This window comes from Lithobates pipiens, unplaced genomic scaffold, assembly GCF_037356315.1.
Source record: "Lithobates pipiens isolate NorthernLeopardFrog02 unplaced genomic scaffold, aLitPip1_a1.2 Scaffold_13, whole genome shotgun sequence".
Lineage (NCBI taxonomy): Eukaryota > Metazoa > Chordata > Amphibia > Anura > Ranidae > Lithobates > Lithobates pipiens.
In genome coordinates, this window is record NW_027507718.1 from 163,092,315 (window position 1) to 163,236,493 (window position 144,179).

Sequence of the window (144,179 nt, forward strand, 5' to 3'; positions counted from 1 at the left end):
CGCTGAACAACCAATTTAAAGTGACCACACAGCGGAATAGGCAAGAGACGGGGACACAGTAACAAGACCTCGTGGGATAAAGACCACCAGGAACCCTGAGGATATATATGTTACATGCTGTTACCTTACAGCTGTAAGGTAAGGGGACACCCATATCCTGAGTACACAGGACCACGTGGGATATTTTTCACTACTACCACCACCGACCAGATCGCTATAGTTCATATAGCACTTAACACCAGTACTGCATGCGTTTTTTACCTGATGCGATTTTGGATATAATCGCTATTGGTTGTCGCACATGTTGTATATGGACACAATTTTTACACACGTTATTGTGGAATGTATATGTCATATAGTTTTTGACCATTGAGCACTATTTCACTTGCATTATTGTTAGATAGTTTTTTTCACCTGTAACATTTATTTTTTATGCGTTTTTAATGCTGCGTTTTTCAATTTTTTTCTGTGCCAATTTTGCATGAATTTATCTCACTTCACTGCAGTTATTACCTAGTATAGGGTGAAGAGACACCCATACGCATCCAACTCAATTTGTCTAACACTGGCACGTTATGCGATTTCTTTGCTAACCACAAGTAGCTATCTCCTTTTTTTCTTTTTGCACTAAACTGTTTTTAGTTAATAATTGTGTATTTATACATTGTTGTTCACGGTGTAGTAGACATTGCAACACGCTTATTGTATCACTTAGCACCAGCACTTTTTATGCGATTGGATTAGTCGCAACAAATCGCAATATATTTTTTATCACAATTCTTATATATTGATTTTACCTATGGGATGCTGTAAGAACGGACCTATTTACTGCTTAGCATTGCTATTTTAGAGTCCTATGCTCACCCTAAAAAATCACATCAGAAATTATTTAGTTTTTTACCACTATATTTTTTTTTTTTTTTTTTTTATATCACTTCAATATACATCCCAAACACTATTATGTGATAGTGGTGAGGTTTTCGCACGCTCCCTCATAGAACGTACATATTAAGCTCCCAATACATTTTTTGGTCTGGGTGGCCACACACCTAGCATTTAAACACCTGCATCTATAGTATCTACAGATTTTGTAGGCCAATATTTCCTGAGTTAGTACTGCGCACCACTACTCTCTTACCTTTCTTGATTCTTTGGGGTTCAGGTACCCCGTATTCAGTGTGTGCAGCGGCACTAAAAAACTATTCCCCTTCCTGATTAGGCGCAGGAATAACTCCTATACTTTTCTCCAGTGCTGCATTCCTCTTTGATCTGTCATTATAAAATTTGTTATGGAACTGCCACAGGCAGGGCATCTCCATGTAGAGCTCGAGGAATAGCCCCATAAAGTTGGCATTGTTGAATGGGTCCATTTTTTCTGCAAGACACAACACAAGACAAACCCTCAAATACTAATAATGCAATTAAAATCCCTCCTAATCTTGTCCCAACAGCGGCCTAGATACAAGCAGTCTTGTCTAGTGAAGCACAAAGTTAAAAATGTTACCTTCGTTTCCACGTTCGCCGCGTCCGTGACTCACACTCTCCTCCCAGATCGTACGGACGATACACATGTGTGGTGTTTTATATACAGTGCGCATGCGTGAAACTCCGCCCGCCCCTGATGTTTTTTCCAGACTATTCCCCGCCCCTTCGCTTCCCACGCAGTGGGGAGAGCACATGGCAGAGAGAACGCAGGTGCGCAATCATAGTTCCACTAACGAGGAGGAGGGTGAGGAAAGCCCGGAGCCTGAAACATCCCGATCCAGGAAGACAAGATTTAAGGCCTCAAATATGTCTTTTGGAGAGATGTTGGAGATGGTCGACATATTGAACAGGACCAACTATGATGGGAAGTATGGACCTTACCCAAACCCAAATATCAGAAAGGCCAAGATCATGAATAAAGTTGTGAAGAGTCTTCTGAAGAATTTTGGGGTACGCCGATCCAAGGATCAACTGAGAAAACGCTGGTCAGACCTGAAACTGAGGGAGCACGAGCAGTACCTAAGTATCAAGCGTGTTCTTAAAAAAAGTAAGTAGTTGTCGTGTGTTCATATGATTATTCTTGCTTGCATACATGCTCCATGTGCTTTGATTTCATGTTGTGCATTTTAAAATGGCCACTTTCAAGGTCATGGTTTCGTTTGTTCATATGAAACATCATTCTGCAGGGAAGTATTCCAGCTTAACAAAATGTCCCCAATAATGTTCTCACCTTGTAACTCGGCCCAAAAACACAATTGTACAACATTTCCAAGCAATGTTTCAGATTCCTATTTCTGCCCTCTGTGTGCTAATTAATCTTTGTTTACATTCTCATAGGGGAGAGAAGACTCGGCAAGTATGAGGACACCAGGGACCATGAGGACACCAGGGACCACACCCCTCCCAAAGAAGGGCAACTTCCAAAAGAAGAAACAGAGGAGCAGGAGCAGGAGGAGGAGGAGGAAGAAGGAGAGATTGTGGAGGTTGGCCAAATTGTCACCACAACAGAACACAGCTTCCGGTAAGCTCATCAATGTATATCACCATATTTGGATTACATGGTGTGTTTGTTTTTTTCTTGGTGATGTGGAGGAAGATTCCTGTTTTACCAGTGAAAGTGCCCAGATCTTGATCGGGGAGATAATGGGGTGCAATGGGGATTTGGAAATTGTACAACAAAACATCAATGATGTTAAAAATAAAATGAAGAACATCATTGATGTTTTGGGGAGAGTGTGAAAACGAAAAAACTAGATAGGGTTTTATTTTTGCTTTTTATAAAAAAAATGTTGTATTTTGCATAATTCCAAATTTGGAAGATGCACAGAGTATGTAAACATGCGCTATCTCCCATCATGGGGGATCAATGTACATGTTTTGTGTAAAGTGTCTGAGATGAAGGGGTTGCAGCCCCAAAGCATGTACATTGATCCCCCATGATGGGAGTTAGCACATGTTGACACACTGTGTGCATCTTCCAAATTTGTATTTTTCAGGGGTGACACCCCATGTGATGAAGGCAATATCAGCCCAGTTTGTACATACTCATGTCTGATATTGTCTTCACTTTTTCAAGTTGAACTTTGTAAGTTCCTGTGTTCTGTATTTTACGCTTTGATACATGCCTGTTTACAGAAAAAAAACAAGTAAAAAATAAATATGATTAAACTCGGTTTTGGATCCCCAAAATCTCTTGGTTTGTTGTAAAAACCTTTACTAAACGCACATATGAATGTGCTTGTATTAAAAAGTTGAATTCTCAACAATGTGTGGCTTCCTTTTTCATTGGGCTTAAAATGTACAGGTCCTTCTCAAAAAATTAGCATATTGTGATAAAGTTCATTATTTTCTGTAATGTACTGATAAACATTAGACTTTCATATATTTTAGATTCATTACACACAACTGAAGTAGTTCAAGCCTTTTCTTGTTTTAATATTGATGATTTTGGCATACAGCTCATGAAAACCCAAAATTCCTATCTCAAAAAATTAGCATATAATGAAAAGGTTCTCTAAACAAGCTATTAACCTAATCATCTGAATCAACTAATTAACTCTAAACACCTGCAAAAGATTCCTGAGGCTTTTAAAAACTCCCAGCCTGGTTCATTACTCAAAACCGCAATCATGGGTAAGACTGCCGACCTGACTGCTGTCCAGAAGGCCATCATTGACACCCTCAAGCAAGAGGGTAAGACACAGAAAGAAATTTCTGAACGAATAGGCTGTTCCCAGAGTGCTGTATCAAGGCACCTCAGTGGGAAGCCTGTGGGAAGGAAAAAGTGTGGCAGAAAACGCTGCACAACGAGAAGAGGTGACTGGACCCTAAAGAAGATTGTGGAGAAGGACCGATTCCAGACCTTGGAGGACCTGCGGAAGCAGTGGACTGAGTCTGGAGTAGAAACATCCAGAGCCACCGTGAACAGGCGTGTGCAGAAAATGGGCTACAGGTGCCGCATTCCCCAGGTCAAGCCACTTTTGAACCAGAAACAGCAGCAGAAGCGCCTGACCTGGGCTACAGAGAAGCAGCACTGGACTGTTGCTCAGTGGTCCAAAGTACTTTTTTCGGATGAAAGCAAATTTTGCATGTCATTCGGAAATCAAGGTGCCAGAGTCTGGAGGAAGACTGGGGAGAGGGAAATGCCAAAATGCCTGAGGTCCAGTGTCAAGTACCCACAGTCAGTGATGGTCTGGGGTGCCATGTCAGCTGCTGGTGTTGGTCCTCTGTGTTTTATCAAGGGCAGGGTCAATGCAGCTAGCTATCAGGAGATTTTGGAGCACTTCATGCTTTCATCTGCTGAAAAGCTTTATGGAGATGAAGATTTCATTTTTCAGCACGACCTGGCACCTGCTCACAGTGCCAAAACCACTGGTAAATGGTTTACTGACCATGGTATTACTGTGCTCAATTGGCCTGCCAACTCTCCTGACCTGAACCCCATAGAGAATCTGTGGGATATTGGGAAGAGAAAGTTGAGAGACGCAAGGCCCAACACTCTGGATGAGCTTAAGGCCGCTATCGAAGCATCCTGGGCCTCCATAACACCTCAGCAGTGCCACAGGCTGGTTGCCTCCATGCCACGCCGCATTGAAGCAGTCATTTCTGCAAAAGGATTCCCGACCAAGTATTGAGTGCATATCTGAACATAATTATTTGAAGGTTGACTTTTTTCGTATTAAAAACACTTTTCTTTTATTGGTCGGATGAAATATGCTAATTTTTTGAGATAGGATTTTTGGGTTTTCAGGAGCTGTATGCCAAAATCATCAATATTAAAACAAGAAAAGGCTTGAACTACTTCAGTTGTGTGTAATGAATCTAAAATATATGAAAGTCTAATGTTTATCAGTACATTACAGAAAATAATGAACTTTATCACAATATGCTAATTTTTTGAGAAGGACCTGTATTTGTAGTGAAATTTGAGTTTGTGCTGAGAAGGAGTGCAATTTACTAAAGGCAACTCCACTTTGCACTCCAAGTGCAGTTTCAGGTGTACTTTTGCAGTGCACTTGTAGTGCATAGTGGATGTGCCTTTAGTAAAAAACACCCACAGTGATGTGTAAATTTGGACAATCATGCCATTTTCCTGCCATGGTGCTGAAAATGAGCATGATTTAGATCAGTAATGCACTACACATTAGTTAACAAAAAGAAGGTGTGTGTGTAGCAGACCCACAACATAATAAGATTATCTGAAGAAGAGACTGTCCCCTCATCTCACTCTGAACTTGGGTTTGCACTGTTGGTGAAAAAGGCACAACTTGATGAAAAATGGCAAAGTGGGAGGACACAGTCTGCCATTCCTGTGGCGTTGAAGGACACTGTGTAGTGACAAAAGAAAAAAAACTAGTAATTTTACAAATCAACATTACATGCAGATTAGACACCCACATTTTTTGACAAAATTAGTATAACATTTTTTTAACTGAGTATTTAAAGCCTAAAGTATAAGGTCCCCTTATGAGAGTCCTAACCCCCCCATCCCCCCCATCTGATGGGCCCTTGCTAAAAAATGAGGGGGGATGTTTAGGACAGGTAACCCTCTCCACTTGATTGAGAGCTGAATGCCTAAATAATGTGTGATACTTTGTGAAGCCCCTCCTTAGTTACACTATTGGCAGCCCACCGGACAGGTAAGAAGTGTCAGAATAACAAAATGGAAGCACATTTTGACATTCTGCTATTACATAGAATTAATGTCTTAAAAAAATCAAAATAGCATTTTAAAATATTGAGGCAGGCCCTTACACTACATGCTTTGGTGAATTTGTCCATAAATGTTATCATGAAAAAGGTATTTAGAGTGTGTATTGGGTTGGGTCAAGTCATGAGATAGAAGATTGCTATCAGCTGAGGTACCAGTTGGGGAGAGGGGGGTTCCTAGTGAGTTTGGCACAACTCCAAAAAACACAAAAAAGGTCACTTTGCATGAATTGAAGCACACACATCACATTTGTAGAGATTTTAGGGGGTGTTTAGGGGAAAGCAATACTATGGAGCTGCCAAAAGACATTAAGTCTTATTGTTAAGTGACTAGACTATAGTTTTAGGGGCCAAGAAGAGCATGGTGGGGAAGTTAGTGAGGCAAATCTGCATGAGGACAAAGGGACAGCACATATGAATTAGAGCATATTGCAATGATGGTAATTAGGGAATGAGGAAAGAAATGCAAGACATTAGCAATCATGAAATACATAGAATGTGATGTTTAAGGATAAAACTTAGCAGAATATAGTCCTTCTGCAGGAGCTGAATGATGGCAGAACAGGTCTCTGGAATAATGATCCCCAGAGCCTGGGGGGAGATGCCTGTAGAGAACTTGAGGTCCTGAAGGCTTCTCCCTGTCGCCAAGTAGCGCAACGTGGCGATGAGCCTCTGCTCCAGAGTGATGGCTTGCCGCATGCAGGTATCCTGCCTGGTGATATAAGGGGACAGCAAAGCAAGCAGACAGTGAAAAACGGGGTCCGTCATCCTGAGAATAATCCAGAAATTATCAGGATTATTCTTGCGGATCTCACGGAGCAAAGGCATGTGGGTGAACTGGTGACGCTGGCGCAACCAATTCTTGGTCATCCAAACATGTTTAGTCTACGTACTCATCATACAGTTTGTGCTGTGCATGGGTTCTTACTTTGACTTTGACACAAGCCCTTTGGCTTGTGTCAAAGTCAAAGTAAGAACCCCTGCACAGCACAAACTGTACGATGAGTACGTAGACGAAACATGTTTGGAAAACGGTCGGCTGGTCAGAGCGGACACCAGAAAGCAACGCTAAACAGCAAGACCTGAAAGGACGACCTGAATAGCAGAAGCAAGCAGACAATAAAAAATGCCTTTCAAAGCGTACTATACCAAGATAGAGTCCACAATGAGAAGCAAATACTTACTGACTGCACGCACTGATTATCAGATACGCAAAGACAAGCACAAACTGAAGAGCAGTAGCGATCTGAATGACTAATCTGAAAAGCGCGAATCGTCTTTCACCAAACTTCTACTAAAACACGAGATCAGCAGAAGGAGCCCAAAGGGTGCCGGACGTGGTGCTGAACTTCCTTTTTCTAGTCCCGCCGTACACGGCTTACGTCACCGCGTTCTTGGCCACCTGCGAAATCAGACAACTTGGCCCGACCGTGTGTATGCAACAGTTTCGGACACAATCCGTTGGTCTAAATCCGACGGGCAAAATCCGACTGATTTGGTTGCCAAAATCTCCGACCGTGTGTACGTGGGCTAATACAGCATCTGCAGGAGTTAGTGGGTGTTGTGTGCCTCCAGCACAGCACAGAATACACCTGTAGCTACCCTTTTTTGCTGTTGTTCTCTAATACAGGCATCTGCAGGAGTTAGTAGGTGTTGTGTGCCTCCAGCACAGTATACACCTGTAGCTACCCTTTTTTGCCGGTGTTATCTAATAAAGGCATCTGCAGGAGTTAGTGGGTGTTGTGTGCCTCCCGCACAGCACAGTATACACCTGTATCTACCCTTTTTGCTGCTGTTCTCTAATACAGGCATCTGCAGGAGTTACATAGTTACATAGTTAGTCAGGTTGAAAAAAGACACAAGTCCATCCAGTTCAACCAAAAAATAAATAAAAAATATATAATAAATATCATACCAACCCATATACCCAATTCAATACCCACAGTTGATCCAGAGGAAGGCAAAAAACCCCAGCAGAGCATGATCCAATTTGCTAAAGCAGGGGAAAAAATTCCTTCCTGATCCCCCGAGAGGCAATCGGATTTTCCCCGGATCAACTTTACCTATAAATTTTAGTACCCAGTTATATTACGTACACTTAGGAAATAGTTAGTGGGTGTTGTGTGCCTCCAGCACAGTATACACCTGTATCTACCCTTTTTTGCTGATGTTCTCTAATACAGCATCTGCAGGAGTTAGTGGGTGTTGTGTGCCTCCAGCTGTCAGGACCTGGACTTGAACCTGGGACCTCAGCTGTGTCTGGCAATGAATCTTCTCTCTGAGCTATCTGAGATGCTGGACAGTTCCTTGTCAGATCCTTTTGACAACCCTGCCTTGTACCTTGATTTCAGCTGAACCTTGAACTCTTTGCTCCTCCCATGAACTTCCTGATATAAGCCATGTCTCTGCACTTCCTCCTTGCCAGAATATTGTGCCATCTCCAGCCTGTATCTCGCTCCCGTCTTCTCTGCTGCCGCTTATATTTACTACTGCTCGTTATCGACCCTTGGCTTGTTCCACGACTACGCTTCTGCCTGATCCCAATCTGCAACAACTCGTTACCAGCCTTTTGGCTTGCTTACTGACCACGCTTCTGTTTGATCCTTACCTGTTCATCCGCTACTGAACCCCGGCTTGCTCACCTCCTGGTGGGGCGATCCTGAGGACCGCGACCTGGTACTAACACGCAGCTAAATCCATCTCTACCATCTGGAGCTCTGGTGAAAACCGGTTAGTACTTAGACTGACTGCCTGTGTTCCTATCCTGCTGGTTAGTGGTAATCCTGCAACTGCTATAGCAATTGGTCTTCGAGCCTGACCCTTGATCGTGACACCAGCACAGCACAGTATACACCTGTATCTACCCTTTATTGCTGGTGTTCTCTAATACAGGCATCTGCAGGAGTTAGTGGGTGTTGTGTGCCTCCAGCACAGTATACACCTGTAGCTACCCTTTTTTGCTAGTGTTCTCTAATAAAGGCATCTGCAGGAGTTAGTGGGAGTTGTGTGCCTCCCGCACAGCACAGTATACACCTGTATCTACCCTTTTTGCTGGTGTTCTCTAATACAAGCATCTGCAGGAGTTAGTGGGTGTTGTGTGCCTCCAGCACAGCACAGTATACACCTGAATCTACCCTTTATTGCTGGTGTTCTCTAATAGAGGCATCTGCATGAGTTAGTGGGTGTTGTGTGCCTCCAGTACAGTATACACCTGTAGCTACCCTTTTTTGCTGATGTTCTCTAATACAGCATTTTTGGGTCCCGCAGCGAGTTGCTGGTATCAGTGCTGGTGTCAGTGCTCTCTATCTCTGTGCTGGTGTGGTGTCAGTGCTCTCTCTCTTATCTCGGTGCTGGTGTCAGTGCTCTCTCTCTTATCTCTGTGCTGGTGTCAGTGCTCTCTCTCTTATCTCGGGGCTGGTGTCAGTGCTCTCTCTCTATCTCTGTGCTGGTGTGGTGTCAGCGCTCTCTATCTCGGTGCTGGTGTCAGTGCTCTCTACAGTACCTTGCGAAAGTATTCGTCCCCCTTGAACTTTTCAAGCTTTTGCCACATTTCAGGCTTCAAACATAAAGATATATAATTTAAATTTTTTGTGAAGAATCACCAACAAGTGGGACACAATTGTGAAGTGGAACGAAATCTATTGGATAATTTAAACTTTTTTAACAAATAAAAAACTGAAAAGTGGTGCGTGCAAAATTATTCGGCCCCTTTACTTTCAGTGCAGCAAACTCATTCCAGAAGTTCAGCGAGGATCTCTGAATGATCCAATGTTGTCCTAAAAGACTGATGGTGATAAATAGAATCCACCTGTGTGTAATCAAGTCTCTGTATAAATGCACCTGCTCTGTGATAGTCTCAGGGTTCTGTTGAAAGCAAAGAGAGCATCATGAAGACCAAGGAACACACCAGGCAGGTCCGTAATACTGTTGTGGAGAAGTTTAAAGCCGGATTTGGATACAAAAAGATTTCCCAACCTTTAAACAGCCCAAGGAGCACTGTGCAAGTGATCATTTTGAAATGGAAGGAGTATCAGACCACTGCAAATCTACCAAGACCTGGCCGTCCCTCTAAACTTTCAGCTCAGGCAAGGAGAAGACTGATCAGAGATGCAGCCAAGAGGCCCATGATCCCTCTGGATGAACTGCAGAGAACTACAGCTGAGGTGGGAGAGTCTGTCCATAGGACAACAATCAGTCGTACACTGCACAAATCTGGCCTTTATGGAAGAGTGGCAATAAGAAAGCCATTTCTCAAAGATATCCATAAAAAGTCTCGTCTAAAGTTTGCCACAAGCCACCAGGGAGACACACCAAACATGTGGAAGAAGGTGCTCTGGTCAGATGAAACCAAAATCGAACTTTTTGCCCACAATGCAAAACGATATGTTTGGCGTAAAAGCAACACAGCTCATCACCTTCAACACACCATCCCCACTGTCAAACATGGTGGTGGCAGCATCATGGTTTGGGCCTGCTTTTCTTCAGCAGGGACAGGGAAGATGGTTAAAATTGAGGGGAAGATGGATGCAGCCAAATACAGGACCATTCTGGATGAAAACCTATTGGAGTCTGCAAAAGACCTGAAACTGGGACGGAGATTTATCTTCCAACAAGACAATGATCCCAAACATACAGCAAAATCTACAACGGAATGGTTCACAAATAAACGTATCCAGGTGTTAGAATGGACAAGTCAAAGTCCAGACCTGAATCCAATTAAGAATCTGTGGAAAGAGCTGAAAACTACTGTTCACAAACACTCTCCATCCAACCTCACTGAGCTCGAGCTGTTTTGCAAGGAAGAATTTCAGTCTCTCGATGTGCAAAACTGATAGAGACATACCCCAAGCGACTTGTAGCTGTAATCTCAGCAAAAGGTGGCTCTACAAAGTATTAACGCAAGGGGGCAGAATAATTTTGCACGCCCCACTTTTCATTTTTTTATTAGTTAAAAAAGTTTCAAAAATCCAATAGATTTCGTTCCACTTCACAATTGTGTCCCACTTGTTGGTGATTCTTCACAAAAAATAAAATTTTTATATCTTTATATTTGAAGCCTGAAATGTGGCAAAAGGTTGAAAAGTTCAAGGGGGCCGAATACTTTCGCAAGGCACTGTATCATGGTGCTGGTGTCAGTGCTCCCTATCTCGGTGCTGGTGTGGTCTCAGTGCTCTCTATCACGGTGCTGGTGTCAGTGCTCTCTATCATGGTGCTGGTGTCAGTACTCTATCTCCGTGCTGGTGTGGTGTCAGTGCTCTCTATCACGGTGCTGGTGTCAGTGCTCTCTGTCTCGGTGCTGGTGTGGTGTCGGAGCTCTCTATCACTGTGCTGGTGTCAGTGCTCTCACGGTGCTGGTGTCAGTGCTCAGTCTCTATCGCGGTGCTGGTGTTAGTGCTCAGTCTCTATCGCGGTGCTGGTTTTAGACAGTGAGGGAGATAGCAGTGGAGAAGCCAATCAGCAGTCAGTGCCAGCACCATGGCTGAGGATCAGCACTGGACTGGCACCTCCGGACCACCGCAGTGGAGCCCTGCATAGGTGGGGGTAAGGGCCGGCAGAGGGAGGGGTCAGGGGCTCAAGCACAGGTTGGCACACTGGGACACTGGCACAGTACTGCGCTGCCCTGGCTGTGGCACTGATCATCTCCTGCACCCCCTTCATGGCCTGGCCTGGGCTTGCCTCTCCTCCATGGCCTTCATGTGCTCCTGAATTGTCAAAATTTCACAGATAACAAAAGAATGCTTGTCGTTGTCGATCCCAGATTCACTTAATACTCTTGTTATGTCAGTGTCCATGTTGTGGAACTATGTGTGCACAGCTAGTAAGTATTTTGTGGCTGAAAATATGACCTGGAGGTTTTTAAGGTTCGTCTGCCATTAAAGTCAATGGGGTCCACTGCGAACCTTGTGGTTCCTGAACTTTTGGTCACGTTCGCGTTACGTCCCGTCGGAAGTTCGTCCATCACTATAAAGTAGTATATGATAAAAGTATGTATATGCATTAACCAATCTGGTTCAATAATGGTATGGGCTTAGAATCTGGGGGACATTCAAAATTTTTTTAATAAATAAATAAAATGTGTAGATAAAAAAATATGACAAAAACAGTGTGATAGAGTTTGTGTACCGCATAGCATGTATCCAAGTCCATTGTATATGTTAGCTAATATATGAGGGTTTATTTATGCTAATATACTTCCGGAACGCAAGACCGGAAGTGACGACCTGAGAAGTCTTTCAGGCGTGTTTTGCTATTTGGGGTCATTTTCTCCTTTTTAAGCGATGCTGTTTGGGGAGGTTCACACCCTAGATGACGACAGTGTAGTTGAAACGCGTCGGGTAGACCCCCTTACAGACATTGCTGTTTCTCTGATTATGCCAATAACGATCGATTGAAATGTGCGTGTTCATTTTTCATTTATTTTTAATAAACCACTTGTTAAACGGTATCACGCTATGCTGGTTCTTTATATGCATGGCTTATGATACCCAAGCTCCTTCCCATCTGATGACTGAATATCTTATGATGATTACCACTGATGAATACATGGTTTGAGGTTCTCCGGGAGTAGGGATGAGCTTGGTGATGCGTTCGACTCGAACACCGGCTGTTCGCACGTTCGACAAATAACGTTATGGGCCGTTCGCACCAAATTCGTGTGGTTGCTCACGGCCCACAATGCACGGCGCCATCGCAGTGCATTGCTGGCTCATGATTGGCCAAGCATGCACTGTGACCCTGCATGCTTGGCCAATCACAGCGACGGCAGCGAAGAGAGCCATAATTGGCCACAGGCAGGATGCCTGTGGCCAATTATAGCTCAGGGGGTTTAGTACACACCCCACACTATATAAGGCCGGCAGCATGGCAGCCTTGTGCAGTGTGTTCCGGCGTGCAGGGAAAGAGCAAGATAGGCAGGGACAGTGTGTTTTTTCTCAGGCATCTGCAGGAGTTAGTGGGTGTTGTGTGCCTCCAGCACAGTATACACCTTGTTGGAATTGAACATGAATTAATGTTATATCTAATGTTCTACACATCTGTTTGTACAACCAAGCTCAGCCGTGTTGATACTTGCAGTCCCACACGTTTAAAAGGTATAGAGGAATGTGGCACCAAATAGAATCTGCATAGCAAAAGGAAGTCTCTTCAGCCCACCTGGTGTGCACAAAGCTTCAAATAGATTTAGGACAATGATGGCTCTGGTCTGTCTGTGAGGACAAAAGGTGGGTCTAATGAGCGGGAAGGGCGTCCGAGATCGAATCACAATATGTGAACCCAGTCGGAGCAGTTGCAATTCATGGGCAAACACTGCCCCCCAGAGGCCAATTATGGCAGGAGGGTCAGAGATATTTAGCATGGGGGAGGAGACGCCCCAGAGACACTGATTCGTCTACAGGCAAAGGGGGTGGGCAATGGGATGTGGTGTGGCTGAGGTGTGTTTATCAAAAAGGGATTCATCAAAGAGAGCTGTCTCTCACTCCACCATGAGGCTCAGCCACGAGGACCTACTAAGTATTGCTTGTATTGTATTCTGATTGTATGCTATGTACTCTTGTAACTTCTAACAATACCTTATATAAGCTTTCTTATTTCCTTGGGAAATAAATGAGATTTGATTGATTTTAGACCGTGTATTTGGTTTCATAGCTAACTTTTATGCTATTGTGATGCATGTGCTCAGTATTGTGAGGCATGTGCTCAGAGAATAGATACACTAACTAATCTATAGGGACTAGACAAAGTGATATATAACTGATAATAATAGTAGTTTGTATTGATCAGTTACTTCACACCTGTATCTACCCTTTATTGCTGTTGTTCTCTAATAGAGGCATCTGCAGGAGTTAGTGGGTGTTGTGTGCCTCCAGCACAGTATACACCTGTATCTACCCTTTTTGCTGGTGTTCTCTAATACAGGCATCTGCAGGAGTTAGTGGGTGTTGTGTGCCTCCAGCACAGCACAGTATACACCTGTATCTACCCTTTATTGCTGGTGTTCTCTAATACAGGCATCTGCAGGAGTTAGTGGGTGTTGTGTGCCTCCAGCACAGTATACACCTGTATCTACCCTCTTTTGCTGGTGTTCTTTAATACAACATTTTTGGGTCCTGCAGCGAGTTGCTGGTATCAGTGCTGATGTCAGTGCTCTCTATCTCTGTGCTGGTGTGGGGTCAGTGCGCTCTATCTTGGTGCTGGTGTGGTGTCAGCGCTCTCTATTTCGGTGCTGGTGTCTGTGCTCTCTATCATGGTGCTGGTGTCAGTGCTCCCTATCTCGGTGCTGGTGTGGTCTCAGTGCTCTCTATCACGGTGCTGGTGGCAGTGCTCTCTATCACTGTGCTGGTGGCAGTGCTCTCTATCACTGTGCTGGTGGCAGTGCTCTCTATCACTGTGCTGGTGGCAGTGCTCTCTATCACTGTGCTGGTGGCAGTGCTCTCTATCACAGTGCTGGTGTCAGTGCTCTCTATCACAGTGCTGGTGTCAGTGCTCTCTATCACAGTGCTCTCGCTATCTCGGTGCTGGTGTGGTCTCAGTGCTCTCTATCACGGTGCTGGTGTCAGCGCTCTCACGGTGCTGGTGTCAGTGCTCTCTATCATGGTGCTGGTGTCAGCTCTCTCACGGTGCTGGTGTCGGTGCTCTCTATCATGGTGCTGGTGTCGGTGCTCTCTGTCTCGGTGCTGGTGTCAGTGCTCTCTGTCTTGGTGCTGGTGTGGTGTCAGTGCTCTCTATCACTGTGCTGGTGTCAGTGCTCTCATGGTGCTGGTGTCAGTGCTCAGTCTCTATCGCTGTGCTGGTTTCAGACAGTGAGGGAGATAGCAGCGGAGAAGCCAATCAGCAGTCAGTGCCAGCACCATGGCTGAGGATCAGCACTGGACTGGCACCTCCAGACCACCGCAGTGGAGCCCTGCATAGGTGGGGGTAAGGGCCGGCAGAGGGAGGGGTCAGGGGCTCAAGCACAGGTTGGCACACTGGGACACAGGCACAGTACTGCGCTGCCCTGGCTGTGGCACTGATCATCTCCTGCACCCCCTTCATGGCCTGGCCTGGGCTTGCCTCTCCTCCATGGCCTTCATGTGCTCCTGAATTGTCAAAATTTCACAGATAAAAAAAAAGAATGCTTGTCGTTGTCGATCTCAGATTCACTTAATACTTTTGTTATGTCAGTGTCCATGTTGTGGGACTATGTGTGCACAGCTAGTAAGTATTTTGTGGCTGAAAATATGACCTGGAGGTTTTTAAGGTTCGCTTGCCATTAAAGTCAATGGGGTCCACTGCGAACCTTGTGGTTCCTGAACTTTTGGTCACGTTCGCGTTACGTCCCGTCGGAAGTTCGTCCATCACTATAAAGTAGTAAATGATAAAAGTATGTATATGCATTAACCAATCTGGTTCAATAATGGTATGGGCTTAGAATCTGGGGGACAATCAAAAAATTTTAAATAAATAAATAAAATGTGTAGATAAAAAAATATGACAAAAACAGTGTGATAGAGTTTGTGTACCGCATAGCATGTATCCAAGTCCATTGTATATGTTAGCTAATATATGAGGGTTTATTTATGCTAATATACTTCCGGAACGCAAGACTGAAAGTGACGACCTGAGAAGTCTTTCTGGCGTGTTTTGCTATTTGGGGTCATTTTCTCCTTTTAAGCGATGCTGTTTGGGGGGGTTCAACCCTAGATGACGACAGTGTAGTTGAAACGCGTCGGGTGGACCCCCTTACAGACATCACTGTTTCTCTGATTATGCCAATAATGATCGATTGAAATGTGAGTGTTCATTTTTTATTTATTTTTATTAAACCACTTGTTAAACGGTATCACACTATGCTGGTTCTTTATATGCATGGCTTATGATACCCAAGCTCCTTCCCATCTGATGACTGAATATCTTATGATGATTACCACTGATGAATACATGGTTTGAGGTTCTCCGGGAGTAGGGATGAGCTTGGTGTTCTCTAATACAGCATCTGCCGGAGTTAGTGGGTGTTGTGTGCCTCCAGCACAGTACAGTATACACCTGTATCTACCCTTTATTGCTGGTGTTCTCTAATACAGGCATCTGCAGGAGTTAAAGTGGGTGTTGTGTGCCTCCAGCACAGTATACACCTGTAGCTACCCTTTTATGCTGGTGTTCTCTAATAAAGGCATCTGCAGGAGTTAGTGGGTGTTGTGTGCCTCCAGCATAGCACAGTATACACCTGTATCTACCCTTTATTGCTGGTGTTCTCTAATACAGGCATCTGCAGGAGTTAAAGTGGGTGTTGTGTGCCTCCAGCACAGTATACACCTGTATCTATCCGTTATTGCTGGTGTTCTCTAATACAGGCATCTGCAGGAGTTAGCGGGTGTCGTGTGCCTCCAGCACAGTATACACCTGTATATACCATTTTTTGCTGGTGTTCTCTAATACAGGCATCTGCAGCCTTTAAAGTGGGTGTTGTGTGCCTCCAGCACAATATACACTACCCAATTGCTGTTTTTCCCCATCTCCCTGTAGGCCATTACTATGTCTGGAAGGCCAAGAAGGAGAGGCAGACAGTCACGAGCCAATAAAAGAGGGCACGCTGCATGGCCTCCCTGATCCTGCGGAAGGATCCTCGTATTCTTAGGATCAAGGAGAGGGACCATTACTGGCTGGCCACTCTCCTTGATCCATGGTACAAGGTTAAGGTTGCAGACCTTATCTTGCCGTCGCAGAGGGAACAGAGGATGAGACATCTTCGGGAGGCCTTGCAGAAAGGTCTGTGCAAGGCGTTCCCAGAGACTGGGAGGTTACAAACTCCTGGTCCTGGACAACGTGTTGCTGAGGCTTCGGTCAGTCACAGAAGGAGCGGTGGAGAAGGTGGCCGTCTGACCAATGCATTCAGACAATTTTTTAGTCCGCAGCCCCAAGGTATGATCAGTTTGCAGCAACCATCGCCAGTGTCTGATTTACATGGTGCAGGAATACCTAGGGGCAAGGTCAGACTTGGGCACCTTTCCCACCAAAAATCCTCTGGCTTACTAGGTCTTGAGGATGGATCACTGGCCAGAGCTTGCACAGTATGCAATTGAGCTACTGGCCTGTCCTGCATCCAGCGTTCTTTCGGAATGCACCTTCAGTGCTGCTGGAGGCCTTGTAACCGATCACAGGGTGCGCCTTTCCACTGACTTGGTTGATCGACTGACCTTCATAAAGATGAATCAGTCTTGGATCACCACCAGCTACCAAGCATCTGAAGCTGATGTAACCGAAAAATATTTTTTTTTTGAAATGTCACATCCCTTCAAGACTGCCTATGCTGATGCTGAGTGACTGTCCTGTTATGTTGACTGTCTATCCTCTTCCTCCTCAGTGATCCTGCTGATAGCTTGGAAGAACATTTTTGGCTCTGGGTGACGCCCCCAGCCCAATTTTTCAAGGCCCCCCAGACAGCTAATCAGGGATGGCAGAAGGGTGGAGCCAGAGACTGAGAGCGAAGGAGTCCCGGACCCTCCCTTTGCCTGATGAGACCAGTTGTAGCATGAGGAGAGAGACACCCTGCAACATCACCTGTCATCATCAGTGACAGGTGAGCTGTGTGTGGGAGTACAGGTGAGGTGTGCTGGGACTTGTAGTTCACCCCCTCAGCTGCCTGCCTGACATACCACAAGGGGCGCTCCACTCTCTCCGCATCTGATGACAGGCAACGTGACAGGTGGCAATCCACATCTTTTGGCAGGCAGTGTGGCAGGTGATGTGGCAAGTGACATAACGCTTCTGGTGACAGGCGATTACTTTACATTTATTACTGCAGTGTAATAATAGAAATAATGCGCTTCGATCACACCGACACCATATCAAGCATGGTGCCGTGATGATTGAATTACTAACACCAGCCATTGCCCGTGAAAAATCCTATGTTTTCCAAAAAGCTTAAAAATTGATTTTTTGACTGGAGCTACACTTTAAAAATGTACCAGTTCAAAATTACAAACAGATTCTACTTAACACAACAAACCTACACAGTCCCTGTCTTGTTTGCACTGCCTGTATACTGCTGTTCTGCGTATATAGGGCCTGGGGGCCCCACGCCTTTCCTTTTTTTAATTTGGGTACGGGGTTCCCTTTAATATCCATACAAGACCCAAAGGGGCTGGTAATGTGCGGGGGGGGCTACCCATGCCATTTTTCTCAATGCTTTTTATCCGTATTGCCGAAACCAGATATTACATTAAAACCGCAAGCAGTTTTAAATTACTTTTTTTCCCTTAAATGTCATTTTGTGCAGGGACTGTTCGAAACACAGGGAACACGTGGCACTTCACAGGCATACTATAGACACCCCCAGGCACGATATTTAAAGGAATATTTCACTTTTTTTTTTTTTTTCACTTTAATCGTCATTAAAATCAGTGCTCCTGAAAAAACGTTAGTTTTAAAAAAGAAAGTTGGCATTGACCCATGTCCCCTGGGGCAGGATCCGGGTCCCCAAACCCTTTTTAGGACAATATCTTGCATATTAGCCATTAAAAGTAGCACTTTTTTTGCCAACATTCGAGTCCCATAGACTTCAATGGGGCTCTAAAGTTCGCACAAATTTTCGGTCCGTTCGAAAGTTCTGGTGCGAACCGAACCAGGCGGTGTTCGGCTCATCCCTAATCCACATACAGAAGGGACAATATAAATGAAATGGTGTGTGTTTAGTATCACTTTAATGGCCCTGTAACTGTTTTTTTTTTTTTTTTAAATAGGTTCTTACTGTGTTTTTTTTCTACCTCTGTGCAACGTCCTTCATGAGTTCCAAAACCTCTCCTTTTCCCCTCACTTCTGTTTATCTGGAACAAGTGGTGCATGTTTGTTGCAGTCATGTGCATTGTTCTATGCACAATCCAATCCCATAATCCCCAGTCCATAGTTCCTAGTCCATTTTGGGAGTGAGCAAGTGGGGGTGGATACATTCCTCCATACAGTGGGACCATGGAGAATGAAGGTAGTCACCCCCTAACAGAAAGTTCGATCACCGAATTTGGAGATTTGGAGGAGGCTGGGAGCAATAGAAGGTACTTTTTGAGATTAGAATTCATACTTGATTGGCTTTTTTAATACAAATTGATACATTTCTCATTACAGTAACATGTAAAATTGCTTACTGTAATCAAATCTGCAGAACACTATAAATATAAAAGAATGTCAGATTTGCATACTGTAGTTAAAAGTTGATAGCTATATGATAGTTTTCCCCCTTGACTTTTTAAATTTTTCTTAGTTTAGAGATATGCAGTGGGTTGCACCACAACATAGAATCATTAACTGAATTCTTTAAAACAAGTGTAGGAGTGTGGAGTAGAATACACAATTTTGTAAATACAAAATTGTAAAAATAAGCCTTGCCACCAGAGGTGCAAGGATTTTACAGCATCTTTGTAGCAAAAGGGTTAAGACCAGCCCCCAATCACGTTTCCAGCATACACAGTGAGGAGAGTTCCTCCTCCAGACAGCTACAAAGAGTCATTTGGTTTATAACCAGACAGAGCTGAGGCGAGAGAAGAGTTCAGATGTGCTTGTCAGTTATCCCGTTCTTCTTGTAACCACTGAGGACTGAAGAAACAAATTCTGTATGCACAATAGGAAAACTACTTGATGCAGAATTATTAGTTTAATTGAGACAGGATCCAAAAGCAGCACCGCAATGAAGCTTTATTCAATTTTTTTGTTGCTCGTTACGTTAAACGGTGCTGAGAGCTGGGGTCTCTCCCCTGAAAAAAAAAATCAATATGCCTCCTGGGATGAAATGAATTTGATTGCTCATGGGCTACTCCAGCTAGGGCATGGCTTGAAAGAGCATGTGGATAAAACTAAAATTCATTTGAGGGAGATCACAGGCAAGTTAAACCAACACAATGTTTCTATGGCAGCACTCCTCAATAATGCCAAAGAATTCAGAGACAGTGCAGATGTGCTGAAGGACAGGATGCAGAAGCTGGAGCAAAGAGATAAACAATTGCAGGATCTAACTCTACTCCTCCGAGAGAAGCTACAAGGGGTCAGTAAGGACAGAGCGGTCCTGGACAGTAGGCTACAGAACATAGAAGAAAAGCTCCGGCACTTTGAACCAAGCAACAATGACAATATTAGTGCCAAGGAAGATGTTCAGAGCATTCAGGTAAGCTTTCAATAAATTTTCATGTTTTTCTTCATAGCTACAGGAATCTGATAAGTGGACATGCAACATTACATAAAAAAAACACCTCATTATTATATACAGAATATAGCTTCCTTCTATGCATAACTTGTTTCATAAGTAGTGGTGGGGGGGAGGGAGATTGACTCTCTTTATTTGTTCTGTTTCTGTTTACCATTATCTCTGAGAGTAAAAGTGAAAGAAAATTCCAAATTTTGGGTTGTCACCAAAACAGGGATAGAGGAGAAATCTTCCAATGTGAACACTTGTTTTGGTTACAGCCAAAGATTCCCTCACTTTGGATAGGTTTTCTCTGACTTACTGTTTTGGCTATGGGACAGAAAGCAAAGGGAAATCTTCCCAATGGGTCACAGGTAGTGGCGGCCGCACCCTCTCTTCTCGCCACCTCCCTATATGCAGTGAATAGATTCATGCATAGCATAAATCTATCCACGGCTGCCCCCTATTCATGTGTCTGGCCCCTTTAGGGCAACCGGGCACATGAATTACAGTGGCAAGGTTTTTTTTGAAGCACCTTATTAGAGCCAGAGGCTCTAATAGGCTTCAAAATAGGGCGGACTCGGGTCACAGAGGATGCGTCCGGAGCCCACCCGGGTGTGTTGCAACAGCGAATGAATAATCTCTGTTGCAACACTGATCCTTCTCCTGGCCAATCCAGAAGCAGGTATGAAACCATTTCCCAATTGACGAAAAGGTCAGGCGATCCTATTGGACGCCTAGTGCCAGGAGGAGCAGAGAGGAGACACACCGCGGAAGCTGCTCCAGGAGAGGACACCGGAGCAGTTTTCCCCTAGCCTGCCATGCTGGAAGATGGCCGAATCCGCTGCAACCGCTGCTCTCACCTCTCGCATCCAGGGTGAGGACAGAGGGTGGTGGTGGTGGCAGTTGTGCTAGTGCCACTCCACCGGTGGCGTGAGGAGGTGGTTTGCTGCCCCCCCCCAAAAAAAAAAAAAAAACAGTCACCACTGGTCACAGGTGGCAAAAAAGAAACTGACAGTGGTTACAACCTGTCTTTACTCTATCCTAAAATAGTTCTTAAGGAAACAGTGGTGTAGTGGTTAGCACTCTCGCCTAGCAGTAAGAAGGGTTGCTGGTTCAAATCCCAACCACGACTCTACCTGCCTGGAGTTTGCATGTTCTCCCTGTGTCTGTGTGGGTTTCCGCCAGGTACTCCGGTTTCCTCCCACAAACCAAAGACATGCAGGTAGGTTAATTGGCTTCTGTCCAAAATTGGCCCTAGTATATGAATGGGGACCTTGGCTTGTGGGCTCCTTGAGGGTAGGGACCAATGTGAGTGTGTAATGTACAGGGATAGGGACAATTGTAGACACTCAGGTTGAACTGGATGGACTGGTGTCTTTATTCAACCTTGCTAACTATGAAACTATGAAACCCTCCCTGTAGGTTTGCACAAACTATTTTTGATGATTGTGGGGGAATCTCAAGAGATGGACCCTGTGTCAGCATCTATGAGTGTATTGCATGGAGTGCAGTACAGATAGCAGGTGTGTATTCATTTTTCTTTAAAAGGGTATGCAAGAGAAGCTGGTTATTGGAGGGGTGAAGATGCAGAGGGTGCAGAATGTAGGGTAGTGGAAGATGCAAGGGATGCAGAATGTAGAGTAGTGTGAGATCTAGGGGATGCAGAGGGATGGGAAATTGGAGATACCGGGAGGAGAATCAGTGTGACAATAGCAAATATTCATTCACTATTGTCACACAAGTGGGCATGCTCGATCCCACTCTTTTTTTTTTTTTTTTTTTAAGCCTTAAGCCTTAAACATTGGAATCCATGCGTCCAGCGCCCCCGCATGTAGATTAGGGAGCCAACGCATGAATAGGGGGGATGGTTCCCCCGCACCCTGCATTACGGGCCACCACTGCTGGGTGGTATAGGTGATCAGCACAAAGCCAAGTTAGGTCTTTTATAATTGAGAGAGTGTGAGGATCTTTGGGTGAGATCTCCCCTGCATTATTTTGAGAAGTCATTGGGTGACTGAAGTAAACAGCATCAACCTATTTTTACACATGTATCAATATGTCTTTTACTATTTAGAGTGTATTAATAATATAGTTACTACAGTTCATGTATCAAGAAAACAGTAATAGGCTCAGGTAATCCAGATTTTGCCTGTTTAGACAAAGCTAAAAAATATTGTGATTTATTACTAAATATTACATATTCTAAAAAAAAAGTTGCCTAAGTTTTGTAAAATGTAATCCACAGATTGCATTGTTTCATATATGCTGCAACTAGAATGCTCTGAAATAATTTCTTATCCAAAAATAAGTACACTGACTTACAGTATAGAGAGAAATAAGATCATTTACAAGCAGATGGGGATTTCTGGCTTCCATTTGACTTCCTACATGCATGTTACAGTCAAGTGACTCAGAAAGTATTGAAGTTAGAAACAGCAAAGTAAGTGGGATTTTCGGAAGGAGGTCAGCAATGAAATTTAAATAATTGTTTCAGTTCCAGTTTTCTTTAAAGGAAGATTATTGTACGTGAAGTTAGTCCCTATTTCGGCAAAATTAAATATTAGTAATTAATCAAATTATGAATTTTTCTAAAACTGTCTTGTACAAAGAAAATCTCAGCCATTAGAGACACATGTAGATGTAGATAAATATTAAAGTGGTTGTAAACGGTTTAAAAAAAACCCCCCAAAAAAACCTGCAAGACAAAGGCATAATGAGCTAGTATGCATAGCATTCTAGCTCATTATGAATTACTTACCTGAGATCGAAGCCCCCACAGTGGTCCTCGTTCACCGCTTTGGTGGCCGACATCTCCCCAGGGAGTTACTTCTGGGTATCGTGGCTCTGGCGCGGTGATTGGCCGGATTCAGGATGACCTCACTCCTGCATATATGCGCGCAGAAGGTACCAGTAATGACACAGTACTACTGAAGCAACGGCACGTACGTACCGTTGCTTCAGTTTGCTTAAGTACGCATGTGCCAATGACGTCGGCACATGCAAATACAGGGATATCTCCTAAACCGTGCAGATTTAGGAGATATCCAGTGTAGCTACAGGTAAGCCTAATTATAGGCTTGCCTGTAGTATAAAGTGGTTGTAAAGGGTTTACAACCACTTTAAGAATACATGTTTTCATTAATAGTTTAAGGCACATTATATCACAGACATTCTTTTTGTCAATCCACACATTTTCAGACTAAGGTAAAAATTTTAATTTCAAAAAGCAGAAATAATGTTTAACTGTTACGATATTTGCTCTATTTCAGTCACAAATGGAAATCCAGAGTAAAAGAATCAGTGAACTTTTGGAAAAGATTAAATTCCAGCAGTATAAACTGGACAAGCAGAATCTGCAGATTAAAAATATACAAAGCAAAGTAAGTCAACATTTATACTGCTTCATTTTTCAAAGCACTCATGTATTCAGGGTGAAGACAACCTTGGTAATAGACAACAATTATGATAATTGTGAAAGAAACACCCAGATGGTTGCCCTAAAACAGTTTTTATTTTTTTTATTTTGTTTAGAGCAAGGGAGGGTTATAACCCCTGTCAGATTTTTTATTTTTTTTGCCATCTGTGTCCCATTTCGGAGATTTCCCTTCACTTCTTGTCTTATCGCCAAACATGAAGTGAGAGGATATCCCTGCAAATGAAAGTAATCCCTTGGGATCCTTAAAGCGGGAGTTCCGCCGTTTTTTGTTTTCAAAAGTCAGGAGCTACAAATACTGCAGCTGCTGACTTTTAAAATAAGAACACTTATCCGCCCAGCGCGCCCGCGATGTCGGCACCCGAAGCCAATCTCTCGATCAGCTCTCGGGTGGGCTATCTTGGGTATCTTGGGTATGGGAAACAGGAAGTTAAGCCTTGCGGCTTCACTTCCCGATTCCCTACTGCGCATGCGCAAGTCACGCTGCACACAAAGGATGGTCCCTGCTGTCTCTGGGATCCGTGTGTTTCCCAGCAGACAGCGGGGGACCCGCAGGAAGTGGCGTAAATACCCGCAGATTCTGCAGATATCTATGCTGGAAGTGGGTGAAAATACCTGTACTATACAGGTATCTGCACCCCCCCCTCCCCCCTGAAAGGTGACAATTGTGGCACCGGAGGGGGGGAGGGTTCCAATGAGTGGAAGTTCCACTTTAGGGTGGAGCTCCGCTTTAAGTCTCCAGATCTAGTATTCCCATTGGAAGATTTTTCGTCTATTAATATTTTTTGGGGACAACTCAAAATTTGAACGCTGGAACTTGACAGCTATTAAGCAAGCTTGAAAAACATCAGTTTTGCCACTTTTATGTGCCACGTCTAACGGCATTTATGAGCGTTTGCGTTTAGAAGTGTTTTTTACAGATGCCCACAGTGCAGGAAGAACCTCTCTTTCTCTCTCTCACACTCTTCTATCTCTTATCTCTCTCTCTCTTTGCTTTTAGTTATACTTTAAGAAATTCCTATAGATGGTTTTTCTTTCTTTGATGTACCGGTAACTGTATTCAGCTGGGTTGGAAAGAAATCATTTCATGTCTACAGCCACCATAAAGTTTAAGTATGCTTTAATTACTTATGATTTATTTGTTACTTATTATTATTATTATTATTATCATTATTTATACCTGTCTTCAACCTGCTTACAAAAAAATCAGGTGCTACCTGTTTTACTGACAAACAGGATATTCATACACAGGAATATCCAGCCTATAAGCTGTGTTACATCCTCTGTAAACACACACTGAGTTTGGCCAATGTTGAAGAGAGCTGAAGGGAAGATGCGGGAAAAACTGTTTTAAATAGAAATGTAGTCCTAGATAGTGTGTATCAGCCTTTTCAACCAGGTTTCCATAGGTTGAGCTGCGGATGGATCGATCTCCCACCTCATGGTGCTTGCATAGTCCTTGCATCAGTATTATTCCACAGAGTCAATTGTGTGGGACTAGTGAAGCCCTTCCTCTTGTCAGTAGCCACTGACTCCGTTATTCTTTTTACCTGCCTGTAAGGGTGACATTCTTTCCACTGTTCAACGATATCAGGCACATTCTGGTCACTGATCCTCAATGTAACAGGGCATTCTTCCCTTTTGCCACCAATGTAACAACAGATTCTTGCCACCAATGGCAACCAGTGTAGTTAGTCTTCAACTAACCACTAATCTAAGGGATCACCACTCCCTCTGAAAGTAAATAAAAGTTAACACACCAAACAGCTAGTGTTTAAATATTTGCATATATTATCAGCTTCATAGTAAAAAAAAGGTATACATTATTCACATAAATATAGACAAAAAAATCCTACCATCCAACCACTAATCTAGGCAAAAGCTCAGTATCACCTGTATCAGAGCAAGGGTCAATTACAAAGTTGTTCCATCTCCAAGATTTGCACATTTTGTTAGCTAAGTGGCAGATTGGCTTGTACTCCCACCGCCCCCCCCCCCCCCCCCTATCCTCCCTTTACACCCACCTCCTCTACATCCCTTATCCATACTTATCACTCTCTACCCTTGGCCCTTATCCCCTTCCTCTCCTTCCTCCCCTCTCCCTTCCTGGGTCCCCTACCCCTTCCATCCCCTTTCCACCTCTCCCCTATCCCTCATTCTTCCTTTTGGACCTCCACTGGACATTTTCCCCCATAAGATACGCCATGACCCCTGCCTACTCCATTACAAGGATGCAACCTTTTTGTTAACACAACACTTATTGGATTCTCTTCTCTGTGTTAGACCCCTTTCACACTGAGGTGCTTTTGGGCTAAAAAATAGCACCTGAAAAACGGCTCCCCTGCAGTCTGTGTGAAAGCCCAAGGGCTTTCACACTGAAGCGATGCGCTGGCAGGACGTCAAAAAAACTCCTGCAAGCAGCATCTTTGGAGTGGTGAAGGAGCGATGTATACACTGCTCCTAAAGTACCCCTGCCCATTGAAATGAATGGGCAGTGCCGCCGAACCACCAGCAAAGCGCAGCTGCAGTGAGGCTTTGCGGGTCGTTTTAACCCTTTTTTGGCCACTAGCGGGGGTTAAAAGCTCCCTGCTAGTGGCCGAAAGCCTCAGCAAAAACGACAGTAAAGCATCGCTAAAAATAGTGGTGCATTGCCGCTGACGCCTCGGTGTGAAAGCAGCCTTATGGTTTATGTATTGTTGTATACTGTTACTCTTACTACTAAAATTTGATACCATGCACCCTCTGGCAGACAATACATGCTGATACTGTACTGCAGATTCTCGCATTAAGTATGTAACCATATCTGCTGAACCGTCTATGTACTAAATTGTTCCATAATGTTTATTGATAAACAAACAATCAAAAATGAAAAAGTGGCACAATGAGGAGATCTTGTAAACATCTACATAATAGTATGTGGTATAATACCAGGAAAGCAACACAAAGGAATACAAATACCTGGAGGCAGGTGGAGGTGGAAGTAACCAACAATGTTTCAGGGTGAAGAACCTTTTCTCAAGTCAAATTTTAGGTGGGAGATATTCAGATGATAGTGTGCGTTTGACCATTGCTGTAATACAGGTGATAGTATACTTTTGATAGACTAAAATTGCTGTGTCCCCTTATGTTATTAGTAGCACCACATCCCAACATAGTATAGAAAAAATAAATAGAGCTTATTCACATGAAAATATAGCATCATGGAAAGATAAGGGACTTTTCTTGAGGTGTGTGTGTGTGTGTGTGTGTGTGAATTGATCAAACAATTTATAAACGTGTTATGGAAAGTTATACATTTTTATTTTTCATATATAATTTATCCTAAAATCAATGAAGAGTAATTTTGTATTTGTACAGTAATATGTCCATATACCTCTACCCATACACTATGTAATTTCATATGTATTCTATAAGGATCTCAATTATCTTGCAATCTCGGGTAGTTGGGGGATGAGCAGGCACATTCCATTCCTTTTGGGTCTGAGCAGCATTACGCTCAAATTCATGGTGTAAGCTTTATGTGCACCCTTTTGAATATAAAAGCTCCCATTTTTTTACACTCAAGACCCGTTTATGAGCCCTTTTCCACCTCGGTAGTGTCATAAGATTTCTCTGCCTTAATGGGCTCCCAGGTTGATAATGCAGAGACCGGAAAAGGGGGAAATGTTGATAATAGTGGGCCAATTAGAAACACTTGCATGTTCATTCATTTGTATTTTTTTGTAGACCATCGTTATTTTGTAGGCATATTGTTATTTTATTTGTACTCATAAAGTCTGGTTAACTTCAACGTAAGAATGCATATAAAAGCAAAGGAGAAGGCCTTCAAAAATACAAGGCTTATCAGCATTCCAACTTTACAAAGAATGCAACAAGAAATGTAAGGGAGCAATCGGAGGGGCTAAGATAGAACAAGAAAGGCACATAGTGGAGGAGAGTAAAAAAAAATCATAAGAAATTCTTTAAAGTACATAAATAGTAAGAAAGAGAGGTCAGATCATATTGGTCCCTAAAGAATGATAAATGGAATCTGGTTACTAAGGATGGAGAGATGGCAAAGGTATTGAATTTATTCTTCTCCTCAGTCTTCACAAGGTAATCGGGGGGGGGGGGGGGGCTTCAGTAACCAAAACTGCAATGTTTATCTTCATGACACGTCACAGGAAGCACCCTCATGGCTGACAGAGGACAGAATTAGAGATAGATTTGAAAAACTTAATATTAATGAGTCACCGGGACCAGATGGCTTGCACCCCAGGGGTCTTAAGGAACTTAGTCAAGTAATTGCCAGACCATTGTTCCTAATTTTTCAAAACAGTCTACTGACTGGAATGGTACCTACTGATTAGAGAAAAACCAATGTAGTACTAATATTTAAAAAGGGCCAAGATACATCCCTGGGAATTGCAGAGCAGTTAGCCTAACATCAACCGCATGCAAACTCTTGGAGGGGATGATAAGGGACTATATACAATAGTTTAGTAATGACAACGGTATTATTAGCTGTAATCAGCATATGGATTCATGAAGAAGCGGTGATCAGTGATGTGTCACACACAGCCCCTCCCCCCCACTGTTAGAATCACTCCCTAGGGCACACTTAACCCCTTCACTGCCAGTCACATTTACACAGTAATCAATGAATTTTTAATCGCTGTATAAATGTGAATGGTCCCAAAATAGAGGCAAAAGTGTCTGATGTATCTGCCATAATGTCGCAGTCATGATAAAAATTACTGATCGCTGCCATTACTAGTAAAAAAAATAAAAAATTTATAAAAATGCCAGAAAACGATCCCCTATTTTGTACACGCTATAACTTTTGTGCAAACCAATAAATAAATGCTTAGGCTCCATGCACACTGAAGCTGATAAACTGCAGTTTATTGGAGTTTGGGCGTTTTTTGTAAAAGCCCATAGGCTAACATAGAGTGGAGTTTATGTGTCCATGCACACATGGACGTTTTTCAGCTTTAATGAGCAGTGGAGTTTATGGGCTTTTTTCTGAACGCCAGAAATTCGCGTTCAAAGTGCCGTTTTTCAGCGCCAAAAAACGACAAACGCTGATAAATGCTCATAAACGCTTGTAAACGCTCATAAACGCTCGTTCATTAGTGTTCGGCATTCTATTTTTCAATGCATTGTGGGATTTTTGGAGTGTCCTCTGTGTATTTTTATAAAAAACGCCCATTAACGCTAACGCTGTAAAACGCTCATAAACGCTAGTATAAAACGCTGTTAAAAGCAGGTTTTTCAACCAGCGTTTTCTGCCAGCAATCTGGCGTCCAGAAATAGCTTTTTTGAGCTTCAGTGTGCATGAAGCCTTATTGTGATTTTTTTTTTTTTTAACCACAAATATGTAGAAGAATACATATCGGCCTAAACTAAGGGAAAAGAAAAATGTTATATATTTTTTGGGGATATTTATTATAGCAAAAAGTAAAAAAATAATGCGTTTTGTTTAAATTGTGTTTTTTTGTTTATAGCCCAAAAAATAAAAACAGAGGTGATCAATTACCACCAAAAGAAAGCTCTATTTGTGGGGAAAAAGGGATGTCAATTTTGTTTGGGAGCATGACTGCGCAATTGTCAGTTAAAGCGACGCAGTGCCGAATCGCAATAAGTGCTCTGGTCTGGTCTCCCCACGCACAGAGTGAGTGGCCAGTACAGGAGGATGATTGCCAGGAGCTGCAGCCAATCACCATGAGGACAAGTAGAAGGGAGGTCCAATCAAAGAAAATTTTCACACAGTGAGAAAACCAGCCTCAGGCTACGCCGCGCAGGATTCTGTGTGTACGGGACAGCAGGAAAGCCCTCCCTTTGGGGGACAATCCCGCCCATTCAGGGATGGTTGGGAGGTATGTGCATGGAGTTTGGATATTCTACCTATGCATCCTGTGGGTTTCCTCTGGGTATTCTGGTTTCTTCACACACCACAAAGATATGCTGGTGGGTTCATTGGCTCCTGTCTAACTTGGCCCTAGTATGTCTATGTATAAATGTGAGTTAGGGACCTTTAGATTGTAGGCTCCTTGAGGGCAGGGACTAATGTGAATGTACAATATATATGTAAAGTGCCATGTAAATTGATAGCACCATATATATGTACCTGAAATAAAATATCTAACAGATAATATGCATTGCAGATACAAAGAAGTAAAGTGGAAAGCCAATACTGGAGGCCCAGTCTTCAGGGAAACGATGATTGGTTTGAGAAAAACAGCAGCCACAATTCTGGAAAGAAAAGTAAGTTGGTTATATATGATTTATTTAATTGTGATAAATCTTATATTTTATTTAAGGACCAGCTTCACTCAGAATGATATTCTAGTTTTGGATGGACAACAGTAGATCAGCCAACTTCTAGCATAGAGAAGCACAGATACCTAGTGACATGCTTCTAAAGGCCTACTCTTGTTCTAGGGCTCCATTCACACCAATACGTTTTTTCATTCTTTTTTTCATTCTTGCAGAAATGTAGGACATTTTTTCTTAAATGGGTTCCTATGGAACATGTTCAAGTCAATGCATTTTTGTGCCTCTGTTTAAAAAACCCCCCGCAAAACAGTCTTTTTTTGGTTCAATAGATTTTAATGGAGAAGCTGCAGAAAAGCATGTAGTGCATTGCATTTTTTATTTTTTTTAAATCGGCCAAACAAATCCCCCCCCCCCCCAAAAAAAAGCATAAAAAACGCAGATCACAGCAAAATCGTAGTAAAAACGTGGAAAGCACAGCAAAAAGCAATGCAGAAACGCTCAAAAGCAACATGCATAAGTGTGAAATCGAGCCTCAGTCTGGACACTAAAAAAGGTTTTCCAGTGCCTTCTAGGCCTTTACCTGGACCATAGGTTTTCAAGGGCTTTCCCTAGAGCACTTCATATTTTATACCGAAAACCCTGTGATGGCTGACAAACTTCCTTTCCTGAAAGGCTCCATGGCAGCATACGTGTGGGTAGCCCCGCCTCCACGATTACCCAATAGGACCCAACTCCCATAAATCTTTGCTCCCGGCTACTATCAGTGTTCCTTTTTTGTCCTCCCCAGTAGGACCAGATGGTTTCTTTCCTGGAAACAAAACTTCACGACGATCGATTGGCTGATTGACTGAGAATTTTTCCTCCGATAGGCCCTGACTGTTAAGCAGGGTATGGAGTGTATTTGCAGAGTAGCGCTGAAGAGAGGATTTCCTACCTGAGTGCTCACGGTCTGTGTCCCGTTGCTATGGGTGACCATTATCTGCTTGGAGGTGCGGCGTGTGTGTCCCAGTCCGTTCGGCCAGGTGATCGTTGGTGGAGTGGTGAGCCTTTTGTCTATCCATGGCAGCATTGTATTTGTGTGTATTTTCTCCTTTTGTTTGTCTAGCGGTCTCCTCTATGCTGTTTGCGGTCGCTTCCGCGTTCCAGCAAACCTCTCTCTCCTACTTCCGGGTTATGCAGGCGTTCTGCGCATGTGCGAACCCGGTGTGAGACCGAGGCTTGGTTCCCGCGCATTCGTACGAGCGCCTCGCGTCTGACGTCGGCTATGACGTCACGGGCGCCAAATTTAAAAGCCTTGGGAAGCTGTCAGAACCCTGGGAATGTTTGCAGTGGTCGCAGCGGTTTAAGGTAAGAGCATGTCCCTTAGGCTAGGGAAATGCTTACTTAACCACTTCCCGACCGCCGCACGACGATGTACGTCGACAGAATGGCACGGGCAGGCATAAGGGCTTACATGTACGTCCTTGCCTGCCCGCGGGTCGGGGGCCCGATCGGGCCCCCGCCCGGTGCCTGCGGCGGTCGGTATTCGTTCGGGAGCGATCCCGGACGAGGGGACGGCCATTCATTCATGGCCACCCCCTCGCGATCGCTCCCGACGAATGAAAATGCTCCGTGACATCACTTCCTCTCCTGTAATGTAAACACAGGAGAGGAAGTGATGTAATCTCTCCTCCGTGTCGGTATTTTTCGTTCCGACACCGAGGAGAGAGGATCGGTGAGTTGCACCAACACGACACTACACAGTAGAACATGCCAGGCACACTCACACCCCCCCAATTACCCCTGCCCCCCAGTCACAGTGACACCAATGTCATTTTTTTATTTATTTTTTTCACACCCCCCGTCGCCAGTGTCACTAAGGCTGAGTTCACATTGCAGCGGTTTATGAGAACGAATGTGATTCGCACCGCACTGCAGTGCAAATCACATCCGATCTCTGTGCGATTCGAGTTCAGCCATACAGATAGTATGGCTGAATTCGCATCGCACCCGCCGCAAATTCGCACGGGACCCTTTTTTTGGCCCGCAGCAGAATCGGATCGCATGGGTGTTCACACCATGCGATCCGAGTTTGCAGATCGCACTGCGATATGCGAACTGATCTGGGGGTGTCATTAACATTTCACTGACACTCCCAGCAGTTCGCATAGGGCAGTGTGAACTGCCGCCGGGAGGCATGCGATGCGGGAACCCGCCGCGGATTCGTGGCGTTCCCGCATCGCTCCAGTGTGAACCCAGCCTAATAAGCGATCGTTTTTCTGATCGCTGTATTAGTGTCACAGGTGACGCTAGTTAGGCAGGTAGGTATTTAGGTTCGCCGCAGCTTTTTATAGCGCCAGGGACCCCCATATACTACCGCATAAAGCCCCCTGATTGCCCCCTAGTTAACCCTTTCACCAGTGATCACCATATAACTGTTACAGGTGACACTGGTTGGTTAGTTATTTTTTTATAGTTTCAGGGCACCCGCCATTTATTACCTAATAAAGGTTTAACCCCCTGATCACCCGGCGGGTGTCATTTGTGACTGTAATAACTGTTAGGGCAGTTAGGGTTAGCCCCCTTTAGTTCTAAGGTACCCCCCTAACCCCCCCAATAAAGGTTTAACCCCGTGATCACCCCCCGTCGCCAGTGTCACTAAGGCTGGGTTCACATTGCAGCGGTTTATGAGAACGGATGTGATTCGCACCGCACTGCAGTGCAAATCACATCCGATCTCTGTGCGATTCGAGTTCAGCCATACAGATAGTATGGCTGAATTCGTGTCGCACCCGCCGCAAACTCGCACTGGACCCTTTTTTTGGTCCGCAGCAGAATCTGATCGCATGGGTGTTCACACCATGCGATCCGAGTTTGCAGATCGCACTGCGATATGCGAACTGATCTGGGGGTGTCATTAACATTTCACTGACACTCCCAGCAGTTCGCATAGGGAGGCATGTGATGCGGAAACCCACCGCGGATTCGTGGCGTTCCCGCATCGCTCCAGTGTGAACCCAGCTTAATAAGCGATCGTTTTTCTGATCGCTGTATTAGTGTCACAGGTGACGCTAGTTAGGCAGGTAGGTATTTAGGTTCGCCGCAGCTTTTTATAGCGCCAGGGACCCCCATATACTACCGCATAAAGCCCCCTGATTGCCCCCTAGTTAACCCTTTCACCAGTGATCACCATATAACTGTTACAGGTAACGCTGGTTGGTTAGTTATTTTTTTATAGTTTCAGGGCACCCGCCATTTATTACCTAGTCTCACTAGTGTACCCCTAAATTTAGGGGTGTCTACTTTCCAAAATGGGGTCATTTGGGGGGGGTTTGTGCCATCTTGGCATTTTATGGCCTTCAAAACTGTAACGCCCTTAGAAAGCCTGAAGGCGGTGCTTGGTTTTCAGGGCCCCGTACGCGGCTAGGCTCCCAAAAAGTCCCACATATGTGGTATCCCCGTACTCAGGAGAAGCAGCAGAATTTATTTTGGGGTGTCATTTCACATATGCCCATAGCATGTGTGAGCAATATATCATTTAGTGACAACTTTGTGAAAAAAAAAAAAAAAAATTTTTTTTTTGTCATTATTCAATCGCTTGAGGCAAAAAAATAAAATATTCAATGGGCTCAACATGCCACTTATCAATTTCCTTAGGGTGTCTACTTTCCAAAATGGGGTCATTTGGGGGGGTTTTGTACTGCCCTGCCATTTTAGCACCTCAAGAAATGAGATAGGCAGTCGTAAACTAAAAGCTGCGTAAATTCCAGAAAACGTACCTTAGTTTGTAGATGTGACAACTTTTGCGCAAACCAATAAATATACAATTATTGACTTTTTTTTTACCAAAGACATGTGGCTGAATACATTTTGGCCTAAATGTATGACTAAAATTGAGTTTATTGGATTTTTCTAATAACAAAAAGTAGAAAATATCATTTTTTTTCAAAATTTGCGGTCTTTTTACGTTTATATCGCAAAAAATAAAAATCGCAGAGGCAATCAAATACCATCAAAAGAAAGCTCTATTTGTGGGAAGAAAAGGACGCAAATTTTGTTTGGGTACAACATTGCATGACCGCGCAATTACCAGTTAAAGCAGCGCAGTGCCAAATTGTAAAAAGACCTCTGGTCATTTACCAGCAAAATGGTCCGGTCTGAAAGTGGTTAAAAAAAAAAAATGTATTATTTTTTTTCTCTTTGGTTGCAGTATTTCTTAAACTGTTGGTTTATTTGGAATATGGACGCCTTACTGCCTCCTAGTGGCCAGCCCGCTCATGTTAGGTAGGTTGCTAGTATTCATGTTTTTTATATAATGGAGAGAGTTTTTGGCATAGGTAGGATTGACTGTGTATCTTTTTCTCTCTCTGTCTGTTTTATCTTTACAGCCCTTCTGGGTCTGATCCACAGCTTAATACCTCTAGACGCAGTGGATCATCAAGATCACACCGCCATAAATCCTCCTCAAGGTCTAGCCAGCATAGGTCAAGGTCTGAACAGCGTGACAAGAATTATTCTCACCCCCCTGCTGCTCACTCCAGCAGGCATACGGAAAAATCATGCTGGGGGTGCAGGATGCCTGTTCCATCAGACAAATCCTTATGCGATCACTGCTTCTCCAAAGCTGCAGATGAAAGGGATGGTGCAGACCAGCGTTTGGAGTCATTAGTAAGACGGGTTGTGAAGGAGTCCTTGCAGGAGAGGGACGCTCTACAGTTGTGTGAATCCCTGTCAGAATTATTGGCTCCTCCAACCGGAGAGAACCTATTGCAGGAGACATGGGAATCCTCTCAACCAAGTCGCCTATCTGCTCCTATCTCAGACAGTGAATCTGACTGTGAGGATCCTGGTTTAGGATTTGACTATGGACTGGTGCCTTCATTGGTCAAAGCAGTGAGAGAGGCTCTGAAGTGGGAAGACCCTATTACTTCCCCACCAAAGCAGAGAAAATTCTTTAAACAGCTCAATAAGGAGCGACAATATTTTCCTTTCCTTTCAGAGTTGGGTGACATTATCACAGAGGAATGGAGCAAGATGGATAAAAAGGGTTCCATGCAGTCAAAAATCCTGAAGTTATACCCTTTTAAAGAAGAGGATGTGAAGCACCTGGAGTCAGCTCCACTGGTGGATGTGTAACCCTACCTTTAGAGGATACGGTATCTTTTAAAGATCCTTTGGAAAGGCGGATCGATTCAGACCTTAAAAGGATATACCTGACTTCTGGAATGGCTTGCAAACCAGTGCTTGCAATGGCAGCGGTATCTAAGGCCATAGAATCCTGGGCTGATTCCGTAGAGGAATTCCTGAGGGGTATTTCTATTGAAACAGCCAAAGACTCCCCTATTCAAGAAATCAGGATGGCGTCTGCCTTTTTGGGGGAGGCATCTATTGATGTTGTTCACCTGATATCTCGGAATATGTTAGCAGCGGTCTCAGCATGCCGTGCGTTATGGCTCCGTCCATGGCTGGCAGATCCAGCATCCAAACGGGCCTGGTGCCGTATTCCTTTTGAGGGGTCATCTTTGTTTGGTAACAAGCTGGATACTGCTATATCCCGGGCTACAGGTGGGAAATCTGGGTTTCTTCCCCAGGACAGACGTCTTCAAAATCAAAAGCGTCCATTTCCTAGAAGACGAGGCCCTGATCGTGCCAGGGAGGCGCGGAGCTATAGACCTGGTCGAGAATTCTCAAGGTCATGGAGATCCAGGCAGTCTTCTTTCAAAAACACCTCAAAAGGGGGTTCGTCCAGCAAGCAGGATTCCGCGAAATCCTTTTGAAATTGGGCCCGCTCAAACTTGTCAGGTGGGGGCTCGTCTTCTCCACTTCAGGCATGTTTGGGCAGCCTCAATTCGGGATTTTTGGACAGTAAAAACTGTTTCCTCAGGTCACAAGTGGGGTTTTATCAGCACCCCAAGGCTAAGATTTATTCCCACAAATCTTCCAGAATCAAAAGAGAAGAAAGGTCCTATTGACCTACGTGAACTCTTTACTGGATCAAGGCGCAGCCGTTCCCGTTCCAGAAGAAGAACGTGGAGAGGGCATGTATTCCCCTCTGTTTCTGGTTCAAAAGAAAAACGGCACATGGAGGCCGGTAATAGATTTGACCCATCTCAATTCCTTCATTCGCAAAGAGAAGTTCAAGATGGAATCTCTGCTTACCATCCAGCAGTCAGTGCATCTGGGGGACTGGATGATATCAGTCGACTTGAAGGACACTTACTTCCATGTCCCCGTGGCAAAGAAGTTTCAACAGTACCTCCGCTTTGCGGTAGGCAATCAACATCTTCAATTTACATGTCTTCCCTTTGGGTTAAAAACGTCCCCACGGGTCTTCTCCAAAGTTCTTTTGGCAGTTGTGGCCTTTCTCAGAGTCAAGGGTGTTCGTCTCCACCACTATCTCGACGACCTTCTTCTGCTATCCCAGAACAAAGAGCAGCTCTTGGAGCACAAAGGCCTAGTCATCTCCACCCTACAGGAGTTCGGGTGGCTTCTGAACTTAGAGAAGAGTCACCTAGATCCAACTCAGTCTCTTGTTTTTCTAGGGCAGTTCAACACAGTGGAAGGTACTATCGCCCTTCCAGAAGAGAAGATTGGAGTCATACGAGACAGGATTCATGCAGCCCTTGTGTCATCCCATCTCTCGGCTCTCCAATGTCTGAAGGTGATTGGCACAATGTCAGCCACCATTCCCATGGTAAAGTGGGCCCAGTGGCACACTCGTCCCTTTCAGAAGGGGTTTCTACAACAGTGGGACTTATCCAGCCAGACACAGCGCATATTTCTCACTCCAGCCATGAGGACGTCTCTTCTTTGGTGGCTGCAGGGGAAGAAACTGCGCAACCACCATTCGATCATTCCCATCTCATGGGTCACGGTAACTTCAGATGCCAGCAACCGAGGATGGGGTGCTCACTGCCTTTCGGAGGTCGCTCAGGGCAAGTGGACATTTCCATCACAAATAGTTGTCTCCAATGTTCTGGAGCTAAGAGCGGCCTTCCAGGCGCTTCGGTCATTCCACCATCTGACAGCGAATGCCTCGGTCATGCTAAGGTTGGACAACACAACCGCGGTGGCTTACGTAAAGAAGCAAGGGGGAACTCGCAGCTGGTCTCTGTTACAGGAGATGGAGCCGATAATGAATTGGGCTCGGAAGAATTTGTCCAACCTTTCTGCGGTCTACATCCCAGGGGTGCAGAATGTTCAGACGGACTTCCTATCGCGTGTCGAGTTGGACAACAACGAATGGTCCCTACACGGGGAAGTATTTGATTGGCTCCTGACCTTAGGATTGTCCCTGGAAGTCGACTTGTTCGCTTCCCCGTGCAATCGGAAGCTTCCGAAATATTACTCAAGGTTCAGGGATCCTCAGGCATATGGGATAGATGCCCTCACAGAACATTGGAAGTTTCAGACAGCTTATGCCTTCCCTCCAGTTCCGGTGATCCTGCAGTTCCTTCGGAGGCTCAGGACAGAGAAGGCGGACATTCTCGCAGTGATTCCATTCTGGCCCAACAGGCCTTGGTTTCCTCTACTGCTGCTCCTCAGTTATCAAGAGCCAGTTCCCCTGCCTCTCAGGCCGGATTTGCTATCTCAAGGCACAAGGTTACATCCATGCCCATCATGTCTGCACCTCAAGGTATGATTTTTGAAAGGGAAAGGCTAGAAGCTCTTGGTTGTGCGGAAGAAGTCATTCCAACCCTTCTCAATTCCAGACGCGGGAGTACTAATAGGGTATATGAGCGCATATGGTCCAAGTTTTCAGCCCATATGTCCTCCAGAGAAAATTCTTGCAGTTCTCCAACAGTACAAGACATACTAAGCTTTCTCCAAACAGGCCTTGATTTACCTTTAGCTATCAGTTCATTGAGAGTCCAAGTGTCGGCTATTTCAGCCTTTACGGGTACTTCCTGGGCAAACCATGCACTGTTACGACAATTCTTCAAGGGAGCTATCAGGCTCAGACCCCAAAGAAAACCAAGGTTTCCTAAATGGGACCTCCCTTTAGTGCTGGATTTTCTTTCAAACCTTGGAAAGGATTCTACAGAGCCTCTGTCCATAAGGGATCTCACTCTCAAGACCATCTTCTTGGTAGCTATAACCTCAGCCAAGAGAGTTTCTGAGATTAGGAATCTAGGTTCGGAGGAACCTTTTCCGACTTTCTTTCCAGACAGGGCAGTATTGATTCCCATGTTGGGATCGAATCCCAAAGTAACCCCGGTCTTCCATGAGAATCAGGAAATTGTGCTTCCCACTTTCAAAAACTCAGAGTCAGGATGTTCATCCTCTGGACGTAGGACACGCGCTAAAGCAATATTTGGAAGTCACAGCTCCTTTTAGACAAACAACATTTCTTTTTGTTCTTCCTCATGGCCAGAATAAAGGATTGCGAGCTTCGGCTAGATCTATCTCTACCTGGATCGTTCAGATCATTCAGAGGGCATACAGAGCAAAGGGCTTGGCTCCTCCTGAGGCATTAACGGCTCATTCAACACGGAGTATTTCAACGTCGTGGGCAGCTTCTCGTCATGTGGCGCCTGAAGTTATTTGCAGAGCGGCCTCTTGGTCTTCCATTAATACCTTTGTTTCTCATTACTGTGTAGAGCCAGCGGCTCTGTCTTCTGTTAATTTTGGTTTGCAAGTTTTGTCGGTTGACAATGCTAAATAAACTTTTGTTCTTTGCTCGACATTTTGCCCACCCGGGTGTGTTTGGCGAGTTATTTCCCACACGTATGCTGCCATGGAGCCTTTCAGGAAAACTGAAAATTTATATCAAATACTTACCGTAATTTTCCTTTCCTGATAGGCTCCATGGCAGCAGGAGTTCCCTCCCAAATGTCTGGAGTTGGCTAGTTACGGAACACTGATAGTAGCCGGGAGCAAAGATTTATGGGAGTTGGGTCCTATTGGGTAATCGTGGAGGTGGGGCTACCCACACGTATGCTGCCATGGAGCCTATCAGGAAAGGAAAATTACGGTAAGTATTTGATATAAATTTTCCGTTTTCCAGCAACGCAAGATAAGGATAGCTATTTTTTACTCTTAGGCCGCGTACACACGGGCGGACTGTATGGCCTACTTAGTCCGTCGAAACACATTTCAGCGAACAGTCCGCTCGTGTGTGGGCTTCAGCTGACTTTTTCAGCGTGCAGTCTGGCGTACTAAGTATTTCGGATTTTTTCGAAATTCTGTCCGTCATACTTTGGTTTCAGCGGACAATCCGCTCGTCAGTAGGCTAGTTCGACGGACTAAGAATGGCGCATGCTCAGAAAGGATTTACACGGCGGAAGGTTGCATTGCTGTGTATTGGACTTCCTATTTCTAGTCCCGTCGTACGTGCTGTACACGTCATCGCGCAAGCTTTCGACGGACTGTTTGTGCATCCGTGTGTGGTCAAGTCCGTTCATTCGAAAGTATGACTGACTGTCCGTCGGATTGTATGACGGACTAAGTAGGCCATACAGTCCGCCCATGTGTACGCGGCCTTATATGCTCTAAGTATTGAGCATTTGGTAAGTACAATGTGGTCCACTTTGGACATAGTGAGAGTCTGCTTTAAACAGAGGAATGTCAAGATCTCTTTGTTTAAAGAAGATGTGCTGCTTATGCTTACTAGTTCACAAACATATCTACCAAATTTTTTTTAAATGCAAAATCAAATTTATATCAGGATTTAAATGAAACTTAAAGAAATAAAGACACTTCCAGTTGGAAACACTGTATATAAAAAAAAACATAACGTAACTTGTCCTGACATCCTAGCCACTAAAGCCTAAAAAACTAAACTAATACAGCCATCACATTTAAGAATTGGTAAACTGCAATATAAAAAAAAATTTCTCTTGGGTTTAACTGCTTTAAAGTGAACCTGTTACTACAGGGTCACTTTTCCAAAATAAGTCACTTGTAAAAAGGTTTTTATATACTTCATATACTAACATTTCTGCTCCTCACCCACTATTCGACCATTGGTTTCACTCTTGTGCTGACAAGGTCACTTTAGGGCTCATGCACACAGGATGTTTTAAAAACGCCAGCACTACAGCAGCGCTAAAAACGCTGAAACGCTGAAAGAAAAAATTTTTTTTTCTTGTTTAGCTGCGTTTTTACATTAGCGTTATTGCTCGTTTTCCTGCTTTTTTGCACATTTTCTTGCGTTTTTTGACGCTAATGGTTTTGGGCTTTTTTCATTAAAAATAGTCCCTATAATGTAAAAAAAAGCCTAAAAATGTCAAACGAGGCTAAATGGGGCTTTGTCACATTTTTAAATGTTTTTAGAGCTCATTTTTACTGCTCCTGGAAGCACAGGCTGTCATTTTTTTTTTTCTACTGCCCCTAAACGTTTATGCCTCCAAACGCCTCTGACAGTTTGTGTGCATGGACACATAGGCTAACATGGAGGGGCTTTTAGCAGCAATTAAAAAAAAAAGTCAAATGCTCCTAACAGCAGCAGTAAAAACGTCCTGTGTGCATGAGCCCTAATGTTCTTTAAATAGAACCTAAGTGTCTCTGCTAGACGCAGCAACTTTATTTCTTATTCTAAGCCCACTATGGGTTCTAAAATTTTAAGTCAACATCCTCTCCTGTGTTTTTTATATATATATATATATATTTTTTTTTTACATTTATGGAACCACGCTAGACATACAATCTTATTTTACAATTATTTTTTTTAAACCACGATAAGGTTTATTGAGCATATGCAAAAAAAATTACATAAGAGTATTCAAACCAAGAACGGTGCAACAGGCACCAAACATCAGGAAAATAAGGATACATTCCATATCTGACACAGCATAATAAAAGTGCAATATACACAGTACCATGTCTATCAGCAGTACACACATAGATACAAAAAATCGCCCAGGTATGCCCAGTAAAAAGGTAGCGGCCTCATCACGTAGAATAATCCCAGAGGCCTAGTCCTCGCAGCTGTTAGTACTTTCCAGCCACCTATCCCATATTTTATGGAATTTCAACGGGCACCCTCTATTGGAATATATAATTTTTTTGAAAGGCAAGGTGCGGTTGATAGCCCCCTTCCACTGCTGGATCGTAGGAGGGTCAGGCCTAAGCCACACTTATGCTATCTGCATCCTAGCAGTGAAAAGAGTCTCCTGTAAGAAGGTACGTAAGTATTTACTTTCCTCCTGAAAGGGGAGGAGACCAAGGACACACTGGCATGGGCAGAGCGTGAGGGGAGAGCCCATATGATCATGTAGGAATTGTATAATCTGTGCCCAGTACCTGTAAATGGGAGGACAGGTCCATATAAGGTGGAAGAACGTACTGTTTATGTCGTCACATCTGGGTCATGTGGGATCAAAGTCAGGCTTGTATTTGGCCAGTCGGTTGGGGGTCAGATAGGAGCGATGTAATATATAAAGGTGGGTCAGTCTGTCAGATAATTTAGGGGATACCTCGGTCGACACTGCCAGTATCTCCTCCCAGTGATCGTCCTCTACCCGCCCAATGTCAGCCTCCCACCTAGCTTTAAGACTATACGCATGAGTTGTAGTCCGGGGAGTGAGTAGATATGTGTACAAGGTGGAAATAAGTTTTCGGGGATCCTCACCAAAAAGCAATTTCGCCAAAGGGATGTCCGCAAGACTAGGGGGTGCATTCCCAAATTGCGTTTGCAGGGCATGACGGACTTGCAGGTATCAAAAATACATGATTAGGGAGGCCAAATTCCTCCTTAAAGTGGGGTACCCCCTAAAAAAAAAAATTTAAAGTCAGCAGCTACAAATACTGCAGCTGCTGGCTTTTAATAATCGGACACTTACCTGCCCCAGGGTCCAGCGATGCGGGGGAACGAAGCCCCCCCCTCGCTCCCCGCTCCGCTCACGGCGCCGTCATGCATACTGTGGGCACCCGGCTGTGGCTTCACAGCCGGGCACCCACTGCGCATGCGCGAGCGGTGCAGGGCGCCGTGATACGCCGTACAGTCACCTGGGACACATGACAGGTCCCAGGTGAATGTGCGGCGTGAGGGGAAGTGATGTCACCAGCCCGGGCAATGAGGAAGGCAGATTACGAGGGACCCCCTAGCAACCGGTATTTAGAGGTGAGTAAAAAAATTTTTTTTTGCCAATTATTTATTTTTTTTACGAATTTTAAGCAGTTTTAATTTTTTGGTGGCAACACCACTTTAAGTGCCTGGAACGTCTTGACGCCCTGGTTAGTAAAAAGTTGAGATAGATATATAATACCTCTGCAAATCCACACCTTATAATCTGGTACTCTCAGTAGCTCAGGCAACTCAAGGTTATCCCAAATGGGCGTGTGTGCATGTAAGGAAGGAGCCTCAGATCTGGATAGCGCCAGCTGCCAAACCCGACTGTGGTGTGTGAGCATGCCGCGTCTAGGTCCCGAGCGATGGACACCTCTGTGTTTGCAAAAAACAATTTGGAAGGGGTGTGCGATCACGTCTGTTGCCGAGGTACACACCAGATACGAGTACCGCATTTTATCGTACGTGTTAAAATAATAGAAGTGGGAGAGCTGGGAGGCCAGGTAATACGTTTCCAAATCAGGAAGCACAACACCCCCGAGACGGACCGGACATTTGAGGGTCTGCCAGGCCAGCTTGTGCCTGGAAGAGCCCCAAACTAACGAATTAAGGATTGATTCCATGTCGCGGAACAGGTGGGATGGCACCTGAAGCGGGCCATGCCAAAACGGGTACAATAGTTTAGGGAGAAGAATCATTTTAACAAGACCCAGGTGGCCCATGACCCCAAGTGGGAGCCTGGACCACACCTGGGTCTTTTGTTTTAACAGAGAGAAGATAGGTGCAAGGTTAAGGCTAATATAGTCCGCTGGGGAGCGAGAACAGTACACTCCTAGGTATTTAATCCTATCCGTGCACATAAGAGGTAGTAGGGCCTGCGCCTCCGTGGGAACGGAGACATCGATGGGGAGAATTTGGGATTTGGACCAATTTATGCGTAAACCAGAGAATACCCCAAAGCGTCGAATCACCTCCAACACCGCAGGGAAGGGCCAGCATCCTCCAGGTACAGCAGCATATCGTCCGCGTAGAGACTTATAACCTCGGACACTTGACCTAGACGAAGGCCGCGAATGTCCGGGTGCGCTCTAAGGGCTATAGCCAGGGGCTCCACCGCCAACGCATACAGCATGGGCGATATGGGGCACCCCTGACGCGTGCCCCGCGATAGGGAGAAAGGGCTGGATATCCGGCCGTTAATCAGGATACGGGCAGTGGGGGCCTGATAGAGAAGCTGAACCCACCGTATGAATCTAGGGCCGAAGCCAAACTTATGGAGGCATTCCCACAGGTAACCCCACTCCACCGAATCAAATGCCTTAGCAGCATCCAAACTAACCACCACCCTGGACCCGGCATTGTCATGGGGGGCCTGTAGGTTCATGAACAGTCTCCTAAGGTTGAAAGCCGTGTTCTTTCTAGGCATAAAACCTGTCTGGTCTGTATGTATGAGGTGAAGAATGACCTTGTTGAGTCTAAGGGCAAGGATCTTAGCCAGGATTTTGATATCCAATTGCAGAAGTGATATGGGACGGTAGGACTCGGGACAGAGGGGGTCTTTACCTGGTTTAGGGATTAAAACTAACAAAGCTTCATTCATGGACCTGGGAAGCACACCGGTGTCAAATATGTGCGTGTAGAGTAGGTGAAGTTTAGGGAGAAGGACCTCTTGGAACTGAGTATAGAACTCCCGTGGAAGACCGTCTGAGCCGGGGGCCTTGGACGGTGGTAGGCATGCAATGGCTTCTGCGATGCAGTCCTCAGTTATGGGGGCCTCCAGGAGCTCCACTTGGGAGTCCGTGAGGACCGGGAAATTCACAGTCTGGAGTAGAGCACGCAGTCCAACCAAGGAGTCAGCAGCCCCCGAGGTGTAGAGATCCGCGTAAAACCACCTGAATTCATGGGCTACCTCCGTTAGATCCGACAGCGTGACTCCAGCCGCAGACCTGAGTTGGACCACCACCGGAGGACTATGGTCCAGGTGGGCCATATAGGCAAGCAGCTTTCCAGCCCTCTCCCCATATTCATAACCCTTTTGCTTGCAATAAAAAACCTGCTTCTCTGCTCTATCAAGATGCAAGTGGTCAGTAAGTCTGGACTGCATTTTCACCCTAGCAGAGTTAGAGGGAGTGGGATGCGCTAGGAATTCCCATCTCATCTAGCACCCTCTCAGCCTGCTGTATAGCGAGCTGCGAGGAGCGTTTGTATCGATTAATGTGAGTTGATAGCAGTACGCGTTCGTGCAATTTAAAAGCTTCCCACACCAGGCCAAACGGAGCAGTGCCCGTATTAGTCCGGAAAAAATAGTCCCATTCACGCCGGATCGCCTCCAAGCCAGGGAGGATCGTCAACCAGAAAGGATTCAACCTCCACATCCGAGATATCGGGGTGGAGGGCAAGTTGAGCTTGGCCCAACAGGGCGAGTGATCAGACAAGACCCTGATCCCAATCCCCGCGTCCCGCAAACATGGGAGCAGAGTAGAGGAGACCAGGATTATGTCAATCCGGGACATGGCATCGCGAGCCGGCGTGAAACAGGAGTATGCACGCAGGGTAGGGTGCCTAAACCTCCAGGTGTCTGTAAGGGCGAACTCAGTGAGGAACTTACCAAATCTGGTCTGGGAGGGGGGGGGGGCATAGAGGGGCGGTGCAGTCTATCCATGGCGGGAGATACCACTGAGTTAAAATCCCCCAACCACATAGTTGGAAGGGTGGGGTGTTGCAACATGAACTCAATCCCTGCCTGGAGGGCCTCAAATTGAAAGGGTGGGGGTATGTAAAAGGCCAATAAAAGGAGTTCCATGCCACCCACAGTAACATGCAAGAATACATAGCGTCCCCGCCTGTCCGTCTGTAAGTTATGTAAGTGAAATTGGGCAGTTTTAGCTACCAGGACAGCAACCCCACTGGAATTGTTGGTATAAGGGGCATGATACATCCACCCAATCCACGGCTTCTTAAGGGACATCTGCAACTGACCCGTAATATGCGTCTCAACCAGCACCATGATATCCGCGTGCATTTGCCTGAGATGAGACAACACCGCCACCCTCTTAGGTCTATCCCTTAGGCCCCGCACATTCCACGTAACTACTTTAAGGGTCGCCATAACAAGTAGGGATCACATACCGGAGGCGGGGAAGCCAGTAATAGACACTCCGGCCCACAGGACACCAGGGGAGGGCCCCCCACAGAGGGTAGTCCAACGGGTGACAGGTCACCCCCCAGCCGCCGCGGGCGCAACCCGCACACCCACCAGAAAAACTAAATAAAATAGAATAAAATAAAATACAAAATAAGGGAAAGGGGAGGCCCCTCCCCCATAAACAATGTGGACATTACCTGGAATAAATGGTTAGACAGTAGAACAATTGGCAGACATGGATGAATAAGCACAGATATGGAGAAATTAGTTGAGTTGGAACAACAAACTAAATCTAAGTATGCTAACGTGTAGCAAAACCGTACCCTCACTGGACCGGCAATGCGGGCAAAATGCACAGCAGACCAAACAGTGCTGGAAAGCTGAGGCCGGCCAGGGAAACAGAACTTGACCTGGTAGTGGGGAGTGCGCACGGCCACAAAGAACAATAAAAGGAGCATCCAAACACCAAAACATAGGTGACCAAGCGCAGCCCCCACCAGAAATGGGGACGAACAAAAGTCAATCGTGCTGTGCTGTTGGGTAGGATTCCTCAGCATAGGGAAGTCCTGGCCAAGAGCAGTGTCCAGAGCTCCGGCTACAAACTTGGTTATGGGACAATAGGACACAAAAAAGGCAGGAAAAAAAAATTGGGAAGTGGGAAGAGCAGGGGCGCGCACAAAACATCGTGAGGCGCCCCAATACACCGGGAGGCAATAGTTTACATAGAAAGCCGTAGGAAGTCAGAGTTACTCACGGTCCGCGTCCTGGCTGTCCCCCCAGCACATTGGCAAGAGACAGAGTGGTCGTAAGACAGCAAAGGAGCCAGCAGAGTCAAGCAGGGGCGTTGTCCGGGCGTTGTTCAAGCCAGGAAAGCACAGCAGCGGGGTCCTCAAAGAAGTGGGTCTTGCCGTCACGGATAACATGGAGCCGAGCATGGAACATCATCGCGTAAGCCAGGTGATGGATGCGGAGTTGACGCTTGGCCTCTGTAAACCGAGCCCTTTTCTTCTGAATCTCGGCGGAGAAATCCGGGAACACCGCTATGCGCTTGTCCTCGTAGGGGATGTTGCCTTTCTCACGGGTGAGACGCAGGACCGCGTCACGGTCGCGATAATTCAGCATTTTTGCTATAAAAGTGCGTGGTGGGGCGCCCGGAGGCGGAGTTCTCGAGGCCAGGCGGTGAGCGCGCTCGACCGCAAATGTGGAGGAGAAGGCCTCACGGCCAAAGTTAGCAATTAGAAGGCGTTCAAGGAAAGCAGGGGGGTCAGAGCCCTCCACTTTTTCAGGCAGTCCTACAAAGCGGAGATTACAGCGGCGCATTCTGTTTTCAAGTTCATCCTGTTTACACAGGACTGCATTCAGTTGGTGTTGCAGCCTTTCAGTGGAAACTTGAAGGGGGGGGATATCATCCTCCACCTGTCCAAGCCTGCGCTCCGTCTCCCCCACTCTCTCTCTGTTTATGCAAATCCTGGCGTATGAGAGATGTCTACCTTAACCTCCTCGATCCTGGAGGTAAGGGAGGTGCGGCAAAGATTGACCGCCTCGAGGATGCGAGCCCTGTCATCAGGTTGGGAGCTCTCCGCGGCTGGGCTCGGCGCAGCGCCATCTTCCTCCGCGTGGTCCGGAGCATCCGCGCGGAACTTTCCGAGCCTGGCGATCGCGCCCTGAGACTTCTTCGGTGGCGACATGTGCACAGGATGCTCTCCCGGGAAGGGGCGAAGGTTATGCCTCGGTAACGGTGAAAATCAGTCCACCAGGATGGTATAACGGATATAGGTCAGCCGGAGCTCATGGAGAGTGCTTCCTACTCCATGCAACAGCAGGCCACGCCCCCTCTTATTTTACAATTTAAATGCCGTGTACACACGACCGGACTTTCCATCAAACTAGGTCCAAAGGGATTAGTCCGTTGGACAACCGGATCGTGTGTGGGCTAGTCCAATTGTTTTTCAAAAAAAAAATCAGACGGTCTAGAAATAGAACATGTTTCAAATCTATCCGACGGACTAGATTCTGACAGACTTAAATTGTGAAAACCGTTTGTCTGTGTGCTGGTCCAACGGACCAAATACGACGCAAGGGAAGCTATTGGCTACTGGCTATTGAACTTCCTTGTTTAGTCCCCTCTTACGTCATCACGTTCAAAATGAATGGACTTTCGAACGGACTTAGTTCGTTCGTGTGTGGCCAAGTCTGTTCGTTCGGAAAGTCCACCGAAAGTCCGTCGCGAAGACCGTCAGACCTAGTCTGATGTAAAGTCCGGTCATGTGTACGCGGCATAATTCATTGATTGATTCTGTAGAAAAGCCTTATCTTCTTTTTAGAAACTCCAAATAACTTACAATCCTTCCTCCACTATGTACTTTTCCTATTCATAAAATAAAACATTTCTGCTGGTCTGCTTAGGATGCAGTGTTAATTTTCTTGATTGACATCAATTAGGCCCTACCAAGAAAAACGCAAAGGAATTTTTTTTCCAATTCACTATATGGAAAAGAGATTACTTTACCTAAATGGAAAGCAATACGTTTGAGCACCAGGCATTTCAAATTCAAACTAGATAATGGGCCACATTTCGCACCCTAGGCAAGACTAATACTCCCTTCTATGGCATTAGTCTTGCCTAGGGCCACACGGGTGACTACAACAAGGTCTGAGCAGAATTTCTTCTATGTCCGGAGACACGGTGCTCACCTCCAGTCATGGTGCTCGCCTCCTCTGACTCCCCAGTTGTCCTTGTGTCCCCCTTCTCTGCTGTCCCCCTCCTCACAGGCTGAGCTGCTGCTGTCCTTCTCCACAGTCAGCGTCCCAACCCTGTATAGGGCCCCTCGTGTTCCCCCTGGCCAGGCTAGTGGGGAAGTCAGCAGCCCTGGCTGCGCCCTCTAGACAGCAGTGCGCCCTAGGTGGCTACATAGTTTGCCTAGCGGTAGCACCGGCCCTGTGTGAGGGCCACATGCATTTCATTTTTAAAAAACAAAATACTTTGTGGATTATCTTAATTATGTCATTAAATGACATAGCCAGGATTGAGGAGAGACTATAAAGACTGGAGTCTTCAAGACTTTCTTGATTTTTGTCACCAGTAGAAAAAAACTTCAAACCAAGCGACAAAAGTATTTATTTTGTCTTCTTAAAAATATTTAAAAAGGCTACTTTAGAATCTTTTTTTAAAATTGGAAATGTAAAACATGCTCTCACGCCTATACACCCTAGATTTTCAGTTAAATTACACGTAAACCCAGTCACAAAAAATTCACATGGTATTTAATATGTTACTGTAATTAGATATAAGACAAAAAAAACTCATATAAGATTTAACATGTTGGTGTAGTTAAAGTGATTTTAATTTTAACAACGCATAACAATAACAATGCAGCTTTCATTTAATACCTGGTGATCCTGCCATAAAGGTATAGATTATTTCTCTTCTAATTAAAGGTTGACAATAGTGTGTGCCTGTATCTTAGTTGTGTTTCGGTTCTCCCACCCTGTCACATTCGATTTTAAAGGGGACTCCAAGTGGCTATTTTAACACACATTACGTAGACATGGTCCACCATTGACATTAGGGATGAGCCAAACACCACCCGGTTCGGTTTGCAGCAGAACATGCGAACAGACCAAAAATTTGTGCGAACACGCAAACCCCGTGAAAAAAGTCTATGGGACTCGCATGTGAAAAATCAAAAGTGCTCATTTTAAAAGCTAATATGCAAGTTATTGTCATTAAGTGTTTGGGGGCCTGGGTCCTGCCCCAGGGGACATGAATCAATGCAAAAAAAAAGTTTTAAAAAATAAGCAGTGATTTTAATAATGCTTAAAGTGAAACAATAAACATGAAATATTCCTTTAAATATTGTGCCTGGTGGGTGTCTATAGTATGCCTGTAAAGTGGTGCATTTTCCCATGTTTAGAACAGTTCCTTCACAAAATTACATTTCTAAAGGAGAAGGTCATTTAAAACTGCCGCTGTAATGTAATGTTGCCCCCAGCCCAGTACCAGGCCCGTTCTGGTATGGATATTAAGGTGAACCCTGCACCCAAATAAAAAAAAAAAAAAAAAAAAGTGTGGAGCCCCCAGACCCTATATGTTCTGATGAACAGCAGCAGTATACAGGCGGTCCCCGAGGTTACAAACAAGATAGGGACTGTAGGTTTTTTCTTAAGTTGAATCTGTTTGTAATTTGGAACAGGTGCGTTTTGTAAGTGTAGCTCCAGCCAATAAATCTATTTAACCACTTGACCACTGGGCACTTAAACACCCTTAATAAGGGGCGTGGCAAGATGGCGACCTGAGCGGACGTGTGTAGAGGGAGCTCCGCGCCGCATTGGTTCAATTATCCGCCTAGAGAGACTTTTAATCACCCTTATATTACCGGACGGGTGCCACTTTGTCCCGGGAATGCGAAGAGGAAATCCTGGATCGCAGAGGAAGCGGCAGCAGAACCTGAAGACCCCATCGGCTGACCTGGTCGCATGTGCATGCTCCTCCAACATGGCGTCCCAGACTGATACCCCGGAGGCGACGGAGGCGACGGCTGCGCTGGGGAGTGAGCAATTCACGGCTCTTATGCAGGCCATTGCGGGGTGTCAGACCACGTTGACTGCCAAGATCGACCACATGCAGCTGGAGATGGGTCTAATTCGCAGGGACATGGATAAATATAGAGAGCGCCTGACTGAAGCTGAACGACGTGTGGGAGACACGGAGGATACCGTACACAGGCATGGTGAATCTATCCGGACTCTGCAGGTGAAGATGAAGGTGCTGGAGTCCCGTGCGGAAGACCAAGAGAACAGGAACCGGAGGAATAATCTCCGCCTGGTGGGCCTCCCGAAGGGGGCAGAGGGCCGTGACCCGGCTACTTTTGCTGAACAACTCCTGCTTACCCTCCTACCCCAGACAACCTTCTCCTCGCAATTTGCGGTCGAACGAGCGCATAGGATGCCGTCGGTGAAGGGACCGCCTGGGACGCCGCCGAGGACCTTTATTTTCAGGCTTCTGAACTTTCGTGATCGGGATCTTGTGCTGCGGGAGGCGAGGAAGATTGAGGAGCTGCGGTATGAGAACGTTCGGATTATGATCTTCCCGGACTACTCAACCGAGACCCAGCGCCTTCGTCGTACGTTCGACCATGTGAAGGGACAACTTCGTGCAAGAGGTCTGAAATACAATATGTTGTTCCCGGCTAAGCTGCGAGTCGTGGACGGAGAGTCCTCGAAATTCTTCACTGCTCCGGAGGATGTGTCCCGCTGGCTGGAGTCGCTGCCCCGGGATCGCTAGCCCATTTCTTTTCCCCCCTGAGGTCAGTGTTGTCCCTGTCCGCCTGTGTGCTCCTACCACCAGCTCTACGCCCTGACTTTCTAGGCCTACTTCTCCTTGTGTGTCCCCGGTGGCTGCCCGCTCAGTGGGCCCCTTGGTTTCCCCTTCACCCCCCCTCCCGCGGTCACCGGCTGCGGCGGAGCTGTACGGGACGCTGAGCTATGGCGGGTCGCTGCCTCTGCAACACATTGGCCCTGGGCTGCATCACGCTGGAGACACGGCTGCCTGTCTCTGGACGGGTGCAGGGCAGCTATCTGACTTCTCCTGGCTTTGCACCTTGGTGGGGCACGTCTTTGCTCCTTGTCCCCCGTATGACTTCTTCTCCTGAGGCTGGTGGCGCTGGGACCGTCGGGCGGGACACAAGTTGTGGGACTGGGTATCGGTGTTGATGGATGGCAACCGCACATGTTCTCCTCAGTGTACGGGACTGCTACGCTCTACTACTGCAGACAATTTTTCTTCTGTTTCTCTTTTTGGTACTTTTTATTTTTTATTTCATTTTTATGTGGTGCGGTGTGGGGCTCCCTGGCGCCCGCGTTCCCCCCCATTTGGTTCTCTTTCCCGGTGGGGGTTGGGTCCCTGGGGTGCTGTCTGTGCCATATTCCCCCCCCTGGGAGACATTCCTAATTAAGACTGTTGGTTGGTTTGGGTATGCAAACACCCTCTGCTATGTTTGGCGGGGTGTGGGGAGGGAGGGGTTGGGTGTTTAAGTTTTTGTTCTGTTTTTGTTTTTAGCTTGCAGAGTTATTCTGTAGTTTTATTATATGCCAGACAGTTAAGAGGTCACGAGTACATGTGGTTAATATGCCTGGGGGTTGCCTTGGGGCTCCGCCCCTACTGTAGCAACTGGGCGGGAACTGGTATTGTCCTGGGTGGGGGGTCGCCTCCCTGGGGCCTGCCTAATTTACTATCCCCTGTGAGTTATCTCATTTTATGTAGGTTATGGCCCAGTTAAAAGTTCTCTCGTGGAACGTTAGGGGGCTTAATGGCAAAATTAAACGCTCCCTTGTATTTGAGTTCCTTAAAAAGTATAGCCCCCATATTTGTATTTTACAGGAAACGCACTTGGTGGGCAGCAAAATTCTCAGTCTCAAACGTCCGTGGGTGGGGAGACACTTCCATGCGACCCACACGGCGTACTCCCGGGGGGGTCAGCATTTTAGTACATAAACATCTTAATTTTTAATTGCTGGATGTTAAGCTGGACCCCGGGGGTCGCTATGTCATACTGCACGCTCTTATTGACACGGTGGAGATGGTGGTGGTGGGCCTGTACCTGCCCCCCCCGGCGGACCTGTCCCTGCTCTATAGTATGGTCCCCATCCTGGCTCAATACACCACGGATAATATCCTATTGGCGGGGGACTTTAACATTGCCCCGAATCCATCCTTGGATAGAGCTGCCCCGGGTTCCTCCAGCGAGTCTCCCTTATCTAAATGGGCGGGTGTGTTTGGCCTGGAGGATGTGTGGCGATGGAAGCACCCCTCAGAGCGCTCCTATACTTGCCACTCTCTCCCCCATAATTCACTGTCACGCATTGATCTTGCCTATGCGAGTACTGCCCTGCTTCCTAGGATTGGGGAGGTCACCACTCTCCCTAGGGGTATCTCGGACCACTCCCCCCTGCTTTGTAGTATACAAACATCTACCGCCCCCTCAGATAGAATCTGGCGTCTCTCCAGGTATTGGGTTAAGCACCCCACTATAGATTTTGAAATGGCTGCGCTGCTACAACAGTATTGGCGGTTGAATGTGGGTACGGCCTCGATGGGCACAGTGTGGGACGCTTTCAAAGCATACGTACGGGGGTGTTACCTCTCGGCTATTGCGAGAGAACGCAGGAATGACCGGGTTACCCTTGAGGAGGCCGAGGCCAGAGCCCTGTCCTTGGAGTCCAGGTTTGCCACTACGGCCAATCCGGTTACGGGACAGGACATGAAGGTGGCTTACAGGGAGGTAATGCTCCTGAGGGTTGCTAAGGTGCACAAGAGGCAACTGGCTCAGACACAAAGAATTTTTGAGCAGGGGGAAAAGACTGGGAGACTGCTAGCCTGGTTGGCCCGGGAACAGTCCCCCCCTCTCCACTATACCTAGGATACAGTCTGATAATGGGACCGTTATTACAGACCCAGTTGGCATTAATCAGTGCTTTCAGGACTTTTACACTAGGCTGTACTCCTCGAGGGTTGGCTACTCTACTGAACAGCTGCACAATTTCTTAGACGGAGTACAGTTTCCAACCTTGTCCCCTGAGGTGCAGCGAGCCCTAGATAGCCCCATTACATTGGGGGAGGTACGGGGGGCGCTGGGCTCTCTTCAGTCGGGCAAGACCCCCGGTACGGATGGGCTTCCACCTGATTTTTTTTAAGTAATACGTAGATGAGTTGGCGCCCAGACTTTATGACATGTTTACAAAGACGTTGACTGACGGTGAGCTTCCCCACTCTATGGATCAGGCTATTATTGTGGTCATACCTAAGCCGGGGAAGGACCCCCAGCTCTGCTCCTCCTATAGGCCTATCTCCCTTCTTAATTCCGACGCAAAGGTCTTGACTAAAATCCTCGCCAGGCGTCTCAATGAGGTGATACTTACCCTAATCCATGAGGATCAATCGGGCTTTATGCCTGGAAAGGGGACGGACATTAATCTTCGGAGACTGTATGCGGTCTTGTCCTCGGGGGTCGGGGACGTTGACAAAGCGGTGGTGGCCTCCCTTGATGCGGAAAAGGCCTTTGATTCCGTGGAGTGGATCTATCTTTGGGAGGTCCTCCGTAGGTTTGGCTTTGGTCCCGTCTTCGTCTCCTGGGTTCAGGGTGTGTACAGATCTCCGACTGCTAGGGTGCGTACGGGGACGGTCCTCTCTCCACCCTTCCCCTTGCGGCGGGGGACGAGACAGGGCTGCCCTCTGTCGCCGGGGCTGTTTGCCTTGGCGATAGAACCTATGGCTATCCTCCTCAGATCCGAGACCCGGGTGGGGGGAATAGACATAGGTCCCCAGCAGGAGAAGGTGTCGCTCTATGCAGACGACACTCTGTTGTTTCTTAGAGACGATGGTTCCTCCCTGAAACGGGCCCTTGAAGTGATTGACGGATTTGGGAGGTACTCGGGGGTCTGTATAAACTGGGGCAAGTCAGTATTATTTCCTCTTCATTCAGCGGTGGGCCCCGGAGAGTTGGATGGACAGCTCAAGCGGGTCTCCCGGTTTAAATATCTAGGAGTGGAGATTGAGGGGGATCTTGGGAACTTCGTTGCACTTAACCTCGCCCCAGTGGTGACTCGGGTTACCCAGCAGTGTGCGGTGTGGAGATCTCTTCCCCTTTCCCCGGTGGGTAGAGTCAATTTAATCAAAATGTCCATCCTACCCCGTCTCCTCTATCTCTTTAGACAGACCCCCGTCACCATTCCTATGTCCTTTAGGAGACTGGACAGTGTGATGGTGTCCTTTATTTGGAATGGGAGAGCACCTAGGATAGCGAAAAATACGTTACAGCTACCGGTCGCGTTGGGGGGTCTTGCCCTCCCGTGTTTTCTTAAATATTATTGGGCGGCGGTTCTAGTGACAGTCAAGTGGTGGTTAACCCGGGAAAGGGTGAATCCGGCGTCGGTGGTGGAGGTAGCGTTATTGGGGTCAGGTGAGACACTTCGGAATCTAATATTTACTGGGCCGAGAGCTAATCCGGGGGTGACGACACCTATGAGGACGACTGTTCAGGTATGGGACACGGTGTCCGGGAAATTTGAGGAACCTGACACGTGGTCCCCGGAGACACCGTTATGGGGTAACCCGAGACTCCCCCACTTTCACTCGATCCCGGACCCAGTGGTATGGACAAGGCATGGGATTGCCACTCTGGGGGATATAGTGTCCCAGGGGCAACTCATTACGTTTGATGCTCTGAAGGCCCTTAGGGGCCTTCCGAACCGGATGTTTTTTAGGTATTTGCAGGTGCGCCACGCATACAGATCCCAATTTCCCCAACCGATCACCCTACAGATGTCGGCTTTGGAATCAGAGCTTCGTTCCCCAGAGCAACGTAAAACACTATCGACCATCTACAATATGCTGACTCTATTAGACACCTCTAAGGTCTCTCAGCTGTATGAGACCTGGAGACGGGACATAGCGGACCTGACGGGGGAGGAGTGGGAGGAGGGGCTTCGGCAGTACCTGACCTTGGCTATTTCCTCGAGGGATAGATTTGGCCAACTCAAGTTCCTTCATCGGGCCTACTTTTCCCCGTTGAAGTTGGCCAAGATGTATCCGGACAGATCGCCGGCATGCCCCAGATGCGGAGTGGGGGAGGCAGACTTCTTCCACACTGTGGGGTCATGTCCGCCGATCAGGGAGTTCTGGTTGGAGGTCCTGGATGACATCAATTCTGTAGGGCAACTGAATGTACCCTGTAGTCCAGCCCCCCTCCTCCTGGGTATCTGCTCCTTCCTTGAGGCTCCCCAGCGGAAAAAGCTATTTGTCTTCTACACCTGTATGTATGCTAGGAAGGCTATTCTCTTGAAATGGAATCAGGCTCAACCCCCCTCCAGGCAGCTCTGGCTGCAACTTATTAATAATGCGTTGCCTTTATATAAATTTACTTATATGGGGAGGAATTGCCCAGGGAAGTTTGACAGAATATGGGCGGACTGGGTAGAGGCTAAACAACTGACTATTGGATAGCCGGGTGCTCTCCTCCGGATTGATGGGGCCTGCTGTGGACTTGGGGCTGCTGGGTGGTGGTCGTGGGGGGCGGGGGGGCGGGGGGGACGTGGTGGGCCTGTGCCCCTTTCTCCCCCCCCCCTCCCCTTCCCCCCTCCTCTAGGGGTGCATTTTATTCAAGCGCTATATTTGTACACTAGCTGCGGGCGGGTGGCAAGGGCTGAGAGGGGGCTCTGCCCCACAACAATACCCCGATTGTCTATGTATGTATTTGAGTAAGAACAGGGTTACTGATTGTGCAACATTGTCTGGCTAAACTGTAATGATTCTGGATTGTACTTCTTGTGTGTTTTTTTATGGTTAAATAAACTTTATGTTAAAAAAAAAAAAAAAAACACCCTTAATAACCAGACCAATTTTCAGCTTTTGGTGCGCTCACATTTTGAATGACAATTACTCATGCATGCAACACTGTACCCATATGAAATTTTTGTCCTTTTTTTCACACAAATAGTGCTTTCTTTTGGTGGTATTTAATCACCGCTGGGTTTTTAATTTTTTGTGCTATAAAAGAAAGAAGACCGAAAATTCTGTAAAAAATGAATTTTTCTTCGTTTCTGTTATAAAATTTAGCAGATTAATATTTTTTTCTTCATAAATTTTGGCCAAAATTTACACCACTACATATCTTTGGTAAAAATAAGCACAAATTGGTGTATACTATTAGGTCTTTGTGAAAGTTAGGCCTCTTTCACACGGGGCGGATCAGTAATGATCCGCCCCGTGATCCGCTCGCTCAGCAGGGATCCGCTCCGTTGTCCCCGCTGAGCCGGCTGCGGACAGGGCGGTCTCCGCACACTGTGCGGGGACAGCCCTGTCAGCTCTCTGCTCTCCTCTATGGGGATCGGACGAGCACGGACCATGTGTCCGTGTTCATCCGATCCGCTCTGCAGACGGACAGAAAAATAGGATTTTCCTCCGTCTGCAGAATCGGACATTTGCGGAGGCGGACAATAGCGGGTGTCTGCGGATGCTCATCCGCAGACACCCGCTATCCCATAGGGATGAATGTATGGCCCGTATTTCATCCGCAAACGGATGGATGAAATACGGACATACCATCCGCATGTGTGAAAGGGGCCTAATAGAGTCCACAAGCTATGGTGCCAATATCTGAAAATTGATCACACCTGAAGTACTGACGGCCTATTTCAATTCTTGAGACCCTAACATGCCAGAAAAGTACAAATACCCCGCAAATTACCCCTTTTTGAAAAGACATTCCAAGGTATTTAGTAAGAGGCATGATGAGTTTTTTGAAGTTGTCACTTTTTCCCACAATTCTTTGCAAAATCAAGTTTTATTTTTTTTTTTTCCTTTTTTTTTTTTTTTTTAACAAAATTGTCATATTATCAGGTTATTTCTCACACACAGCATATGCATACCACAAATGACACCCCAAAACACATTCTGCTATTACTCCCGAGTATGGCGATACCACATGTGTGGGATTTTTACATAGCGTGGCCACATACAGAGGCCCAACATGCACGGAGCGCTATCAGGCGTTCTGGAGCACCCAGGCCAATTCTGACATTTCTCTCCTACATGTAAAAATCATCATTTATTTGCTAGAAAATTACATAGAACCCCAAAACATTATATATTTTTTTTTAGCAAAGACCCTAGAGAATACAATGGGGGTCGTTGCAAATTTTTATCTCGCACGGTATTTGCGCAGCAATTTTTCGAACGCGTTTTTTTGGGGGGAAAAAACTGTTTTGTGCTTTAAAAAAAACAAAACAGTAAAGTTAGCCCAATTTTTGCAAAATGTGAAAGATGAAGTTATGCTGAGTAAATAGATACCTAACATGTCACTCTTCAAAATTGCACATGCCCGTGGAATGGCGCCAAACGTCGCTACTTAAAAATCCCCATAGGCGATGCTTTACATTTTTTTACTGGTTATATGTTTTGAGTTACAGAGGAGGTCTAGGGCTAGAATTATTGCTCTCGCTCTAACATTCACGGCGATACCTCACATGTGTGGTTTGAACACCGTTTTCATATGTGGGCGGGACTTACGTATGCGTTCGCTTCTGCATGCGAGCACATGGGGACAGGGGCGCTTTAAATTTTATCTTATTTTTTTTATTGTTCATTTTACTATATTTATTTTAGTTTGACATTTTTTTCCCCAAAAAAAATTTTTTGATTACTTTTATTCCTATTACAAGGAATGTAAACATCCCTTGTAATAGGAATATGGGATGACAGGTCCTCTTTACAGTGAGATATGGGGTCAATAAGACCCCGCATCTCACCTCTAGGCTGGGAAGCCTGAAATAAATAATTTTTTTTTTTTTAAATAAAAAGATTCTGGCTTTGATCGTATTGGTGAGTTGGTAGAATCACCGGAGGGCAGTAAGGTGGGGGCATCTATGGCTGGGTATTGCAGGGTATCACCGAGTATGGCTAGGTATTGCAGGGTATTGCAGGGTATTGCAGGGTATTGGCGGGTATTGGCGGGTATTGGCAGAGAATTGGCGGGTATTGCAGAGTTGTCAGGGACGTTACCTGGATGGTCGCGGTGCTGCCCCCGTTGGTGTGCGCCAATGTCCTGCGGTGCGTGCGGGGGTGCGTGTTCCTGTGCGCGCGGTGGTGCGCGCTCCTGCGGGCGCTGGTGCGCGCCGGTGTGTGCCCTTGCGTGCTCCTGCTGGCGCCGGTGCACGTGTCGGTGCGCGCTGTTGTGGGCACTTCGGGTGGCGCTGGTGTGTGTGCTGGTGCACGTGCGCCAATCGGCCTATTTAGGCCTGCTGCTTAGACCGTTCAGGTGCTGCCTGATCAACAGCTCCCCGGTTCCTGTTCCGTTGCCCGTATTCTGCGTTCCTGTTTCCAGATCTCCTGACGACCCGGCTCTCCTTGGACACCTCTGACCTCTGCCTGCACCTGACCTCGCCCTGTTTGACCTCGCTCCTGCCTGCTCCTTCTGTACCTCTGCTGTCCGCCTGTTGCCAAACCCTGCCTGAACCCGGACCTGCCTGCTCAGCTCCTGCTCTGTACCCAGTTTGCCTGTGTCCTGCCTACGCACCTGCTGCTGGAAGTTTCCTGCAAGTTCCTGCTCCTGGAGCCATACCACAGGCTCTCTTACCACTCCGCACTCTCAGCCACCTGTCTGCTCTATCAGGGGTTGTAAGTCGGACACATACGGGAGACCACCCTCTGCCCAAGCGGACTCACCGGTTCGGTAAGTGCTAGTCTGACAGTATCATGCAGCCATGACTGAGTCCGGGCAGAGGGCCTCCCCCATGGATGAATTATGCAGACATTTGGCTGGTCTGACCCAAGCCGTGAAGAATCTCCAGGAAAGCTACTCAAGGTTGGAGGAGCAAGTTCAAGCCTTGTCCTCCTCATCTAACCCTAAAGGAACCTCTCCCACCAGTCTTTCATCCGCACCCTCCGTAGTGATGCTTCCTCCAGAGCCACGAGTACCTGCACCCGAGAGGTTTTCTGGCGATCGCACCAAGTATCGTGCGTTTTGCAACTCTTGCGAACTGTACTTCGCACTGCAGCCCCGGACATTCTCTCTAGAGGCAAACAAGGTGGGCTTTGTAATATCCCTGTTGTCCGGCGAGCCTCAGACCTGGGCCCACCATCTGCTGGAGCAGAAATCTGGAATCCTGGATAGCCCTGATAATTTCTTCTTGGCCATGTCTCAACTATATGAGGACCCCCAATTGACTGCGACTTCAGAAGCCGCACTGCACTCTCTCCAACAAGGTCGCAGGGCGGCTGAGGACTATGCGGTGGAGTTCCGACACGGATTGGAATGACGCCGCCTTGCGCCACCAATTCCGGATGGGACTTTCTGACCCCCTTAAGGATGAGTTGGCACGGGTAAGAATACCACAAACCCTGGATGAGTTAGTCAATCTCTCCATTCAGATTGATCATCGCTTAAGGGAGCGCCGGTCGGAGAGGTCCTCCAGCCACTTCCGTCCCACCTGGATGCTCCCCAAGGTTCCCAGTTCTGCTGGTCAGTTCTCTTCCACCTCTTCTGCTCCCACTCTGGAAGCTCCTGAACCGATGCAGCTCGGTTTACTTCGGCCCTCGTTGACCCCTGAAGAAAAGCAGCGCAGACGTGCCCACAACCTATGTCTCTACTGTGGGGAACCTGGGCACTATGTCAGGGCCTGCCCCAACAGGACACGTAAGTGTGTTTCCTCTTCCTTCATGTGTGCCTTTTGTTCTACGAAAACCCAGTTCTCACCTTGCCCTTCTCCTCACTTTGCAGCTTCCAGGAGGGAGTTTCCCAGTGTCAGCCATCATTGACTCCGGAGCATGCAGCTGCTTCATCGATCTCACTTTCGCTGCCAACCATCACATCTCGCTTCTACCTAAGGCCCAGGGGCTTGCTGTACACCTAGCAGATGGCTCCGCTCTTAGTTCCGGTCCTGTCAAGCAAGAGACTGTCCCTTTGCTGGCTACTATGGGCACCTGTCACCAGGAGCACCTACGTCTGGATGCCATCTCCTCCCCCATGTTTCCCCTTATCCTGGGGATACCCTGGTTGCAGGCCCACAATCCAAGCATAAACTGGGCCACAGGAGAAGTCAAGTTTCTTTCTGAGTACTGTCAACAACACTGCTTGGGCCAACCAACCTATAATTCCTCTCAACTCCTCTGTTTGGATGTCGATCCGGAATTGCATCAGTCCATTCCTGAACCCTATAAAGACTTTCTGGATGTATTCAGCAAGAAAGGGGCAGAGACTCTCCCCCCCCCCCCCCCCCACAGGCCTTATGACTGCCATATAGCACTGTTACCAGGCACTGAAGTTCCTTTTGGGAGAATTTTTCCATTAACGGAGCAGGAGTTAGGCACGCTGAAAGATTATATTGATGAAAACCTGAAAAAGGGGTTTATCCGTCCTTCTACTTCCCCTGCCGGTGCTGGCATTTTCTTCGTCGAAAAAAAGGACCATTCCCTACGTCCCTGCATTGACTATCGGGAATTGAACAAGATAACTGTTAAAAACCGTTATCCTTTACCCCTAGTACCCGAGTTATTCCAAAGGCTGGGGTCTGCAGTCATCTTTTTCGAAAATGGATCTTCGCGGAGCTTATAATCTAATCCGTATCCGAGAAGGGGACGAATGGAAGACAGCGTTCCGTACTCGTTTTGGGCACTTCGAGTACCTTGTCATGCCCTTCGGGTTGTGTAATGCACCCGTGACCTTTCAACATTTTGTCAACGACATTTTTCGTGACTACCTGGATCTATATGTAATTTCATACCTGGACGATATCTTAATCTTTTCCTCATCATTGGAGGACCATCGTAGACATGTCCGTAGCGTTTTAACTCGACTCAGGGTACACGGGCTCTATGCAAAACTCGAAAATTGTGAGTTTGAACGCCAGTGTCACGTACCTGATGGTGAGCCTGGAATGCAGGGAGCGGCCCCTCGTATCCCCTGGCTATCGAACCCCTGAAGGTGGAGACAGGTATTCGACAGTCCAGAGGGCACAAGTGCCTGGTAGATGGTATTGATCCGGAAGGTCAGCTGGGCACAGATAACAGACTGGTGTAGCGGATGATGCTTGACTGTCCCTGGCAGGCACAAGTGCGGGAACTGGCTGGTGAACAGATGTCCTGTACTGCAGGAGCTCAGGTAGGTAGCAGGAACAGCGGAGTCAGATACAGGCCGGGTCAGCAGGAGAGAATCAGCACGGTACAAAGGGATGAGGCAGGAATCGTAGTCAAACAGGCAGAGGTCGTAGGCAGGCAGCAATCAGTCAGAATCAAGGAAACAAGCCGGAGGTCAGGAATCAGATAGCAGGTTCAGATGCAAACGATACGGATCACGGACACGCTGTAGACTGGACAGCACAGATGGAAGGGATCCAGTGACTAAAGAAGGCTTCAGGGCGCCAAGCGAACGTACGACGGGTCAGCGCGCCCTCGCACGTAGACGTGCACCCGTTCGTGACCTACGTGTGCGCGTGCGCGCGTTCGTGTCGACGCGAGGGCGTTCGTTAGCTCTGACGCGCGTTGACGGGGAACGACGGACTCTCCACGACAGGCTGCGGCGGGTAAGGTTTCTAGGTCTAATCGAGACGTTAGGGCGATCGTGACATTGCCCCCCCCCAAGGGGCAGCCCCCGGATGCCCAACCGAGCCCACTTGTTCGGGTGAGAGTTCTTGAAAGCGCGGATAAGTCTCTTGGCGTGAATATTAGCCTCTGGTTCCCAGGAATTTTCCTCGGGTCCGTAGCCCTTCCATTTAACTAAGAATTGGACCTGGTTTCCTCTTCTCCTACAGTCCATGATGGCCTCAACTTCGAACTCGATCTCTCCATCGACCAACACCGGTTCCGGAGGGCAGGAAGACCTGTCAGAGAAAGGATCTTCGACTGCAGGCTTAAGGAGCGATACATGGAACACCGGGTGTATTCGGAAAGACTCAGGGAGTTCCAACTCAAATGCCACATCATTTAGCTTCCTTTTGATCGGGAAAGGACCCAGGAATCTTGGACCCAATTTCTTGGAGGGACAGGTTAACTTGAGATTTAAGGTGGACAGCCAGACCCTATCCCCGGTCTTGAGATCCAGCTCCCCTCTTCTTCTTCTGTCAAAGACTTCCTTATTATGTTCCTGCGACTTAGTCAAGGTTTCCTGTAAGAGTTTATTATTCTCTTCAAAGAAAGTAAGTCTCTTCTGAAGCGCTGGCACCGGACATTCAGGAAGATCGCCAGACAAGAACAACGGGTGGTACCCGAGATTTGCATAAAAAGGGGACTGTTTGGTGGCTGAATGGACGGAATTATTGTAGGCGAACTCGGCCATAGGTAGCAGGGAGACCCAGTCATCTTGTGAGAAGGACGAGAAGCAACGCAGGTACTGCTCTAAGGTCTGGTTCGTCCTCTCGGTCTGACCGTTGGTCTGCGGGTGATAGGCCGAGGACATGCAGAGCTCGATCTTCAGAGTTGCGCAGAGTGCCCTCCAAAACCGAGATGTGAACTGCACCCCCCTGTCAGACGTGATGTTGGTGGGGATGCCATGAAGCCTTATAACTTCCTTAATAAAGACGTTAGCTGTCTCCGCGGCAGAGGGAGTGCCCTTCATGGGCAGGAAATGAGCCATCTTCGTGAACCTGTCGACTACGACGAAGATCGCTGTATGGTTCTCCGAAGGGGGAAGTTCGACGATAAAATCCATGGAGATCATTCTCCATGGTCTATCAGGGACAGGTAGGGGTTTTAGTAAACCCCAGGCTCTGGACTTGTTGTCCTTACTCCGAATGCAGGTCGTGCAGGTCTGTACGTAGCTCTTGCAGTCGTTCTTCATCTTCGGCCACCAGAAGTTACGCCTGAGTAATTCTAATGTCTTGAACGTTCCAAAGTGGCCAGCCATGGGATGGTCATGACAGGAAGCCAGAACTAAGGTCCGAGCTGTCTGGGGGACGAAGATCCTGTTCCCATGCCACATAAGATCATCGCTGGAGGACAGCGGGATACCGGGTGGAGGTGAGGCGCCTCTGGAAGCCTGTTTAACTTGGGAGATCACATCTCCTTGGAGTAAGAGGAAGTTTCCAGCAGGAAGGATGGTGTCACTGAGAGGTGGATCTTCCGGCTGGCTAAACATGCGAGATAAAGCATCTGGCTTCGTGTTTTTGGATCCGGGGCGGAAGGTTATGTGGAATACGAACCGTGAGAAGAAGAGTGCCCACCTGGCCTGACGGGGCTTCAACCTCTTAGCTGTCTTCAGATATTCGAGATTTTTATGATCTGTATAGATCAGGATTGGGTGGATAGCCCCTTCTAACAGATAGCGCCACTCCTCCAGTGCCGACTTAATTGCCAGTAGCTCACGGTCGCCCACATCATAGTTTCTCTCGGCTTCGGATAGTTTGCGGGAGAAGAACGCAACAGGGTGGAGCACGGACTTAGGTCCCTGCCTCTGGGACAACACAGCTCCGACTGCCACCTCCGAAGCGTCAACCTCAAGGGTGTACGGCAGGGTAGGATCAGGGTGTTTCAGAATTGAAGCTGAAACGAATAGCTTTTTCAGGGCTTCGAAGGCCTCTTGTGCCTCAGGTGTCCAGCGGAACTTGGTGCCCAGCTTGGTTAGCCCGGTAATGGGGGCGATGATGGAGGAAAATCCCTTTATAAATTTGCGATAGAAATTCGCAAAGCCCACAAACCGCTGAACTCCTTTTCTATCGGATGGGGCAGGCCAGTCCTGGATTGCGGTTATCTTCTGGGGATCCATCTCGACCCCTCGAATCGAGATAATCAGACCCAGGAACTGGATACTTTCCTTCTCAAAAACGCATTTTTCTGGCTTGGCATACAGGCCGTGAGAGCGGAGGCGAGTCAGGACCTTCTTGACATGTTCTCTGTGGGTGGCTAAAGTGGAGGAAAAGATTAGTATATCATCCAAATAAATAATAACAAACAAATCTAAATAGTCTCGGAAGATGTCGTTCACAAAATGCTGGAACGTAGCCGGGGCGTTACATAGCCCGAAAGGCATCACTAAATATTCATAGTGCCCGAAGCGGGTACGAAAGGCTGTTTTCCACTCATCGCCTTTTCTGATACGGACGAGGTTGTAAGCCCCCCGCAGATCCAGCTTGGTAAAGAGTCTAGCGGAACCCAGTCTCTGGAAAAGCTCAGGTACTAATGGCAGAGGGTAGCGATTTTTAACTGTGATTTTATTTAGTGCCCGATAGTCCACACACGGACGTAAGGATTGATCCTTCTTCTCGACAAAGAAGATCCCAGCGCCAGCTGGGGAGGTGGAAGGTCGGATGAACCCTTTTCTGAGATTATCGTCCAGGTAGGTCTTTAAAGTACTTAATTCGGATTCGGACAGTGGGAAGATCCTTCCGAACGGAATTTCTGCCCCCGGGAGCAGTTCAATAGGGCAATCATAAGGCCTATGAGGAGGGAGAGTCTCTGCGCCCTTCTTGCTGAAAACATCGAGAAACGCATGGTATTGCTTGGGTACAGCCTGTCGGGTTTCTTCATCCGCATCCAGACAGAGAAGGACTGACGAGTCACCATCGGGAGTCGGACAACAATGCTGGTGGCAGTAGTCAGAGGGGAACTTGATTACTCCGGTGGCCCAGTTGATGTGCGGATTGTGTGCCCTCAGCCAAGGCATGCCTAGGATGATAGGGAACAGGGGAGACTGGATGACATCCAAGCAGAGGAGTTCTTGGTGGGACCCGGCGATGATGGCGGGTAGAGGACTGGTCTCCTGAATTACTGGCCCAGATTCCAGAGTAGACCCGTCAGCCAAGTATACCGAAAGCCCCTTTTCTCGTGGTCTAAGAGGGATCCTGTTCGTTCGGGCGAAAGATGAGTCAATAAAGCCACTGCATGCCCCGGAATCAATTACCGCGTGGGTTGATATAGTCCTTCCTGGGAGCTGCAAGAGAACAGGAACAGCTAGATGGGAGATGTTATCTGGCAACACAGGAGACGAGACAGGTGGAACACGGAGGCACTTACGCGTCTTCGCCGGGCAGGAACGAACAAAGTGCCCTGGTTCCCCGCAATATAGGCATAGATTATTGACCCGACGACGCTGGCGTTCTTCCGGGGTCAGGGACGGGCGTAGTAGCCCCAGCTGCATAGGCTCCGGAGCGTCCGATGTGGATGCAACTGGAACAGGCGGAGGTGGGTGACTAGGCACCCGTGGTAACATCCAAACCGGACGGGAAGTCGTGGTGGACCGTTCTTGGCGGCGCTCCCTCAAACGCCTATCAATCTGGATAACAATGTCAATCAGGGCCTCCAAGGTCTCAGGAACACCCACTCGTGCCAGCTCGTCTTTCAGGCCCTCGGAAAGCCCCATGCGGAACTGGTACCGCAGGGCCGCATTGTTCCAGTCCGTGTCTGCACTCCAACGACGGAATTCGGAGACGTAGTCTTCTACGGGTCTGCGTCCTTGTTGTAGGGCATGTAGGGCTGCTTCGGCAGTGGCGGCTAGCTGGGGATCCTCATAAAGCCTGGACATGGCCCGGAAGAAGGTGTCCAAGGAATCTAGGGACGGATCCTTCTGTTCCAACAGTCGGTGAGCCCAGGACTGGGGTTCATTGGCTAACAGGGAGATGACGAATCCCACCTTCGTTGCCTCCAGGGAGAAAGTTCTGGGCTGTAGGGCAAAGTAGAGTTCGCAGGCGTTGCGGAATGCCCTGAACTTGCTCCGGTCCCCTGTGAACCGTTCCGGGGTTGGGACCCTGGGTTCCGGTGGCAACATCACGACCGCCGGCGGGGCATGGCCCCCAGGAGCCGCTGGTGCAGAGGCGGATAGCGTCTGGATTTGTTCTTCCAGTCGGTTGTAGCCCTCTTGTAGGTTCTTAACTGCCTGTGTAAGGCCGGCCAGATGGTGGCAGAGTTCGTCCATGGGGGAGGCTCCCTGCGCAGGCTCGGACATGGCTGTCCAGTACTGTCACGTACCTGATGGTGAGCCTGGAATGCAGGGAGCGGCCCCTCGTATCCCCTGGCTATCGAACCCCTGAAGGTGGAGACAGGTATTCGACAGTCCAGAGGGCACAAGTGCCTGGTAGATGGTATTGATCCGGAAGGTCAGCTGGGCACAGATAACAGACTGGTGTAGCGGATGATGCTTGACTGTCCCTGGCAGGCACAAGTGCGGGAACTGGCTGGTGAACAGATGTCCTGTACTGCAGGAGCTCAGGTAGGTAGCAGGAACAGCGGAGTCAGATACAGGCCGGGTCAGCAGGAGAGAATCAGCACGGTACAAAGGGATGAGGCAGGAATCGTAGTCAAACAGGCAGAGGTCGTAGGCAGGCAGCAATCAGTCAGAATCAAGGAAACAAGCCGGAGGTCAGGAATCAGATAGCAGGTTCAGATGCAAACGATACGGATCACGGACACGCTGTAGACTGGACAGCACAGATGGAAGGGATCCAGTGACTAAAGAAGGCTTCAGGGCGCCAAGCGAACGTACGACGGGTCAGCGCACCCTCGCACGTAGACGTGCACCCGTTCGTGACCTACGTGTGCGCGTGCGCGCGTTCGTGTCGACGCGAGGGCGTTCGTTAGCTCTGACGCGCGTTGACGGGGAACGACGGACTCTCCACGACAGGCTGCGGCGGGTAAGGTTTCTAGGTCTAATCGAGACGTTAGGGCGATCGTGACAGCCAGTCCATCCAATTCCTGGGCCTGGTTATATCAGTGGAGGGCATCAAGATGGATCCCCAAAAAGTGTCTGCCATCCTGGACTGGCCTGCGCCTGTGGACAAGAAGGGTGTACAGCGCTTCATTGGTTTTTCCAACTTCTACCGGAAATTTATCAGGGGTTTCTCTGCAATTATTGCTCCCATCACCGAACTGACCAGGCAGGGTACCCGATTCTCTTGGACCCCTGAGGCTCAGCTGGCCTTTGAAAGACTCAAGACGCTATTTACTTCTGCCTCTATTCTGAAACATCCGGATCCAGCCTTACCCTTCGTCCTTGAGGTTGATGCTTCAGATATCGCAGTGGGGGCGGTGCTCTCCCAGCGGCAGGGTACCAAGGCCCTTCTTTTTCCGGTGGCGTTCTTTTCCCGCAAACTGTCGTCATCCGAAAGGAACTATGATGTTGGGGACCGAGAACTTCTGGCCATTAAGGCAGCTCTGGAGGAATGGCGTTATCTATTGGAGGGTGCTGCACATCCTACCCTGGTCTAAACTGACCATAAAAACCTGGAATATCTGAGAACTGCCAAAAGACTTAGACCACGGCAAGCCAGATGGGCTCTTTTTTTTTTTTTCCCGGTTTCAATTCCACATCACCTATAGACCTGGTTCTAAGAACGTCAAGCCGGATGCGCTGTCACGTATGTTTTCTAACCCTGAAAAGACTCGACCTCCTGATACAATTCTCCCTTCTGGGAACTTCCTGCTCCTCCAAGGGGACCTTATCTCCCGTATCAGACAGGCTTCTGTGGGAATGCCCCCGAGCCCTGAAGTCAGCTGTAGTGAGGGGTTGTTCTGGCATAAAGGCAAAATTGTGGTTCCTGAAGCCTTGAAGGTGAACGTGTTGGAGCTCTGCCACGACCATAAGATGACCGGACACTTTGGTACCTTGAAGACTGCCGAACTGGTTCAGCGCACCTTTTGGTGGCCTCAACTACTTAAGGATTGGAAGGACTATGTGGACTCTTGTAGCACTTGTGCCTGAAGTAAAAACAGCCGGACACGGGCTTGGGGTCTACTGAAACCTTTACCTGTCCCTGAGAGACCGTGGAAAATGATTTTGATGGACTTTATCGTGGAACTTCCCCTATCCGAGGGGTTCTCTACTATCTTTGTTGTTGTAGATAGGTTGTCCAAAATGGCCCACTTCCTTCCGATGAAGGGCACCCCCTCGGCAATGGAGACGGCCAAGATCTTTGTCAAAGAAATTGTAAGGCTGCATGGGGTCCCGGCAAGTATTGTGTCTGATCGAGGTGTCCAATTCACTTCAAGGTTTTGGAAAGCGCTCTGCGGGTCTCTTGAAATTGAATTGGCATTTTCATCCGCTTATCACCCCCAGACAAATGGACAAACGGAAAGAACCAATCAGTCCCTGGAGCAGTACATCCGCTGTTTTTCTTCTTTCTTGCAAGATGACTGGGTCTCGTTACTACCTACGGTGGAGTTCGCATATAACAACTCCTTGCATTCCGCCATCAACCAAACACCGTTCTTTGCCAATTACGGCTTCCACCCAGCTTTTTTACCCAGTTCAGTTCCAGAATGCACTGTTCCGGCAGTTTCCGAGACATTGGACTTCTTCTCCAATAACAACAAACTCCTAAAGGAGACTATGGCCCGGTCCCAGGAATGCTATAAACGGGCGTTTGACAAGAAGAGACGTGGAGAACTTGTTCTGGCGCCCGGCAACCAAGTATGGTTATACACAGCTAACCTAAAGATGGCCTGTCCCTCCAGGAAATTAGGCCCTAAATTCATGGGCCCTTTCAAAGTAAAGAGGAAGATAAATGAAGTTGCCTATGAACTTAACCTACCTGACTCTTTTAGAGTGCACCCGGTCTTTCACGTAACCTTATTGAAACCCGTTACCCCAAATCCCTTTGCTGGCCACACTACTGGCCCACCCGAACCTGTTATAGTGGACAATGAAGAAGAGTTTGAGGTCGAAGCAATCCTTGATTGTAGGAAGGAGGGTAATGTAACCCAGTACCTCATCAAATGGAAGGGGTATGGCCCTGAAGACAACTCCTGGGAGCCCGAGGGCAACCTACATGCTCAAGAACTTTTACGGGCCTTCAAGAACAGCCAGGTTTCCAGATCGGCTCACCTGGGCAGCCGGAGTCTGCCCTTAAGGAGGGGGCACTGTCAGGGACGTTACCTGGATGGTCGCGGTGCTGCCCGCGTTGGTGTGCGCCGATGTCCTGCGGTGCGTGCGGGGGGGTGTGTTCCTGTGCGCGCGGTGGTGACTGTATGTGTGTGTGTATGTATATATATATATATATATATATATATATATATATATATATATATATATATATATATATATATATATATATTTATCAAATACACTGCAGCTAACTGAATAATCTGCCTGCCTGCTCAATCTAAATGACTCTCTCTCCATCCACACCAACGACACACTACACGAGGCCTACGGCATGCAGGCGGCCTTATACAGTGTGGGGAGTTGACTTAGTCCCCCTGAGCCATGATTCTCAAAAGGCACCCTGTCTTTGGCCAATTATGGCACTCTTAGCTGAGGGTGCTGTGAAAGCATACAGGTCATGGTGCAGGCTCTGACCAATCATCATACAGCAATGCACTGCGCTCCTGTAGTGCATTATGGGCCGTTACGCGCTGCTTGAATTTGGCACGAACGGCCCATAATGTTCGGTTTTCAACGAACGGGCAAACAACCGATGTTCGAATCAAACTCATGTTCAACCTAAACAGAAAGCTCATACCTAATTCACCCCCCATCAAATCATTCTCTGTAGCTATTACCTTTTGTACCACCACCCCCTCCCTTTAGCATGTAAGCTTTACGAGCAGGGCCCTCCTGTACCTTTTGTATTGTACTGTAATTGTGTTGTCCCCCCTATACATTGTAAAGCGCTGCGTAAACTGTTGGCGCTATATAAATCGTGAATAATAATAATAATAATTGACACCATTATTGAACACTCATGTTCGACTCGAAGATTGCCTGTTCGCTGAACAGCGAACAATTTGGGGTTTTCGCAGCAAATTCGAAAAGCCACGGAACACCCTGTAAAAGTCTATTAGAGAAATCTAAAGTGCTAATTTTAAAGGCTAATATGCAAGTTATTGTCATAAAAAGTGTTTGGGGACCTGGGTCCTGCCCCAGGGGACATTACGGAGAGCCAACAATTCATTATAGCCGCGAGTGATTTTAAATGACTTTTTTTCCTGAAGAAATTACACTTTGTGCAGGGACAGTTCTAAGCACGGGAAACATGCACCCCTTTACAGGCATGAAATTTAAAGGAATATTACACTTTTATTATTCACTTTAAGCATTATTAAAATCACTGCTCCCGAAAAAACGTCAGTTTTTAAAACTTTTTTTTGCATGTCCCCTGGGGCAGGACCCAGGTCCCCAAACACTTTTTAGGACAATAACTTGCATATAAGCATTTAAAATTAGCATTTTTGATTTTGAATGTAAGAGTCCCATAGACTTTAATAGGGTTCTAAAGTTCACACGAAGTTTAGGCCTGTTCACAGGCTCTGGTGCAAACCAAACCGGGGGGGGTGTTCGGCTCATCCTTATTGAACACACCCTTGAAAAATGCCATGCAGCCAAAAGATACCTTTTTGTTTACTTGTTGCCTGTTTGTAATGCAAGAGTGGTATTCTCAAACAAATGTATTATAGGTTCATTGCTGTCTCTCACATAAAATGAAAAAAAAAAATTCACAGCTGCTTATTAACTTGTTTTGGATGTTTGGATCTGCTTAGTGTACATCAGGCTGAAGCAATGGAAGTTTCACATACAGCACAGGTTTTAAGAAGCGTTAAAAATAGCACCTGAAAAGCGCTCTGAAACAGTGGCTCCATTCACTCCGAGGGCTTTCACACTGGAGCGGTGTTCTGGAAGGGCATCGGAAAAAGTCCTGCCAGCAGCTTGTTAGGAGCGCATTAGGAGCGGTGAACTCACTGCTCCTAAATCGCCCTTGCCCATTGAAAATAATGGGGCAGCGCTGCAATACCGCGCCGGCAAAGTACCGATGCAGCAGTGTTTTGTGGGCGGATTTGACCCCTTTTCAACTGCTAGCAGGGGTTAAAACCACCCCGCAAGGGGGTGAATAGCACTGCCAAAACAATGGTAAAGCGGAGCTAAAAATAGCGCCACTTTACCACTGACGCCCGGGGCGGCTGTGTTAAAGGGGTCTTAGGGCTAATGTACACAGGGCAGTTGAAAACTTCTTCTGAAAGCAGGAAACTGACTGCTGATAACCGGCAGTGAAAAACGGCCATTTTAAAGCTTTTACATACTGAGTTTAGCAGTTATGAGTAGGGATGAGCTTCGTGTTCGAGTCGAACGTACGTTCGACTCGAACATTGGCTGTTCGTCCGTTCGGCGAAATCCGAACTCTTGGTCCGTTCGCGTCAAAATTCGTGTGGCGCGCACGGCCCACAATGCACTGCGATGGCGCAGTGCATTGCTGGCTCATGATTGGCCAAGCATGCACTGTGACCCCGCATGCTTGGCCAATCGCAGCGCCAGCAGCGAGGAGAGCCATGATTGGCCACAGGCAGGATGCCTGTGGCCAATCATAGCTCAGGCTGTGTAGTGCACGCCCCACACTATATAAGGCCGCCTTTGAGGCGGCCTCGTGTAGTGTGTTGACATCTGAAGCAGTGGGTGTTCTGTGTACCTTCAACACAGTTACACACCGATCGTTTTTGGCTGATTTCCTATCTTGCTCTTGTGTAGTGGTTATTGTCTGTGCCCTGACCGCAGTATACACCACTATATTCACCTCACCTATATAGCTAGTGATCTATCTTTAATAATAGAGCTTGCAGTCAGTAGTGTTAGGAGATAGTGCGTGCTGTCTGCATGCTCTGTACCCAGTACATATCGCTATAATCCACCTACATAGCTGTTCTCTATTTGAGCCCAATTGCCATCTGCAGGAGTTATTGGAAGTTGTGTGTGTGCCTCCAGCACAGCACAGTATACATCTGTATATACCCCTTTATCTCTGCTGTTTTCTGGTTATTGTCTGCGTGCCCTGACCGCAGTATACACCACGATATTCACCTCAGCCTAAGGCCCAATTTTTCTGCCCCTGTTTAACAGGGGCGTTTAAGTAAAATTTTTGATGCAATGCTTTGCAGCAGGGCTAATTCCAGCAAAAAAACTAGAGTATATGGAAGAGGTTGCAGTGTGGTGGCACCAGCAGCAGTGCCTAAGGCCAAAATTTTCTGACCCTGTTTAACAGGGACATGTAATTACAATTCTTGATATAATATTTCACAGGAGGGCCCCTTCCTGTGCCCACCCAGAGTAACGGTGAGGACTTATAGTGTTGTGGCACCAGTACCACAACCACCAAAGGTCAATTTTTCTACCACTGTTCAACAATGACATGTAATTACAATTCTTGATATAATCGTTCACAGCAGGGCGCTCCAGCGCCCACCAAGAGTCACTTTGAGGGCTTACAATGTTGTGGCAAAACCCACACCTTGTTCCGCCATTTCTGCAGAGCATATAGGGCAGGCCCCTACTTTCAAACATCCAACTTACAAACATCAGACAGCAGCAAGTGAGATGAAAAAAGATGGACGACAAAACAAATTATACAGGGGTGATAACCCTTCCCTATGTTTTCCAAAAAGCTTAAAAATAGTTTTTTTGACTGGAGCTACACTTTAAAAATGTACTAGTTGAAAATTACAAACAGATTCAACTTAACACAACAAACCTACACAGTCCCTGTCTTGTTTGCACCGCCTGTATACTGCTGTTCTGAGTATATAGGGCCTGGGGGCCACACGCATTTCCTTTTTTTAATATGGGTACAGGGTTCCCCTTAATATGCGTACAAGACCTAAATAGCCTGGTAATGGGCAGGGAGGGCTACCCATGCCATTTTTCTCAATGATTTTCAACCATATTGCAGGAACCAGATATAACATTAAAACCGCAAGCAGTTTTAAATGATGTTATTTCCGTTTAATGTCATTTTGTGCAGGGACTGTTCTAAACACGGGAAACACGTGGCACTTCACAGGCATACTACAGACACCCCCCAGGCACCATATTTAAAGGAATATTTCACTTTTTTTTTTCACTTTAATCGTCATTAAAATCAGTGCTCCCGCCAAAACGGCCGTTTTTAAAACTTTTTTTGCATTGACCCATGTCCCCTGAGGCAGGAGTCAGGTCCCCAAACCCTTTTTAGGACAGTATCTTGCATATTAGCCGTTAAAATTAGCACTTTCCATTTCGAACGTTCGAGTCCCATAGACTTCAATGGGGTTCTAACGTTCGTAACGAACGTGGGGTCCGTTCGAAAGTTCTGGTGCGAACCGAACCGGGGGGTGTTCGGCTCATCCCTAGTTATGAGCATTTAGGGTTAGAAGCATTTTTTACAGATAACATCAGGAGACCCTCCCAAATTCCCACACTGCATAAAAAACAAGTACATTATTAACTATTTCAGCCATTCTGTAAGAGAAGAGAGCGCAGTGTGCTTTAATTATGGATTCTCTCTCTTTGTCTGTCTCTGTCTGTTTCTGTTTCTATGGCTTTCTGTCGGTCTCTCTCTCAATGACCGTCTCTCTCTCTCTCTCTGTGTCTCTGTCTCTGTCTCTGTGTCTCTGTCTCTGTCTTTCTGTCTCTCTCTCTCTCTCTCTCTCTCTCTCTCTGGCCGCGTACACACGGGCGGACTGTTCGCCCAACTTTGTCCGCTGAACAGTGTTTGGGCGGACAGTCCGCTCGTGTGTGGGCTTTCAGCGGACAGTTTGACGGACAAAGTCTTTCGGAAATTCCGAAAAACTGTCCGCTGAAACTTTGTTTGAGCGAACAGTCCGCCCGTGTGTAGGCTACTTTCGAAATGAGCAAACTGTTCCCGCTCGGAGGGAAGTCTGCTCATTACGAGCGCGTGTGCAGGTAGGCGGGGCCCGCGACGGAGACGTCGCGGGCTCCGCCGCCTGGAATGGACTTAAAGGGGAACCCCAACGCCGAAAAAAATCGGCGTGGGGGTCCCCCCAAAGTCCACAACAGACCCTTGTCCGAGCACGCTACCCGGCCGGCCAGGAAAGGGGGGCGAGCGAGCGCGCCCCCCCTCCTGAGCCGTACCAGGCCGCGTGCCCTCAACATGGGGGGTGCCTTGGGGAAGGGGGGGCCGCGCGGCCCCCCCACCCCAAAGCACCTTGTCCCCATGTTGATGAGGACAAGGGCCTCTTCCCGACAACCCTGGCCGTTGGTTGTCGGGGTCTGCGGGCGGGGGGCTTATCGGAATCCGGGAGCCCCCTTTAAGAAGGGGGCCCCCGGATACCGGCCCCCCACCCTATGTGAATGAGTATGGGGTACAATGTACCCCTACCCATTCACCTGTAAAATAAAAGTACCCAAAAAAAAAAACACAACACACGAGAAAAAATATTTTATTGCACAGCTCCGGGGGTCTTCCGTCTTCGGGGGTCTTCTCGCCGGACTCCTCCGCTATCTTCTTGTAGCTCTTTTACTAGCGGAGGAGTCCGGCTTTCTTCTCCCGACTTCGGGGGTCTTGTCCCCCTCTTCGGTTCTTCTGCCGGGCCACCGCGCCTTCTTGTAGCTCTTTTACAGGCGGTGGCCCGGTCTTCTGTCGCCGCTGTCGCCGTCGCCGTCTTCCGTTCTTCTTCTTCTCCTCCTCCTCCTCCTCCTCCTCCTCCTCCTCCTCCTCCTCCTCCTCCTCCTCAATGATTCTCAATGATTTTCAACCATATTGCAGGAACCAGATATAACATTAAAACCGCAAGCAGTTTTAAATGATGTTATTTCCGTTTAATGTCATTTTGTGCAGGGACTGTTCTAAACACGGGAAACACGTGGCACTTCACAGGCATACTACAGACACCCCCCAGGCACCATATTTAAAGGAATATTTCACTTTTTTTTTTCACTTTAATCGTCATTAAAATCAGTGCTCCCGCCAAAACGGCCGTTTTTAAAACTTTTTTTGCATTGACCCATGTCCCCTGAGGCAGGAGTCAGGTCCCCAAACCCTTTTTAGGACAGTATCTTGCATATTAGCCGTTAAAATTAGCACTTTCCATTTCGAACGTTCGAGTCCCATAGACTTCAATGGGGTTCTAACGTTCGTAACGAACGTGGGGTCCGTTCGAAAGTTCTGGTGCGAACCGAACCGGGGGGTGTTCGGCTCATCCCTAGTTATGAGCATTTAGGGTTAGAAGCATTTTTTACAGATAACATCAGGAGACCCTCCCAAATTCCCACACTGCATAGACTTCAATGGGGTTCTAACGTTCGTAACGAACGTGGGGTCCGTTCGAAAGTTCTGGTGCGAACCGAACCGGGGGGTGTTCGGCTCATCCCTAGTTATGAGCATTTAGGGTTAGAAGCATTTTGTGCAGGGACTGTTCTAAACACCTAAATCCTCCTCCTCCTCCTCCTCCTCCTCCTCCTCCTCCTCCTCCTCCTCCTCCTCCTCCTCCTCCTCCTCCTCTTCCAAACTCAACTGCCTAGAAACTACTATAAACGAAGATGCTGTGTACATGTACAGGTAAGATAACATAGAGGAGTGTTCAGGGGCTGCTGAAAAGAAAAATACCCAACTGTTCCTCAGTGCCAGTTCACATTTCGGGAACCAGTGCGATTTCATTGCCGATTCCCGCATCGCATAGAACTTGCAGGCAGTTCACACTGCCCAATGCAAACCGATGCGGGTGTCAAAGTTGATAACACCCCCCAGATTGGTTCTCATATCGCAGTGTGAACTGTGAACATCCATGTGATCCGATTCTGGTGTGGACTAAAAAGGGTGCTGCACGATTTTGGGCCGAATGCGATGCAAATTCGGCCATACAATCTGTGTGGCTGAATTTGCATCTCACAGACATCGCATGTGATCTGCACAGCAGTGTGGTGTGAACCACTTGTGATGTCTGACACCACGCTGGTGTGACCCAGTGTTTCATCACATATGGCGACCTATCACATTTGGCTACCCGCTAGAGTGTGCATGCGCGACGCCGGATTCCCCGAGCCGTCAGAATGTGTAACGGAGGTAAAGTCCCGTCGCCACCATCATCTTGCATACACTGAGAAGGGGAAAGCGGATATCTTGTTACACCCACCGGAGTTGTGCATTTTATACTTATTTTTAACAGTAAAGTGAGATTATATAGTGAAATACAGTATTTGAAACTTTGTTTGACTGGTTAGATGTTGAATTTTAAAAGCAGTGGCAAGCCTGCTCACCTCACAGGTTTGCTGACAGAAGTTCGCTGCTTTTAAAATTCAACATCTAACCAGTCAGACAGAGTTCTAAGTACTGTATTTAACTATATAAACTCACATTACTGGTAAAAATAAGTGGGTGTAACAAGATGTCCGCTTTCCCCCTTCTCAGTGTATCCTTACTGTAGAGCAGTACGGGGTGTAGCAAGATGGCGGCAACTAAAGGTCACTTCCGTTACACATTCTGACCAGTCGCTTAATCTGATGAATCATGTGGGCAAGTTACGCATGCGCAGTGCGAAATTTCTCAGTGGAACGTCACTTCCGTAGCCAAATGTGACGTGTCGCTGAATGTGACGAAACACTGGCACTAAACGTCCGTTTATCAGCTGTAGTGTACAAGAAGCCTAACTTGTTTCTTGTATTCCCGTAAATATTCCCGTAAATATTACAATAAATAAACAGTGTTATTGTTCTGTTTCTTATCATACATGATTGCTTAAAGCAACTAAACAAATACTTTTACTTCTGTTCTATGTACTGTTTTTAAATGGTTTCACAGTTCCTTAAAAAGGCAGATTTGATTGGTGGTAGTTTATGCCGCATACACGCGACCGGACTTTCCGGCAGACTAGGTCCGGTGGTCTTCCTGATGGACTTTCGGCGGAGTTCCCACAGGCTTTCCAAATGAATGGACTTGGTCACACACAATCACACCAATGTCCGACGGATTTGAACGTGATGACGTACGACCGGACTAGAATAAGGACGTTCATAGCCAGTAGCCAATAGCTGCCCTAACGTTGTTTTTTGGCCGACATACAAACAGATCTATCGATAGGAACTGGTTCCAGCAGTGTTCCGGCGGAAAAATTGCAAACATGTTCTATTTCTAAAGTCCATCTGATTTTTAGACGGCAAAGGTCAGATGAAGCCCACACGTGATCGAATTGTCCGGCGGATTCGTTCCGTCGGACCTTTGTTGTCAAAGTCCAGTCGTATGTTCACGGCATAACATTTCTAAACCTCTTAGCCCGAAATCACTGCAGTTATCACAATGTGATCTCTTCTACAATAACACTGTGCATAAACCATAGGTCAAAGAATGTTTTCACTGTACAGATGATAACATTGCCAGAACCCAAGTGTGTTAAAGTTCAAACTTGTTTTCTCTTTATATGTTACATGCTTAAAGCGGAACTTCAATAATTTTTTCAACTTTCCATCTATTAAATCCTCTGCCCTTGTTGTTTTAACTTTGGATAGTAAAACATTTTTTTTTTTTTAATGCTAGTAAATACCTTATACAGCTCACTTCCTGTTTCTTATCTGGACATTAGCCTAGGCTTATGACATCATGCACAGCTTGACCTCTCACTCTTGTGAGTGTTTGCCAGGAAGGGAGGGGGGATGAGTCATAAGAGGGCCAATGAGAGCTGCAGGGCTGCAGCGCTGGATGTGTGCCTCCATGGTGTGTCTGCATAAATCCAGGAAGTGGACAGCTTCAGTTGCCCACAGTGAAAATGGCTGCAGCCAGACTCAATGGAGGGAGATTTCTGCAGCATATTTGGCAAGTACAAAACCACAGTATATATAAAATATACAAAGTGTTTGGAGGGAAGCTTCAGAATTTCAAAGATATTTTATTACAAATTATGTGAGCAGACTGCAGTTCCCCTTTAACCACTTCCGGACCGCCCACCGTCATTATACGTCGGTACTTTGAAGGAGGATATTGTTATGGCAGCAGCTAGCTGGCATGACCCTGGTATCCTCTTCAGTGAGCGGTCCAGTTTAAGATAAAAGTGGTCTCTGTGGCAGATTCGCTGCAAGATCACTTTTATCCGCGGCGGGAGAGGGCCACCCCCTCCTGCCGCAATCTGGTGCCCTCAGATCCTTCCTGTGGCCTGACATGGAGACGAGTGAGGGGAAGATGGCCCCCACCCGTCTCCATATCATTGCACGGCAGAAGTGGTGTCAAAATGTCACTTCCACCCATAGCTCTTAAAGGGCCATTTAAAAAAAAAATATTTAAATGACAATTTTTTTTTTCTTTTTATTGCATTTTAGTGTAAATGTGAGATCTGAGGTCTTTTTGACCCCAGATCTCATATTTAAAAGGTCCTGTCATGCTTTTTTTCTATTACAGAGGATGTTTACATTCCTTGTAATAGGAATAAAAGTGACACAATTTTTCTTTTTAAAAAAACAGTGTAAAAATAAAAAGATAAAATGGAAAAAGGTAAAATAAATAAAAATAAAAAATGTAAATGCTCCCCATCCCGACGATCTCGCATGCAGAAACTAACGCACACGTGAGTAGTGCCCGCATATGAAAACGGTGTTCAAACCACACATGTGAGGTAATCGTTGCGATCAGTAGAGCGAGAGCAATAATTCTAGCCCTAGAACTCCTCTGAAACTTAAATCATGCAACCTGTAGAATTTTTTCAACGCTGCCTTTGGAGATTTTTAAGGGTAAAAGTTTGTCGCCATTTCACGTGCGGGCACAATTTGGAAGCATGAGATGTTGGGTATCAATTTACTCAGCGTAACATTATCTTTTACAATATAAAAATAAAATTGGGCTAACTTTACTGTTGTCTTATAAATTCAAAAAAGTTTATTTTTTCCCCAAAAAGTGTGCTTGTAAGAATGCTACGCAAATACGGTGTGACATTGCAATGACCGCATTTTATTCTCTAGGGTATTAGAAAAAAAGTATAATTTTGGGGTTCTAAGTAATTTTCTAGCAAAAAAACAGTTTTTAACTTGTAAACAACAAAACTCAGAAAGAGGCTCGGTCCTTTAGTGGTTATTGGTTCCAGAAGGCAGTTACAACACTTGGCTTTTTGTCAACTGTGCTGAAGGTCACCAAGTGTAACAGGCTGCTCACATTTTACTTCTCCTATTCACAACATTTTATATATATATATATATATATATATATATATATATATATATATATATATATATATATATATATATATATAATGTGTGTGTTTTGTATTTGGGGTTGTAATAATTATTCATTCTTTTTCATCTGCTACATGACAGAAATTCAACTTGATGCATAGTAGTTTAGGCTCTGGCTTTAAAGAAAGATAGAATATATATAAATTAGTGTGTGTCTGTAAAAGGTAAGTGCAAACTAAATTTTTCTCTTTTACTGCTGTGGAGATTGTTTGTCTCGATCCAGCCCAGTATAAATGCAGAAACCAGAAGTGGGTGAAAGTTCATAGCTGTCTGAGAATCTGAACATTCTTTCAATCATCTGTTGTTACTGGAAGCCCTGCAAGATTCTGTGTGTAACCTTTCCCCTAGATTTATCATCAATGGTAGTGTGACGTATGAGCAATTACGCTACAATTGTTACACTATATATGGTTGCATGGTTCTTGCGTTAATACATTGACCATGCAAATAACATCATGACTAGATTATGCAGATTATTCGATTATTATACATTTACCCAAGTGGTTTGCATTAATATGATGCACACTATGGTCATTTAAAATTGACCTGTTATACCCCCCTTGTAGATCAACAATTGCAGGTAATCTGATTAACTATTTCAGGGCCTTGGTCATTTTTGAAAAAGTGACATCTGGGTAATCTTGATGAAAGCATTTCTTTGAATTTTTAGATTACCATGCTTTTACTTGTTGTTGGAGTAGTTTTGTTAAAACTGAAAAAATCAGCGCGGTCAAACCCCTTTAGCCACTTGGCGCCCAAGGTACATCATATAGTTTCATAGTTAGTAAGGTTGAATAAAGACACCAGTCCATCCAGTTCAACCTGAGTGAGTGTCTACAATTATCCCTATCCCTGTACATTGCACACTCACATTGGTTCCTACCCTCAATGAGCCCACAATCCAAGATCCCCATTCATATACTAGGGCCAATTTTGGACAGAAGCCAATCAACCTACCTGCATGTCTTTGGAGTGTGGGAGGAATCCGGAGTACCTGGAGGAAACCCACGCAGGTAGTGTTGTGGTTGGGATTCAAACCAGCGACCCTTCTTACTGCTAGGTGAGAGTGCTAACCACTACACCACTGTGACTGCCTTGGCTTTGTGGTGTAATATCTGAATGATGCCTGAGGCTGCATACATCATTCAGATGTCAGCATTTTCAGCCGGCGATTCCCTACACCATAAGAAGGATCATAGCGGCTGTTCCGCCGCTTGATCGTTCTTACAGGCGGCGGGAGGGGATTTCCCCCCTCCCGCCACCCTCCAGTGCTTCTACTGATTCACCGCTTTCATCGGTGAGTCGGACACAGGATCCGCCAGCCCCCGGATAATGATCATAGAGATTTCCAGTGGACCAGATGGTCGCCGGAGTCTCTATGATCGTTCAGAGGTGTTATGACGTCACGCCCGGCCTCTGCATTCAAAATAACAGTGCCGCCTCTGCTGGGAAGCCGTGATCTTTTTTTATTTTTTTTATTTTAGGCTTCCCAGCCTTGAGGTGAGATGAGGGGTCTTATTGACCCCATATCTCACTGTAAATAGGTCCGATCATGCCATATACCTATTACAAAGGATGTTTACATCCCTTGTAATAGGAATAAAAGTAATCAGTTTTTTATATATATTTTTTTTAACATGTCAAACTAAAAAAATATAAGTCAAAGTAACAATAATAACATTTTTTTTTTAAAGCGCCCTTGTCCCCATGAGCTCATACGCAGAAGCGAACGCATAAGTAAGTCCCGCCCACATATGAAAATGGTGTTCAAACCACATATGTGAGGTATCGGCGCGAACGTTAGAGCGAGAGCAATAATTCTAGCCCTAGACCTCCTCTGTAACTCAAAACATGTAACCAGGAAAAAAAATTAAAGTGTCACCTATGGGGATTTTTAAATACCAAAGTTTGGCACCATTCCACGAGCGTGTGCAATTTTGAAGCGTGACATGTTGGGTATCTATTTACTCAGCGTATCTTCATCTTTCACATTAGATGCGGAAAGGGTGCCTCAGCGGGACTTTAAAGGGGCAGGACAAATATTTAGTAGGCAATATCTTACTTTAAAACAAATATTTTTATTTTACTACAAGTAAAATCAAAGGAGTAGTTGTTGTATGGGCAAAACAGAAGCCCAAATGGTAGAAGGAATATGAATGAATGTGTGGATACAAAAAGCAAAAACAGGATGCAAAATACAATAAACACAACGAGCACAATACAGATGAAAATTTCTATTTCGAGTGTTTCAAACTCTTCCTCAGGGAAATGGATCGGCAAACATATAATATCAATCTACAAAAAAAGAAATAACATAAGATGTGTGGCTAATACAAAGGTTATAGTCACTGTAGCATACTAACATTGAATAAAAGCTAGGGTTGTACTGACCCTGTATCAGAAGCTTGATACGTCATAAATGCATCCATAATTATACATAGTTAAAAACAATGATGGACCTCAGGAGAACAAGAAGGGGGGGATGTTTTTTGTGCTGCCTTTTATCTTCTCGCATCCGACGAAGGAACCAGGAGGTGGAGAGAGACTGATCCTTGAAAAATTGCTCCCGCCCTGGATGGAAGGCTTGCGACCTTGAGTGAGGAAATGGGGGTTCACCCAACAGAGGGCGTCAATGGAGGTCCCTCACAGAACCCGCAGGGGGTAATCTAAAAAGGGGTACATAGGATGTAAATAAGATTGAAAGGAGATTGAGATAAAAGTAAGTAATGTGTATATACATATTATATATAAACTGGGTAAGCTCAAACAGGTCAGCATAAAATGAAATGAAATGATTGACCGGGTATGGCCTCTCCGTGAGCAATTGAAGTGGTAATAAGGGAGTAAGATTACCTGGAAAGCCACTGAAAAATTTGTAGAAATGTATTGCGGAAAAAAGCTGGTGGTGGTAAATGACGGACACAGCGCTCATCTTTCACATTATGCAAAAAAATTGGGCTAACTTTACTGTTTTTTTTTTTTAAAGCATAAACTTTTTTTTTTTTCTGAAAAAAACATGTTCGAAAAATTGCTGCGCAAATACGATGCGGGATAAAAAGTTGCAACAACCGCCATTGTATTCTATAGGGTCTTTGCTAAAAAACATATATAATGTTTGAGGGTTCTATGTAATTTTCTAGCAAACAAATTATGAATTTTACATGTAGGAGAGAAATGTCAGAATTGGCCTGGATGCGAAGTGGTTAAAGTGGTTGTGAACCCTTACAAACCACTTTGACCTACAGGTAAGCCTAGGTTAGCCTTAAGGCTTTCCTGTAGGTCCAAAGTCCCGCCCATAGGGATGTAACGTATGGACGGAGATCACGTGACGTCACTCGCGGCCACTGTTCATTTAAACGTTCATATGAAGCTTCATTATTGTAATGCCACACACACACGATCAAATTGTCCGGCGTACTTAGTCCACCGGACCGCATTTAACCGGACAATCCGATCGTGTGTGGGCTTCAGCTGACTTTTTCAGCGTAAAGTCCTGCGGACTTAGAAAGTAGTTTTGCAGCCTAATCTTTCCGCTGGACTTGGGTTACAGCGGACAATACGTTTGTGAGTATGCTAGTCCGGGGGACTAAGAATGATATTAAGTGTATTTGACCCTCTGTAATTTAAAGGGTCCACACGATGAGGTGAGCAGCTAATTCTACCATTGGTGGTGGTCCCCCCAGGCACTAAGTCACTGTATGCATGGTCTGATTGTACACCACTGAAGATTTCTCATGTGGATGTCTAGATATATATATATATATATATATATATATATATATATATAGAAAGGCCAGTATGGTGGCCTGAAATTATGGGTGGAGCCCGGTGGTATATAAGCAGCCGTTCGCCCATCCTTCCTCGTCGGTTCCAGTGCGCGATATCTGATACGTCAGATATCAAGGGCCGACTATCCAGACCAGACGCAGTGAGCCTGTTCGTCAGCTCCCGCGTTATTCGTCTCCAATCTTTTTGACAAACCGTCTCTCATCCATCAGCATCCGTAGGTTTTCGCCGTCGGAGTGTCGTTGTACCCGTCGAATTTGTCGCTACGCCTCGGGCCGGCTGTCGCAGGTAGGGCTTCGGCACCCTCTTTTCATTATGTTTTCGATGTACCGTCATCATGCTTATACTCACGAGCCGCTCGGTCCTTTCATATCGAATGTTTTCGGTGGCCTCGTACGCATGTCACTATGTTCTGCTTTCGATGTAGTCGTTATCATCATTCGACACCTTCGATTTTGCCACATCAGGCGATTCATTCGCAGGTACGGCAGTCGAAATCGTTCGACTGCCCGAGCATTTCTATTTGTAGCGGTCGAATCGTTCGACTCACAGCCGACTGCTTGTTACGACAAGGCAAACAGTCCGCACGTTTCGCTTGGTCTACTCCAGTTCGAATATGTCTCTTCATTCATGCAATTGTGTTATGTGTCTCATTTGTCATCTCGTTTCATTCATTTCAGTCCCAGTCATTTCTACTGTCTCAAAATCATTTCTGTCACTAGTCGCGCTCCGGCGCGAATCCTGTCGCACCTCCGGTGCACCGATTCGCTTTGAAGTGCCCCAGGGTTCGGCCTCATTTCTGTACATGCTCCAGAGACTGAATCACTCGCAGGATCACGCACGGTCCCCGATTCTTGTCTTTGTCATGGCATACCATTTCTGTCACTTATTACGCTCCAAATCGAGTCTTGTCGCATTTCTCTATGCACTGATTCGTCCTGGTGCGCCCAGCTGCTACGCCTCATTTCGGTACATGCCCCAGAGACGGATTCTCTTGTAAACCTACAGATCAGTCCTTGAATCCTGTCTCTGTCATGGGACATCATTTCTGTCACTTATTACACTCCAATTCGAATCCTGTCGCATACTGTTATGCACCGATTCATTCTGGTGTGCCCAGCTGCTACGCCTCATTTCAGTACATGCGCCAGAGACGGATTCTTTGTTGCTACCATCAGTCCAGTCGTTGATTCCTGTCTCTGTCATGGGATATCATTTCTGTCACTTATTACGCTCCGATTCGAATCTTGTTGCATTTATTGGATGCACCGATTCGTCCCGGTGTGCCCAGCTGCTACGCCTCATTTCAGTACATGCTCCAAAGACAGGATTCATCTGTTAGGTGCATGGGCTCGTCTTCTGATTCCAGTCTTTGTCATGGGTTTTTCATTTCATTTCACCTATCACGTTCCGGTACGAATTAATCACATTTACGATCCAATTCGTCCCGGCGTGCCCCAGGATTGGCCTCATTTCAGTACATGCTCCAGTTTCCGTTTCGTGCTCGGTCGCAAGTCTGTGGCATGGCGATTCGGATCTCTGTCATGGCAGATTTACTCATTTCACGGTCACGTATCGCTTCCCGCTTCGAGTCCAGTTGATTCTTCAATATTGGATTCCTATCGGGGGGCCCTTGCTCGTCAGCCTCATTTCACAAAAAAAAAAAAAAAAAAAGGAAAAGAGGGGGGAAAATATATATATAATAAAGGGGGTAGGGGGGAAGAGAAGAGAAATTTCATCTGTTTCTTTCATTGGTGTCATTTTCCATCTCATGTCTGAAGTCTCACCTCCACTGTTAGCTAGCCTTCATCAAGTGCGAGTCTCAAACAAAAAACTTCACCTTCATCTCCTCAGGTCAGTCGAGTTCAGTAGGTCCAGCCTGCACCTGGTCGGACGGTGCCTCCTTCGGTAAGCATAAATCATCTAGGGGGAAAAACGCCCTTCAGCAAGCATCCTTCCTTAAAACAGGTATTTTTGTAGGAGTCTCCAACCAGTTATAATCCATGTCACCCCTTGTAGGTCCGTATTAGGAGAAAACCCGGATCAGAGGGCGTAGCCTCATCAGACCCACGTTCTGTTACCATGTCCCAGGCTGACAGCGAGGACCTCACGGCTCCATTATCCCCATCCGTTTCAGAAAACGGCAGTCAAAGGGCCTTCAGGGCATGGACCATTCCCAGGCTGACAGCCGAGCTGAGACGCAGGGGCGTCCCCTTTCCAGCAACAGCCAGAAAGGCAGAGCTTTTCCGGCTCCTGTTTCCTCCCCCCGCGGTGGTGGAGGCTTCGGCTCAGCAGGCCTCATTGGGCTCCATCGCCTCCTCTATCTCGCAGCTCCACACCCTGGTGACGTCCCTCACTACCTCGATGTCTGATCTACAGGGCCGAGTGGCCCTCCTCGAGACCCACCCCTCTGTTTCTCCGCCAGAGCCAGCATCCCAGCCAGCTGTTAGTCTTCCCGCAGGTATCTCCGGAGGTGCACCAATAGTGTACCCATCTCATTTGGTGTCAGCAAACATCAGAAAAGATATATTAGAGGGCAAGGACGTCAACTTGGCTTCTCTTCTGATCTCGATTCACGAGCTGGCAGAGAATAAGGCGTATACTTGGGGGGACGTATCAGTGGTCCTCAAGGCCAAGGATCCCAGACTAGACAGGAAACTCTCTATCACCGAGTTTTCCCTGGCCTTCGGCATGATGAGGGATATCATTTGCTCAGCCTCCCCTGGCAGAAGGGAGGAGCTAGATCGGTACCTCCATGTGGTAGTTGACCTGGGGTACAAGTACGGCGGGTTTTCATTCTATGACTATCACCGCTCCTTCTCCGCTAGAGCAGCTGCCAGGCTCTCCCAGTTCCAGACCCCTACGGACTGGAGCACCATGGACACCGAACTGTTTTGCCGCCACTTCGCGGGGCTACGGTCTCCTCTGTGTGCAATATGCCAGTCAGCAACACATACTGCGGCCTGGTGCGCTACCTCAGTGGCAGCCTCTCCCTTCGACGGTCCATCTACCTCGGGTACCGCTCAGAGCCTGCAAGCACCAACTCGCCCGCCACAGACCGATAAGCTAGGGCGCCCAGTTAAGACCATGGGCGGTGCTCCGATCTGCAACAACTACAACAGCGGGTCGTGTAACTTCAGTCAGTGTAGGCTGCTCCATGTGTGCACCCAGTGCCATAGAGCTCACCCCCGGCTCATGTGTGAGGTCAAGCAGCTCAAAAGGTCCTGACTGAGCCGGCTCAATGTCGCATGGCTTAGTGTCTACCTTTCCAGTCATCCTACCCCCTCACTGTCCACCTTCCTCGTCCAGGGCTTCACAGACGGCTTTCACACTGGACTTTTCTCTCTCCCTCACTGCACGCATGAATGCCAGAACCTACGGTCAGCAGCCACGGATGAACTAGCCATCGACCAACTACTGCAATCTGAGCTTGATCAGGACTTTGTCATCGGCCCTTTTGAACAGCCCCCTTTCAGCACCTGGCGAGTCAGCCCTATTGGGCTTGTCAAGGGCAAGTTCTCTAATAAACTCAGATTGGTTTATGATTTGTCAGCGCCTCATTCCTCCACGGTTCCCAGCCTCAATTCCCTTATTCCCTCTGAGGAATTCTCCCTTAAATATGCATCAGTAGACATGGCCATCCAGGCCATTCTTAAAACAGGCACAGGTACCTGGCTTTCCAAAGCCGACATCTCAAACGCTTTTAAACTTCTTCCCATCCATCCGTCCCTCTGGTGCTGGCATGGAATCAAGTGGAGGCAGCGGTACTACTTTGCCACTAAACTCACGTTCGGGTCCAAAAGTAGTCCTTGGCTCTTCGACACCTTCGCGCAGGCTCTTGCTTGGATCCTGTTACACGTAGCCCAGTGTCAGGAAGTCATTCATTATCTGGATGACTTCCTGCTGATAGAGCCACCCGGCTCTCCTCCACGAGATCTGGGTAAGTTGAGGGTAGTCTTCAATAATCTTAATGTCCCCATCGCCGAGCACAAGGTGGAGGGTCCGTCGCAGGCTATCACCTTCCTCGGGGTCAGCCTAGACACCAACACTATGCAGGCCAGCCTTCCCCCGGATAAACTGACCCGCATCAGGACGGTCCTGAGGGACTTCACTCATGCCAGAACTTGTACCAAGAGACAACTTCAGTCCCTTCTTGGTATGCTTAATTTTGCTATGCGCATCATCCCCCAGGGGCGCTCGTTCGTGTCACGCCTGTTAGCCTTGTTATCCCACTCTCAGGACCCGGAGCAAGTACTCAGCCTGGATTCCGCGGCTATGGCAGACCTAGCCATGTGGGAGGAATTCTTATCTTCTTGGAACGGAGTGTCCCTGTTCGTCCCCTCCGTGTCCGCCCTTTCACCTCGGGTGGTGACCGACGCGGCGGCCTCCACGGGCTTTGCAGCAATCTTTGGCAACCTTTGGCTCGCAGCCCCCTGGCCTCCACAGATACTGGCTATTCCTGGCTTCACTGAGACGTCCTCCCTGTTTGAGCTATATCCCATTGTAGCCGCTGCACACACCTGGGGCCGCAGCTGGTCGGGCCAGACGGTGGTCTTTTCTACAGATAACCTGGCCACTGCGGAGATTGTTAATAAAGGCAGGTCCAGGTCTCTACAGATTATGTCCTTCCTGCGGCGACTGACTCAGCTCTCATTATTGTTTCAGTTCAACCTTCATTGTTCCTTTGTTCCCGGCAAATTTAATCAGGCGGCGGATGCTCTCTCCCGCTTTAACTTTGTTTCATTTTTTAATCAGGTACCCGGAGCCGAACTAACATCAGCAGCTATCCCGGACTGGTCTCAACTGATCTTGGATTAGCCCCACACTTGTCAGCAGCAACGCAACTCATCGATCACTCCCTCTCAGACAATACCCGCAAGGCCTATCAGTCGGCCTGGAGGGCCTTTAGTCGCTTCACATCATCTCACAATACAGAGTCCTCCCGGGTCAAACAAGTCCTTGCCTTCCTTTCCTACTGCCATTCGGACTTGGCATTATCCTTCAACACAATCCGGTTGTACTTGGCCGGGGTACAACACTTCACGTCCCTCCAGGACCCTACCAAACCCTCCTTATTTACCTTTCACGCCATCCGGGCTCTCATGCGCGGCATTCAGAAACGTCGGCCAGTTTCCAGCGTCAAACGGCTGCCCATCACAGGCGAAGTGTTCAGGGACATGTCAGACATTTTGGCCTCTTCACCTTTCGGTCTCCATGTCAGTGTCGTCCTGCAAGCAGCCATACATCTGGCCTTCTACGGCTTCCTGCGCCCAGGCGAGTTTACCTGCAGTAGCCCCTCGGCACGTATGCTGTGCAAGCACCATCTAGTCAGGTTCGAGGACCACTTCATCTTGCACTTAGCGGTTTCCAAGACACAGCAGCTTGGCCCAGGGACGGACATACATTTCTATAAGACCTACAACCGCTGGTGTCCGGTTACTGTCCTCTCCCGCTTGTTGACCCTTTTGGCCGATCAACCAGGGACTGGCCCACTTCTACCCTTTCACTCAAAACCTCTCAACGCAGCCCAGTTCATGGAGCATGTCAGGATACTCCTGGGCATCCTTCACCTCAATCCTGCGCACTACTCAGGACATTCGTTTCGCATCGGGGCAGCTTCAACGGCCTCCCGCCAAGGGGTCCCGGTCCATGTTATTAAAAAGTTGGGTAGATGGAAGTCCTCCTGCTTTGCACGTTACGTACCCAATCCGCAGATTGAGATGGCCCAGGCCTTTGTCAAGCTTACCCAGTAACAGTTTGTGTTCAATAAAATGCTTCCCCTACCTGAGTGTTTTGCCCCCTTATTTTGGTATACCGTACGTTAGACCAAGGCACACTTTCAGGTCCATTTCAAGTAAGCGAGTTTATGTTATCCTTGTCTGTCATTCTTATCCGTATCGGTCAGAGGGCTCTACACCATAAATAGAAAGGCCAGTATGGTGGCCTGAAATTATGGGTGGAGCCCGGTGGTATATAAGCAGCCGTTCGCCCATCCTTCCTCGTCGGTTCCAGTGCGCGATACCCGCCCACCCGCCCCTTTTATCAGGCCTTTACTCTAGCACACTCCTCATATGAGTACTCATTTCACCCATTTCATATTTATTTCATTTTAAGGTATGCCCCCTTATTTTGGTATACCGTACGTTAGACCAAGGCACACTTTCAGGTCCATTTCAAGTAAGCGAGTTTATGTTATCCTTGTCTGTCATTCTTATCCGTATCGGTCAGAGGGCTCTACACCATAAATATATATATATATATATATATATACGCTATTTTGGAAATTTTTATTAATATTAATTTTAATACGTTAGTGCAGCGCTATAACTAAAATAATTTCTATCTGTTTGATATGCTTTTGGAGTAGGGTAATTAATTGACTTGAGTACATTAGTGTGGTTTGAAGAACTTCTGTTTCAACTGAAGAATAATGGTGTGCATTAACACGGAAGCCTATGAAAATCTTTTGTACCATGCAAGTAGTTCATGACAATCTTTTATAACATGTGAGCAGTTTGTCAGTCTACAATAAAGACAAAAAAATGAAAGGCGCGCGCACACCTAGTGCATTACCAATGCTATTTAATAAATTATAAAATTAATAAAAGGTGGGTACTCACAAACAGCAACTCAAATAAGCCATATAAATACACAGTGTAGAACTATGCACCATATACCATCATAGGGTATAACTAACACATTTCGGGGGCGCACCCTCTTCCACAGAGCTAGGCTACCAGTTAGGCCGCGTACACACGCGCGGACTGTTTGCCCAACCTTGTTCGTCAAACAGTTTCGGCAAACAGTCCGCTCAAAATTTGCATGAGCGGACTTGCCCACACACGAGCGGACTGTTTGACGAACAAGGTTGGGCAAACAGTTCGCTCAACTTTTGAAATGAACGGACTCGCCCACGTAAGGAGGAGGCAAATCCGCCCATTTCGAGCGCGTGTACAGGTAGGCGGGGCCCGCGAAGGAGACGTCGCGGGCTCCGCCGCCTGGAATGGGCTTAAAGGGGAACCCCAACGCCGAAAAAAATCGGCGTGGGGGTTCCCCCAAAGTCCACACCAGACCCTTGTCCGAGCACGCTACCCGGCCGGCCAGGAAAGGGGGGCGAGCGAGCGCGCCCCCCCTCCTGAGCGGTACCAGGCCGCGTGCCCTCAACATGGGGGGGTGCCTTGGGGAAGGGGGGGGCCGCGCGGCCCCCCCACCCCAAAGCACCTTGTCCCCATGTTGATGAGGACAAGGGCCTCTTCCCGACAACCCTGGCCGTTGGTTGTCGGGGTCTGCGGGCGGGGGGCTTATCGGAATCCGGGAGCCCCCTTTAAGAAGGGGGCCCCCGGATACCGGCCCCCCACCCTATGTGAATGAGTATGGGGTACAATGTACCCCTACCCATTCACCTGTGAAATAAAAAAAAAAACACAACACAGGGAAAAAATATTTTATTGCACAGCTCCGGGGGTCTTCCGTCTTCGGGGGTCTTCTCGCCGGACTCCTCCGCTATCTGTGTGTAGCTCTTTTACTAGCGGAGGAGTCCGGCTTTCTTCCTCCCCGCCGCCGGCCTCTTCTCCCGACTTCGGGGGTCTTGTCCCCCTCTTCGGTTCTTCTGCCGGGCCACCGCGCCTTCTTGTAGCTCTTTTACAGGCGGTGGCCCGGTCTTCTGTCGCCGCTGTCGTCGTCGCCGCCGCCTTCCGTTCTTGTTCTTCTTCTTGTTCTTCTTCTTCTTCTCCTGGAGATGTTGACTCGACGATCTCTCCGGCCGGAATGCCAGAGCCGCGCTGTGCGGTCACTTATATAGTGACAATGGGGCGGTGTCACATGGTATATGTCACATGGGTTGGTCACATGGGTTGATGTCACATGGGGACTATGACATCGTAAGGGGGCGGGGTCACCATGTGACCAACCCATGTGACATATACCATGTGACACCGCCCCATTGTCACTATATAAGTGACCGCACAGCGCGGCTCTGGCATTCCGGCCGGAGAGATCGTCGAGTCAACATCTCCAGGAGAAGAAGAAGAAGAACAAGAAGAAGAACAAGAACGGAAGGCGGCGGCGGCGGCGACGACGACAGCGGCGACAGAAGACCGGGCCACCGCCTGTAAAAGAGCTACAAGAAGGCGCGGTGGCCCGGCAGAAGAACCGAAGAGGGGGACAAGACCCCCGAAGTCGGGAGAAGAGGCCGGCGGCGGGGAGGAAGAAAGCCGGACTCCTCCGCTAGTAAAAGAGCTACACACAGATAGCGGAGGAGTCCGGCGAGAAGACCCCCGAAGACGGAAGACCCCCGGAGCTGTGCAATAAAATATTTTTTCCCTGTGTTGTGTTTTTTTTTGTACTTTATTTCACAGGTGAATGGGTAGGGGTACATTGTACCCCATACTCATTCACATAGGGTGGGGGGCCGGTATCCGGGGGCCCCCTTCTTAAAGGGGGCTCCCGGATTCCGATAAGCCCCCCGCCCGCAGACCCCGACAACCAACGGCCAGGGTTGTCGGGAAGAGGCCCTTGTCCTCATCAACATGGGGACAAGGTGCTTTGGGGTGGGGGGGGCCGCGCGGCCCCCCCTTCCCCAAGGCACCCCCCCATGTTGAGGGCACGCGGCCTGGTACGGCTCAGGAGGGGGGGCGCGCTCGCTCGCCCCCCTTTCCTGGCCGGCCGGGTAGCGTGCTCGGACAAGGGTCTGGTGTGGACTTTGGGGGAACCCCCACGCCGATTTTTTTCGGCGTTGGGGTTCCCCTTTAAGCCCATTCCAGGCGGCGGAGCCCGCGACGTCTCCTTCGCGGGCCCCGCCTACCTGTACACGCGCTCGAAATGGGCGGACTTTCCGAGCGGGAACAGTCCGCTCATTTCGAAAGTACAGCGGACAAGCCCACACACGGGCGGACTGTTCGCTCAAACACAGTTTCAGCGGACAGTTTTTCGGAATTTCCGAAAGACTTTGTCCGTCCAACTGTCCGCTGAAACTGTCCGCTGAAAGCCCACACACGAGCGGACTGTCCGCCCAAACACTGTTCAGCGGACAAGGTTGGGCGAACAGTCCGCCCGTGTGTACGCGGCCTCAGTCTCTGTCAGTCTCTTACAACATGTGAAACAATAATATTTTAAGCATTAACCACTTGCCGATCGCCTCACGCAGATATACTGTGGCAGAATGGCACGGGCAGGCTAAGTAACATTGTCACTCTCAAGGGTATATTCAGCACAACATGTGTTTCACATTATATATTTACTGTAGGTTTATTTCGGTTAAATCGCAACCTTTTCTATTTTAAAGTAACATATGGGTAAGTTGCTTGCCTCCATGGGCGCATCGAGGAGGTTGGCATCATTCCGGGAGCAATCCGTGCTGAGGGGGAGGCCACTGATTCATGGCCACCCCCTCGCGGTCGCTCCGGGGGAATGGAATCTTTCCCCTGCGCCTGTAATGTAAACAGTGGCAGAGGAAGTGATGTCATCTCCCCTCGCGTCTGTCTTTTAGTTTCGGCGCCAAGGAGAGAAGACATCAATGTGAGTTTGTACCAACACTACACTTACAGTAGAACACGCAGGCACAATTTTCACCCCCCAATCACCCCGCTCTGCACCCCCTGTCACAGTGACACCAATAGCATATTTTTTTTTTTTTACTGATTACTGCATTGATGTAATTTGTGACTGTTATAAGTGGTAGGGCAGTTAGTGTTAGGCCCCTTTAGATCTAGGGTACCCCCCTAACCCCCCCCTAATAAAGTTTTAACCCCTTGATCACCCCCTTTGCCAGTGTCACTAAGCAATCATTTTTCTGATCGCTGTATTAGTGTCACAGGTTACGCTAGTTAGGCAGGTAAGTATTTAGGTTCGCCGTCAGCCGTCGCCCCCTAGTTAACCCTTTCACCAGTGATCACCGTATAACTGTTACGAGTGACGCTGGTTAGTTAGTTTGTTTTTTATAGTGTCAGGGCACCCGCCGTTTATTACCTAATTAAGGTTTAACCCCCTGATCGCCCGGCGGGTGATATAAGTTAAGTTTTAGTGTCAGTTAGGGTCTGCGTCGTCTCAGGTGCCAGTACCACTAACACCCACGCGCAAAGCATACACCTCCCTTAGTGGTATAGTATCTGAACAGATCAATATCTGATCAGATCTATACTAGCGTCCCCAGCAGTTTGGTTCCCAAAAATGCAATGTTAGCGGGATCAGCCCAGATACCTGCTAGCACTTGCGTTTTGCCCCTCCGCCCAGCCCAACCCACCCAAGTGCCATATTGATCTATCACTGTCACTTACAAAACACTAAACACATAACTGCAGTGTTTGCAGAGTCAGGCCTGATCCCTGCGATCAATAACATTTTTTTTGGTAGCATTTTGATACAGTTGCTGACAGCCTAGGAGCTTTTTTACCTGTGAGTTTCACTAGTGTACCACTAAATTTAGAGCGCAAAATGGCAAATCGAAGGTACACTAGTGAATGGGCCTACACGTTTCTGAGCATGACAGATGGTGAAGAGAAAGTCACTCATCTGTTAGAATACGATCCTGTAGACGACAGCGGCTCCATGACAGATAGCCCTGGCAACGAAGTTGTGGTCCCTGCCAAGGTCAGGCATCATGGGCATAACCAAAAAGAGTGAATTGCGGTGATGTTGGTCCACTGACCCAATTCACCATATGCCCGTGTTCTCTGCCTCCATGATCAGGGCACAATACGAGCAGATTTTGCGGTTCATGCACTTCAACAACAATGAACTCTGTTGTCCTCGTGGAGACCCTGGATACAATCGGCTCTACAAAATTCAGCCCCTCGTAAACCACTTCAACCAACGTTTTGCAGACTTGTTTACTCCTCATCAAGTTGTCTGCGTTGATGAGTCCCTGATTACGTTTTCTGTCTGCTTGTCATTCAAGCAGTACCTTCCCAGCAAGCGTGCCAGATAGCGGGTCAAGATGTATAAGCTCTGAGATGGGCCACAGGCTATACATGTAGTTATATGGTTTACAAGGACAAAGATAGTCACAAAGACGTAGAGCCGACAAATTGCCCTGACTACATAGGAAGCGCTGGCAAGATTGTGTGGGACTTGGTGTCATCCTTATTCGGAAAGGGGTACCACTTGTACGTAGACATTTATTACACGAGCGTGCCACTTTTTAGTCTTGTTTGATCAGCAGATTGTCGCATGTGGCACCGTGTGAACTAATCACCGGGGTTTTCCCCAGCGGCTTGTAGATTCCTGTCTTAGGCTGGAGAGAGCCTGCTTGAAGTGTAATAATCCCATTTTCCCATTTTGGAAAGTAGACACCCCAAGATATTTCCTGAGAGGCATGGTAAGTATTCTGCAGACCTTACTTTTTGTCACAAAGTTTTGAAAATTTAAAAAGAAAACAAATACATTTTTCTTGTCTTTCTTTATTTTCAAAAACAAATGAGAGCTGCAAAATACTCACTATGCCTCTCAGCAAATAACTTGGGGTGTCTACTTTCCAAAATGGGGTAATTTGGGGGGGGGGGGGGGTTGTGCCATCTTGTGCCATAGGCTTCAAAAAAGAACTGCAAGCGCAATGCTCTGCAGTCCACCCAGGTGTTAGCAAAGCAAATGAAAATGAATACTGCCCTAGTTAAAGTCCTTGTAGGTCTTATTTTCAGGGTAGGGCTTTTTTTAAGGAAACATGGTAGGGCTTATTTGGGGGGTAGGGCTTATATTGCAGCCATCACCGACAATCATGCTAGGTCTTATTTTCCGGGAAACAGGGTATTTGCTTTGCTATCTTTGAGCCCCTCTCCACCAATCAGGAGGCGCAGATCTAATACTGATCACCTGATTGGCTGAAGGCAGAGGCAATCCCACTGGCCACCTAGCAGAACAGGAAGAAGACATGCAGGGAGGACACAGGAGCCATCGCCTGATAGCTCTACCGGTCCCAAAGCTCGCTGCCGTCACCTGCTGCCTGACCTGAACCACAATGGTGTAAATGCCTGAGCAGACAGCGGGCCAGCGAGCGGGGGGCACAGTGGCTGCATATGATGGGCACAGTTGACTGCATTTGCTGGGCACATTTGATGGCATATGATGGGCACAGTGGCTGCATATGATGGGCACAGTTGGCTGCATATGATGGTCACAGTTGGCTGCATATGATGGGCACAGTTGGCTACTTAAGATGGGCACAGTTGGCTGCATTTGCTGGACACAGTTGGCTGCATATGATGTTTTTGTTTCAGTATTTTTCTCCAGTAGAGGATAAAATTCCTTCCTGATCCCCAAGAGGCAATCAGATATTCCCTGGATTTTTCTGTGCATTGGTGCGATGCAGTGCCATTCATTCTAAATTGTAGCCTAATGCACTTTGCCAACAGATGTGCTGTGGCTTGCCTTAATGCAACATCATATAACCCAGCATATGTTAACATAATGCAGTGCTGTGGATGGAACCAGGTGCATTACATAAATGCAAGTCAGACAGGCTATTGGTTTGGACTAAAGGTGGATAAACAAGCAAACGATCAGAGCAGACAGAAACAGAAACAAAATGTCCATGTTGTTCACAAAAAATTATCCAAAATAGTAAGAAGCCAGAAAGGCATCAAACAAACTGAATCTTTATGCTGGGTTCACACTGCAGATGGTCGCGGATCGCAGCAGGGGCCTGGTGCGTCCCTGTTCTCCACTTCAGGGACGAATCAAGGCTGAATTTTTGCCTGAAATTGGCCCTGAAACTGAGCCAAAGATGCATTCCTGTGCAAGCCGTTCTGCAGCTCCCCGGAGATATGTGAACCAGCTCCATAGAGAGCTGATCACAATCTTCTGTCATGCGAATTGGAATGCGGGAAATCCGCATCCACTTCAAAATAGTGTGAACCCAGCCCCAATCAGATACAGGCTAAGTAGGCCAAAGTGCATTCAGGCATTCCTGAGGAGAGCAGGTGTACTTTGCAGTATGTACTTTGAGTAACAAGTCGCAGGTGGAGAAGGCTCATGGCTGATCAATATAGTGTGAATGGTAAAAAAAAAAAAAAGCTAAAAATAATAGCAACTAAGATAGAATGGGGGAGAGCAATAGTTCTTAAACCTTTTCACTTAGTGTCAAGAGCTAAATAACAAAAGAAAAATTCTAGACATTAAGGCCTCTTTCACATGGACGATCCTTTCAGGTCCGCCTGTCGGTTTTTCAGGCGGACCTGAATGGATGCTCCATAGAGCTCTATGGAGCGTCGGATGTCAGCGGTGACATGACCGCTGACATCCGAGCCGCTCTGATCTGAAAAAGTGTGACGGAGGAAAAAGCTATTTTTCCATCCGTCATTGGATCGGGTGAAGACGGACACTGCGGTCCGTCGTCACCCAATCTCCCATAGGGGAGAGTGGCGCTGTGACAGGTCTGTCCCTGCGCAGTGTCATCTTCCTGCTCAGCGGAGATCACTCCGGCGATCCCCGCTGAGCAAGCAGATATCCATGGGGCAGATCAGCACTGTTCGACCCATGTGAAAGGACCCTAAGACGGCTTTCACACTGCTAATAGCGGCGTTTTACCATCAGATTTGCTGCGCTTTTACCCCCGCTAGCGGCCGAGAAAGGGTTGAAACCGCCCGCAATACGCCGCAATAGCGGTGTTTTGCCGGCGGTATAGCCGCGCTGCCCCATTGATTTCAATGTGGAGCAGCGGTGGAGGAGCGGTAAACACACCGCTCCTTCACCGCTCCAAAGAAGCTGCTGGCAGGACTTTTCCTGACGTCCTGCCAGCGCAACGCTCCAGTGCGAAAGTCCTCGGGCTTTCACACTGGAGACAACGGAGCAGCAGTTTGAGGGCAGATTGCAGACGCTATTTCTAATGCTATAGCACCTGCAAAATGCACTCGGTGTGAAAGGGGTCTAAGGGTCCATTTACATCTTTGCATTGCAGTAATGCATGTTAACATTGATGAGTAAAAACACTCATTACATGCGTTGCCGTGCTGCAGTTCCATTGCCAAAAATGTTTGCAGTGCAGTGTTAACGCAACACAAAATATAAATGAGCCTTGAATGTTTTTTGGAGGGAATCAAAGCGATGCCCCTAGTCACTGGGGGCAGAGAAAATATGTAGTAGCAGATTCATTTTGCTTCAGTTAAAAAAAAAAATATATATATATATATATATATATATATATATATATATATATATATATATATATACTGTATAGTTACTAGGAAAGGTAAGTACAAACTTGCTGCTATGGGGTTATTATATTTGTCTCTTCGTGATTCAAAATTTCCAACCATGTAGTTTAGCTCCAGTCTGGTATAAATTTGGAAACAAAAAAGTGGGTGAAAGTTCATAGCTGTCTGACAATCTGAATGTTCCCTAACAATTCTGTTGTTACTGGAAGCCCCGCGGGGTTTTATGAGTAACCTTTCCCCTAAATTCCGCATCAATGGCAGTGCATGTATGAACAATTACACTATTATTATTATACTGTATATGACTTGAAAGTGGAAGAATTTCTTCCTTTAATACATTAGCAATGCAAGCAACATCTTGACTAGGTTATGCAGATGCATATTTACTCAGAGGTTTACACTGACATGATTCACAATATGTCCTCTAATATACCAATTTAGAATTGACCATTATACCACTTTGTAGAACAAAGAATAGCAGGTAATCTGATTAATCATTTCAAGACCTCCTATCTTGTCGTTTAGGCATTACTTTTCCCAGGATAGTGGCATTGAAGCAACCCCAAATTAAAATGGTAGCAAAAACTGTAAAAATAAATAAATGAACAACTTCCCGTTGCACGTCAATGGCATATTGTTATATGCACTGCATACTAGCAAAAATCCCTAGAAACAATTACCTTAAAATGTTGACAGGGCTTCCAGCCATCACCCAGTCTTCATTTCGGGTTTGCAGGCTCTGGCTGTTTGAATGGCTGAGCCACGATGACATCACTCCTGTGCATGTGCATGAGGGCCACGATTGCTGCACAGCACTCTGAATGGATGCCATACTCAGAAATAGTGAATATCTCCTAAACAGTGCACATTTAGGCCCCTTTCACACGGACGATCCGTTCAGGTCCGCCTGTCAGTTTTTCAGGCGGACCTGAACGGATGCTCCATAGAGGTCTATGGAGCGTCGGATGTCAGTGGTGACAAGTCCGCTGACATCCGACCCGCTCCGATCTGAAAAAGTGTGAAGGAGGAAAAAGCTATTTTTCCATCTGTCATCGGAGCGGTGCCGTGACAGGTCCGTCCCAGTGCAGCGTGTAGAGACAGACCTGCCATCTTCCTGCTCAGTGGAGATCGCTCCGGTGATCCCCGCTGAGCAAGCGGATATCCACGGGGCGGATCAGCACTGATCCGCCCCATGTGAAAGGACCCTTAGGAGATTTTTCTTGTACCTATAGGTAAACTTTTTTAAAAGCTTACCTATAAGTACAAATCCCCAAGCAGTGTTTACTACCACTTTTACCGTTTTCCCCTTCTCCAGATGTTGATGTAGTCAGTGCAACACTGCATCTCCCCTTGTTTGCTGGCAGGATAATTATGCTTGTATTATTATTATTATTATACAGGATTTATATAGCGCCAACAGTTTGTGCAGCGCTTTACAACATGAGGGCAGACAGTACACTTACAATACAAATCAATGCAGGAGGGACTAGAGGGCTCTGCTCGCTAGAGCTTACAATCTTGTATCCCTACTAAAGGCCCTGTCTTCTTGTGGGTTCAGGTTGGAAGAAGACTAGAGCAGCCAAGGCTCATAGGTATGCCCTGTACACACGGTCGCACATTCCGACCACAAAATCCTTGTGTTGTATACATACGGTCGGACAAAGTTGTCGGAAAATACGATCGTTCAGAACGAGGTGACATACATTGCGTATGACGGGACTAGGTAGAGGCTAGTAGCCAATAGCTTTGGTCTCATAATTTAATCTGAGCATGCGTGGCAATTTGTCCGTCGGAATTCTCTACAAACGATCGGAAAAAGTCTGATCAGATTTTGTTGTCAGAAAATCTTAGATCCAGCAAACTTTTTCCGTCGGAACTTCCGAAGGGAATAGTCCGATAGAGCCCACACACAATCGGATTTTCTGACAACATCACCCGATCTGACCTTTTCCATTGGAATTTCCAACCGCGTGTACAGGGCAGTAGAGTTATTTAGCTTTGTCTCATGAAATGTGTTTGTTATGGATGTAAGGTTCTGTAGTTGTGATGAAATTCACCACAGGGACATACAATGAAAGTCAGTCCCTTTAATAAGATTTATTTTACAAACTGGGTAAGCCTTCTGTCTAAAAGGTTCTTTACCCATTGTTATTGTTTTGGGGTGTTTCTTATTATCCTTTATTCCTACAGGATAACGCCTATGTTCCGTTGCTAATCTGTAGTAACAAAATGTTGAACTAGTTCACTTGTCTCTCCTTGCTTCTCGGTTTGTTGAAATAACTCTTTTGAACATTTCACAAGGTAGCTTTGGTGCCAAATTCTATTTAACACGCTTTCAATTTCAGAGCAGGTGGTTTTACATCTGTACACCTGTGATTTGATAATTCACATGCACTATTTTGACCTTTTTATATTCCATTATTTATTAAAGCACTCACCAGTTCACACAATACTCTCTGATGTAATTACTTATAGAGCAGAGAGAATTTTTCGCAATTTATTGTACAGAAAAGATAGCCATACATTTTAAGATTTCTCTATTTAATCCCTGTAAGTTGAACAAGAGAAATGAATGAATTCTTCCATCCCTGCTGGCTTATGTACCCTGACAGCCAATGCTTCTGTGACTGCAGTCACTGTTTGACTGAGAATTTTCTTCCCAGCTTTTTTGATTGTCAGATTTTCGAGTCAAGTTTTCAGGCTGGGTGGTGCCAACAAGGCCATGATTCATCATAAATCGGCCAAAATTCAAGATGACCATCATAACACTTTAAATAGCATTACTGCTGATGTGCATGGATATTTACCTAAAACTACCTAAAATCTCATGTCTTTCTAGAGCTGCCTTCTGATTGCCATGCAGTCTTTTTGAATGGGGAGAAGAGTGGCATATTTAAAATTCATCTGTTTGCCTGCAGTCACTGTTTGACTGAGAATTTTCTTCCCAGCTTTTTTGATTGTCAGATTTTCGAGTCAAGTTTTCAGGCTGGGTGGTGCCAACAAGGCCATGATTCATCATAAATCGGCCAAAATTCAAGATGACCATCATAACACTTTAAATAGCATTACTGCTGATGTGCATGGATATTTACCTAAAACTACCTAAAATCTCATGTCTTTCTAGAGCTGCCTTCTGATTGCCATGCAGTCTTTTTGAATGGGGAGAAGAGTGGCATATTTAAAATTCATCTGTTTGCCTGCAGTCACTGTTTGACTGAGAATTTTCTTCCCAGCTTTTTTGATTGTCAGATTTTCGAGTCAAGTTTTCAGGCTGGGTGGTGCCAACAAGGCCATGATTCATCATAAATCGGCCAAAATTCAAGATGACCATCATAACACTTTAAATAGCATTACTGCTGATGTGCATGGATATTTACCTAAAACTACCTAAAATCTCATGTCTTTCTAGAGCTGCCTTCTGATTGCCATGCAGTCTTTTTGAATGGGGAGAAGAGTGGCATATTTAAAATTCAACCAGCCAATGCTCAGCCCTTTGAAGTATACTGTGAAATTACAGCCGGTAAGTCTGCAAGTTTAATGGTATTAAAGCAAATCTGTGGCATCTTCCAACAAGAAAAAGATAATATGATAAAACTATGTAAAAACCAAGAAGTGATCAATAATCCAGAGATATGGACAGGTGAGGTTATATGGTATTTTCTTGGAAACACATAGCACTGGTAAATCCTCTGTCTGGTTCTCACAAGGTTAACAATTCTCTGCCTTTTATGTGGGCAAATAGGCATGCTTCAAACAGAGGATTATCTGAATGCCTAGAGAAAGCATGCGGATTGTATCAGAAATGGTAGTTGGCTGGATAACTGTTTAAAATAGATTTTGTTTATCCTGTAAATAAAAAAAAAAACAGTATTCAGGATTCTTTTCTGAGTGAGCACCAGGATGTACAGTTGCGTGACTTAAAAGCCTATATTTTTATATAACTAAAATTGTCTATATCACTGGATCTACTGATAATTTTGATTTCACTGGGCATAGGTAAAAAAAAAGCAACAAAACAAAAACCCAGAGGCAATAGAAAGTTTAGTTAGTGTTCTAATTAAAAAACATAGGAATCTTATCAACTTTCACCATATAGCAGGTGGAAGGAAAGAAAATTGTTCAATTCCCCTATCAACACAGTCAGTGTTGATGGGGGAATGCCTCTCGTAGCACTACTGTGTTCTGCAGCTACAGCCGCCAGCAGTAATTGTGTGTAAATAATTCAACAGGCTGGTTGTACCCAGGCATGTACTGGCCATAGGGACTATATTGAGTTTCCCAGTGGGCCGATGGCTCAGTGGGCCGGTTTCAGTGACAGCCAGTGGCATCGCTGGGGGGGACTTTTGGGGCTATAGCCCCTAATCTGGGGCCCATAGCCCCAAGTCCGTGCAGGAGTCCCCAACCACAAGGTCCCTGCCCACTACCTGCCCTCTTTCTGGTGACCCTGATATTAGGAGGGGCTCTCTGTGGACCCGGATGTAAGGGGGGCTCTGTGGGGACCCAGATGTAAGGGGTTGGCTCTCTAGGGACCCTGATGTAAGGCAGATGATCTCTGGGGACTCTGATGTAAGAGGGGCTCTCTGGGGACCCTGATGTAAGGGGAAGGGTATATAGGGACCCTGATGTAAGGGGAGGCTCTCTGGGGACCCTGGTGTAAGTGGGGTGCTCTCTGGGTACCCAGATGTAAGGAGGGGCTCTCTGGGGACCCTGATGTAAGGGGGGCTCTCTAGGGGCTTTTTTTCGCAATTGCGTACAGTTTATATACTGTTTTTTGCGTGTTTGCAAAATTAAAGTGGGCCGGTCTGGATGAAGTCCAGGGCCAAATTTTTGTCCCAGTCCAGCCCTGGTTGTACCCAAGTCGATTGATGGATGCAACCCATTGTCTGCAGAGCTAATCCAGCGGCTTTTATCTGAGAAAGCAGATCGACTTCTGTTCAACGCAGTTTCCACACATGAATTGGAATTTTGATCCATGTAGTGCCAGCTTAACAGTGTGTCTATATCTAATATATGTATGATGCACGAAAAGTGCAGCAGGATAAAACCCACTTGGACTTTTATAGGCAGAGATCAAGTAGAAATGTCAATAGATTTAAAAGGCAAAATTACACTTTTATTTACTGCCAGAGATAAACTGTGGTCCATCCGCATGAGTTGCTGCAATGTATCCCAACATGTTTTGGAATTATATTCCTTCTTCAGGGGTGTTTGAATACTCAATCCTTTCTAAAAATACAAATATCGTTTTACATCAATTGATATAATGCAAATTTATAATTACTTTTATAATCCATTTCTATGCAATAATATATCAAATGTAGACCAATATAAAGGATGTTGTAAATACTTACAAAAATCAAACATATGATAAGTGGACAGACATACAACCATAGAACAGCATGGATTAGATGGGGCTGGCAAGCTCACCACCCACCCAAGACAAAGCAAGCGGGTAACAGAGCAGGCTGCTGTGCAGTTACAAGGACCACCCAATCATAGACAGCCAGTTCAAAAAATGATAAAGGTAAGCATGTAAATGCAGTACCAAAAAGTTAAAATACAGGGCTTAAAGGACATCAAACGTCTAGCCATGCGGTGTGAGTATAATGTCACATCCATTAACCCAGAAAGGATAGCCAGAAACAGTCATTTCAAAAGAGTATTTCTAGGGGGTTAGGTACTATAAGTAGGTATACAGCATAACAAATAGCTGGTGATTGCCCAGGGATGTGAACAAAGCCCCATGGGATCAGGTGAAGATATTTACCGAACATTGCTTGCACAGAAGATGCGTCCAGGTCCTCTGGGAAACTTCCAACTGAGGCCAGCCAGTGTGGTGCAGGGGTTTAAATACTCAAATCCCTAATGAAGAGGCCAATCCTATCCTGCATAATGCGTCGGCTATATTTTAACCAGGTAGCAATAAAAGTGGCGTTGTTGCCTTTTAAATCTATTTAAGTTTCTACGTTATCTATGCCTATAAAGTCCAAGGGGGTTATATCCTGCTGCACTTTTCATGCATCATACATATACTGTTTTTCTGGATATTGGCAGTCTTATACACTCAGCCCCAGACACTACTGTTATGTGTCTATATCTAAGAACCCTATGTAGTATGTAACTAAAACACATGTTTTGCAACAGTGTTAAGCCTCGTACACAAGGTTGGATTTTTGGCCAACAAAGTGCCAGTAACTTGTCTTGCATACAAACGATACACAATTGTCGGCCAACAAACACAAACGTAGTGACGTACTATGAGGAATTTCAGCTCTTGAGCGCCATCCTTTGGGCACCTTCTGCTAAAGTCATGTTTGAGCATTGATTCTGAGGATGCATGTTTGTACTTTCAACTTTTGTGTGATGGACTTGTGTACACACGATAGGAAAATCTGACAAAAGACCATTGCCGGCAAAAATTTCACTAGCCTGCCATCCAAAATGTTTGGTGGAAAGTTGGACAACAATTGTCTGATGAAGTGTACTAACGGTCAGATTTTAGGCCAACAGTTTGTCATCACACAATTCCCTGCCAAAAATAGAGTGACATCTACAGGTTATATATTATTTAAAACATAGAATAGGTGCCAATAACTGCAGTATAACACTTACATTTTTCAAATGAAGCTAGAAAATTTTAGCACATATTGTATTTCACCATATTTGAACTACTTAACCCATTCTCACACACAATCCATAGAACAACATTGCTAAGCAGGGTCCCGGTTACATTTAGGAGTGTACAGCAGTAATACTCAGCTAATGATCAGGAATCAAACCATTAGTAAACAGCTCTTTGCATTAGCTGTTAAGCTATTTATTTTTCTGAAAGAAACACAGAATGAAATACAGTTTATTTGGTTTTGTGTTTAAAAAAAAAAGTGTTTAATAATGTTAAAAATTAAAAAAGGGTTTCTACATTTTTATCCACCTGGCAGCCTTGACTAAATATACCTAATCAGGGCATTTATTACAATAGAGTACTCAATACATATGTTCTTAAAAAAAAATTAAATTATTCAGCTAATCAAAATAGAAAAGTTATTGTCAATAGAATAAACTCTCTCTGCTAAATTTTCGGTCAGGGTTTTCATGCATCAATTGACCATTGGCAATGAAAGAGTTAAAGAACATAGTTGAACCTCTTAATGATTACTCCTCCTAATGATTACTTAAGTTTTGTTTTGTTTTCCTCATAGAAGCAGGATGGACTTTTGTTCAAAGGCGTATAGATGGGTCTGTTGATTTTGACCAGCTCTGGGAATCGTACAAGAATGGCTTTGGTAATCTAAGTGGTAAGTGGCAAGTTTGTTATTTATATATTGACAGGCATATATTTTAAAACGGTCTTAAAATTACTTTCTATTTCTATCATCATGGAGTTTTTAACCACTTCAATACAGGTCACCTCATGCAACACTCTACGCAAAGTTTTTATCATTTTTACAAAAATAGAGCTTTTCTTTTGGTGGTATTTAATCACCACTGGGTTATTTGTTTTTTGCGATATAAGTAAAAAAAAATTAAACATTTTGAATAAAAAACACTTTTTTTTTTAGTTTATATTATAAAATTTTGCAAATAACAAATTTGTGTTCATAAATTTTGGTCTGTGTGAAAGTTATAGTCTACAAGCTATGGTGCAACCCATTCAAAATTGATCACACCAGATGTACTGATGGCCTATCATTTCTTGAGGCCCTGAAATTCCAGGACAATACAAATACCCCAAATTACCCCACTTTTGGAAAGTAGACAGTCCAAGAGATTTAGTAAGCGGCAAGGTGAGTTTTTTGAAGTTGTAATTTTTTCCCACACTTTTTGGGAAAATTAAGAAATGATTAATAATTTTTTTTACACAAAATTGTCAAGTTATTTCTCACACACAGCATAAGCATACTTCCAATTGCACCCCAAAATACATTCTGCTACTCGTCCTGAGCATGTCGATACCACAAATGTGAGACCTTTTCACAGCCTGGCCACATCGAGAGGTCCAAAAGGCAGGGAGCACCATCAGGCATTCTAGGAGCATAAATTACACATCTAATTTCATTCCTACCTATCACACTTTTGAAGGTCCTGGAGCACCAGGACAATGGAAACACCCACAAAATGATCCCATTTTGAAAAGCAAACACCCCAACGTATATTCTGAGGCATGGGATGGTGACAGGTACTCGGATACTCTGATGAGCTGGTGACAGGTACTCGGGTACTCTAATGGGCTGGTGACAGGTACTCGGGTACTTTTTTTTTTTTATTCTTTCTTTTTCACATTACAATTCCACATAGTCGTACATGATATTAATATGAAACTTATATTACATTCCCTTAGTTGTATACGTTCTATTGCTTCCTGGGTTAATATTTATCTTGATGTGAATTCCACTTTTCCTTTTACGTTTATATATCCCCCCTACCTCAATGTCACCCCACCCAAAAAAAGAAAAGAAAAGGGAAACCCCTCCTCCTCAGTGCCTCGCTCCTCCTCCCCTCCTGGCCGAGCAGCCAGCTACTTTACCCCTCTACTGTTATCTCCTCCTTATAAGCCAAGTACGGAGGCCCATGTCTTTCGTTACCTCCCATCTTGATCTTTCATTGCCAAAGTGAGATTTTCCATTTGTTGAATTTCTGCTATTCTATCAAACCACTGTGCTCCCGATGGAGGGCTATCCTTCTTCCACAGGACAGGGAAAGACGCCTTCGCCAGAAGATGTCTCACCAGAGAGTTTTAGTATTTCTCCACTGATATAGGGATATCAAATAGCAGATATGTTGCCGGATTATCTCCCAGCGACACTCCTGTTATAGTTTTAGTGACCATTCTCAAAAAAATCCTTTAATTTTCACGCATTCCCAAAAAATATGTTGTTTCATAGTCAGTAAGGTTGAATAAAGACATCAGTCCATCCAGTTCAACCTGAGTGAGTGTCTACAATTGTCCCTATCCCTGTACATTTATATACTAGGGCCAATTATGGACAGAAGCCAATTAGCCTACCTGCATGTCTTTGGAGTGTAGGAGGAAACCAGAGTACCTGGAGGAAACCCACACAGGCACAGGGAGAACATGCAAACTCCAGGCAGGTAGTATCATGGTTAGGATTCAAACCAGCGACCCTTTTTACTGCTAGGCAAGAGTGCTAACCACTACACCATTGTGCCACCCTAGTATAGTACCTTCTGCTTCCTGGCATCTCCAGCAGATATCTGATATTTAGGGGTATATCCGATGTAATACCGTCGGTGTTCTGTACCACCTAGTGAGAATTTTGTATCTCCCTTCCTGGTATCTACTCGCCACTGATGCTTTTTGATTGAATAGCAGGATCCTGTGCCTCTGCTCCTGGGAGAATATTACTCCCAGGTCCATCTCCCACGTCCGAAGGAAATTAAGTTTCTGCGGGGTTTCTAGTCTGGTTAATGTAGCATAGAAATATGACGAGTGTTTCATAGACTCCCACTTCAGACATATCTGCTCAAACCCTGTCGGTGCCCTAACTTCTACATATGTATTTAGCTTGGATCTAATAAAGGCATCTAGTTGTATCTTCCTAAAGAAGTCTAATTCTGGTGCTCTCTCATTCAATCTCTTTTAGTCATTAAATGATTGTCTATTAAAAAGTGAATAATCCTACTAATGCCTCTTCGACATATTGCTATAAAATCTGGGGTCTGTGAGACCCAGCTGAAACGCGGGTGTACCTAGGATCAGGGTCATCGGGCCAGGGTAGGCTGAGATATTAATTTTTTGGAATATATTTTTAGTCGTTTTTAAGGTGGCACCTATTGTCGGGTGTTTTCTTACTTCCATTGGTATGTCTGCTTCTGGTATCCATACCAAACCTTCCAAAGGGATATCTATCATTGCCTGTTCCAAGGTTTCTCCTTGCTCAGCCCACACCTCTCCACAACTCTGACTAGATGAGAGGCTTCCTGATATCTTCTTGGGTCTGGGACCCCAATCCCTCCTTTTCCCTTTGGGAGTGTTTGGATAGTTCTGCATACTCTTGCTGGTTTCCCAGCCCAAATAAATCTCAGGAACCTCGATCTAAGGTCTCTTAGAAAACTTGGGGGATCTTAATTGGCAGGGTCTATATTAGATATAAGAGCCTTGGCATCAAATTCATCTTTATGATGTTTGTCCTCCCGAACTATGTAAAAATGTCTTTGTCCCATCTCTGAAAGTCAGATATAATCTCTCTTGCCATTGGTGTATAATTAAGCTCAAATAGCTTAGATTCTTCTGTATTTTAGTCCCTAGATAACTTATGTGTGATTCCGTCCATCTGAAATTGAATTGTGTAGTTATCAGATGTAGTAAGGGTGTGTTTATTTCTATCCCCATCCCCTCAGATTTCCCATAATTTATGCTGTAATTGGATATGTTACCAGTTAACTATAGATGTAAGATTTAATATCGTATCTATATATGATGTGGGTTAAATGAGAGTTCTTTGACCAAGAGTGAAAGCTTTAAATATAATAACATTTATTAGAGTATCTAGCTAAAGTCCAGCTAATACACAAACATCTATCTATAGTCTTACACCAAGGAAGAAAATATTAGGTTGAAATAAAATATTTACATGAAGGAATACAGAGTATATTCCTTAAAACAGTAATCTACAAACATATTTAGTTACAAGTAAAATGGCATACATAGCTACATAGTTAGTCAGGTTGAAAAAAGACACAAGTCCATCCAGTTCAACCACAAAAAAAAATCATCATACAATCCCGTATACCCAATTCTATACCCACAGTTGATCCAGAGGAAGGCAAAAACCCCAGCAGAGCATGATCCAATTTGTTACAGCAGGGGAAAAAAAATCCTTCCTGATCCCCCGAGAGGCAATTGGATTTTCCCCAAATCAACTTTACCTATAAATGTTAGTACCCAGTTATATTATGTACATTTAGGAAAGAATCCAGGCCTTTCTTAAAGCAATCTTCTGAGCTGGCTAGAACCACCTCTGTAGGGAGTCTATTCCACATTTTCACAGCTCTTACTGTGAAGAAACCTTTCAGTATTTGGAGATGAAATCTCTTTTCCTCTAGACGTAAAGAGTGCCCCTTTGTCCTCTGTGTTGACTGTAAAGTGAATAACTCAAAACCAAGTTCACTATATGGACCCCTTATATATTTGTACATGTTGATCTTATCCCCTCTTAATCTCCTCTTATTAAGAGTGAATAAATTCAGTTCCTCTAATCTTTCCTAATAGCTGAGCTCCTCCATGCCTCTTATCAGTTTGGTTGCCCTTCTCTGCACTTTCTCCAGTTCCCCAATATCCTTTTTGAGAACTGGTGACCAAAACTGAACTGCATATTCTCGATGAGGTCTTACTAATGATTTGAACACGGGAAAAATTATATCTTTCTCTCTGGAGTCCATACCTCTCTTAATACAAGAAAGGACTTTGCTCGCTTTGGAAACCACAGCTTGGCATTGCATGCCATTATTGAGCTTATGATCTACCAAAACCCCCAGATCCTTCTCCACTATGAATCCCCCCAGTTTTACTCCCCCTAGTGTGTAAGATGTATGCATATTCTTAGGCCCCAAGTGCATAACTTTACATTTATCAACATTAAACCTCATCTACCACATAGTCGCCCAATTAGACAGAGCATTGTGGTTGACATGTAAATTGGAGACATCCTGTAAGGACGTTATTCCACTGCATAGCTTGGTGTCATCTGCAAGGACGGATCCCAGACCTAATATAATTTATAAAGATATTAAAAATAAGGGTCCCAGCACTGAATCTTGGGGTACACCACTGATACCTTTAGACCATTCTGAGTAATGCCCTGTACACCCGGGCAGACTTTCCAACAGAAAATGTGCGATCGGATCTTGTTGTGGGCTCCATCTGACTTTTTCCATCGGAATTTCCGACACACAAAGTTTGAGAGCAGGATCTAACATTTTCCGACAATAAAATCTGATCATTTAAATTCCGATCGTGTGTAGACAATTCCGACAGACAAGTGCCACGCATGCTCAGAATAAATTACGAGACAAAAGCTATTGGCTACTGCCCTCTTTATAGTCCAGTCGTACGTGTTCTACGTCACCACGTTCTGAACGATCGGATCTTCCGACAACTTTGTAAAATCAGGTTTGTCTGACAACTTCTGTCTTTCATAAATCCATGCTGTCTGTTGCTTAAAATATTTTTTTCCCTGCAAGAACTCATCTATGTGGTCTTTTATTAATCTCTCCAGTATCTTCCCAACTATAGAAGTTAAACTAACACATTACCTCCACAGCCCCCTCTAAAATCTCAGAGCCCCTCTGCACAGCAGAGGAAAACTTAAGTTTTGAAGCTCAGAAAAGAGGAAATAAAATGAAACTATTTTTTTAAATGATTTCTGGTAAAGCAAACAAAACTTTGTTGTTTAAGTCTGCTATACGTCCTACTGTATTGTTTCTTGTCCTGGTTATTGTTATCCAAATCAGTGCCATTATTATTAGACAATGTGGAAAACCAATATAAAAAGCATGTAAAGTCTAAGGCCTCATGCACACGAGACGCAGTTAAACGCTTGTTCAGATGCAGTTGGACACTTTTTTCAACTGCCCCTGAACTCATTCAATGTTATCCTATGTGTCCATGCACACGGTCTCGTTTTTTGCCGTTTTTTATGCAGTTGCGTTTAACCTCGTTTTTCCAGAAGCAAAAAAATGGGTTCAGACGCAAAAATTTCCACGTTTCAGACGCTAAACGCGGCACCCGCGTTTAGCCGCGTTTGCGTTTAGCCGCATTTTTAAAGGAACCCAATTTTTGGACCTGAAAACTCAGAAATATGATCTGAGAATGACATTTTGTGACCCGACTTTGGGGGCCCCAAAGTGACCCCGAGATAGGGGGCCCCAAAGTCGGGTCGCAAAATGTCATGCACTTTTCTGCATCAGAGAATGACATTTTGTGACCCGAATTTGGGGGCCCATATCTTGGGGCCAATTATTGCCAGGAACCCTAAATGTGGCATGCAGACACTGTTGATCTAGCACTACAACATATCCAAATTCGGGGTTCCTATCACCAAGTGACCCCGAGATAGGGGGCCCCAAATTCGGGTCGCAAAATGTCATGCACTTTTCTGCATCAGAGAATGACATTTTGTGACCCGACTTTGGGGACCCATATCTTGGGGCCATTTATTGTCAGGAACCCCAATGTCATGTCATGCACTTTTCTGCATCAGAGATACATGGCCTCAAAGTCAACTGTGACCATCTGTGGCAATGTAATTTGGTCATTAGGGTTGGGTGTTATGGTAAGTGGTTATCCGTTAGGATTAAGGGTTGGATTAGGGTTAGGGTTGTTTAGGGTTAGTGTAAGGGATAGGGTTAGCTGTTAGGGGTAGGGTTAGTGTTAGGGGTTAGGGTTAGTGGTTAGTGTTAGGATGAATGGTTAGGGTTAGGATTCTGGATATTTTTATAAGGCATTAAAAAATATTATACTACCATATACAGCAGCAAAGAATTAAAATATATTAATCAATACATATTTCATGATAAAAATATAAAACATGTATGTGCAGCTGCGTACCTACCCCGACAAGTTTTTTAATTTTAGCCGGATGTCCATTGTCACATTTGATCTGCTCTTAGAAAAAGTACGACCTGGTCTGACATTCGTGGATACCAATATGAGAAACAGTGTGTCACCAGAGTAACTGCTGTTGTTAACGATCAGGTATGTGTATATATTTATAAAATATATTTATCTATAGATGTACAGATGAATTTTTTTCTCTGTCCTTTATTTAAAAAAAATAATGTCTATTTATAGCAAATTATCAAATTTTTTTAAATATCTAAAATTTTCTTGTGGCAATTTTTAACATGTTAAAAATATATTAAAAAATTGGCCAAATAAATTTAGAACAATTATAAAAAATCTAATTAACATAGATTTGCTTTTAAATAAAACAATTTGAAACTAGAAAAAAATGAATAAAAACATATATTAAGATTAAAAAATAATTAATTAACTATTTTAATATTGTTTTATATTAGAAAATAATGAAAACATGTTAAAAATTGCCACAAGAAGATTTTCGATATTTAAAAAAATTGGAAAATTTGCTATAAATAGACATTAATTTTTTTAAATAAAGGACAGAGAAAAAAATTCATCTGTACATCTATAGATAAATATATTTTATAAATATATACACATACCTGATTGTTACTAACAGACGTTCCTCTGGTGACACACTGTTTCTCATATTGGTGTCCACAAATGTCAGACCAGGTCGTACTTTTTCTAAGAGCAGATCAAATGTGACAATGGGCATCCGGCTAAAATTAAAAAACTTGTCGGGGTAGGTACGCAGCTGCACATACATGTTTGTGAAATATCCAACGGACATTCGCTGTCCCATCAACGGATGGGTCCAATATCGATGAGCTCTGACTCTGGACCTCTCACGAAATTTGCGACTTTGCTGTCTCATCAAGACCAACATCAGGAGCATTTCCTGACATATATTCAATATGGGATCCATTTCAAAATATATACCACAGAAAGAGAGGCAAATGCAAGTGTACAAATGCTCTCTATGCTGCTGCTGCTCACTCTGATCAAAATAGCAGAAATAGTTAAAAAAACATGCTTTGAGAGCTTGGGGAGGGTCTACATGATGTTATCTTTATAAACGCAAACGTGTCTAAACGCGGCAAAACGCACGTTTCTAAACACGCGTTTCAGCTTTTTTTGAGCAGAGTTTTCACCTGCGTCTCGTGTGCATGAGGCCTTACAGCAAAGTTACCGTATTACATTTAGTGCTATAATATGAACTCAATTTTGTTATCTGTTTTGTTTTTCTACTTTTCATTAGGTGAGTTTTGGCTAGGTCTATCAAAGATGCATCAGATTGCTGAGCAGGGGCCGTACATTATGCACATAGAACTCCAAGACTGGGAGGGGAGCATCCAGTACATGGAGGTCCATTTCCACTTAGGAGGCCCTGACAAAGCCTATGCCCTGCAGCTACATGGACCGGTGATTGGAGATCTGAAAAATGCTCTGGGTGAATTTCAACAACAAGCATTCTCTACCCAGGACCGAGATCAGGACTTGCAATCTGATGTTAACTGTGCAAAACTTCTTTCAGGTGAGCAGGACAATTTAGAAAAAATAAATAACAGTGGAATTCGGAATTATAACTGATGTTTGATTGTTTCCTACTGAAAAAAAAAACACTTGTACACAAAATGTACCCAGATAATTACTATAAAATTTCAGGTTTAAAACATGAGTTTGAGGCACTACGTTTGAAAAAAAAAAGTACTTTTAAAAGAATGTGAACCTATTTTGAATGTTTGTTATATCATCTTGAAGGGAACATTCCATGAGAATTGAAGTTCTGTTTAGATGATAGCCCTGCTGTTTAATACAGGTGGTGTGGGGCTGTTATGTAAGCAGGCCATCCATTTGCATGGAAGGTCTGCCAAATGCAAATTCCTGTTAGGATATTCTGTGTAGTCTAGGTAAATCTCCTGCTGTTTCTTGTTTATTCCTGTCATCAGTTCCGTAGGTGACATGTACATGTACTGCTCCTCTACCATGATAGATACTTCCACATATGGATGTTTTGAGATTTAGATTTCTGTAAAACATGATCTCTTCCCAAATTTTTAGAGTTCAAAATCTGTATACCCTGCAAACTTAAAGCCACCACAATAAACAAGTAAAGGAAAAATATGCTCTGTGCAATGGCCTTAAAATATTCATGAGTAGACATTCCCTCTTGGTTTAAAACAGGCATTGTCTACAGTGACCCGATGTTAGGTGACAAAAGTTTTCAACCTCATTTTATTAATTGTGTGTACAAATATATTCAACTACACTTAGCTATCAAAAGTGTTCAGCATCCCGATGAATGCCAATGTTCTTGTCCACAATCAAAACTTTGGACTAAAGTACATATAAGCCCATGTTAAAGTGCAAAAGTTGCCATTTTTAACCTTTATTTTGCTATTGTAAAAAACCTCAAATAGAATAATAAACAAAATGCAAAATTAACAAAAACAAAATACACCCAAAACAAGTGAATTTTTTTTTTTTCACTTTTGTACATTGTTTTACATTTCCCTTTGTTTCCATGTATTTTTAGACATAGGAGTCCAAATAGCAGCTTGAAAAAAGAACACTTAGGGGGCCTTGGGGGATCCCATGACATAATGGCATGTAGGTGACTACAGCTTGCTTAGCAGCTCTCCAGAGGTGAATATGAAAAACGGTATCCATATTACTGTAATACAATTTGAGTTTGAAACCCGTTTTTCTATTTATTTATTTGAGTATTGGAGTCATTGGATTCAGGTGAAAAAAAACTTTTGGGGATTTGCTGCTTTTTATATGCCTGCTAACAGGTTATTGTGTGTAGTGCCATGACTCGCAATATGTCTCTTGCATTTTCTGGTTTATGGGTGGATGCTTTTTTGCACCACCTGCTTACAGAAGTATGATACTGCAGAGTCTAGAGTTAGATTAAATCTGGCTCAGTGCACTGACAGTGTGCGAGCAGAGTAAACACTTTGTAAAGTCTCCTGTGCCTATAATTACTGCTGCTCTGTGGTTTACTTGACCTTTGTTCTTGCTCTGATTTCTAATCTTCTTATATTTGATTATGATTCAGCCTGGATCCTGGTTACTGTTGTCTGTTTTCCACCTCTGTCCCCATAACTTACTTAACCCGTGGCCTGTAATTGACTTTTTGCTTTATGATTTGGCTCATTCTATCTGCCTATCTGTTGGTGAAAGTGGAATAATTTGAAAGTCCACAATCTTGGCCAAGCCACAAAATCAAGTTTCATCCCTCTTTTGAAGGGGCAATGGTAAAACTTGGTAGAGGAGAGTCTCTGTTCCCTGTAGAGATGAAATGGAGCCTCTATCGCAAATTAATCACACGGCTCAAAGAAACTATGTGAGCTTGACATTGGCAGAGCTTGAGTTTTTTGAATAATGGATATTTAAAGAAAATCAGGATTTTGGTAAACTTAAAGTGGAGGGCCACCCTGAAAAAAGAAAATGCATAAAAAATGTGAAAAAAATCATTAAAAAAAAAAAAATGAAACAAATTTTTTTTTTTTTTTTTTACTTACCAGAAATGCCTGTTGCTAGGCACATCATCCTAATCTGCCTCTTCCTCCTCCGCGGAGATCTTCTTTCTTCTCTCCTCCGTACGGCGTCTTCTGGGTAATGGGTCGCGCTGTGTTCTGGGAACTGTGTGTCCCAGAACACAGCGCGTCCCATTCACAAAGCGCTGCGCAGTAGGAAACGGGCAGTGAAGCCGCAAGGCTCCACTGCCTGTTTCCCTTACCCAAAATGGCGGCGCCGGGACCCAAGACCGAGGGACGGGTCAGCCTCGGGCGGCTGACATCGCGGGCACAGGTAAGTCTACTTATTAAACGTCAGCAGCTACAGTGTTTGCAGCTGCTGACTTTTAAATTTTTTTTTTCAAAACCGGCCCTCCTCTTTAATGAAGGGCAATAATACAGCACTATTGTATCTGTACAGTGCAGTATTCTCTCACATTCACATAAGTCTGCTGTTTGAATGCACAGCATCCTTAAAAACCCAGCTGTAGATATATTTTCCCAGAAATCAAAACTAAAAAACCACAGCGCTAGCCAAAAATGTGTCACTAATATAAATAGGTACACAAACGAAAAAAAAACACTTTTTATATATAGAATTGTATAAAAAACGAAATGTAGCAGCTACTCACTAACCTGCCTTCCCACACCTAACTATTATAAAAATATCTAAAGTGTAGAGCAACCAAATGTATATATACTACCCCCATAAATAGATGAAACACATTTCATCTCCTTATATACATAATTAAATATAACAATGAAAAATGTATAAATCAAATGTGTGACCCCAAATACCTATCGAGGAAGTCAATTTCCCCCTAATGTTTGTACCTATAGGTAAGCATATATAATACATAATATAATAAGGCTTACATATAGATACTGTAAATATCTCCTAAACTTGCACCGTTTAGGAGATATATACTGTGCCGATGACATCATTGGTGCATGCACTGTGAAGGAACGGCCACTCGTGACTTTTCCTCAGAGCAGTATTCCGTGACCGGAGGCTCCCAGGCGTATGCACAGGAGTGACATTATGCAGCTTCAGCCAGTCACACAGCCATAGTCCACAGACCCAGAAGGAAGACGGTCGAAGATGGATGCGACCTCCAGCGGGGACAAAGAGGGCTTTGTTTGCAGGTAAGTTTCACATAATGTGGTTATATGTGATGCATACTAGCACGTTATGCCTTTACTTTGCAGGTCACTAAAAAAAGAGGCAGTGTTTTACTTGCTTATTTATTTAGATTAAAGCCTAGTACACACAGGCTGAATGTTGGGCGACAATAACCAGTTCAATAGAATCCGGCTGACATTACGTCCCTGGTAAGGAGGAGCCGAACGACCCCCTGGTTCGGTTCGCACCAGAACCTGCGAACAGACCTAAACTTTGTGTGAACTTTAGAACCCTATTAAAGTCTATGGGACTTGAACGTTCAAAATCAAAAGTGCTCATTTTAAAAGCTAATATGCAAATTATTGTCCTAAAAAGTATTTGGGGACCTGGGTCCTGTCCCGGGGGACATGTATCAATGCAAAAAAAAAGTTTTAAAAACGGACGTTTTTTCGGGAGCAGTGATTTTAATAATGCTTAAAGTGAAACAATAAAAGTGTAATATTCCTTTAAATTTTGTACCTAGGGGGTGTGTATAATATGTCTGTGACCCCTCAAAGCACCATGTCCCCATGTTGATGGGGACAAGGGCCTCATCCCCACAACCCTGGCCGGTGGTTGTGGGGTCTGCGGGCGGGGGGCTTATCAGAATCTGGAAGCCCCCTTTAACAAGGGGACCCCCCAGATCCCGCCCCCCGTTTGAAATGGTAAGGGGGTACAAAAGTAACCCTACCATTTCACAAAGAAAGTGTAAAAAAAAATGTAAAAACGTAAAATGTAAAAACACACACACACACACACACCGTTGAGAAAAGTCCTTTAAAAAAAAAAAGATTCCAGCCGTGGTAATCCACTCCAGCGATGGTTGATCATCTCTCCGGGGTCCAGCGATGGGTAATCTGATCCAGCGATGGTTGATCTCTCCCTCCAGCGCAGCGCATCCATCCTGTCTCCACCGGAGACACTGTGGGAATCCCGGCAGCCTGACACTTCTTAGCTGAAGAGGGCGGGGCCACACATCACCTGACCCTGCCCCCCTCTGACACAGGGGGAAAGCCGGGCTTCCCCAATGACGTACGGTGACCCCGCCCCTCTGATGTAACGCAGGCTTCCGTTACATCAGAGGGTGGCGGGGTCACCCGCATGTCACTGGGGAAGCCCTGAAGGGTCTGGCATGGATGTTTGGGGGGAACCCCACGTAATTTTTTAAAAAATTTGATGTAGGGTTCCCCTTAATATCCATAGCCGACAATTCAATATAACCGCGAGTGCTTTTAAATGACTTTTTTCCTGCAGAAATTACACTTTGTGCAGGGACAGTTCTAAGCACGGGAAACATGCGCCCATTTACAGGCATACTATACACAATAAAAATTTTAAGGAATATTACACTTTTATTGTTTCACTTTAAGCATTATTAAAATCACTGCTCCCGAAAAAAATGCAGTTAAAACTTTTTTTGCATTGATACATGTCCGCTGGGGCAGGACCCAGGTCCCCAAATACTTTTTATGACAATAACTTGCATATAAGCCTTTAAAATTAGCACAATTTTTCCCATAGACTTGTACAGGGTTTTCCACGGCTTTTCGAGTTTGCCGCCAACACCTCAAATTGTTCGCTGTTCAGTGAACAGGTGGAACAGGCAATGTTCGAGTCGAACATGAGTTCAACTCAAACTCGCTGCTCATCCCTAGTCCCTGGCTTCTGTCGTAGGTTCATGATTGGAAAGGGTTTGCTGACAGTGGATTGTTAGTACAGCGTCTCTGACCTGAGCTGTTAGTTTGTTTCATTGAACCCACTAGTAGTGTGTATAAGTGTGAAAATCCAAAAGTACTGTGTGATTTCTGCAATAAATTGTGATGTGTTTAGCATGTGTGCTCTAAAAAGAACCAAAAAACAAAAACAGTCTCCACCTAGAAACCTTTTAATATATTTTTAATAATGCACAGTATTTTAGTATACAATAAACTTTGTAAAATGCTGAATCATATCATTACAAATCTTAACCCAACCATGTATTGTGACTATATTGGTTTGATAAAAAGATTTTACGCTACACAGAGGCTTGTGTGAATCCTTTACTTTGATACCAACTTTGATGCAAGTTAGAATTTTGTCATGCAGATATACTGGAGCATGACTAATAGGATAATTTACACAAAACATTTGTTTAAGGCATAGTTTTCTAAAAATATTAAAACAGTCTTTGTACAGTAGATCATGACCATAAACTTACATTTGGGAGTAAATGTATCATAGGAAAATGCTATGAATTAAAAATTTCTCCCCAGAGTCTGAGAAAATATTTTAATCTAAACTAGGGGTCTCCAAACTTTTCAAAGGACCAGTTTACAGTCCTTCAGACTTTAGGAGGGCCAGATTGTGGCCAGCATGGGCAGAAAATGTCCCGGGCCCGGCATCAGTGAGAATAAATATGGCCTTGGGGTTAGTGATCAATAGGAGTAGGAGGAATCGTATCGGTGGAAGAAATGGTGCTCCACTTTTGGTGTCAGTGGGAGGAATAGTGCCCCAAGGCTAGCAAAGGGCCACATCTTGGGCCGCAGTTTGGAGACCCCTGATCTAAACTGTAGAGTGTTGGTGACTTTTATTTTACTTGTTGAAGACAAATTATACAAAATTATGTAAATTACTCTTTGTTCCAGGAGGCTGGTGGTTTAGCACATGTGGCAAATCCAACCTAAATGGTAAATACTTCCACTCAATACCACGGCAGCGAAGTGAGAGAAAGCAGGGAATCTTTTGGAAGACTTGGAAAGGAAGGCATTACCCACTGAAATCAACTGTCATCAAAATTCGCCCTTTGGAAACAGAATGATCTGGACCAAAAAGGAAAGGACCCAACTTCAAGACTGTTTTTTTTATTTTTATATTTTTATTTTTTTCTTATTACAAATCATTTTAATCGTAAGTGGAGGCCATGACCAAAACAGTGCAGCCTAGGTCTTTTGCTTTTGAGACTTTATGTGCTTTTTGTACATTTTCATCTTAGAAACATAGAAAAATAGAAAAGTGAAGGCAGAAAAATTACTAAGTGGTCTAGCGAGTCTGCTTCAATGTTATTTTTATATATATATATATATATATATATATATATATATATATATATATATTATAATATAATATACTTTTTTTGGTATTGAGTATAAATCCATGCTTGTTTGTCCCAGGAATGTTTGAACCCACTTACTGTTGACTCACCACCTCTGCTGGATGTCTATTCAAAGAATCAAGTACTCTTTTGGTAAAATAATACTTTTTAAGATTTGTTTTGAACTTCCCTCCTAGTCTGAGGTCATGTCCCTGTGTTCTTCATCTTAGTTTCATATTGAAAGTACTGCCCACCAGAACCTTATTCACCCCTTTGATGTATTTAAAGGCTTCATTAATGTCCCCCCCCCCCCCTTCCCTTCTTTCCTCCAGACTGTACCTATTTATCTGTAATTATGGACCTTATGCAATTAGTCCTTGTGACTAATGCTTTTACCTTTTAGCGTTATAATTTTTATATACTTTGGAAAATATTAATTTAAAGCATATGTCAAAGCAAAATTAAAAAAAATATTAAGTACATTCCTAGAATACATGTGTGTTTCCTCATGTTTTATTCCTTTGAATAAACTGCAAGGACAGAAATTAACCAGAAATACTGTAGTGTATGCTCCTACTTTCCTCTTTGGCATGACAACACAGCTCTTCCAAAGCACATGTTGTCAGCCCTGCCTACTTCATTTCTGATGGATTACAAAGAAAACAGACCTCCCCTCAATTCCTCTCCACTTAATCATCTCCATAAGCCTTCTTTGTGCACAAGAAGTTATCAACTCACAAGCAAATTTATAAATGCAAAAAAATACCCTTTCAAACAGATATAACAAAAAACTTTCAATGGTATATTAATCATACCAAAAGGGAGCAAATAAGAGACATTCATTGTTAGTGTTTACATACCACCCTGCACTACCATGTCACTGGATGAGCCATCCATTTTACTGACTTTTGAACATTAGCACTCAAGACTGGGTGAAGAAAGGTCAATACAAAAAAAATCAGGTACATTACTTGCAAATGCATTGTTGGCTTTACATTTTTTCAGCTTGGTGGAGGAAGGTTCATTTATTTGGAAAAAAAGGAAGGGGGTGGGGGTAGGAAACATAAGATCATAAAGAGATGGAACGTTTTCAGAGTGTAGAATCATTATTACAGCCAAAAATAAACCCTTTTTTCCTTTTAGATGCTCCATTGTACTTTATAACCACAGTATAATTATACAGTATGGTTCTCATCTAATGAAGTAAGTCCCCTAAACTTCTTTCCCCTATAGTACAGGGAGTCCCTCAAGCTTTAGGCGCAGTCTAATTGTACAATCTCCTTTAGATCTAACATCAACTATGTAGTACATCTGCCTGCCTGATGTGATGCTATTTGAATAGATTGTTTAGGTTTGTCATCATATTATAATGTTTGGTTAAATCTAAAGGAGATTGTATAGCAGTATGGTCAGATTGTAGCAGTAGAGTCCCCTGCTTTCGACATATATACATTTAAAAAAATTCTATCACAGCAACACCCATACAGGTGATGTGGCAATCTTTTGAACAAATCAAAATAAAAGTAACACTTTTGTCAGGTGAAACAGACATTGGATGCGTTTTAGCAGTGTATATAGTTGTATAGTTGCCTGTTGTTCAGCTATAATAGTGTGTGCAATGAATTATGAATAATAATGTACAGAAGCTGTATGTGTTGGTGCTGTCTAACATTATGTATTTTTCTTTTTGTAATAAACTTGATATGTCAGCAAATCCATCTCTTTTCATACATGAAATGTTAACTATATTTAATGTATATATTTTTCGGGGGGCGAGGAGGTTGGGGATGGTAATAGTTTCAAAGGCCTTCATATGATACAGGACGCATCCTGTAATAACATTGTTCCACATATGATTTCCAGTGGTTTGGTTTTCTCTTAGTTACAATGATACATTGCAATGCTGTGAAGATAAGCATTCTTAAAATAAAATTATGTTACCTCTAATATACTCTCAGAACACCATCCTTGAATAAATGGCAAATGGCACTAGGTCAATACATTTCAGAACAGGTTTGGCAGAAGCCTTCCAATATGCATCCAGATCCTCTCATTGTGCTAACTGCTGGGAGTCCTTTTTATAATCATTTAGTATTTATTGATTTTTAAAAAATAAACAAAATACAGAAAAAGAAAAGTAATCACTGAGATATGCATTGTATACAGTATATAACTAAGAATACATTTTGTGACGTATAGTGGAAAGATAAGCAGAAGTCAATAAATGTAAATAGATTCAACTCTATCAAAAGATTTTGGGCCAAATTGACCAACATTTGTCGAACTGTGAACAATTCAGGGAGCTAATAGCGATGAGTCGTTCAAAGGTATAGTTTCTATGCACTGCTTTGATAACGTCTGAGACATTTATAGCAGTAGTGGATTTCCAATTACAGAGAATCAGTAAGCGTGTTTCTAACAAGATATGGGAGATTACTGGTCTGAATGCAGTGTGGAATTTGTCAATGTTTAGGTGAAGAATTGCTAGCGTAGGGTCTGATTTCGTAATTGTTCCTGTCAGAGATGATATTAATTGGAATATTTGATTCCATAGACTAATAACTGTTGGGCAATGCCAAAGCATGTGTAGCAGGTTACCTATTTGACCACATGCTCTCCAACAATGTGGATTGGTTCCCGGGAAGTAGTTTGCCATGCGATATGGGGTATAATGCCATCTATTGGCCAACTTAATTGTCAGTTCCCAGTGTTTGACACAGTGGGATGCTTTTTGTACTTCCGTGAATGCTCGTCACCATTGGGCGTTTGCAAAAGTGGAGCCAAGTTCTATTTCCCATTTGAACATAGCTGTCGTTTTAAGAAATGTTAATATGTCCTTCAAAATGTTATAGAAAAAGGATATACCTTTCTTGTCTCGTTCGACTGTGGAACAGAACTGACAAATTTTCTTTGGTAGTGTTACAGTCGGAATTGGTTGGGATTTGAGAAACGATAAACGTAGGCACTTGAATTTCATGTCATCCGGGAGTCGGCATTGTGTGATGATTTGTTCTGTGGATTTGTAGTGGGTTTCGCTAAAAAGGTCAGATATATGGACAATCCCTTTAAGCGTCAGGTCATTGACTGTCAGCAATGGAATCTTCGCTTCTAGGATAGTTAGTGGCCATTCGTATTGTGTATCTTGGAAGTCCGTGTGATTTTGTTCTAGTATGTATCTCCATGCTCTTTTTGAGATTTGTATTGGAGGAGGTAGTTTATGTATGTCCCATTTTGACCACAGGTCACTCAGAAGTAAGTGTGTCAGATTATTTATGGGTGCTGTTGTGCTTTCAATATCTACCCATAGTGGTGTATCAACTGTCTGAAATCAGTGCTTAATTTGATCTAGTCTAACCGCCTAGAAGTAGTCGTGTAATGTCCACCAGACCTGCCTCTCCCACTTTTTTATGGGAAGTAAGATTGTTTCGCGAGAACCTAGCTATTTTGCCATTCCATACGTATCTCCAACCTATTTTGGCTAAATCATTGTGGTAATGGTGAGGAATGTGGATTGGTATTGAACGAAACATATACAATAATTTTTTTTATTATTGAAAAAGCCAACTTTATTGAAGTACGAATGCTTTGTACATAAATCGACAGAGGCCAACATGGCCAAAACAATAGCACATACAGTGCCTTGCGAAAGTATTTGGCCCCCTTGAACTTTTCAACCTTTTGCCACATTTCAGGCTTCAAACATAAAGATATAAAATTTTATTTTTTTGTGAAGAATCACCAACAAGTGGGACACAATTGTGAAGTGGAACGAAATCTATTGGATAATTTAAACTTTTTTAGCAAATAAAAAACTGAAAAGTGGTGCGTGCAAAATTATTCGGCCCCTTTACTTCAGTGCAGCAAACTCACTCTGAATGATCCAATGTTGTCCTAAATGACTGATGGTGATAAATAGAATCAACCTGTGTGTAATCAAGTCTCTGTATAAATGCACCTGCTCTGTGATAGTCTCAGGGTTCTGTTGAAAGCACAGAGAGCATCATGAAGACCAAGGAACACGCCAGGCAGGTCCGTAATACTGTTGTGGAGAAGTTTAAAGCAGGATTTGGAATAAAAAAGATTTCCCAAGCTTTAAACATCCCAAGGAGCACTGTGCAAGCGATCATTTTGAAATGGAAGGAGTATCAGACCGCTGCAAATCTACCAAGACCTGGCCGTCCCTCTAAACTTTTAGCTCAGACAAGGAGAAGACTGATCAGAGATGCAGCCAAGAGGCCCATGATCACTCTGGATAAACTGCAGAGAACTACAGCTGAGGTGGGAGAGTCTGTCCATAGGACAACAATCAGTCGTACACTGCACAAATCTGGCCTTTATGGAAGAGTGGCAATAAGAAAGCCATTTCTCAAAGATATCCATAAAAAGTCTAGTCTAAAGTTTGCCACAAGCCACCTGGGAGACACACCAAACATGTGGAAGAAGGTGCTCTGGTCAGATGAAACCAAAATCGAACTTTTTGCCCACAATGCAAAACGATATGTTTGGCGTAAAAGCAACACAGCTCATCACCCTCAACACACCATCCCCACTGTCAAACATGGTGGTGGCAGCATCATGGTTTTGGTGGCAGCATCATGGTTTGGGCCTGCTTTTCTTCAGCAGGGACAGGGAAGATGGTTAAAATTGAGGGGAAGATGGATGCAGTCAAATACAGGACCATTCTGGATGAAAACCTGTTGGAGTCTGCAAAAGACCTGAAACTGGGATCGAGATTTATCTTCCAAAAAGACAATGATCCCAAACATACAGCAAAATCTACAAAGGAATGGTTCACAAATAAACGTATCCAGGTGTTAGAATTGCCAAGTCAAAGTCCAGACCTGAATTCAATCAAGAATCTGTGGAAAGAGCTGAAAACTGCTGTTCACAAATGCTCTCCATCCAACCTCACTGAGCTCGAGCTGTTTTGCAAGGAAGAATGGACAAGAATTTCAGTCTCTCGATGTGCAAAACTGATAGAGACATACCCCAAGCGACTTGCTGTAATCGCAGCAAAAGGTGGCTCTACAAAGTATTAACGCAAGGGGGCCGAATAATTTTGCACGCCCCACTTTTCATTTTTTTTATTGGTTAAAAACGTTTCAAAAATCCAATAGATTTCGTTCCACTTCACAATTGTGTCCCACTTGTTGGTGATTCTTCACAAAAAATAAAAATTGTATATCTTTGTTTGAAGCCTGAAATGTGGCAAAAGGTTGAAAAGTTCAAGGGGGCCGAATACTTTCGCAAGGCACTGTATATAGACACATTACAGTAACCGTGTATTCATAAAGCAAACTACCCACAAGAGGTAGAGCCATCACACAGTATATATGTATGTATAAAAAAAGAGACAAAGGAAAGGGAGAGAGACAGAGAGGGAGGGGAGAAGAGAAAAAAAAGGGGAGGGAAAGGGGAAGATGAAGGGTGCGTATATCAAGTACACGTTTCACCATCTGCCAACCATCTACCCCAGACCTTTTCGTAAGAGGGGTGTGTCCTTAGTTACAGCTAGAGGTTCGATCATTAAATTAAAAATGGAAGGTGATAAGAGGCACCCTTGCCTAATACCATTACTGATATTGAATGGTGTGGATAAAGTGTTTGCCGTGTACACCTGTGCTGAGGGACATGAATACAATGCCATAATAGCCTGTCACATAAAACCTTGAAAACCAAACTTAGAGAGTGTCATCTGCATGTAAGTCCAATTGATTCTATCGAATGCCTTCTCCGCGTCTATAGACAACAGTAGAGAAGGTGCTCGGTTCCTTTCAGCATGATATAATACATTAACAATTCTGGTTGCATCAGAGGTTTGTCTCCCCCTCACAAAGCCCATCTGGTCATTTTTTATAAGCAAGGGAATAATATTTGATAATCTTTTTGGCCAGCAGTTTAGCATATACTTTGGTATTGGAGTTGAGAAGAAAGATCGGTCTAAAGTTGGCCGGTGTGGTGGGTTCTTTGCCTGGTTTTGGTAACCTAACTATAAAATCCTTCAGCCTTCATGTCTGGAGGAAGGGATGCGGTCTTAGCAGCCTTGTTGTATACAGTCACTAGATGATGTTACATAGTAAGGTTGAATAAAGATACCAGTCTATCCTGAGTGAGTGTCTACAATTGTCCCTATCTCTGTACATTGCACACTCGCATCAGTCCCTACACTCAAGGAGCCCACAATCCAAGGTCCCCATACTTATACTAGGGCCAATTTTGGACAGAAGCCAATTAACCTACCTGCATGTTTTTGGAGTGTCTGAGGAAATCGGAGTACCTGGAGAAAACCCACGCAAGCACAGAGAGAACATGCAAACTCCAGGCAGGTAGTGCAATGGTTGAGATTCAAACCAGTGACGCTTTTTACTGCTAGGCAAGAGTGCTAACCACTACACCACTGTGCCGCCCTAATGTGATAAAGTATTCTTGAATGCTTTTAGGTATTCATTAGAGAAACCGTCGGGTCCAGGGGCTTTGCCATTAGGAAGTGTTTCTATAGTTCTCTTGACTTCTTGTGCAGTGAATGGTGTGTTTAAATCCTCTAATTGTTGTACAGAGAGGGATGGTAGCTGTATGCGTTGTAGAAATTCTTTAATAATGGTAATAGTAGGTTGAGGTGTGTTGGGGTCTTTGTGTAAATTGTAAAGTGAGCCATAATATTCTGCAAATTGATTTGCTATGGCTTGAGGGTGCATTATTTTGTGGTCTAGTGTTGGGTGTTTGAGGTATGCCATTCTTGTCTTAGTGCGTACAGCTTTCAGTCTGTTAGTGAGATACTTGCCTGCTTTGTTGCCATTGGTGTAGTAATTCAATTTTAAGCATCTGAGGTGTCTGTCAAACTGTTGTGTAAGAATCTCCCTTAGCTGTTTGCGGAGGGAAGTCAACTTATGTATTATAAGCGTTGGTGGGGATTTCTTGTTTTGGGCTTCTAATTCATGAATTTCTGAAAGAATATTTTGAAGCTACTGAGACTGCCTCCTTTTTTCCCTGGCACCCATTTGTATGAGGATACCCCTCATATAGGCTTTATGTGAGTTCCATAGAATATGAGGGTCATTTACGGATCCAAAATTATCTGAGAAGAAGTTGGTAAGGTGTTGGGATAATTGCTTACAGGAAGAAGGTTCTTGTATTAGCCTAGTATTGCAACACCAGATGGGGGGTGAGGAGGAAACACCCTTTTCTATTATAGTCAAGGATATGGCTGAGTGGTCTGACCATGTAACATCATGTATATTAGTGCTTCTACATTTTGTAATAACCATCTGTCTGTTATGAACATATCAATACGAGAATAGGAGTTGCGTCTGAGAAAAAGGTGTAGTCCCTTTCATTGGCATGAAGAAACCTCCAGGTATCAAATAGTTCTTTGTGGAGAAGTGTTTGTAGCTCTGGTATATTGTTGTGTTTGCCAGAGGAAGTGTCCATTCGTGGGTCAGAGATAACATTAAAGTCCCCGCAGATCAGCACGCTGCCATATTTCAGTGAGTTTATTTTGTGAAGAACTTTTCTGATGAAACGTTGTTGGTGCATATTCGGAGCATATATAGTAACTATAGTATAAGGTTTTGAATTTATGTCACCCGATACTATTAGGAATCTGCCTACAGGGTCAAGAAACATGTCCTTGGGTTGAAAGGATAGTGAGTTTTAATGGCTAGTAGGACTCCTCCCTTTTTTTTTGTGTGGATTGCATGCCATAAAGATGTGTGGATAGTCCCTGTGCATATATTGTGGGGTCTTATCAAGCTGGAAGTGCGTTTCCTGTACGCATAAGATGTCTGCCTTATGTTTACTGGCTTCTTTCCAGAGAGAGAATCTTTTGACTGAGTGATTTAGCCCTCGGGCGTTAATGGATAAACAGGAGATCGTCATTGTGGATGTTGCTGGAGATTGTGTATAGTGCGGTTGGCATTGTACTCACTGTGACCGTAGGGTTTGTCTCGGACAGGTGTCGTTCTTCAGATGTGGAGGGCTGCGGTGAGTCAGATGCATTAGAAGAGTTGAGGATGCTTCGCACGGAACCATGCATATCAAAGAAATAACAAAAGGAACAAAAGAAAAAAGTGAGAGACTTGAACCAGAGTATTGTAATGGATCCATGAAATGATCCTTGAGCAGATGTAACTGCTATTGGTAACGTGGGGTTGTAAAGGAGAGTCAATACGTAGAACTCATCCTTGGAGGCAAACATGTGAGTGACTGATTAACAATTATGAAGACCCACCGGCGTTTTTTTTGTTGGAGCGCTTGTGGGACACGACTTGCCATTCGTTTTGAATGTGCGATGGCCCAGCTGGGGGTGGGCAGTTGGTGGTTTGATCAGGTATAATATTCCATTTGCGCAAAATAGTAATCCCTTCTTCCAGTGAGGAAACTGAAACAGTGGTTCCGTTATGGGTGATAGATAGTGTAGCAGGGTATTTCCATTTATGGAGGATTTTATGGTTCCTCAGAGCCTTGGTAATGGTCATTAGATTGCGTTGGCGTTGTAAGGTGTGTCTGGACAGGTCAGGGAGTATTCTAATGTTGGCGTATTGTGGAGGGACAATATCAGGCTTTCGGGATGCTTGCAGAATTTTATCTTTGATGTGGAAATAATGTACCCTCAGTAAGAAATCTCTAGGAGTTTCAGCAGGTAGAAAGGACGGTTTAGGGATTCTATGAATCCTGTCCACAATGAGGTCCTGTGCTGTTACCTTAGGGACTAGGGTGGAGAAGAGGGTCTGGGAAAACTGCAAGAGCTGGGTGGGGGGTACATCCTCTGGAATACCCCTCAGTTTAAGGTTGTTCCTCCTCAAGCGGTCCTCGAGATCTGCCAGTTTATCCTTAATCCAGCCTATATCTTCTCCCTGTGCTTTTGATTCCACCATCACATTGTATGAGGAGGTGAATTCCTCCATTTTGTGTTCCACCTGGTTCACCCTCTGGCCCAGTGAGTGTACTTCTCTCCTGCATTCAGTAATCCCTCTGACCATGTCTGCCTGTAGAGAGGAGCGCAGGGATAGTAACATGTCCTTTAACATGGTGTCTGATACTGGCCTGTCTGCAGTGGGGAAGTCAGATATGGGGTCCTTCTCATGAGTGTGGTGACTAACAGTGGCTGACTGGTGCCCGCTTACCTCCATGGCCGGATCGGGTTGTGGCCTACATGGAGAGCCTGTCCGCGGCCTGGATTTTACCGGACGCCACGTTGTGGGGCTTGATGGACCCGATGATGAATCACTAGGAGCGTGAGACAAGCTAGCGTAGGTGGACGGGAGTCCTGTGTTGCTTGCTCTGTGCCGTCAGTCCGTCCTCTGCTCCCGAGCACCGCCACCGCCATTTTGTGGAGCCCCATGCTTGGCATAGAAGCTGGTCATCTTTTGCGGCTGTTGAGGGTGTTTTCGGTGCCTGGCCATCTCTGATCGGTTCCCCGGGCTTTTGTTGTCCATTGGATCGTTTCTGAGGCTTCGGAAACCACCGGAATGATCTGATGGCTGTGGATTGCCTCCTGTGGATGAGCGGAGCTCCAGACTACACATCCATCCGTTCGCCACGCCCCTCTGCTGGGAGTTATTTTTGAATCTCCTCCACCAATTGCATTTAACACCTGTAAGCCCTTGTACACACGGTCGGACATTCCGGCAACCAAATCCGTCTGATAAATTCAGACGGATTTAGTCCAGAAGTGGTCTGGAAGTGGTGTCGCATACGGTCGGACTAAGTTGTCGGAATTTCCGGTTGCCAAGAACGCGGTGATGTAAGCCGCGTACGACGAGACTAGAAAAGGGAAGTTCAGCACCATGTCCGGCACCCTTTGGGCTCCTTCTGCTGATCTCGTGTTTATCACCTGTTAGTAGAGGTTTGGTGAGAGACGATTCGTGCTTTTCAGATTTGTGCTTCAGTTCGTTACTGCTCTTCAGTTTGTGCTTGTCGGTGCGTATCTGATTATTAGTGCGTGTAGTCAGTAAGCATTTGTTGTTCATTGTGGACTATATCTTGGTATACAACAAAAAATAGAAAAAATACCGGCGCACTAGGGACAAGAAAATATAAAATATATCTGTTTGCTGCAACCTAATATAGAGATATCACTGTGAGTCAATCTAATTAATATGTGCGTGTGATGAGGGTTGCGCTAACTTTATTTACTATAATAGTGCCTTACTTCCAAGGACAAATTCCATAAAATACACTGATATCACTACCAACTAAACCACCACTTTTACAAATGATATAACCAAAAAAGAGGGAAAAAAAAATATTTCTTGATCATACATCACGGGACACAGGAGCTTCATTACATAGTGGGTTATATAGGCAACTCTGGTGATTGGACACTGATTAGCCCCAATTAAGGAGAATTCCTCCCCTATATAACCCCTCCCATATGGGAGGCACCTCAGTTTTTTCGCCAGTTTCTATGGTGGTTGGTCACGTAAAACTTTAGCTCTGTGCAGGTCCCTGCGGGGGCCTAAGGGCTACAACAAACCGGATCCATACCTCGGGCCGATATTTGACTCCCAAGATGGTATGGTACCCGGGCCTCGTCAGCCGAAGAAACGAGGTTTGGCCTGTAAGTCCTCTCCTATTGGAAAACTGGGCTCTGGGAAAACCAGACTTGGTGTACTGTTTATACAGAGCGCACTGAAGTTTCTGGCAGAGTCTTTTACATGGTCCAGGTAGGAGGCTCTTCCGAGAAAGAGCCCCAGATAAACCTGAAGGTTGGCTAACACTGCCCGCCGTGATGGGCGAGGGCTGGAATTTGTCTGTTTCAGAAATTCCTGCGGCGAGGACAGGTAAGGGAAGTTAATCCTATATATATAATTATATGATGGATTTCTCAATTTTGAGTAGTTGTATGTCTTACCTGGTTTCCACCACTAGAGGGAGTAAGAGCAGCCTGAAGCATACTTACATGCCTTTCAGTACACACGCTCAGTGAAGCCTGGTTCTCCAGCTGTCTCATGTCTCCACTGCAGTCCCTGCCACATCAAGGTAAAACAGGGGTCCCACGTAGTCTGGGGGTCCCACGCAGCTCCAGTGGAGTTCTCCTTTCCCCCCCTGGATCCCGCGGTCCTCATGCACGCGCGCCGGGCGCGTTCCCAGCCTAATGGAGGAGGGGGGAGTGTGGTTGTGAGCCGTGCACGTCAGTGTGCACGGCGCTGTACTGCGCAGGCGCCAGGCGGCAGATTTAAAAAGCCCAGAGCGTCAGGGGACTGTAAGTGAGAGACACAGGAGCTGTGGGCAGTTAGCATCTGAGGGGATTGGATCCAGGCAAACCTTAGACACCTACTCAGCATCAGGTCTTGCAGTTTAAGCATATATATTTATTGTGAGACTTTAAGCACAACAGGGATTGCACTTGTACTAGTACCTCTGCTTTGTAGCTTAGGACTATGTCTCCTCATAAGAGGGTCTCATGGGGAGGTAGCAAAGGCACTGGTAAATCACCGCCTAGGTCCAGGGGTTCTAAAAGTGCCTGTAAGTTACCATCCCCCCCTGCAAGACTGGAGCCAGCCTCTCAAGACGAGTCAGTGCCCCTGTCGGGTTTTGCAGCCTCTCCTAATGTCCCAGCCCCGGTTTATGTCACTGTCACTAGGGCTACATTGGAGGGTTTTGAAGGGAGAATAATGAATTTTATTTCTGCTTTCCTGAAAGATAGCAGGAAAAGGGGTAGATCCCCTCCCTGCTGAATTTCCTCTCAGATGATTCTTCTGAAAATGAGGAGAGATCCCTGTCTTGGGACAGGGATCAGGAGCAGTCGGATGATTCAGAGGAAGAGGAGAGAGTCGCCTCCTCCCAGGCGCTCAGAAAACAGGTGCAGTATTATACTCAATTGGTGCGTACCACATTCAGAATGCCTGCTGCTGAAGTCGCTACGTCCTCTGTTTCTTCCCTGGGATTCAGGAAAGCCCCACAGACTGCCTATTCCTTTCCAATTCATCCCTTAATGGATGAATTGTTGTATGAGGATTGGGGACATCCCGATAAACTCTTTGCTCCTCCTAAAAGGTTTTCTATGCATTATCCTCTGGAGGAAAGTTTCACCAAGAAGTGGGGGGTCCCATCTGTTGATGCGGCTGTTTCTTGCGTGAATAAAAACCTGACTTGTCCTTTGGATAATGTGCATGTATTTAAAGATCCAACTGATAAGAAGCTGGAAACCTTATTAAAAGCCTCCTTTTCCATGGCTAGCGCTGTAGTGCAACCTACAGTCACAGCCGTGGGGTTGTGCCAGTTCCTCAATGAACAGGTTAAGCAGATGTTTGGGCTCCTTCCCAGCGAGGAAGTAGAGAAGTATGCAGAGATGCCTCATATTCTGTGTTTCATGATTGATGCGATTTTGGATTCTGTCCAACAAGCATCACGGTTGTCCCTCATGTTGGTACACATGTGAAGGGCCCTATGGCTAAAGAATTGGGCAGCTGAGCATTTGATTGGGTTCCCGTTTAAAGGGGAATGTTTGTTTGGAGAAGAATTAGATAAATTCGTCCAAAAAATTTCAGGGGGTAAATCTACTCTCCTTCCAGTCAAAAGGAGCAAGCGTCCTTCATTCAGGCATGCTCTCTCTCCCGGAGCATCAAGCTCTAAGCAGTGGCGACGGCCTTCTCAACCCTCCTCTACAGGAAAGGCTCAGGGCCGGGCCCAGGGGCAGAAAAAGACTTGGGGGCGAAAGCCTGCCAAGCAGAGCCCAAAAGCTTCCTTGTGAAGGGGCGCCCCCACTTGGCTGAGGCTGGGGGGAAGGCTCCTGCAGTTTGCTGGAGCCTGGCGGGAAGAGATCCGGGACAAGTGGGTGATCTCTTCAGTATCTCTGGGCTACAGGCTAAAGTTTCAGGAGATTCCACCTTCTCGCTTTCTAAGGTCAAGGATCCCCAGGGATCCAGTAAAGCAAAAAACGCTATTTCTGGCCTTAGATCACTTACTATCCCAGGGGGTGATAGTAGAAGTGGATCCAAAAGCACAGGGTTCAGGGTTTTACTCAAATCTCTTCACCATTCCAAAGCCAAATGGAAGTGCCAGACCTATCCTAGATCTGAAGGATCTGAACCGGTTTTTACGCATCCGGTCCTTCCGAATGCAGTCAATCCGCACTGTGATCTCCTCCCTGCAAGGGGGAGAGTTTATGGCATCAATAGATATCAAGGATGCATATCTCCATGTGCCAATTTTTCCCACACACCAGAAATTTCTAAGGTTCGCGGCAGAGCGGCGCCATTTTCAATTTGTGGCCTTGCCGTTCGGGCTTGCTACGGCCCCTCGAGTCTTCAGAAAGATTCTGGACCCTCTCTTGGCAAACCTAAGAGCTCAGGGTATAGCCGTCATGGCTTATCTAGACAATTTGCTTCTCATGGAGAAAACAGTAGCGTTCCTGAACCACAGCGTCACCAGAACGCTAGAACACCTGGAACGCCTAGATTGGATCATAAACCTAGAAAAGTCATCCCTACAGCCTGCCACCAGGTTGGAATACCTGGGTATGATCATCGACACCGCTCAGGGCAAGGTATTTCTTCCATTGGCCATTGGGGATCTGGTGCGCCTAATTCTGGACAGAAGATCTTCCCCCATTTGGTTGTGCATGAGACTGTTAGGGAAAATGGGCGCCTCCTTTGAGGCCATCCCATTCGCACAGTTCCACTCAAGGCCTCTGCAAAGATGCATCCTTGCGGCTTGGAACAGGAAGCCCCAATCCTTGGATCTTCCTATGGGTCTATCCCCAGGGACACGCAGGAGTCTCATCTGGTGGTTACAAACCAAGAATTTGCTGAAGGGCAAAACTTTTCTTCCTCTTCCATGGAAGATTATCACGACAGATGCCAGCCTGACAGGCTGGGGGGCAGTGTTGGAGGTGACGTGCTCGCAGGGGAAATGGTCTGCGATCGAGAAGCTATTGCCCATAAATGTCCTGGAGATCCGGGCAATTTATATGGCTCTCATAAAGTTGTCTTACAGACTACGAGGTCTCCCTGTTCGGGTTCAGTCCGACAATGCCACAGCAGTGGCCTATATCAATCACCAGAGCGGTACCAGGAGTCTGGTTGCGCAAAAAGAGGTGAATCGCATACTTGTCTGGGCAGAAAAGCATGTTCCGTGTCTTTCTGCAGTCTTCATTCCAGGAGTGGAAAATTGGCAGGCGGATTTTCTGAGCCGCCAGCAGTTGTGCCCAGGAGAATGGGCTCTGCACCCCGACGTGTTTCGGAACATATGTCACAGGTGGGGTACTCCAGACGTAGATCTGTTTGCATCCAGGTTCAACAGGAAACTGGACAATTTTGTGTCAAGGACAAGAGATACACTTGCTCAGGGGTCAGATGCTCTGACAGTTCCCTGGGATCAGTACAATCTGATCTATTCCTTCCCCCCGAGCCCGCTTCTGTCACGGTTCCTGGGAAGAGTCAAGAGGGAGACAAAATCGCTCCTTTTGGTGGCCCCGGCTTGGCCCAGGCGACCGTGGTACGCAGAGATCATGAAGTTGGCAGTAGGCAGGCCATGGATCCTCCCTCTCCGGCCAGGTCTGCTCTCACAGGGTCCAATTTACCATCCTGCTTTACGCAGTCTGAATTTGACGGTTTGGCTGCTGAGACCCACATTCTGAGAGACCGTGGCCTTTCGGGGCCAGTCCTTTCTACTCTGGTCAATGCCAGAAGGCCGGCCTCCAGGCTTATTTATTACAAAATCTGGAGGGCATATGTTTCCTGGTGTGAACTCAGGAAATGGCATCCTAGAAAGTATGTCATTAGCAGGATCTTGGCCTTTCTCCAGTCAGGCCTAGAAATGAATTTGGCCATAAGCAGTATCAAGGTGCAGATTTCGGCCCTGTCAGTATTTTTTCAGAAGCCACTTGCATCGCATTCCCTGGTGCGGGCTTTCATCCAGGGGGCCATGCGGATGAGACCGCCAGTCAAACCTCCGGTATGCCCATGGGATCTGAATTTGGTTCTCTCGACTTTGCAGGGGCAACCATTTGAACCTTTGCATCTGGCTTCATTAGTTCTCCTGACTAAAAAATTGGTCTTCTTGGTAGCCATATCTACGGCTAGAAGAGTATCAGAGCTAGCAGCTCTTTCCAGCAAGGAGCCGTATCTAATTATTCATAAGGACCGGGTGGTCATGCGTCCCAACAGGTCTCTTCTACCTAAGGTTGTTTCGGGATTCCATTTGAATCAAGACGTAATCCTACCATCCTTTTTTCCGGACCCACTGTCCGCAGAAGAAGAATCTTTGCACACTTTGGATGTGGTTAGAGCAATCAGTATATATCTTCGGGCAACTGCTCAGATAAGGAAAACCGATTGCTTGTTTATTTTGCCGGAAGGCCCTAGGAAGGGCCTGGTGGCATCAAAATCCACTCTCTCAAGGTGGATTAGACAGGTTATTTCTCAGGCCTATAGTGTAAAGGGGAAGATTCCTCCTTTTCAAGTGAAAGCGCACTCTACTAGGGCTGTAAGTGCTTCTTGGGCAGTGCATCACCAGGCCTCCCTGGCTCAGATCTGTAAGGCTGCAACTTGGTCATCAGTCCACACATTCACCAGATTCTATCAGGTGGATGTCAGAGGGCAAGAGGATATCGCCTTCGGGCGCAGTGTACTGCAGGCTGCAGTTTAGGTCCTCCGGTCCCTGGCGGTCTATAATTATGATCTGTGTCTCCCTCCCCTCAATCTGAGCATTGCTTTGGGACATCCCACTATGTAATGAAGCTCCTGTGTCCCGTGATGTATGATCAAGAAAATTGGATTTTTATATACAGCTTACCTGTAAAATCCTTTTCTTGAGAGTACATCACTGGACACAGGGCTCCCGCCCCTCTTGGGTTTTACGTGGTTTCTTATTGCTTTGCTACAAAACTGAGGTGCCTCCCATATGGGAGGGGTTATATAGGGGAGGAATTCTCCTTAATTGGGGTTAACCAGTGTCCAATCACCAGACGTGCCTATATAACCCATTATGTAAGCTCCTGTGTCCCGTGATGTACTCTCAAGAAAAGGATTTTACAGGTAAGCTTTATATAAAAATCCCATTATATATATATATAAATATATATGTGATGACACCACTGCAGTTTGTGTCTGTTGGCGAGAACCCTAACTCCTGCACTGGTGTCAACAAATACAACCTATCTTACTCAGACCACAAACAACTAAAGTGTTCCAGCTCCAAAAATTATATAAAAAATTATATGAAAAACCTGTGGAAAAAACATCCACATATAAATAGTTTCAACAGTAGACATGTGCATTCGTTTTCGTCCGAATGCATTTTCGTCCGAATTTCAGCTATTTTCGTTTTCGTTTTGACAAACGATAACGAAAGCACAAAATCCGAAAAACGAAAGATCCGACATAAATAAATGCTTTATTTTCGTTTTCATTGTTACAACAGTTCGATATAGAATAGGAGATTCGACATGACTCTGACGATAACAATCTGTCTATAGAACCTGTGGTCGAATGTGCTTAACCTTACCTCTATTAGTCCAAGATTATATAGAGAAAATATTCGACAGAGAAAAAAGATTTGACAGAGAGAAAAGATTCTGCAAGTTACTGTCCTAAAAAGTGTTTGGGGACCCGGGTCCTGCCCCAGGGGACATGTATCAATGCAAAAAAAAGTTTTAAAAACGGCCGTTTTTTCGGGAGCAGTGATTTTAATAATGATTAAAGTGAAACAATAAAAGTGTAATATTCCTTTAAATTTCGTAGGGGGGGGTTGTCTATAGTATGCCTGTGAAGGGGCGCATGTTTCCCGTGCTTAGAATTGTCCCTGCACAAAGTGTCATTTATGCAGGAAAAAAAGTCCTTTAAAATCACTCGCAGCTATTATGAATTGTCGGCTCCCGTAATACAGAGAACACTCATTGAAAGTCATTGATAAAAAAATAAATAAATAAATTAAAAAAAAAGCGTGGGGGTCCCCCAAATTCAATTTCCAGGCCCTTCAGGTCTGGTATGGATATTAAGGGGAACCCTGCCTCAAATTTAAGAAAAAAATTTGACGTGGGGTTCCCCCTAAATATCCATAACCAGACCCTTCAGGTCTGGTATGGATATTAAGGGGAACCCCGCATCAAATTTAAAAAAAAATTTGACATGGGGTTCCCCCTAAAAATCCATACCAGACCCTTTATCCGAGCACGCAACCTGGCAGGCCGCAGGAAAAGAGGGGGGGACGAGAGAGCGGCCCCCCCTCCCTCCTGAACCGTACCAGGCCACATGCCCTCAACATTGGGAGGATGCTTTGGGGGTCCGTGACCCCTCAAAGCACCTTGTCCCCATGTTGATGAGGACAAGGGCCTCATCCCCACAACCCTGGCCGGTGGTTGTGGAGGTCTGCGGGCGGGGGGCTTATCAGAATCTGGAAGCCCCCTTTAACAAGGGGACCCCCAGATCCCGGCCCCCCCCCTGTTTGAAATAGTAAGGGGGTACAAAAGTACCCCTACCATTTCACAAAGAAAGTGTAAAAAATGGTTAAATAAAACAAACACACTTTTGAAAAATTCCTTTATTAAAAATAAAAAAAAGATTCCAGCGGCGGTAATCCACTCTTGCTATCCAGCGACGGACGGTCAGCTCTCCATCGATGTCTAATGTCATCCAGCGCAGCGCAGCATCCTTCTTCTGTCTCCGTGGAGGAGACACTACAGACATTCCGGCGGCTTGACGTTTCTTATATAGGGTGGGCGGGGCCACCCGTCACCTGACCCCGCCCCCCTCTGACGCAAGGGGAAACCCGGGTTTCCCTGTGATGTAGGGGTGACCCGCACCCCTCAGATGTAACACAGGCAGGTTTCCGTTACATCAGAGGGGGGCGGGGTCACCCATACGTCACGGGGAACCCCGGGTTTCCCCTTGCGTCAGAGGGGGGCGGGGTCAGGTGACGGGTGGCCCCGCCCTCCGTATATAAGAAACGTCAGCGCCGGAATGCCTCCAGTGTCTCCGTGGAGGAGACAGAAGAAGGATGCTGCGCTGCGCTGGATGACATTAGACATCGATGGAGAGCTGACCGTCCGTCGCTGGATAGCAAGAGTGGATTACCGCCGCTGGAATCTTTTTTTATTTTTAATAAAGGAATTTTTAAAAAGTGTGTTTGTTTTATTTAAACATTTTTTACACTTTCTTTGTGAAATGGTAGGGGTACTTTTGTACCCCCTTACCATTTCAAACAGGGGGGGGGCCGGGATCTGGGGGTCCCCTTGTTAAAGGGGGCTTCCAGATTCTGATAAGCCCCCCGCCCGCAGACCTCCACAACCACCGGCCAGGGTTGTGGGGATGAGGCCCTTGTCCTCATCAACATGGGGACAAGGTGCTTTGAGGGGTCACGGACCCCCAAAGCATCCTCCCAATGTTGAGGGCATGTGGCCTGGTACGGTTCAGGAGGGAGGGGGGGCCGCTCTCTCGTCCCCCCCTCTTTTCCTGCGGCCTGCCAGGTTGCGTGCTCGGATAAAGGGTCTGGTATGGATTTTTAGGGGGAACCCCACGTCAATTTTTTTTTTAATTTGACGCGGGGTTCCCCTTAATATCCATACCAGACCTGAAGGGTCTGGTTATGGATATTTAGGGGGAACCCCACGTCAAATTTTTTCTTAAATTTGAGGCAGGGTTCCCCTTAATATCCATACCAGACCTGAAGGGCCTGGTAATTGAATTTGGGGGACCCCCACGCTTTTTTTTTAATTTATTTATTTATTTATTTTTTTATCAATGACTTTCAATGAGTGTTCTCTGTATTACGGGAGCCGACAATTCATTATAGCTGCGAGTGATTTTAAAGGACTTTTTTTCCTGCATAAATGACACTTTGTGCAGGGACAATTCTAAGCACGGGAAACATGCGCCCCTTCACAGGCATACTATAGACAACCCCCCCCTACGAAATTTAAAGGAATATTACACTTTTATTGTTTCACTTTAATCATTATTAAAATCACTGCTCCCGAAAAAACGGCCGTTTTTTAAACTTTTTTTTGCATTGATACATGTCCCCTGGGGCAGGACCCGGGTCCCCAAACACTTTTTAGGACAGTAACTTGCAAATTAGCCTTTAAAATTAGCACTTTAGATTTTGAACGTTGGAGTCCCATAGACTTTAATAGGGTTCTAAAGTATGCTATATAGTTAGCTCCGTCGAATCTTCTTTATACATTCGACAGACACCATAAGCCTTCCAAGACAGATTCGACCGTAATTCATGTGGATTTTCGGACGAATGCAATTTTTGAACGAAAAACGAAATAAATAAAAACGAATTTCGGGAGTAACTAAATAAATTAAGTTTTCAGACGAAAACGAAATTCCGAAACGAAATATTTTACTCTGCACATGTCTATTCAACAGTGTGGAAAATGTGTGAAAAAAGCTGTTTGCTGCTTACTATATACTACAAACAGTATAAACCCCAATAGGCTCCAATATACCATTAATATTACAAGTGCTTAAGTATCTCCTGTAAGAAAAAGTGCTATGTGCATGAATATAGTACATAAGTCTAAACAGTCTCTTCAGTGTTTAAGATTTTTTTGATAATGCTTCTATCTCCACCCAAAGTGTTAAACAGGAACAAAGACCAAGTGCTTCACCACCACCGGAAAGATTGGCCACTTCAGCTGAAGACGCTATTACCGATTTGCGAAACGCGTAGCGGCTGTCTGAACCCCGCGAGTTGGAAGAGAGGTTGGGGTGTATTCCCTGTGCATCCATGGGGCACCACGGAAGGCTGTGAACGGAGGGTGAGGTAGAACTGTTTCCCACATCCACGTACATTGCTGGACAAGCTTAGTGCCGCTGGGGCACTGGTCCATGTGAGTGCACATCTGATTGATTTTAAACGTTATTTTAAATAAATTTGCATTTACTTGCTACACTATGATGGTCCTTTGTATGTCTCTTTGAGCCATATTAGTACAATAAGTTTTTACTTTCCCTGGGAGAAATCATTGATGTGACCAGTGAAGGAATGGTTATCCTTAAATAAACCAAAGGCGACAACACAGACTAGGTCTGGTGAGTGGCCAATCTTTCTGGTGGTGGTGAAGCACTTGGTCTTTGTTCCTGTTTAACACTTTGGGTGGAGATAGAAGCATTATCAAGAAAATCTTAAACACTGAAGAGACTGTTTAGACTTATGTACTATATTTATGCATGTAGCACTTTTTCTTACAGGAGATACTTAAGCACTTGTAATATTAATGGTATATTGGAGCATATTGTGGTTTATACTGTTTGTAGTATACATGTAGAATACATTTTCCACACTGTTGAAACTATTTATTGTGGATGTTTTTTTCCACAGGTTTTTCATATAATTTTTTATATAATTTTTGGACCTGGAGCACTTTAGTTGTTTGTGGTCTGAGTAAGATAGGTTGTATTTGTTGACACCAGTGCAGGAGTTAGGATTCTGGCCAACAGACACAAACTGCAGTGGTGTCATCACATATATATTTATATATATATATATATTTTTTTTCCTCTTTTTTGGTTATATCATTTGTAAAAGTGGTGGTTTAGTTGGTAGTGATATCAGTGTATTTTATGGAATTTGTCCTTGGAAGTAAGGCACTATTATAGTAAATAAAGTTAGCGCAACACTCATCACACGCACATATATCTTGGTATAGTAGGCTTTGATTTGCATTGCTTATTTCTGCTTTTCAGTTCGTTCTTTCAGGCATTGCTGTTTATCGGTGCTTTCTGTTGTCCGTTCTGACCATCTGACCGTTTTTAAACCATGTTTCATGTACGTACTCGAGTCTGTGCTATGCAGCGGCTTGGTTTTGGGCTTTTAGCTTTGACACAAGCCCGGTCCATGAACAGGGCAAGGAGGAGTTTGTGAACCAAGAATTGATTGCACCAGCGTGACCAGTTCTCGCACATGCCTTTGCTCCATGAGATACGGGAGAATAATCCTGATGCACGTTGCGCTACTTGGCGACAGGGAGAAGCATTCAGGACCTAAAGTTCTCCACAGGCTCTGGGGATCATTATTCCAGAGACCTGTTCTGCCATCATTCAGGTCCTGCAGAAGGACTATATGAAGGTAAGTTTTCTCCTTTAACATCACATTCTATGTATTTAATGATTGCTAATGTCTTGGATTTCTTTCTTCATCCCTTAATTACCATGATTGCAATATGCTCTAATTGATATGCTGTGCCCCTTTGTCCTCATGCATGCTGGAAGCTTTTCAAGTTCCTTTTTTGTCCTTCATGCATATTTGCCTTCACTAACTTCCCCACCATGCTCTTTTGGGCCCATAAACCTATAGTCTAGTCACTTAGCAATGTCTTTTGTCAGCTCCATAGTATTGCTTTCCCCTAAACACCCCCTAAAATGTCTACAAATGTTATGTGTGTGCTTAAATTCACGCAGAGTGCCATTTTTTTTTTTTTGGTTGGGCCAAACTCATTAGGAACCCCCCTCCCCCCAACTGCTAGGTCAGCTGATAGCAATCCTCTATCTGCTGACTTTGCCAAACCCAATACACACTATGCCTACCTTTTTTCTGGTCAGATTTATGGACGAATTCACCAAAGCATGTAGTGCAAGGGCCTGCCTCAATATTTTCAAGTGCTACAGTTTCAAGTTTTTTTTCTCCTATTATTATCTTGATAGGTAATAGCAGAATGTCAAAATGTGCTTCCATTTTTTTTTTCTATTATGACATTTCTTACCTGACTGGTGGGCTGCCAATAGTGTAAGTAAGGAGTGGCTGCCCAAAGTATCACACATTATTTATGCATTCAGCTCTCAATCAAGTGGAGAAGGTTACCTGTCCAAAACACCCCCCCCCCTCATTTTTTGCAAGGGCCCATCAGATGGGGGGGATGGGGGGTGGGGGAGGGATGGGGGTGTGATGACTCTGATAAGGGAACCTTATACTTTAGGCTTTAAATACTCATTTCCCAAAATGTTATACTGATCTTGGCCAAAAATATTTGTGTCTAATCTGCTTGCAATGTTGCTGTGCCAAATTACTAATTTTTTTTTCTGGTTTCACTCCACAGTTTCCTTCAACGCCACAGGAATGCCAGACTGTGGCCTCCCACTTTGCCAGCCATTGGGACTTTCCCAATTGTGGAGGTGCAATTGATGGGAAAGACGTCTGCATCGTTCCACCCCCCAACTTGGGGTCGTACTATTATAATTACAAGGGGTTTAATAGTATTGTGATGTTGGCGGTGGTGTCAGCGACCTATGACTTCCTTTATGTGGACGTGGGGCAAAATAGCCAGATGTCAGATGGTGGAGTGTTCTCACGAATTCTACTGGCGTCTCCAGAGTGGCAGTCTGGTCTTGCCACCCCCAGAGGAGAACGTCGAAGAACTCCCGTTCGTATTCGTCGCTGATGAGGCGTTTGCCCTGGCAAACCACCTGATGCGGACTTTCCCGATGAGGACCCTCACCCCAGATCGGGGGATCTTTAATTTCTGGCTGGCCAGAGCCAGAAGAGTCATGGAGAACACTTTTGGAATACTGGCCAGCCGGTTCCGCCTATTTTTGATGCCAATCCACATGGCGGAATATAAACTCAATCACATAGGGCTTGCCTGCTGTGTTCTGCATAATTTCTTGAAAAGACATTCAGCTAACTATGTGGTCTCAGTTGGCCCAGATGCAGACTTGCCTGAAAATGACAATCTCATGTCCCTTGAAGCTGCTCGTCCTGGCTTGCCCCCCCAAAGCGTCTGCGAGGTCAGAACCCAATACATGGAGTACTTTGTGGGTAGGGGGGCCATTGATATGCCAGACAATGTCTGAGAGGCATTTTTTTAATACATTTTTCTTTGAAACTACAATAATCTTTGTTTTCATTTACTGCTTAGCTTTGTTTTAGGTGTCTCATAGGTATTTTTGCTTTTTTTTGTTGGGCCTTTTTCTACAACAGTGCAAACCCAAGTTCTGAGCGAGATGAGGTGACAGTCTCTTCTTCAGATAATCTTATTATGTTGTGGGTCTGCTACACACACACCTTGTTTTTGTTTGTATGTAGTGCATTACTGACAAAAATATTGCTCATTTTCAGCACCATGGCAGAAATATGTGGGGTCATGAAAATGGCGTGATTGGGGAAATTTACACATCACTGTGGGTGTTATTTACTAAAGGCACATCCACTATGCACTACAAGTGCACTGCAAAAGTGCACCTGAAACTGCATTTGGAGTGCAAAGTGGAGTTTCCTTTAGTAAATAACACCCATTGCTACAGAAAACAACAACTTTACTCCAAATACTGTTTTTGCGCACTTTTCACTTTTTAATCAAAGCACATTCACCTGTGCATTTAGAAAAGGGTTTTACAACAAACCAACATATTGGGTGTATAGAAAACATTATTTTCGGTTACTTTTTTGTAACTTGGCATTTTTGTATAAACAGGCATGTATCAAAGCATAACATACAGAACACAGGAACTTACAAAGTTCAACTTTGAAAAGTGAAGACAATATCAGACATGAGTATGAACAAACTGGGCTGATATTGCCTTCATCACATTGGGTGTCACCCTTGGAAAAGCCAAATTTGGAAGATGCACACAGTGTGTCAACATGTGCTATCTCCCATCATGGGGGATCAATGTACATGTTTTGGGGGTTCAACCCCTTCATCTGAGCCACTTTCCACAAAACACATACATTGATCCCCTATGATGGGAGATAGCACATGTTGACACACTGTGTGCATCTTCCAAATTTGTCTATTAGTAAAATACAAAAGTTGTTTGTTTGAAAAAAAAAACCCAAGCTAGTTTGGGGTGTTTCAAACTCTCTCCAAAACATCAATGATGTTCTTCATTTTATCTTGAACATCATTGATGTATAATTCTGTATAATTTCTAAATCGCGATTGCACCCCATTATCTCCCCAGGATCTGGGCACTTTCCCTGGTAAAATGGGATTCTTCTTCCACATCACCTAAAAAAACAAAAATAAACACACCATGTATTATAAATATGCCGACATACATTGATTAGCTTACCGTAAGCTGTGGTCTCTGACACTCACCTGTTGTGGTGACAGTTTGTCCAACTTCAACAATCTCTCCTTCCTCTTCCTGCTCCTCTGCTTCTGGTGTTAGAATTTTGCCTTCTTTGGGAGGTGTGGGGTCCCTGGTGTCCTCAGACTTCCCGAGTCTTCTCTCCCCTATGAGAATGTAAAAAAGGAATACTTAGCACACAGAGGGCAGAAATAGGAATATGAAACATTGCTTGGAAGCGTCATCCAATTGTGTTTTTTGGCCGAGTTCAAAGGTGAGAACATTATTTTGGACACTTTCTAAAGCTGGAATACTTACCTGCAGTGTGAACAAATGTAGTGAAGTGTAATTTGGCAAAACATTGTTTTGGGAGTGAGCTAATAATGAACGATGTTTATTACGACCGAATGAACCCAGGAACTTGAAAGTGGCCATTTTAAACTGTACAACATTAAATCAAAGCACATGGAACAGTATGCAAGCAATAATAATAATATTATTAATATTAATATAATAATATTAATAATAATTAATAATATATTAATATCACGACAACTACTGACTTTTTTGAAGAACTTGCTTGATCCTTCTGTACTGATCGTGCTCCCTCAGTTTCAGGTCTGACCAGCATTTTCTCAGTTGATCCTTGGATCGTCATACCCCAAAATTCTTCTGAAGACTCTTCACAACTTTAGTCAGGATCTTGGCCTTTCTGATATTTGGGTTTGGGTAAGGTCCATACTTCCCATCATAGTCGTTCCTCTTCAATATGTCCACCATCTCCAACATCTGTCCAAAAGACATATTTGAGGCCTTCCTCACCCTCCTCCTCGTTAGTGAAACTCTGATTGCGCACCTGCATTCTCTCCGCCATGTGCTCTCCCCACTGCGCCAAAAGAGAAGGGGCGGGGAATAGTCTAGAAAGAATGTCAGGGGCGGACGGAGTTTCACGCATGTGCACTGTACTGTATATAAAATGCAACGCGCGTGTGTCGTACCTATGATCTGTGAGCAGAGTGAGGACGATCGTGCAAACGAAGGTACAATTTTTAACTTGGTACACCACTAGCCTATACTGCTTCTATATAGGCCTATGTTGGGACAAGATTAGGAGAGTTTAGCATGGCATTATTATTATTAGGGTTTTTCTTGTGTTGTGTCTTGCAGACAAGATGGATCCCTTCAAGCAGTCAAATTTTATGGGGCTATTCATTGATCTGCTCAGGGAGCTGCCCTGCCTGTGGCAGAAGAACAACCCCTTTTATAATGACCTAAGAAAGAGGAAGGCAGCGCTGGAGAAACTTCTGGCTTTGGTGAAGATCATGGTCCCCATGGCAGACATGACCTATGTGAAGGGCAAAGTTGGTGCCCTGAGGTGTTATATCTCAGGGAGCGAAAGATGCACCAGAATTCCCTGAGATCAGGAGATCCAGATGCCATTTATTACCCCAGGATGTTGTACTACGAGAGGCTGCATTTTATGGCAGACCAGGGGGAACCCAGGCCACCACTCGACCGTCTTCCTTCAAGGCTTCCTTCACCCCCAGCTGAGGCTTCCGATGTCCAACCTGGGCCTTCCAGGCAGCAACATGTGGAGGGGCCCAGCTTGAGACAGGTATAGCATTGTTGAACATATTTCTTGTCGTACATTTAATGATGTTAACTAGATGTTATTATTGATCAGTAAGTTGTGATTTAACAAAGTGGTTTACATTTCAATAGACAGTAGTGACCAAAAATGTTTGGGACAAGAATGAAAAATGCTGGGGTCAGAATGATAGTCTGTTCTATTTGGTAGCATTCAATTTGCAACAGTCATGAGCACAAAATGGTGTGACTGATGAGCAAAAACCTAAAACTATGTCCCATTTTCATACACAGGAAGACCTCAGCCGGGAGGAGGCTGTGGCAAGTGGCAGCCGGGAGGTCGACCATCGCCCTCCTTCTCCTCCTCCTGCCACAACTACAGGAGCCAAGCCACAGCCTGGAAGGAAGCCTGGAGGGAAGTGCCCAAAGAAGACTAGAGAGTGATGGCCTGGGTTCAGTCTGGTCTGACAGAAGATGCAGCCTCTTGTAGGACCACAGCCTGGGGACATAGATGGCATCTGCTCTTCCTGATCTCTAGGACTTCTGGACCAGACTGGTCTCCCTGAGATATGTACTCCTCAGGCCACCAATTTTGCATTTTCAAATTAGATCATGTCTGCCCTGGGGGCCAAAGGCTTTGCCAAATTGAGCAGCGTTGCCTTCCTGTTTATTTGTTTGACACCTAAATAAAGTTTTTTTTTGGTTGAAGAAATACTTGCGTTTTACTTGTGTTTTACTTCAATAAGGACAGTTTATTTGTGAGCAGGCAGGTACATTTCAAAAATACAAAGTGAAATGAATAACAAGGGGCAAGATAATAATGGTGTTGTGGTAAGTTGACACACAAAATACACCCAAAAAAATGCAAAGATGAGCAAACTGTTAAAAAAGGAGATGCTGATTAAAAAAACCCCACAAAATGAAAATAAAAATTACAAAAAAAAGTTTGGGTAGATGTGACGATTTAAAATATTGTATTGCTGAAATGAGTAAAAAGAATAAAGAAATACGTTTGGGAGAAGTGTGTGTCAATATGAGCATCAAAACAACTTCATTCTTGCAGCATTGTAAAGAACAAGAGAATGCGCTGCATGAAAGAATTTTTAACATTGCAGCGTGACGAATGTGCTATATCGATTACGAGCGGTAGTTTTACCTGAGCGAGCGCTTCCGTCTCAGAATTTGATTGTGAGCATGCGTGGCACCTTGTCCGTCGGAGTAGGCTACACATGATCGGACTATGTCCGATTGGATACTCCAACGGAAACAGTCCGATAGAGCCCACACACTGT

The 144,179-nt window shown here is 45.3% G+C and overlaps 1 protein-coding gene across 3 annotated transcripts; it reads left to right on the top strand.

The window, feature by feature from the left end:
- The first annotated feature begins 19,165 nt into the window (after positions 1 to 19,165).
- On the top strand, positions 19,166 to 119,057 carry ANGPTL4 (angiopoietin like 4). 3 transcript variants are annotated; one of them, XR_013272221.1, is made up of 8 exons: positions 19,166 to 19,822; positions 23,113 to 23,223; positions 29,423 to 29,522; positions 99,397 to 99,507; positions 103,187 to 103,282; positions 110,849 to 111,124; positions 112,127 to 112,236; positions 116,898 to 117,035. XR_013272221.1 is itself a non-coding variant. In XM_077475780.1 (7 exons), exons 1-7 carry the CDS (start codon positions 19,349 to 19,351, stop codon positions 117,068 to 117,070), a joined length of 1,341 nt encoding a protein of 446 aa, XP_077331906.1. In that variant the 5' UTR covers positions 19,167 to 19,348; the 3' UTR covers positions 117,071 to 119,057. The 3 variants fall into 3 exon arrangements, 2 of the variants coding, with proteins under 2 accessions (XP_077331906.1, XP_077331907.1); XM_077475780.1 differs by lacking the exon at positions 112,127 to 112,236 and having other exon boundaries at positions 19,167 to 19,822; positions 116,898 to 119,057; XM_077475781.1 differs by lacking the exons at positions 23,113 to 23,223; positions 112,127 to 112,236 and having other exon boundaries at positions 19,167 to 19,822; positions 116,898 to 119,057.
- Positions 119,058 to 144,179: the final 25,122 nt, after the last annotated feature.

Excerpts from the sequence above, each read along its gene's own strand:
- ANGPTL4 (XM_077475780.1), top strand. The coding sequence starts at position 19,349 with ATGAAGCTTTATTCAATTTTTTTGTTGCTCGTTACGTTAAACGGTGCT. Across the intron at positions 19,823-23,112 it reads AAGATGTTCAGAGCATTCAG|TCACAAATGGAAATCCAGAG; the intron begins GTAAGCTTTCAA and ends GCTCTATTTCAG. Across the intron at positions 23,224-29,422 it reads TTAAAAATATACAAAGCAAA|ATACAAAGAAGTAAAGTGGA; the intron begins GTAAGTCAACAT and ends TATGCATTGCAG.